The sequence below is a fragment of the Cottoperca gobio genome, chromosome 14 (genome assembly GCF_900634415.1).
Source record: "Cottoperca gobio chromosome 14, fCotGob3.1, whole genome shotgun sequence".
In the NCBI taxonomy this organism is placed as follows: domain Eukaryota; kingdom Metazoa; phylum Chordata; class Actinopteri; order Perciformes; family Bovichtidae; genus Cottoperca; species Cottoperca gobio.
This window is the reverse complement of record NC_041368.1, coordinates 14,100,111-14,242,867: the sequence shown is the minus strand read 5'-3', so window position 1 is coordinate 14,242,867 and position 142,757 is coordinate 14,100,111. Positions and strand designations below refer to the sequence as shown.

Below are 142,757 nucleotides of genomic sequence, written 5' to 3'. Positions count from 1 at the left end.
AATGCATTGGTCACCTGAGAAAATGTACATTATTCATGTTAGTCAGTGCTTAATTTGTGGGACATTAATTTAGTGGAATGCTAGCGCTCTTTTCAAAATAAAAGGGAATTTGTCAGTGTTAGAATAAATAATCAGTTGTACAGAAATCCAGGTAGCAATGACCCTTCAGGAAAACATAGTATATAAAAATATATTTTTATATTGCATCATTAAAAGCATAGCTCGTTTTGCGTAATGCACTCTTAGGAATAACCATAAGGCAATTACCTCAGGTTGGCTGGCATTATCCCTGGCCTGGACCACCAGTTCATGAACCCTCTTCAGTTCATAATCCAGGGGTCTATTCAAAGTGATGACCCCGGACTTGCTATCCATGACAAAGGAGCGATCGGGGTCACTCTGACGTCGGTTGATTTCATAAAGGACCAGACCATTATCGCCTTCATCCTCATCTGTTGCAAATACCTGAAAAGAAAACAAAGTCACACAAATTAAAATGACCGTAGAACATCTGGATTTACAGACTATCTGAACACTGAAAAGACATCTAAAAACAGCTAACCTGTAGGATACTGCTGCCTTGTGGGAGACTTTCAGAGATAATAGCGTGGTATCTGCTCTGATTGAAGAGCGGTGCGTGATCATTGATGTCGGTCACAGTCACTTCTAGGGTCATGGATCCCATCCTTTTTGGTGAGCCCCCATCAAATGCCTCCAGGACCATGGAATACAATGAGCGTTTCTCCCTGTCCAGAAGACCATTGACAACCAAGTCTAGATATAACACCTTGTTGGCAGCTCTCTTGGTCTCCAGTCTGAACGCTTGGCCTATGTTGCCCTCTCGAATAGCGTAACCTTGGGTGGTCAGCTGGTCCTTGTCCGCATCTGTTGCAGGCTCCAGGGAAAATCTTGTACCTACTGCTGTGTGCTCGGGGATCTTAAGAACAGCTTTCTTTTTGGGGAACACAGGTGCATGGTCGTTGATGTCGTTGACGGTGATCGACACTTCAATAGTGACTCCCGTCATTGTTACGGCGATAAAGCTATAGTGGTCTCTCTGCTCACGGTCCAGACGGCGTGCAGTGGTAATGATGCCTGTGGTTTCGTCGATGTTGAGATCGTTGCTAACGCCTGTGCTCTCATGGTCTGAGATGAAGTAAAGACCTCCTATTTCACCAGGTGGTAACCCAGCACTGATATCACCAACGATCGTCCCTGCCGGCTGCTCTTCATCCAGCTGAAGCTCCAGTGCTCCAAGGACAGTTGTAGACTGAACAAGAACAAGGAAGATGCATAAATAAAAGAGTGGCTTCCATCGCCAGAGACATGAACACACACAGGGTCCGCTGACCCGGACCCTCCGTCTTGACCCTTTACTTGTTATTGGCATGGCTGGGTTCTGCTACACCTAGGAGAAAGAAAAAGAGAGAAAGAGAAAAATATCAGCCAGAGAATAGTACAGATATATTTTATGACGTGTAAATTGAGAAATTGAAGCATTTTTTATTCTTTATTTAAAAACATATTGAAAATGATCTTGTTCCCTTAGAACACAATGAAAACAAATTGTTCTTTGTTTCAAAGTGGAGTATATATCTTTAATCCTTGCATGACAACATGCTAACGCTTTTACAATCTAGAACCTATATTAAAGACACTACCTGATGAATTTGAGCTTTTTTCCTTTTTAAATGAAATGGATTTATAAATATAAATAACAGTTTGGAAAGAACTCTTCAGCTGGATCATGAACATTTGAAAGACCATGAAAATGGAAGTTTAAATCTGTCCAGGATCCTCATTGGCTTGGCTTGCATTGAGGACAACAATCATAAACTATATTTATCTGAAGGATAACACATTTTTTTATTCACTGGGTGAAAACATTTTGAAGTGTCCAGAGCGGTGACGCACTGAAATCCTAAAGAACAACACATTAAAGACACTAAAATGGGCACAAGATCCTATGTAGGTTTTTATTTCATGATGGCACATTCTTACACACGCACACACAGACTCACACACATACTCACACGCATACTTACAAACACTTGGAATGCATGGGAAAGTAAGTCTATAGTCGCTTCGGCAGGGCCTTTATGGGGGAAAGAAGTCATTTAAGACTGTAAGCTTAGCCTCGATGTTCTCTAAACTCTAAATCATGCACAAATCCATAAAGATAATATCCTCCTCATGCTAATGCTATATCAATCTTATCAGTCATACGCAGGACCTAATCATGAACAGATACACATACTGTAAGTATCCTCAAAGGCATGCATCAATCTAGGGTCAAACACTTTTTGCAAAATAATTCTTTATATTCCTGGTGTGCCAGAAGCTTGGATTTGCCTCATCAGTTGGCACATTAACTGAAAGAAAGGCATTCACAAGAGTTTAAAAGGCTATCTAAAACTCACCTGACACTGTGCAAGTTATCCTGCAGATAACCCACCATCTGGTACTTCCAGCAAGTTAAAACAAACACCAATAATTATTTGCAAATGGTTTTTGACCCAGGTTTGACACATACTTTTGCACACTGCCATAAAATTCTGGAAATACAAATTTAACCTGTATGGCCGCTCCAAACTCTCCCGAGATAGATGTTCATTTTACCCCTTGATGAGGTCTACAAATATTTAGATTATTCTCAAAATGGGACCAATTGTTTATGCATGTTCGTCTCATATTTACAAAGGAAGATTTATTGAGCGTATAACTCTTGAAAACATCCTGCAATGAGGAAGGACTATCCAGCACTAACGTAAATCATTCATCACACTTGGAGACCAGAGGGATACTGCTTTAACAATCTTCTACATTGAACACCTAAACTCTCTGGAATGTGAATCAGTCCTGCCTCTATTAGCTAATGTTTGGTACAAATCATGAACACTATTAATGTGTGATGCAGGCAAAGGGCCAGTTGTAGACAGGAGGTTAGTTGTCAATTGAGGTCGCTGGCCTTTGCTGGACAGCCACAGTCACCCAGACAATCACTCCCCTAGTGCATGTATAGTCTGGACAGTTAACTTTAGGAATGTCTTCCACCTCTAGAGAAAAAGCCAGCCTGCTGCCGGCTGCAACATCTGACTGCATATACGTTGAATTGAAGCATTCACACTCACACACACAAAGCCAATGGAAAGGCTGATTGCTACTCCACATACATAGGATCAAAAGAAGCTTCTTTGTAATGGGCAAATGTTAATCGGAGTGAGGTTACACTCAGTAGTAGAAGAAGCTTCACTGTATCAATCACGATTATGGTGACACACATAGAAATACTGAAATATTTGCTCATCTTTGAGTTTAATATAATGTGTTTCTTTGTAGTTTATTCTTAAGGCTGTAGTCCGAAAAACACTTGGGTTAGGGTAGAACTATTTTCTTTCTGCATGAGTAACACAAATCATTATTCAGATCACATGTATTGATGCTATTGGGCGAATACTACCACTGTTTTTTTTCATATTAGATTTACAAGGCTCCTGAAATACTATTTAGAGTGTGTGCAACATATAAAGCAAATAAGAAAACATTATTTTATATCTCATAAATCCATCGCACTAGTCCTTCTGACCCCGACCTTCTGCGGTAGTTTATGAGGCCTCCAAGGAGGAGAGATTAATAAGGTATATCGCTCCACTGGGACAGAGAGAGGGACACTGATACTGGCCCCTCTGGTACAGTCGCTGACCTCTACATCTGGTCCAGACGGCTGCTCTGGACAGTTGCTGCACTCCTACGCAAAGATGGAAGCTGTGCTGAGACTGAGCACAGATACACACGTTTCTTTTGTTTTGTTTGCATTGTGTCAAAGTAGTTGTGTGTGTTTGGGTTTGGGACTGTCTGTCTTGAATAAGCGCAGAAGGGAAAAAAAGAGAAAAAAAAGAGAGAGAAGTTGAAAAAGGAAATGTCTCACAGAGACTATTAGGGGTGTGATGGTGAAAATAAACTTTTCTACTGCAGGAAAGGAAACTCAGAGTCAGAGCCTTTTGAGACCCCGCTGTGAGGAAATGAACCCACAGTACCCTACAGTACCATAATGCAGCCATTGAGAACACCAGAGAGGATACAAAAAGAACAAGAGAGATGGAAAAAGTGGATTTAGGACACAATAGAACAAGTTACGTTTTGAGGAGTGATTACAGTTTGCTTTGGCTCAACGGCCTTATTGTCTTTAGGGAACCGCTGAGCTGATTGTAAAAGAAAGTCTGTATTCCAAAGTGTGCGTATGTGTGTCTTTTTACGTCCTCTCTCCCTCATTGCTTCAGTCGAGTGTCAGTGAAAGGTTATATTGATGAACAGATCGCACGGATGCAATCTGTCACTGTCAATGAGCAGGCGGTGCATGACATCATCTCCCTTTTGACGTGTGCTGTAATACTCTTGTGTTTACACTGGAAAACACAAACTGATGATGAATGGGGAGAGCAAGGGCTAAAATATAGCTCATGCTGAAAGGATACTGGCAGAAGAGAAGGCCAGCTGAAAAGACAGGCACCTGATTCACTCCCTCTAGTGGCTCTTGTCCCTATATAACATTCTGCTAATTATGATAAATGACCATAGATAGTATAAAATAATACGATTTAGTTTACATGAATTTGGTTATCTATACTTTCATCTTGAATGAGACAAAATGTGCATAAGTAAAATCAAAGAGTTTCAACCTGTCTGTCTGGTTGCAGGGATCTTATACGTCCGTGACTTTGTACGCCTGCACAACACATGTGAAAGCAAGCAGTGACATCATCTATGTGCGACCACATTGACAGGCAGGTCAGACCCGGAGGGCTCCATGCAGTCTCAGCCGCATTATATCTGGCATTGCACCCCCATAATCTGTCTCTGCTATGCGCAAGCCTCAAAGCCTCAACTGCATGGGCTTCCACTCTTAAGTGCTGTTACCATATAATAGAAAACCATATTGTTTTTCTATAGGATGTAACCATCTAAAGCAGTACAGTATGTGTATGAGGATGTGTGAGAGTGTGTTCACATTGTTGTATCTCAGTTGTGAAGAATAGCTTTTCCTCATGCGGTGCCAATTCTAAGCAAGCCTCTCTATCTCTCCATCCCTTCCATGTCCTTCCCTCCTCCTTCCCTCCGTCCGTCGCCTCTAATGGATTTAGCAGATCTAGTAGGGCACGCCATAGCTACCAGTGGGCCAAGCTAAACAGGACCAAAAGTCACAAAGTTCCAAGGAAAAAACGGCTACTCCATACCGCCTCTATCTCAAACATGTTTCTCGTGCTTTGAAGGAACAGCACAGGATTGCATTCAACTAGTTCTTCGGCGGTTTAGAGGTCTGGCATTGGCTGTAGATAGTTGGCAGTCACTTGTTTAGCCATGCAACTGCTTCTGTGTTACCCAGAAAAAACATTGGCTAGGTCCTGTGACTGACAGTAAAATCAGACAAGAGAAAGAGTAAAGAGAAAGTTTGTCAAAATGAAATACAGAAGTTAAACTCATATGCCTGCCTTAAAGACAGACACTGGATACAACATTTATTTCAAATTTTCAGAACAGCAAAAGCCCCAAAGCAAAAATATGATTTAGAGAGAAACAGCTCCAGCTTTCTTGCAATCTATGTCATGTGTGTGCTCTATACATGTAGCGTTAAGATACAAGATTGTTGTAGTTTTGGTGCCTTTTTTTATGACAGTTATTTGCAAGTGTACAATTACAGGTTGGCTAAAGTAACGTCAGGTTGTGGTGAAACAGACTTTGTGAGAAGAGGGAGGGAGGGAGGGCTTAGAGTCTGGTGGGGGGTAGAGGATGGAGGAATGCTTAGCATCTCAGTTTTCATGTCGTTTGGATTGTGTGTGTGTTTAGGGGGACGACAACTATGACCCCTGTCTCCCCTTGAGTCGCCTTTCACCGGATCTCTGGATATAGACGTCCCGTTTTCAAACCCCAGCTGTCACCAGCCCTGTGTGTGTGTGTGTGTGTGTGTGTGTGTGTGTGTGTGTGTGTGTGTGTGTGTGTGTGTGTGTGTGTGTGTGTGTGTGTGTGTGTGTGTGTATTTAAATCCCATTCTATGCACATTTAACTACGTTTCCTCTTTTTCCTCCATCCCAGACTACAATGAAGGTGGATATCAGTTTCAATTTATTTCCATAGCTGACTCAATCCAAACGCAATCTTAAAGTATCGGCGCACCAAACCCTCACACGGCCAGACGTCCACTGTCTGGACAGTTACACACACACACTGAAATATATATGCACGTGCTGCACCAAAGCACAATCAATAATTCAATATTAATACTACTATGTGCCAAGAGAGTTCATGACTGTGTCATACAATTGGGTTACCTGACCCAGGGGAAACCTGCAGCAGTAAAAGCTCTCACAACTTGTGAAACATAACCTACGTATCTGGTTTGTGGAGACTGGTAGAATCTAAGTAAATATGTTTGAATTAATTATGATGAAGTGAGTTCCTTGCTCAATTGGTTGATTTGATACAGAGTGACAACTGATCCAGCCACAAATACATACTGTAAAAGGGAACGTGAAAGAGGAGTCAGTAAAAACTAATCTGAGGTTCAAATTTTATCCAGTTGTATCATCAAGTGTCATATGATACATTGTTTCTCCAATCTGAACATTACTTCTATCATTAAATATCTTATCTATTTCAGAATTGTATCAGTCATTACAAACTCTAGAACCAAGGAACCAAGCTGGAACATTGTTTTCCAGTTTACCTCGACTCTGTGAAAGCCTTTGTTTTAACTCTGTCCATGAAATGTTGCTCTAGAGTTTTATTTTATGACTTATTTCCTACATAAATGTCCATGTCAGTGACATCAGTGAGGCTGCAGAGGGTAAGCGGGAGACCACGTCATCGCAGAGTCCATTCACAGTGAGAGCGAGCCTCTGTGCCAGGAGCATACTGAGACTGCACGCTTTGTTTTCATATTGCAGTTTTTGTTCTAGTCTGAGTAGCAGAATAAAAAAAGAATAAACTAGAAGACACTCGGTCTATTCTCTGATTAAGAAAGGGAATGTTGCTTGAATGTGAAAATGGTTTGTTCCAATCTAAAAGGTAGTTGAAGAGTGAGATATGTTCTCATTGTTTGCCTCCATACTCTCATTTGGATGTGAAATGATCCTATAAGAATGAGCTTTAAGTGCTGACGTTTTTGTTTTATTCTCAGCCATAAAAAAACAGCTCCGGTTGAATATTATGTGTCATCATGTTGGGATCTGGAGTTTGATATGTTGCATATCATTCTTTAGCCTGCAAGAAAACCATCAACAGGCTCTTCGCAGCCATTGTGCAACTTAACATATCTGAGTATAGAGCTATATTGAACTAATGTATTCTGTAGTGTAGCTCTACTACAAGTCATGACTGTTTGAAGTTATCAAATCGGTCTCAATTCACTATGCTGCTGAAAAAAAACTTTAAGATAGGCTTGCTATATTGTAATGTGTAACATTCGTACTCAACTCCATGGGGATATTAGTTTGGGTAAGAATAACCGCATAATACTCCTGAAACTCTGCAGCAGCAGCAGCATGACAATTCAAAGCTGGTGTGATGACTCAGATTTGTTTATTTACCCACACAGAGGATGGTAAACTAGAATACAGTCACACTGCACACTACAAACTGCACCAGGTCCCCTGCGACAAAACGTCCTAGATTGTATTGCCCAACAGGCAAGAAGGAGAAGAGAACGACACCGTCACAGATGGAAGGAGCAGAGGAAGAAGTGGAACTAGAGTTGCAGAAGAAAAGTTTGATTCTGTATGAGGTTTCCTGAAAGAAACATTGCCACGGTGTCAGAGACAGAAACATGAATAACTTAACCAGAGTCTGAGTGAGTGCTGAATCACACACACACACACACACACACACACACACACACACACACACACACACACACACACACACACATAAATAATGTACCCTCTGGACCGTCGGTGAAGCCATGCAGCAAGTGAAAACACAGTCGGAGGTGATTCACTAACCCCACAACCTTCAAGGTTGAGTGTGCGTGTGGTGCGTGTGGTGTGTGTGTGTGTGTGTGTGTGTGTGTGTGTGTGTGTGTGTGTGTGTGTGTGTGTGTCTGTTTTAAAAGACAGAAAAAAGTGAGTGGAAATTAAAAGAATATAAAAGGACAAGAATGACAAGATAATAATACTAAACAAAGAGCACATGGTCAGCTAAGAAAAAAGAGAGATTGGTGAGGCAAGATATCACTGAAGGTGAAGCAGCAGCTGCCATCTACCATCACTCATCGCCCCTCCCCATCAGAGCATGTTTAATATCCCACAAGGGCAAGTTGTGGAGCCGAACCAAATCAATGACTCTGTCAAACACCATTACCTCATTGGTGAAACTGAGATAAATACCCTTATAGTCTTATAGTGGCTAAAACAAACTCTATTCATGATTTGCATTTTGAGAGTTCTACCTGAGAGGAGAACATCAATTCAGTCCTCTGGAGTAAAAAGCAGAAAACTGACTGGAAGTAATTAAACATCAAAAACACTAGTATTATTAGACAGTGTGCATTTGTGAGTATGTGTTGTGGTGTGTATGCATTAGAATCATTCCATTTGGATGTTAATGTGATGATAATAATAATCATTTACATTTTGATTGCAATATTTACTAAGTTACTTGTTTGATTTTCTTACTATAATTCCCTGTAGGGGTTATCCTAACATTAAATGCCTAACACCAACCTCTAACCTAACCTCATCCCAGTCATAATTCAAAACCTAAAACTCTAAAGTGAATGTTTAACTTTGTCGGGACTGATGTGGCGACATTTGGGGAGTGAGTCCCCACATGAGGCGATATGAACAAATTTCAGTCCGCACAATGTGATGAACACATTAACATACACACACACAGTACTATATCAGAAGAATGACAGCATTTGTTAATGAACGAACAGAGGATAAGTTAAAAGACAACAGATGGAAGTTCGACTCAGCTGTAGCCAAAACAGGATCAAGAGAAGGGAAACCGAAGATCCATCTTGTAACTTAAACACACACACACACACACACACACACCCACACCCACACACACACACACACACACACACACACACACACACACACACACACACACACACACACACACAGGCAGGCAGGCAGGCACACACTTTACGCTTTTTCCACATTCCACCAAATGAAATAATCAGTGGCATGGCATACTAGAAAAACTGGGAAGAAAGTCGTCTCAGGTCATGTTATTGTAGCAGAAAACGCATAAACATTAATCAAAGTGATAAAATGTTTTGTTGAAGAGTTTGCCAGCTAATCTTAGGGTGAAAAGAGGTCAACGGGTTTCATTTTACTGGGGGAGTCTGGGACTTTGGTTCTTCTTTGGTTGACAAATCTGGAAAACTATTGGAAATCTATATTCATCTCTAGCTCAGAATATGGGACAGTAACTTAGCTTATTAGTTATTAAATTCTCCATCAACCATCGGGTTAGTGGCGCGCCGGCAGCTGTTCTCTAAGGGAATGCCTTTGTATCATGTTACTCCATTATATTTTCTGTGGTAAGCCTGGGAATTAAGTTTGTCTGTCTTTGTTTTAATTTGTTCAACAGAGTTAAACAAACATCAATACTCATCAGTTAATAATGATTCAAATCAAGATTAAAAAAAAAACAGAGATATGATGGATGGATTTGAGGGTCAAAATGAACAATTAACTTTAGGATTGATCAATAGCTTTTTGATTCTCTGACAGAAATATCAATAGCAAACACAGAAAAACATTTTTGATCTTCCTAAAGGCCACTGCTTTCAATCTCTAAGTTATCAAGAAACAAAAAACTTTTCTCTATCGCCAACTTTTCTCTTTTCCCTCACACCTCCCACACACATCCAGTCTCTGAATCCCTTAACTTGCATAACACGTTGTAGTACCTGAGCCGCGGTGGCCTACATGCAGCTCTCAGCTCGCTGCAAGTGTTTGAAGTTACCAGAAGCTCAGATCATCTCACTTACTTCATTAAAAACACATGAGACTCTACACAGACAGGCTCTCTCTTGCTCTCTCTTGCTCTCTCAGCTTGCCTCAGAGCTTAGACGTCTCATCCATCATGCACCCAGAAGGGCGTCGGTTACCACATTTCATTCATTTTCACTCAGAGCCATTTCCACATTTATCTCTTCATGTGACTAATGAAATTAACACCTCACTTAATTCAGAAACATGTGTGTATATACTGCATACAAATGCCTGCACCAGTAGTCCCCTCAATGGGGAAGAATCGATAAAGAGATCAGAGCTGAAATGTCCCTGCTGGCATCTTAAGGAACACACTGGGATACAGTGTTGAAACAGTTAGTCATCTATAATAGATAGAGAGAACATTAATCAACAACAATTAAGACATTTATCAAACAAAAATGCCAAACACCTGCTGCTTTTTGACATTTGAAAGACTAAACAGTTAATCTGTTAGTCAACAAAATAATTGAGCGATTCACTGTTGAAGAATATAGTCATTAGTTGCACCCCAAATGAGATTTACACATGTATATCCAAAGGCCACACACTTGCTAGCGTGCATACATGAATGCACAGAAGCCAACTTCTTCTATCCATTTTCAGCAACAACGAGAAACCCAGAGATCCAATGATTTAGCCATACTTTGGCACACGGGAGCCAATGACACGGGTCCAACCCACGGCACAGGATGGGGAAACTCGAGACAACACTAAGCTTTAGAGGACTTCCATCTGCAGCTTCCTCCAGGAATATGACAACCCATTTCCAGCAGTCATTATCCCAGATCCGATTCTAAAGATGCGGTCTGGTTAGGCTGGCCAGTTTAGATCAACGTCTGTTGTCAAATTTGAAGATTACACTGTAGTAAGTCAAAAAGTTTGAAACTTGGAAATGTTTGAAGGGAAGTGGAACGCAGTCTCCCCATAGCTTCGCAGACTGCACCTACTGCCCTGCACTGTGAAGATATATATGTTTTAATATGTAGCCAGTGTCTGTAGTCTTTCCCATTCAACTGACCTGATCATTACACTAACAGGATCCATTCCCTACTGCCTGGTCAAAGACTATGAATAACGATGAAGGCGGTTACTTCAGAACTGGGCCTCAGAACAAACAAAAGTACAATTGCACCATCGGAAACCTCCAGCTAGTCAATCACTCTGCGTCTGACAAGGGAGTGCAGTCATTTCCTTTGATTGGTTGAGGCAGTCATACAGTAATATCTTCTCCAGAGGAGCAGATAGATGAGTCTTTATACTTTAAGTATGAAGATAACATCTGTATTTCAGCAGGGGAAAGACTGCAGTACACTTTCAGAAAGTAAGCTTCAGTCCGAGCTAAAACATGAAGAATGACTCAGGATGATTAGGTATCAGGGTTTGATTCATCCGGTTTATTTATTATAAACACAAATTCATTGATAACACATTGCAAAGTCTGAAATTGTACCTCATAATTCAAGTGTTTTCTTCCACAGTTGCAGCAGCAATAATGAGAAATGAAACAAGCAAGGAAGGTAACTGCTGACATTTTTAAGTGTGGCCAGCCTAGCTCATTGAAACCAACCTAATATAGCAGCATTTTAATTCCCATATAATTTTGGGAACCACTTTCTCTGCATGTAAGCACACACGCAACTCAAATTTTACAACGGTGTAATTAAATTTCACGATTATAATCACAGCAAGATGGCAGACTTGGTGATTGTAGCAGCCATGGCAACCAGCAGGCCCTGAGGGTAAAGTTAATGAAATGTGGAGCAATCAGCAGAGGGGATTTCTTATCAATGGGAATCGTATGTTCTGACTCTACTACTAAATCTATTAATAACTGCCTGGTCCTCCTGTGGATGGATGATGCAAACAAAAGTGGCTTTCCAGGAAACCAAAGCTACTCCATCACGCAATACTGCAGCTTAACATTGGTTATAGTTCACATGCTGCCTAATAAACAGAAATTACATGAAATCCCCTCAGTATTGAGTCTTTGTTTTATGTTATGTCTCAGACGGTGGTCTGTGAGGTAAATAAAGACACCAACACAAACCCCAGGCATCAGCAACGTGCAGGGAGTGAAAGATGGAGAGTAAATAATTCCACTGGCTACTTGTGAAGTCAGGGAAGGAGGAAAACAATCTTTAGTTGTTTGGTTGACCGTCATCTGCTACCCATTCAACACTGTGATGAGTGTGAGTTGTATTTCTATACTTATGAGGACAAAATGGTTATGTTGCCTCTCTCTCGTTTATAAGGTGCTAATTTAGCATTTAAAGCACCTGGTGTTAGGTTTGTGTTGGGATTTAGGGAATGTAATCGAGTGAGATAAGGTTAGGCTTGTGGAGGAGTGCATGTTGTGTGTGTATACTTACAAATGTGTATGTGTGAGAGAGGGAGAGGGAGTGTCTGAGTCACTTTCCGATATTTGTACTCAGACGCTGATTTCCCATGCACAAAAGACAAAACCCAGGAAAAAACAGTTCTGGGATTCAATTAGACAGACTTTAGTTTGAGCTGCAACATTTGGGTGGAAAGATGCTTTCTGTTTCTTTTCCCCTCACTCTCTTTCTGTTGGCAGAACTCCATGAGTTGATGAGCTGAAGCAGATATTACAACAAATCCTTCACCCGCGACAGTTTTCGCTGCAATATTGAACATGTGGCGGCTTTGAATTCTTAATTAACAATTCAGACGTTCGACTTTGTGAGAAGAGAGTTATCGGATAAATTCATGCACATAATTAAACTTGACTGAAAAAGACAACATGTTCTTGTTATGTGGGTTTTGTGGGAGACACAAAGACAACAACTGTGCGAACAGTACAAGCAGGATGTAGGTGGTGAATGCACAATTTGATTACACTGTATATCTTCAGAGTTTAAAGTAAACTCTGAAGATTACTTGAGATTTGAAGAAGAATAAAGCCTCGACTTGGACATCCCCTAAAATCCCCGAAATACCATTAAAGTAGAACAAAAAAGATGCTTAAAGACTGTGGGTGGCGGTTTTATATTTCATCTTGAAAAAAGAAATCTAAATTAAAGACAAAAACAGATATTTAACATGATTGGCATGATTCAGATGTAGCATTTTCAAAATACAAGTAGTAGGATAAGATGCAGATACCAAGCCAAGCGTTTTGCCACATTGCTGCCAACATGCACCGCAAATAATCCGATATACAATGAAGGGAATGGGGGTTGGAGGGTAGAGGGGGCTATTCAGTCACCTCCCCCCCAAAAAATTGTAATATAAAGTCTTACAGCAGATGCTGTTGTCTAAGAACAACATTTTGTTTAGAACAAAGCCCTGATGAGAATACCCAGACCGTGGCAGTCAGTGTCATGCTCATCCATTCAGCTGCACTGAATCACATGGAGTGTAAGGTAAACAGCTGACTGTTTACTTTGTTGATAAGCGCTACAAAAAGACTTGACACTGAACTGAATGAAGAGACCTCTCTGCCTTGACACACTTGTTATAGACAGTGTTAGAAACTCAGGTAGTAATTCAAATAACAGGACTAATCACAGCTCCTCTTGATTATTAAATGAGGATGAAAAACACATGTTTCACAGGGAGGTCAGGGCTCAAGGTGGAAACCTCAGCTGCCATACCACCATTAAATGGTTGTTTAACCATAAAACTTGGAATTCCTCTTTTTCGTAATTAAATCCTCTAAAAAATCTACATTATGTTTAAGAATAAAACCAAGACAAAAGTAAACTCCAGAAATGTCTTATTTACTACAATTGTGAAAAGTAGCCCATCCAAAGCGTTGTACTATCCTGCTTCTGTAAAAGAGTTAAGCAGCTGATGTGAGTAATTATAAGTTTGTTTGGACAAACATAAGCTCTACTTGGTTGCAGCCGCACCAACAGATATCCATATGGTTTCTATTAGAAAATGTCTTGCTGCACGCCTCATCACTCTGCAAGAAACCAAACTCTCACTGGTTGTATGCAGACCAGAGGCTGAGGCTGAGTATTCTGCAGAGCTGGTGGAGCACATGAGACCTGTAAGTGGATAGTGTAATAATGCAAAGGTCCATGTCCCTCCTTACAGCAGAAAACCAGGAGCTGGGGATGCCAGCGGACACCAGATATGACTGGAATAACTATTGTGGTTAGGTACTTAAATATGCCCCTGGGTTGCCATTTTTAGCTTTTGGCCATGTACACATATATAGACAGAACTGGCTGCTATAAATATACTACATTAAAAAATATATATAATACAACTGTGTCAGAATGCATTTGCTGGATATTAAAACTACCTACAAATCCTCTTGGACTTCTTATTTTTGTATGTTTAACATATTATACTTATTATTGTCTACAGAGACAGTCCCTCTGCGATTTTTGGTTCTGTTTTCATAATCATACAGAAAAGAAACCTACACCATCAGCAGAGCAGGGGCTGCCGTACATAATGGTGTAAGTGCCTTGCTCAAAGGCACAGAGCAGTACTTCAAATTTGCTCCACTACTGATGCCTTACAGTATTCTTAAATCACACTGTCACATCTCCCCAGGAAATAGTCCAAAGTAGGTTGGCCCACTTTCATGGTCTTCCCCTTAAAGTTGTTCTGTCCAACCTCCAAAACAAATTTCACTCTAAATTGGAAACCCTGGGGAAGAAACCACTGACTTACTATCACCAAATAGTTCCATAAGACATAAGAAGACGCCGACAGTATATACTGGTCTACTACAATAACCTCCCTTTCATGTTAAGCATATATTTTAAAAGGGCTCTACTATTTTGTCGTTTTTTAACCTGGGCTGTTTAGCTGGTGTGTCTGTGAATAGGGATCAATAATCAATATGTGGCGATGCTGCATCATCACAATCCATTGATCTTGTATAATACTATTTTAGTCCCTCTAGTATGGTCTCCCCACATCTCAGTAGCCGGATCAGCTACCAGCTCATGCATGCAAAATGCAGATGCAGGGTGCACCTATCTATATGGGGAACCAGAAGCTCCTACCCAACAAGAGCTCATTTCTACACCTTTATCCCTTATTGATCAGATGCATCAGTGAACAGAGGATGAGAATAAAGAAGCTGTCACTTACATTCATCTGACCCACTCCGCAGCTCTGGATGTGCGCTCTTGATATCCCCTGCAAAACTGATTAGTATGCAAACGTGTTTCCAATTCCCCCTCTCGACACACAATCCACCAGGACAAAATCTTGAATAGAGCCGCACTGGCCAGCTGGACTGGGCTTTTTCTTTCTTTCTTTCTTTTTTTCTTTTTACATAATATCCACAAAAATGACAGTTGAGCCAATTCCACCGATTTTCTAATCCGGTAGACCGGTTGGTTGTGTTAGTCCTCCAGTGAAAGGTCTTTTTTTGCGTCACGGTTCCCGTGTCAGGTGAGCGCGTTCGGATCAGCTGGGAAGCAGAAGAAAGGAGCAGTCTGTGGCGCTGCAGTGCTCTGCCGGCTCTCTCGCTGATCTTAAACGTTTCTCTCCTCTTTCTCTCTCTCTCAGCATCCAGTCACTCAAACACGGTCTGTGTGTGTGTATGTGAGTGTGTATGTGTATGTGCTGAGACAGAGCCGCTTTAGGGCACCGTGCACCTCACCGACTGAAAGCCGACTCCTCCGCCACAAGGCCCAGCCCCCCTACTCTCCTCCTCCTCCCTTCACCGACTTGGGTTGCTAATTTATTCGGGTAGCTACACAAAAGGGGGGACAGATGAGAGGGAGGCTGTGGAATACAGTGGGGAGTCAGCGGATAGAGGAGATTGGAGCGCAGACTTTGGTGCCCCCCAGCTCCTTGCAGTGGAAGTAGTCTTTGAGACAAAGGAGCGCACCAGCACCATCAAAAGAGGAGTTTAGCTCAGCATGGCACATTATGTATGGAAATGAGTCATTAATAGCATCATTTATATTCTCCTTCTTAATAGGAGACTTAACATTATGATATGATTTAGAAGCACACTACATACATTTCACAAAACAGTAGGTCTTATATGAACATTTAAGGTATTTTGTATTTGATCTTATGATTTTATATTTACTTAATAATCATAAGAATAATAATGATATTTTTTGGATGAGTGGCTTATAATAATACTTCAAAAAATATATTTTATTTTGTATAATTATGGATTTTTGTACAGATCTGTACATATTTAACATTGCAATTCCAGGTTGGCAACTATTAAAAACAAAGCTATGGTATAATGTTTCATAAAAATCCATAGAAGTACACATAATTGTGTGAGATGAATAACAGCGCTTTCTGTGTGTGTGTGTGTGTGTGTGTGTGTGTGTGTGTGTTTTTTTCCAAAATGTTTGCCAACTGCACATTTTACATTATAGGCCACATAACTCTTTTTCATATGGGATTTAATACTGTATATATATAACTTTTAATTAAATACAGACATATTACAGTAATTTAAAGTAGCTTTATTATTCAATTTTGGTTCAAGCTATTCAATTTTAATAAGGTTTTAGATATGTGGATGTAAAAGCTTATGGCAAAAATCTGAGAGCGGAAGCAGCAGAGCAGGCTGGGCTGAGGTTCAGACACACACACACACACACACACACACACACACACACACACACACACACACACACACACACACACGCATGCACACACACATTTGGACTGCTAGCATCAGCAAGATGGGAGTCATTTATCTCCCCAGATTTTAGGTCAAGTCTCCACCTGCATCGCAGAAGCAGAGCAGTGGAGGCAGGCGATGTGGAGGAGGGAGAGAAGGTGTGAACATGGGAGGTCAGTGGGTGGAGTGTTGGAGGCGTTGGCAAAGGACAGCAATCAATCCATCCCCTCTTGCTTTGGGAGAGCTCATGCCTGATGTGTGTATGTTGCAGTCAGTGGAGGGAAATGGTGCATTTACACTTTCCCCAGTAAGTGTCTACATTTACCCACATTGACCATGAAATTATGACCAGACTCCATGGATACAGGTTCATTTTACTCTGCAGGAGACCCATTTTACATCAAAGACTGTTTGGTTAGTGGTAAATGCAGAAAGCAATGAACTATGAAAGACAAACAAACATAATATCCCTGTTTCCTCGTATTGTGACAGTGGTCACTTGGGGATTGAACCTTCAGTCATGGCAGTATTAGTGTCATGTGGTACCTCTTAAAATGAAGTATAAAATCAATTCCCAGAGGAGCAACAAGCAAGAGGAAGCAGTTTGAAGTGCAGTTTGAAGTGCAGTTACACGTACGGTTTCCCCAAAATTAAATGGGTCAACACACAGTAATGTTCTTCCTGTAATTGAGTGCCTTTTTGTCCCTGAATGGTACTTCACTACAGTTGAAATTCCTTTTATTACCGTGTACAAAATATGCTTGGCTTTCTCATAAATTGGGCGACTGTGAAGTCAATCATTGACAGTTAGAGAGGAGAACAGCCATCTGAGTAAAGTTTGTTTGTGCGCTTTATGTTAACATCCTCGTTTTACAATCTACTGTGTGTACACTTTCATCGTCACAGCCTTTAAAAGCTTTATACACACTATTATTGATGTTTTTGTCCCTCCCTAAATAGGCCAAATACATAATCCTCAACAATCTTAAACATCGTATTCGTTATATTCCTGCCCTTTGTTGTTATTGTAACGAGTCTAAATTTATTTTTTCTGATAGCATGTGTTAGATAAGATTACCAGTGGATAAAATGTGTAATCCAACTCCTTTTCTCACCCTTTGGTTCTCACCTCCTGACTGAACCCCGGGCCTCATGATACGCTTGCATTTCTAAGAAAACATACCGAAGGGTTAACATGAAAGATTACATTTATAGTCGAGATAGAAAAGGATCCACCAGTTGACTGTGCCTCTGCCCCTGCTCGCTGTGAGTTATGAGGACTGTGCTATGCATGTTTTTGTAATTTATTTTCTGCATGTTAAAAGGCCTGGTTGGTTCAAACCACCTGATATCTTAAAAGTCCTGATCAGTTTGGAAATAGTAAGTGATTATTTAAAGACAATCAATTTGAAAAAGAACACACCAACTGTATTTTTCTTTGTCTCTCATATACTTGCCACCAGAATGAATAAAAAAAGATGTTTTCCTAACATCTAACATCTGTCCTTCTAGAGTCTGCATTTGTCCTTGTGTGTTTGCATTTGTGCAACTGCACTGTGCAACTGCAGTGTGTGTGTGTGCGAGGGAATTTATTCCGCATCGATTCTGTTGTGTGAACACTTGCCACAGAGTTGAAATTACACAACTTTAACCAATAGCAGATGGCTGAAGAGTGACACTTTTGGTGGGGCTCTCCACGATGGAGGAGACCAGTGAAAGATTTATATTGTTGCCGCACACATTCATAGATGTAAAATCTCTCTCTTCCTCTCTGTCAAATACACACGCGTATCGCACACAAATATACTCACATGTACACATACGGACATATATCATTAACATGGAGTACTGTCAAAGGATTTATTTGGCTCCTGTGTCTATCCTGTTTGTCAGTTCCTCCCTCTAACCTCAAAACCCACAGCCCGACGATGATAACTCCGGTCCACATTTCAAACCTTTAGCCCACCTCCCAGATTTATAGTCTGTCAAGTAGATAAGTCTTGTGTTTATTCCAACCCCATGCATTCATAACGGAACTGATTAAACCAGAGGACACAGAGCTGTAAATTCACAGAGAGCCTTTAGAAATGACTTCATCTGGCCTTTCGAGCATCTTCTAATGTTCTATATAGATTTGAATTATCGTGGACCTACTGTATGGTCACTGTGAACACGACATAGAAATAAGTGTGACATGGTGGTTAGCTAACAACTAGAAGCTGTGAGGTCAATTGGAAATGCATCATTAGGAGCTAATGGAGGGCCCTGTCTATATTGGCTGTGTGATCGGACTTGTTGGCTGGATTTCTCTCTTGCTCCAATGCAAACATACAGTTGACCGCAGGACTGTGATGTGAATCAAAGCTGCAAATTAGCCATAATGGCATGTTTGCATGTGTAGTGGACTGAAACTAATTTTATAAATTTCCTCATTTAAAGAAAAACAAAACTAGTGAAAAATGTAACATAACAAGTATTCTTCCTCTCTGGAAAATCCTCTGGAAAAGATGTCTTTAACCGGCAAGCAACCCAATACCTTAGCTCTGTATATCCTGGCAGCTCTATTCCAAAAATGGCTTCATGTGTCTCTTTCCACCATGTCTTATTTCATTCAATTGTTATCACTTCATCTCATTCATTCCTTTTCCTGACACACGCAAGTTAGTCTACAGTACTGCACATACATTAACTTTCTTATTTTTGTCACTCGACTCTGTCTCTTTCTCCCTCGACATACATACGACCCTGTGTCCATGCAGGTGTCGGCCTCGGCTATCTGATCCACCTTTCCTGTGCGGCAGGATGGGATGAGGTCACAGCTCCACTCAGGGATTCTGTGCCAAGAGAGGAAAGAGCGATGGCTAAATCAGACCTTCCTTTCCCATGGCCAAACTATCACTGTCTGGCCTTCATGACGGTTTCAGTCAAGAAAGAATTGTGCACAAAGAAAACTTGTTATTCACAGTTCAAATGTTTTTATTATTCATATGGCAATATTTTATATGTTTTCTCTTTGAATATAATATCCAAAATGAACAATGTGTTGATGCTGTTAACAATATTGTTGTCTTTGCAGCCAAAGCCTGATACATCTTATTAATCTGTGCCATAGACCTCCATTATTGTTCAAAAACTATTAAAAACACATAAATGAGCAACACCATTGCACTGCTCATTCAGTACAATGGGCACAGCTATCCATTTTAAATCAATTCCACATATGCTGTCCTGCTGCTGAAAAAACTTACAAGCACAAATATGTATCAATATGCAGCTGAAAATATTCCCCAACTATTATTATTTACACCTGTTTGAGTATGTTTGCTATACAGCTGTTTTGGGAATTGACTAACATTTTTTAAAAGTAAAACTATGTCCTTTTGAGCCAAACAAATTGGACTTGGGGCTGAATGCCAAAGGAAAGTCAGAAAGTATTAAGAGATGGAGTAACACGTTGTTGGTTTTGGTCTTTTCATGAAGAAAAATATGAAATAACGACACACTTAACTTCAACAGTTTTATCTTCATGCTAGAAAGGAGCCTGTTGCATTTTTTTTTTATGTTCTGGACATTATAAAACTTCATTGGAATATTGTTATAGTCTCACCTCTACTCAGCACACTATAAAACCATGAGCACTTTCAGTAGCTTTTATTTTTTTACTCAAGCGTCTTTTGCCACTGGCAACAAATAGAGTTGTATTTGTCTTCATCTGTGCCTGCAGGGTATTCTTAGGGAGATTATTATAGCTTACTTTAGTCTGAGGCCAGCCTGCCTACCATGCAACCACACACCGGCCCCATGACTTTGGCTCTTCTTTCAAAGCTACTACGTTGTGCATTTCTGCAGATGTCACTGAAAGTGGACCAAGAGTAAGAAACAAGATGTATTGAATGTAAATCTATGGGAGAATTTGATTTTGTTCTACCAATAGAAGGGGAAAACAAATCTCTGTTTCCATTTTGTTTGGGTGTTGGCACCACATTTCCTGTTGGTTATGTGTGGTTTCCTCCAGACCTTTTTAGTCGTTTCAGTCATTTGTGCATGTGCATTGTCTTTGCGAGTTGTCTGTATGTACGTGTGCAGCTTTTGGACTATTTTAGGGAGAGACTGAGGATAAATAGACCGAGAGTTGACAGAGCAGGAAAAGGGCATTGTTATTAGGAGCTCAGAGCTAGTACTTCCACTGAGCTTCGCAGAATGATATCACACAAAGTGTTCCACATCTAAATGGAAATTATGTCTGACAGAATTTCTTTTAAATTGAGATTTTATCATGGCAGCCACTCACCCCTAAAATACCTGCTATATACAGTTCAGTACTTTCCAAAAGTTCATCATTAAATCCTCTTTTCACATAGTGATGATTTCTGCTAATTCTGAGCTTCATATTTTAGCCTTATCTTGAATAACGTCATCTCTATAATGTGCTTAGAGTTGAACGAAATGTTAAAACCCTTCTTTCTCTGACTGAACTGTTATAACTTCAGAGGCTGGCCTGCTTCCACTTGGCAAGCTCCGCCTGAACAAGGCCTCCCAGTATTAGCTAAACATTGTCTGAAAAACTTATCTTAGACGTTCAAGCATGAAAGTCGTAACTTATTTCTTATCAGGCGCTGATCTTTAGGTAAAGAGTGAAAACAGGAAAACAGCAGTCCAGGTTTAACACTGCAGTTGTTATGACCCTTACTCTCTCTGTATCTTTACATGTAGGCTGATACCAGAGAGGGAGATTGAACATTTCCTCTGACGAGCTTCCAGGTTTTGTATGGTGGAGGAAAGTTATGGGTCACAATCCATCTGAGGTTTTCTCCCTTTGTTGATTCACTTCTCTTATATCTCTATTATGACTATAACTTATCAGGTATTATCCTGGTTTATACTCTTTTGTTCTGTTTGTTTCATCACAATCCCAATCTCTTCCTAAGCATGACATCACATCAGCACAATACCTGCAGAATGCACCCTCCTCTTCTGAACTCTTTTCACACTCTTTCCCTCCCCCACTTATTTATCTCGCCATGACACCTCCCTTCCTCCCTCGATCAGAATGTTTTATTGTTAAAAAGCAAATAGCCGAAGCAGGCAGATCCACTAAATCAGGACGGCCTCGATTTAAGAACTGAAATTGTTTAGGCTGTGCGGAAACTATTTAGCTGATGGCTGACTGGATGCTATAAAACCTTGGCGACCATGAAAATGGGAACTAAAATCAATCCTTTCCAGAAATCTTTTGTAATTGCAAAAAGATTGTGTGCAGATATAGCTAGGTTACACTGATGAAAATGTAAAACCTACACTATGTTAGACAGCTATGTCAACTGTAAAGTATTATGTGGCAATAGCAAACAGTGTTGTCAGTTGTCAGGAATATTCCATAGGAATAAAATAAGGGAAAGCTGACATGTCAGTGTTACTAAAGAAATCTTATATGTGTGAAGAAAGTGGACAATAATATACAGCTTTAGAATACTTGAGCACTCTCATAGTGGTTCTTTACACTTAGTAAATAGCTGCGGAAAAGCTTACCTACCCCACAATGTGCTTCTAATACAAACGTCTAGCAAACAGGAAGTAGCCAAAGCTGAGAACTTCCTGTATAAGCCCATCTACTGGTCAGCTTCTGCACTATTGGACAGGAGGTTCCTGAATGTGTCCTTCCTGTGTGTGTGTGTGTGTGTGTGTGTGTGTGTGTGTGTGTGTGTGTGTGTGTGTGTGTGTGTGTGTGTGTGTGTGTGTGTGTGTGTTTGCCATTCAGCATTCCATCCACTTTGTTTCCTTCCCTGCCCCTGGCCCGCTGATGCACGGCATCGTGGGAAAGAGTGAGTCGCACCTCTACACACCACCCTCGCTCACTCACCACAAACATAAAGCAGCACAGACGGGGGCAGATTTAGTGGGTGTTGTGAGCCAGATGTGTTGCTGTGTGGAACTGTTATGAAATTGTGCAGTTAACGTGCCACCGTGATTCCAAATTTAGAGTGAAACGATAACGAGTCTGTGTGTGTCTGTGAATGGGGGGGGGACTGTAAAACTTCGATGAAAAAGGCGGTTATTTTATTTAAAGCTGCCGAATATCCTGCACCAGATTTATACCCCGAGAACAAACAAGACACACACGCTCACTCCCTTCACTTCATCCCCAGTTCACCAAAATACAATTTGCAGCTTTATGTGACAACAGTTACTCTGTTGTTTATGTGTATACGTGTGTGGTGCATATGTTATGGGACGTCTGAGCCTTGGCTCAGCCTGTACAGTGTGTGTCGGAGACTTCAGAGGAAGAGGAAGAGGAAGATGAGAGGGTCAAGTGCGTCCGTGGAGATAAGTCAATCCTCACGTTGCCCTTCTGGATCAGCTGTTTCCTGTTTATTGTTGCACTGAAGTGTTGTCCCATGAAGATGACAAGGCTTTGACCTTTGACTCCGGCGGAACAGAAGCACATCCTGCAACGGATGCCATATTGTTCGGTGCCTCGTCACACCTTATCACATGACCAGTGTGACCTGACACCTACTCACATTTGTACAGTTTGTACGTCATAGTGAATCATAGTGCAGCCTTGTCATGCTTATCATATCTTGATTTTATGATTACTGTGTCTATTAATTACCACCATTGGCCCAGCATTGCTTGAGTGCAAGCAGTATAATACTGAGCTGGGTGTAGAAAGAATTGTGAACTTTGTATGTTTAAGTTAACACTGACTCAACAAATCCAGCACCTTATCCCAACCACTGAAACAAACTTAACATATTAAATCCCCAAACATTTTGTAATAAATTACCACATCTTATTTGAATTGTTGCTTGTCTTTTCCACAGAGGCCTTTAAATGCCTCTCATACCCTGAATGAAACTCAACAGAATCTGGCTTTAAGAACACAAAAGTAAAATATATTATCTTTTCAATAAAGTTGAAGGTATAAGTTTACATTAGGACAGAAGGAGTTGATAGATTATATTCAATGTTTTTTGATACAGTGTTCTCAAAACAATGCCTATCTTCTTGGAATCAGAGAGCAGGAACTTAAGGCCACTTTGAGTCTGGAAAATGGTCAAAAAAACCTCCAGAATCTGTTCTGTAACTCTCCCAGCTGTCTGTGGCGGGAGCCAGGGCAGAAGCTGGAGATTGTTCTGCGTCCCTCCTGGAGTGTGATTTATTTCTAGACCAGTCTTCTCACACTACTCCAACTTTGTTTTGTTATTTGTTTTTTGGAAGCCTTTAGGATTTGTCTTCCAATACATTGCTCGCTGTAGGACAATAATCAAGATAAGGTAATGCTGGTTTCCCAGCCAATGCCACCGACAGTACAGGTCACAATATGTTTACATTATGGAGGGTTGTGTGTGCTTTTAGAGGGATTAGGGCCAGGAGATGGAAAGACTCCAACAAAGCTCATATTATTATTGTTCATAAGGATGTTTGAGTTAGTTTGGCAAAGTGACAAAGGTATACAGAGACTTGGAGAAAGATGGAGAGCAACAGTGAAATTCAGTTGAAGCCACAGTTAAAGAAACATTTTTTTTTTAAAAACAGCTCAGGTTCTGTACAGAAGTATTTCTTATGAAAACTGTGCCCTGGATGCAAGTTCAAAAAGCATATTTTTATCTGTTTTGGAGTGCAGAAAGGACTCCCTGCTCTCTCAACTGCAGCAGCCATTATCAAAGCATGCATGAGCAGAATATGACTAAAGAAAAAACCCACAAAAGGTTGTTCCAACAGTCTCAATAACAAGCTGAGATTGATTTACTCTTGGTTCTGAATCCCCATCAGCACTGCAGAGCGTCTGTATTACAGTAGATCTACTTTGGAGAATTCAAGGCATGTTGACCACTAAACAGGGGGTTATTCACACTTCATCGAGAACATATCCACCGAAGTACAGTTGTGACCTGTGCATGTCCCTCAGCATGTGACCTGCTGGAGCGTGTAGTCCACATCGTCCAAGGTCTACTTTTACTAAATGGTTCATGAAAAGAGAGACGAACATAATTTTGTAAGCACATTTAGACAGTCCTGTGTGCATAGTAAACATGGTTAACAAGGATTAAGTCCAGACTCCACACTGATAAAAGCTGGAGACGGACAGGAGCCACTGATGATGCGGTGTCTGTTTTTCAAATTTCTAAAGCCAGTTGTGCGTCTTGCCCAAAACTAACTAACTAACTAAGTAACTCCCTAAACTAGATTTGAAGCTCTGCCTTCTTGTCTCCCTATTTTATTAGTCAGGAGGAAATAACAGAAAGCTAAGTACACAGTCACACATACTCTAACATTCATTCTTATTTCATGAAGTTATACTGTTGCAGTGTAAGAAATTGTGACATCATGACTTAACTGCACCAAGCCCACGTCGGGTTATTTACCGGCGAGTTCGTCCTCAGAGGTTTTAACTCTCTCGTCCACTGGCCGCTTGGCAGTCAGCAAGACTCAAATATTTACTGTGCCTTGTCTGCCATCTAAACACCCTTTCTACATGACACATTTATTCAATTATGATTCATTTCACAGAGTCAAAAAAAAAGCTCTGTAAGGTCCTGGGCCGGGTTGTGAGCATTTTCCACCAACAACTGTATAGTCCCTATGGCTTTGATTCGAAACAGACGGAGAGAAACTTTGGATGCATGTATGACATTTGTTAAGTTTTCTCTGTAAACCATTTTGACTGGTGAGGAAATCATAAACACTGCTTTTGCACGATTTAAAGTCCAGGTAGGCCGCTTGGAGCCGACAGTGTGGTGAGGTGTTTTTTGGAATAAGGCCTTTGGCATTACAAAGAGCACTCTATGAGCTACTAGTGATTACCTACCACAAGGGAGATATTTTCTAATTTACAGCCGTATTTCTCTTATATTCAACATTTGGTTTCTTAGCATGCATACCGCCACAAATGTATGAATAGCCAGGACACAACACACTGAGAAAAAATAATCTGGGTCTGTACTGCGGTAATTTAAACATTTGCAACAGCTATTATTTCTCCAATTTATTTATTTTAAATAATAGCAAATGAGCGAGATCAGTATGAATGTCCAAAGAAGCCAACATTGGCAGCTAATTTTTCATTTTTTTCCCAGCATGCCTACCTCCATATGAGCTTAGAATATAATACATGCGGTTACATGGTTCAGCAAACGTGAAAAAGTGCTTGGAAAGATCACTCTGACATCTTGGCAAGGGAGCCGTTTGATCAAATCTTTGTTGTAGGACAAGAAGAGTGGTTTTAGTTTCACATCTGTGTGTCCAGTATCTGTTTACATCACAACACTGCATTCTAATAATTAGGTATGCTGTGTATGATTAGTGGAGGGTTCAGCACAACATCGCACAGGGACTTCTGCGCACAATGGGATTTGCTTGCTCTGATGTTGGCATGCAATGCTAAATTGTTGTGAAAATAAAGAAAAGTGTTAATTTGACTAAATATATTCCTCTCAGGTTTTGTAGAATAGTTCCTCCTGTATGTGTGTGTGTGTGATTTCACTTACACTTTTTCCTTATTTGAAATGCTTTGGGAGAAATAGACACATTTCTCAGTCCCTTCATACGAGGCATTCTTCATTTCCCTGTTTCCTGTATTGCCAGTGAGCTGCCAGTCACCTTTGAGTATGACGGTGACATCCTCATGACTTCATTTTGCATGCTCTCTGGTTTCCAAAATTCACAGTCAGAGAGTTCTGCAAACCTGAATGCTAGAGGCTGCTGACATTTGTTAAACAACTCACGTGGGCCCAGCTGGCACCCTTCTGCTTTTTTATTTTGTGTTGTTCTTGACGTCTTTTCCCTCTCTGACGCTCCCCCCTTTCTTAACCTAATTGTTGCTTTTCTTTTCGAGTTTGCCTCAGAGGCACGACTTAATGCTTTCTTCTGAAATATCACGGTGCCTTGCAGAGGCAGTCTGTTTCATGTTGTTGAAGTGTGTCGGGTGCGGGGTGCAGGGATTTTGGGATATTGAGGTTGCGGTAAGGAGGAGGGGGGAGGGGGGGTTGCTCGTCTATCTTTCAGGCAACCACTCTTTTATTCTCAAATGTTCCATGCATTAGGCAGTTATTATTTAACTATTGCAGTTTTCATACATACACACTTAAACACACCATACACATGCACGCCATCATGACCGTGCCATAGAGGAGGTTGTGCACAGGGCTTACACGGGGACAGAGTGATCACTGTGTTTCCCATCATTCTCTGCACACACAGATAGCCCTAAATGGAAAAGCAAGGTGGTGTGTGTGCAACCGCAACCAGAAAGTCTGCTGCACCGCTTAGGATACCCACCGGCTGTCCACATCACAGTGACCACTGATTTCTGAGCTCTGTAATCAACGTACACAGGACTATTTTAGTGCAATCTGACTATGGATTAGACAGCAAATTGCCAGGGATAGTGAGCGTTTCCATGGAGAGGGTGGAAGTTGCTTGTAAGGAATAATAAACAGAGTTAGATTAAGATTAGACGTGACGGTCTGAAAGCGGTGGCAGCTGGAGGAGTGTGTGTTTGTGTGTATATCTGTGATGTCCAAGTGTGTGTGTTTATTTTAAAGCATTAGGAGGAGAACAAGGAGGTTTTATACAGGGCAGAATATTAAAAGGCTGAGCAAAGACAGTAACTTTCTTTATTACAGCCTCACACTTAATCACCTCCACTTGTGCATGTCTAACTGATGACTTCTTCTTCATCCACTATTAATCACATGGGTGTGACGACAAGCTGACATAGACATTAATGTTTATACTCCGTCAAGCTCACACATATGTGTTGGAGACTCACAAACTTGTCCCAAGTCTTCCCAAAGTGGAATTCATTATAGAGTTTGCGGTTAGAAATGTCATAAAAGTCCGTTCAGCCCAAATATTTGCTCCTTTCATGAATAAAAGCATGAACACTCTTTCAGAAGGCCAGAATTTATCAAATGTGACTCCCATCAACTGGCAGACTGTGGAGAGACTGGCGTACACACACAGGGATATATAGATTAGCACGGGGTACCGCTTTCATAGAATCAGGAAAATAAACACAACAAAATACACTCAGTGGTGGTTTCAATTGGAAACCTCACTATGCTTTCCTTGACACTGCCACTTTGTTTCCTATCCACCATGGCAACAAAATGTAGCCCTTCTCACAACTATTTTAACAATTGAAGAAGACACACATCTTTTTCTACTTTTTTGTGGAATGTTTACTTAAGTTGTGATGAAATTGTATTACATGATGGATATATTGAGTGTGCGGTTTTGCCCTGAATCTACACAAAAGCATGCCGGAGCTCATTTATAAGACAAGGGATCCAAAGTGCCGATAAACGCAGAATGCCTGTATGCAGATGCAATGTAAATCATGCCAAAGAGAAGGAATCTGCTCTGGCTCTATCAATGACAGTGGCGTAAATTATTGAAGGAATAACATCAGCATGCAATGAATCATCTCAGCAGCAAGCAACTGGGTCAATGTTGAAAGAGTCAATGCATTAAGTTGCTCTCATGACGTCGTCCGCAGAGTTTGTTTATGTTACTGATCAGCCTCCGGGAAAAATAATTAATACTAGGTTTGATAAATAACTTTTTTTTCCTTTTTTCTTTTTTTGTATGACACTAACCATGGAATTACAACGCCTGCAGTTTGAGTTTGACTGTTGCATTTCATCCACCTTCTCTCTCCCTTGTCTCTTCTCTCCTGTCACCTCTCTAGTGCCCCCCAGTCAAATAAAGGCAACAAATGCCAGAAAAATACTTTAAAAAAGCAGAAGTCACACATTTAGTACTTAAACCCCTTGCCACAACTTGCAATACTCGTTTTCTGCATGCGGGATTGAACTCATCTTAATTTCTTTTAAGCTGTTGATCAGCACAAGTCTTCTTTTTAATTTGTTAGGATTCAAATATAGTATTTTATCAAATCAAATACATAGTTCAGTTCTCTTTTAGTAACTTTTGGAAGCACAAGTGATACACTTCAAAGCACAATTACAAAATAAATAATAAACCCAAAATGTCCCTTTCCTCCTTTCTCACAACTCTCTTAGATTGGTCGTCAAATTCAAATTTATGTGTTCAGGACTGTGACCACATGCTATTGCCTTAGGTGCTTGCTGAGTGGTGCTATTAGCTTTTTCACATTTCCCAGCAACCAGCACTCACCTGTTCTCCAACTGGTTAATTTCCTGAACATCAGAGAGAGAGAGAGCTGAGGCGGGTTCGACAACAAAGACAGGAAAGACTTTGAAAGACTTTGATATTATGAGCTTATTGTGCTATGCTAAGCATTCTTTCTACGTGTGCATGAGTGTGTGTGAAGGGAAATATGGGCGCCATGTGGTGTTGATGGTGTGAGAGGAAGCCTAACAGGCCGTCTCATTTGTACACCATTAGACCCACTCCTATAGGCACACACTGAAACTACTTTGATGATTTTTCAGGCACCTCGCAGTGTGTTCCAGGTGTGACCATAAAATAAACGCTTGACACAGAACACAGGCGTTCTTGTTTATACTAATATAATAATATAATTACATTTCACTGTGCATTATGTCCATGGATTTTAATAATATGAAACACTTCCCTGAAAGCTACAGATTCCCCGTGAAGATTGCTCCATGCTTTTTTATTCAGTTGCTGTGATGATTGCGGCCCAATAAAGATGGCAGGGGGCTGCGATTTTAACAAGACCCTCTGTATGGCTTGTGGCTACTCTTGTTCTTTCTTTCATTTTGTCCATCTGTCACACTGTTGAACATGCCAGCATTGTTCTTTTGTGGCTAATGCTAATGGTATGTCACCGCTCAGATGTGGTGGTTCTCTGAGGGGGATTTTAACTGTGGTGCAGTGGGAGATTGGAGGGACTTGATAGTACTCGATAGGAGGCAAGTGAAGAGTGAGTCCAGAAAACCTTAAAGGATATTATTAGAAAAGTACCACAGTGTACTTTGTGTTTTCCGTGCGGCTGCATTCTGTGTGTGTGCGTGTGAATGTTAATATATGGCAGTTTTATTTGGATACAGTCTCTCATTTCTGTTAGTGTGAGAGAGTCTCATTTGGAGCTGATTCAGCAGAGCAAGTATTACCTCCCTGAGGACACTATGATCAGTCCCAGGCTACAGAGAAGATTTGGGTTTCTTCAGTGATTTTAATTTACAGGCGTTTTTCATTTTAGTGACAGTATCGTCTTCACATTTGTGTCCTCTTCAGATGTCTGGCCCCTGCACCCTGACCCACCCTCTTTTTCTATGTTACCTAACTCCTTTGTCCCCACTTGCCCTCTCCAAACTTTTTTTCTCCACTTTTTTAGCTTTTCCTCTGTCTCTCCCTGAGTTTCTTCACTTACAGAAAAAGGCACTCTTTAGCAGGCAGCCATGAGTCATTTAAAATAAAAGAAACATTCAAGAGCGTTGTCACCCAGTTGCCAAATATTTTAACATCAGGAAGTAATTATGATGTTATGTTTTTAATGTTTCTTTTTAAACTCCTACTTGTGAGACATTTCCAGCAGATACCAGTCCCCAGAAATCATTTTAAATGTTGTGCCTTCAGGTCTGAACGAACTAAAAACCCTCCTGGAACAGTTAAAGGTTCAAATCAAGAAAAGGGCTCCGCTCTCCTAGTGTACATCGAGCAATAGTTTCTTACAATGACAGAAGGGAGGATTTTAAAAGATCCTCAGCTAAATCTCTATGTTTATCCAGTGTGTTTATCTTCTTCAGCAAAGCAAAGATGAAAACTCCTCAACCAGAAGAAATAAAGATGCTCTTTGCAAAAGGAAGCAGTTTATGGAAAATGTGGTCAGAATTTTAAGAGACACTTACAGTAAACGGCCACTGCTGTGGGTTAGAAGCTGCAAATCATCTTGAATATGGCCCCATTTTGTTAACGATAATTACACAAAAATAAAGACAAACAATTATGTTGACAATGACATATTGGTGTTTAAAAGTTCGACATGTGTCACCTGCAAGGCAGCCTTTTCGAAGGATTAGGTCTGACTGAAACATGAGATATAAAAGGCAGCGTCACCGTGCTGCAGCCCAGTCCCAAAACTGTCAGAACACACACCAGCAAATCCTCCAGAGTCTTCTCATCCTCAGTCATTGATAAAGTTTAGCTCGCTAAGCCTCAGCCTATTGTTGGGACATGGGGAAGTACATGTCTCCTAAAATGAACTGAAACACTAAAAAGCGTTGCTCCAAATGTGGCTAGCATAATAACGTTTCGGTATATTGATCCATGGAGTAGTTAGTGTTGACAAACTCACCCTCTCTTTTTTTCTTTCGCTTGATGGTATCATTACCTTATTTTGGGGAAAACCAAAGAGGTCTGGAACAGCTCATTCTCTGGATTCCTGGTCCACATGCAATCCCCATATTGAGATAGCAGGACTGTTTGCATTATCAATAACTCCAATGCATATCCTTGCAGGTTTACAACACAATTAAATACATATGATCAGAGAAAGCAAAACGGAGTAAACAAGATAATTATTTGAGGAAGCAGGGGCTTGTGATGCCAGGCAGTCAATTTGTCTTTGTCAGTGGATCCAGGACTTCTTAACTCAGCAAAAGCTCAACATTCAAGCCAAGTATCAAGGAGCATTTCCAGGCTCTGATTATGCTTTCATGTTTTTTGCATCTGAACTGATTACAGACACATCTTATCTTGACTTATCTTTTCATTGATACAACGTTCAGAGTTTTCATTAAACTGTAATGTTTAAAGCATGACGCAGAAGAGATCTTTGTGAGCTGTAACTTTTTGGGTTACCAGGGGATTCCAACAAACACATCATGATCAAAGTGGCACTCCAGCTGTGTCTTCCCCTCCTTCAACACCATCCTCATCCTTGGAGTGAAATGAACAGGATATCCCATACCAACCCTGCTGACCTCAGTAGACCTCAGTCTACTGCACATACATATACTGTACTGTATGTGTGATGGCATGTGGTCTGCTTTCCATTAAACTGCATCAGAGAAAGTGTTGGCTTTTTGAAGAGCTCTAAGCGCAGGCTGTAATTTGCTAAATCTGTGTTTAGGACGTGTGCTTGGAGCTGGTGCAGTGCATGTGCGGGTTGGGTGCTTGGCACAGCTGCTTTTCTTTTTCTTAAAATACAAAGGGCAGTAGCAGACCTCATCAAAGCTCGACTTCTGTGTAAAACTCTTGCTGCATGTTAAGCTTACTCGCTGGAGTATTTCAAAGGTCAGGCTTATCACAAAACCATACACACACAGTATGAGCCAATGCACAGGAGAAATTAAGCAAAAGAAAATAGTTATTGGTCAAGGCATCTTTCAAGTCGAAACAGTTCCGGAAAAGTGTTTTTAATTGACCACTCCTGTAGTATTTAAACTTGAAGACTTTGGGAAATTTCCTTTAAGAAAAGGTCGATGCCACTGTTTTATCTCTTTATTCAATATGAAGCTAGAGGTCCTATGTTCCCCAGCTCAATATCTCTTAATATGACACATTAAGGAGCCCTTTAAAGCAGGTCTATGTATTCAATGCAGTGGATTCAATGTATGTTTCCTTGGGTCAATATGTTGAAGTCACCCACAGCTTATAGCCTGTTAATGTTATACTCTTCAAAACGCCCTCTTATTTGCGGGAAAGACAGTTTTCTTGACTTTAGACATTGATATCTCCACAGTGAAACAGAACATGCATTTGAAACATCAATCTACCTTCTTTCTTTTGCAATTTGAAATGTGAATATGGCTTAGCTAAGCATAACATAATCAGGTGTATAAGTATTATGGTTGGGTATCTTCTCATCTAACTTCAGGCAAGAAAGCGAATTAGCATATTTTCCAAAATGTGGAACAATTAATTTGAGGAAAAACTATAGTTTGAAAATGGTTACTTGTTTAAAACATACTATGTATTAATACAGAGGTTTAGCATTGATAAGTTGACGTATGTTGAGCGCAGTAAGAGGGGTCACCCAGGCAGTCACTATGTGGAAGAAAATATTTCAGCAAGGCCATCAATAACATATTGTCCATACATCTCAGAGAACAATAGCGTAGTGGTCCCTCTGTAAATCTGTCTTGAAGTCCAGAAGGTACTTGGCTCCAAAGAATTCATAGTTTTTTTTAGTCAAGATTGGAAATGTTGACTTTAGGAAATTATAACCATTGTGAAACTGTGGGAATGGAAAAACTAATGGCATAAATGCTTTCTTTTCTATCCCGGATTAACTGACCTTCCTTTATAAAGAGTTTGGCACGACAAAGGGATCTAATGATTAACAGCGCTGGTCAGGGTTTCACATGGAATGTGATAGAGTCTTTTTACCCTCTTAATGTGCTGTATGTTTTGCTGAAATGTCACCATTTTACTGCCCATCTCTGTTTCATGTTTTACTACAAAGCAACACTAAACAGTACATTTATAAAGGGATAATCAAAAGGGTCAAACAAGGGTTAACCACCCCTCTCTGCATCACTGCTAAATTTCACAGTTAGCACCTGTGCAAGCTGTATCACAAACCTGCATCTGGTCATTTGGGTCACATAAGTTCACTTTTTAAAATGGCAACACATGTCAAATCTAAAACTGACAAGTAGCCAGCTTGTTTTTCGGGCAAAGTATTTCACTATTATTGAAGGAAACACCTAACAATTCTTTTAAACAAAGACATTTTTTTTAAAGTTTAGTTTCTGATTAAGGTTTCTTGGCTTCATTCAGAGAGGTCATTTCCATTTGATCAGTGAATACAGTGGAAGAAAGAGATTAAATTGTCCTGCTTAAAACATCTGGTTTCACACCCTCGTGTGGCAGTTAGCATGTAACAGATGATATCCAGGAAACATCTTGGCGGAGTTTGTACATTTTCAGGTGTAAGGAAGTTAAAAGCACCCTCAACTCACATTTGTTTTTCTCTTATAGGGAAGGATAGACATTTACCCAACACTTCCATGCTTGTCCAAGAGGACTCACAATCCAAGGACAAGGATGATTTTCATTGAATTTAAAGAGGCCACGCTTATTTTAAGGTACATTGGCTGTGGCCTTCTCAGGACCATGTTAGTTAGTTAGTTAGTTAGTTAGTTAGTTAGTTAGTTACTTAGTTACTTAGTTACTTACTTACTTACTTACTTACTTACTTACTTACTTACATTAGTGTGTATAGGCATTCGTATATCTAATAAAACGTTGGACTTTAATGAAATGAGCACACTCCCTATTGAAGACTGAAGATAGTTACGACATTAGTGTGTGAAGGGTTAGCTTGTGATTACATTTCCGCAAGTAAAATAAATTAGAGGAAGATTTTGATTTTGACTTTATTTAAGGTTTGGGTTAAGATTACAACTTTGTTTGAGCAAGTAAAACAAAACCAAATCATTAGTCATTATTGGAAAACACACGTCGCCAGGCTTATACAGTGTTAGGCAGAAACATTTGGACTTGTCTGTCTTACTTCATGACAGAACATTTTTACTCACTTTTAATGCGCAGGAAGTTGCATTTAAGTCATTACATTCAAGGAAATCTGGCTTGAACAGCGGAGGTAACTATGCTATCATGTACACATATCTGGTTGTTATACTGCAGATGCATATGTTTATGTTCATATGTGTTTGTGATATAGCTGATATCACTCACATGGCTGACATCAATCACTGGCAGACATGGAACATATGTTAGCAGTGTTCCAGTAGACTCAAATAAGTCTGAACAGCTGGAAGAAGAGACCTCTGGAAGGAAGATAAGGGCAAAACAGCCCCCCGGATATTATTTGTGTCCTTAGACTTACCCTGCCCGTAGGAAGAGTAGCTACTTCTGCAAATGTCTTTGCTTCCAAGCTTTACACACAACAGGAGGATCCTGTCTCAGTAATTCCCTACTGGAGATGACAGTCAGAACAAAGAAAGGCCCAAGGACATTGCAGTAGTCTCACTCTTGCTGCATGTTTTCTCTCCAAGAAATCTCTCCTTGTTTTAGAGGAAGAGAGGAGAGAGGGAGGAATCCCTTTGGGCTGCATGGACAATAAATTCATCCTAATATCACGCCCTCACCCCGACCCTCACCCTAACCCCCGCCCATAATATCATCTACTACTATACCAAATGTGAAGGAGACTTCCTCTCTCATGTTTGGGTTCATGGCCCTGGCTTGATAGACAAAATACAATCTATCTGGAATAGCTGCCTTCATTAAAATGTGGTCCAGATGTATCATTTGACTCCATTGTTGAACATCGAGGGATTTGCTAATTCAGACAAATGAAAGCAAAACAATAATATTTAAAAGGATCGGTGACAGGGTGGTTTCCAGCCAGAGATTGTTGGTTGTGGAACTTTTGAGACAAAAGGGAACTTAGAGGTGGATATAGCACTTATAGAAATTATCTCAATTCTCATGAATTACAGGAGAGGCTTAAGTTGTTCATCTTTAAAGTATATGTTTTCTTACTGTCAACAAAAAAGCTGAATTGATCCCTTACAACAAGTACTGTCTGTGTAGCTAAAGTCTGTTGTAGTTCAATCATTAGTGCCGTAAAGCTCAATTGTTGTCCATAAAATATTAAAAACACATCGATGAGCCCCAAGTTGCACGGGGGATAAGTTCCTTCATTACTATTTATTTTGGTCATTCCCACATACACCATCCTGATGCAGAAAATACTCACTAGAGAACCAAATTTATGTCGACAGTGAAAATTGTGCCTAACAAATGCACTATTGATCCAGTTTGTGTAACATTTGCTTACATTTGCAACAGTGGCCATCTGTTTTAGTCAATTATTGAGCCTTTAAAAAAAAAAGATACTTAATAATTGTGACTACTTTTTAAAGATCTACATCTTCAGTAGGAACCAATGGGCTTGCGGATGAGAGACACAGGCAGATTGTTGGTTTTGGTCTTTTCAAGGGATTTTTTTGACAATAACTAAAATATATAAGAAACCCAGACGGGTTCATTTGTAGTATGTCATCAGAGACTGAGTGTACGGGGCAATTGAATTGGATATCGTTAAGATAATAGCTTGACATAACATGTGCTGCTTATACTGATTTTGACTTTTTTGTGTGGGTAATTTCCACTCCAAGGCCATAATTAGAAACTTGATGCTTGTGAGCGCTGCGGAAACCGTGCTAATGCAAACTGAAATGAAAATGTCTATTAATAGACCAGTTAAAACCAAACATAGCCAACTGCACGCCGTAAAAATGAGCTCATTGCAAAGAACAGAGCCATGGGTTGGGTCAGAGAAAATCTGATAAATACAGATGTGCTCATACATCACTCCACAGCATGCTGCCTCACTGTTTGCCATGTGTAGCTAAACAGAAGGTTTACTTGCTCTGTGGTTCCTGTAATGTCAGAGCTCCTGATTTGACCAGAGATACCTCTCTTTGTCAGCTTGTGTGCTTGTGTCTGCGTGTGTTTAAGTACACGCCCCAACCAAGTGCAATTAGTGTGAACCCACTTAAGACACACGTTGCTGTTAATGTTCCCAGAGAGACAATAAAACCTTCACAAGGATAATTGAGACCAAAGAAAAGAGACTGGAGACCAAAAGTAAGAAGAATCTGGAAAGAAGAAACCATGAAAAAGGATGATGACGACAATACCAACGTCAGTCAGTTTAAGGATCAGGTATGCTCATTGTAATCCTTTAACAGTACAGACACTGAATGTGGTTTATGTATCACTGTTAGTCAAGCCTTCTCCTTTTCATTCCTCTGATTATCAGGTCCTGACGTCTCCTCCAATCCGGGCAGCAGGCTGATTAGTCTGACGCACTGAAGCAGAACCGGGCAAACGGAGAGAAGCAGTGTATTGATTGTCACAGTGACCTTTCCTTTGCCACTGTTCTAGAGATGTGGGGGGTTGCCATTCTTTAAGACTCCAGCTCACCACCAGCCGACGTGGCCAAAGACAGCAGCGCTTCTCGGCACAAATGACATTCATAGCTTTCACAGACTAAATTGTAATCATTGTGGTCTCAGTGGGGTGGCACCATCGTACAACAACCTTCAGAAAATCACAGAAATGACACAGTGCCAATGTAATCATATATAATCATTTTTGCCACGAAAATAATTTCATATTTATTTTATACCCACCCCTAAAATCTAATATTAGCACTTTACTTTGATTTTATTTACCCCTGGCAACCAAACAAGCTGCAATACAGTGACCTTATCAATCAATAGTGGTTATAATGAATATACTGGTATTTGGCTGAGGCTGTTAGTGTGTCTGTGGAAGGAGCAGGAGACACGTACAGATACGCAGGGTGGGGGAGGTGAAGATGTGACTGTAAAACCACTTCTGGAGGCTGATGCATGGTCGGTAGGATGGTTGGAGATGACAGAGGAGAGAAGAGTTGTCTGTGGTCGAAGCATGTGCCAATAATGGCAGTTACAGATCTATATTTGAAACAGATCATAAAAAGTCAAGCAATTCTCTTAAGTGAAGTAGTGGAGAAAAAATGAGGATGTGGAGGAGGGAGGGAGGTAGGACCGACAGGGGAATCGACATTATTGGCGGTTAAGACAGAGAAAAGACATCTGTGGAGGGAGTGGGTAACCACATGAAGCCATGGGATCCAGATGGGACTGAAACAGGTAGACAAGTGTGTTGATAATAAAGAACAGATACATTTTTAAAAAAGGATCAAAGGAAAACCATTCAATAGGATTGAGGGGAAAGTTGAAATCAAAAAAGTCAAGATGACAAGTGATTATAACCCTTCATAGTAAAACATTGCAGGGAATAGCAGTAATTATGGGTCAGGGACAGGGCTCCTATACCCCTGACAAACATCCAGCTAAGCACACACACAACCTACAACGCGCACGCAGATAGCACATGGGGACCATGGAAGGATCAGACCATCAGTTAACACATATCATGCGTTGCAGTGCAAGACAAGCCAACACAGCAGGGTGACCTTTGTTGAGGGTAAAGGGGTGGAAGAAAAATGAAAAGATGAACGACAACAGCGGAACAGACTGTCCTGGGTAAATTTCCACTGCCAGTCCTGTAACCGTGCAATTAACAATCACTTGAAACAGATCAGCGCACGTACTGGTACAGTTGTGATATGGTAAACTACAAACCATAGGCTTATTAAGAGCGCAGAGAAACAGACACGCAACCCTAGAGTTCATAACCTGCCTGGGAAAATGTGCTAAATGTGCAGATACTTTCTGCACTACCTCAACTGTCAAGATGCCTTTAAAGGAAGCATCCAAGCGGAATCTGCTCAAGTGAAGCTGCTCACTTAAAAACTCTATAACAATGTCTTTGTATTAGGCAGTGTGTGTGTGTGTGTGTGTGTGTGTAAAATGTGTAGAAAGGTTTTCAGAAACAGCTTTTGTGGACAGCAAAATCAACCTACATTCATATTAACTGCAGCTAATTCCCTAAGCTATTGAGCCTGTTGACTGTTTGAAAACTGAAATGAAAATAGATATGCAGTGGATAGTGTGATCAAATATTCCTCCAATGATCAAATCATTCCAGCCTGGGAAGCCCCTCCATATTGCACACTTCAGTCACACAAACCACCTCAAATGTTTTTTTATATTATAGTGAATTATCTCATCCCAGGGAGCAGAAGGTTGAGATAAAGAGAGGGTCTGTTAGCAACTAACTGAATCAACTTCAGAGATTGAGCTATTGGCGATGTGATGTGGTGTGGTGCAGATGATCGTACTGCTGATTCAGCTAGTTTGGAAACCAGAAACCAAAGACCCGTCGATCCCCTGCCTCCATGCTTCCCTTTAATCCTCAACGACCCCATGCATGCCAGACACACACAAGGTTCTTAACCCCTGGGAACAGCGTCTCCTTGCTTGCAAACTATCGTCACTCTTCACCACACCTCCATCTCTAATTTAACCAGAAACCTCATGTGTGGTGCCAAGCAAGCCGTGCCTCAGATGATCCCTCATGTAACCTCCAGCGCCGCAAGCTTAATTCAAACTCAGTGTCAACATTACCTTACAATCAAGCTGCAGTCACGGTGCTTAAGACTTGAGGATGGAAATCAAATAACTGCACATTATGATCAGACGTCATTTGGGTTTCCGTGAATGAAGCCAATTCAAACTGACATGCCAATTATCAATTTTTTAAAAAGGAAACACTCTTTCACTGACATGTTTCTACTTCAACAATGTTCAAAAGCAACAGCATTTTATTTCTAAAGTGCAAGGAGGCTCGCTATGTGTTTTCCCACTGAGCCAGCTTGATTGGTCATCATCCAAATTGTGTTTGTGGGTTTAAAAGAAACTTTTTTCAAAGCAAGTGTCTGTCCTTTTCATTCTCGTAGGGGGTTTCCCATCCTCCTGTGCAAATCAAATCCCTCAATTCAGTTTAACAGATAGAATCAAAATGTGCACGTGAAACCAACAACAAACACAATTTAAATCTGAGCTGATAACTAATACCCGTGATGCATCGCGTAGACGTCTAATGTGATGTAGCAATGTTCAATGCCGATCCATGTGAGGGCATTGTATTACTTCACCACCGTCACAAAATGACGACCCATTTCTGTAGAGTACAAACACAGGAGGTGGGAACTTTGGAAAATTCAGTTCAGGGAAATTAAATACAATAACTTTGAGGTGTGAGACGAATGAGGAACAGTAACGAGTTAGAAACTGAAGTGTATGGAGCATACATTTGTGGAAAAAAAGTGCAATTTTTCCCCCCAGATTCACTTTAATCAACAGGAATTGGTCACCAACTTCATTTCTGTTATATTCATATGCACCGGGTGACTTATATGATGCTAAAAGAAACGGCACTTTTCTTGTATCGTGGACCATGACATTGTGTGGAGACAGCTCGTAACTACTTATCAGACCATTACAACACGCCGTACTGGCTGCACTGACAACATAATCAAGTTTGTTGTGGTTAAACTTAGAGTCGTCAATAGTCCCTTTGTAGCCTTAAGCATGTGTGAAAAGGTGTGTATAAATATATATTTACAGCTAGTTTTCAACAATTGTATTTCTTGTAAGACATGAAGGATACAAAAGATAGAGCTTGTCTTTATTCCCATGTCTACAAAAGCTGGTATTTTATGTAATGTATATAATGTTGGCCGATGATATTGTAGGTGGAGCGTGTCAGTGAGCCTGAAGTCTGGACCAACAGTGACGCCTAGTGGTCGATATGCAAAAGACAGAGTCACAATTCTGTTCCTAACCTGCATGTTATCGGTTTATTATTTCCCTTGGACACAGACTTATAAAGAAATTGTAGTACTGTGACTCAGCATACATATTAAAATAAAAGATAAAGCCCTAAGCACCCACATATTTACAGCCTAGAGAAAAACATATTATAAAGTGTTTAAGATGATGCTTAATATTCAAGAGGGTGTATTCAGAGGGTTCTTTTCTTATCGTTTATAAGCCAAACCCAACATCATCTCATTAGTGTCCTTTAAGATAAATATCTTTCTTCAATAACACTTTATTCTTGAAAAGGAAAGGTCCTTGCCAATACTTGAGCAAGTTATCGCTGTTGAAGACACAACACATAAATCTTCATCAGTGGTGGTTTGATGGTCTTTTTTAAAAATATTTCATTTATTATATTTTAAAAGTTGCTCTTACACAAAGACATGAACTTAAACATGTAAACACAAAGGAACAGGATGATAAATACCACAAGTGTTGAAAAAAAGAAAAGGAAAATATACTAACTACATCCCTGCGTTTCCAAGTGTGCTTCTATGATACCTACATTTCCATCCTGTTTTAACTGATGTGGCACACTTAAGGGTAGATACATATAAATAACATATTCCAGTCACATTTGATAAGCTCCCCACTATTTTCCATGTTATATTTAACTATAACCTTCATCCTGGCGAAGAGAACCCACTGATTAATGTTTAATTGTTGTCTTTTTGTAGTTTTAAATATTATTATTTCCCATCATAATGATATTGTTTGGATCTTTTCCTTCAGTATCATCCCTTAGGTCAGCAAATATTTAGGTTGGAGGACAACCATTTAAATCTATGTTGTAATGTATTTTAAATAAACATATTCCTTGTTCTCTTTAAAACTCATTCCACCCTCTGGGGGTTATTTAACATTCTTTATACATTCACATGTAAACTATAACATGTGTTTACTTCACTTAAAGTAGGGTTTATAATGAAATGTCTCTAAATTGTATATTTGTTGTCTTGCATGAGAATGGAGCTTGTTGTAAACACAATAACTAACATTGCACAATAAAGGAGAGACAAAGCAACAGAAGGTATGACAGAACTGAAACCCTTAACATAACTGAAACTCTGCAATTGCAAATCATATCACACGGTAAAACTGTATCAAGCACATTAAATCATTGTGAATATGTTAAATGTCACAGTCAGGCCATTTGGAGGCTTTGGATGCATGCCACTTAAACTCCCATAACTGCTTCATATCCTATTTATGCTACCATCTTGGCATGTCCCTAAACCAAAATGTTCTTGTCAAAAAACCTTTTAGAACCTGTTTGCCTCCAACTACCTGTTGTATCTTCATAACATTCAAGTTCAAGAGCAAAAAGAAACCACAGCAATAAAAACCCAAGAGATTAATCTGTAACCTGCATTATTAACTTCAAACTGAGATCAACACTCATTGAGGTACTTTTGGGAAAAGTGTCTTGTCATAAATGACTAAAGTAAAACCTGGTGAGGTTTTTGGCAGTCCATGTGGCTCAGCTAAGAAGAGGACTGTTGTCGTTCTGGTCTTCAACAAGATCCTCCTCCCCTGAGTAAACAGGCTCTGGGTTATTGATCTCTTTGGGAACACCCCCTCCCATCAGACCCACCACTCTGAAATGTGGAAGAAAAAAAAACAGGCATAAGAGAGGCAGACAAACATGGTGATACATAACTGTCTCTACCAATTCTAACTACACTGGGCAACTGTCTTCTCAACATAGCTTCTCTCTGCTCACCTGCATCATCTTACCTGAGTTAGAGACATTTCCAACACACCCATTAAAGTCACTATGTGAAGCCCATGTTGTTCTTTGCTGTTTTGTCTGATATTGCTGAACCAGTGCCTTTGTTATTCTATAACTACTTACCATGTAACAGAAGACGAAGTGCGCGTGACAGAGATGGATTCACTCAAGGAGTTTGTTTCACGCTCCACTTCCCAAACTGACTCAGCAGCACTACATTGCCAACTGAGTGTCACGAAACAAATGTAAGAACGCAGCGTATCGCAGATAATTGTATAGCCTTCATTACTACTATAATAAGAGATTTACTTTAGTATGTGAAGAGGAACACTTTGATGAGTGACGTTGGATGTGATAGATTCATGAATGAGGAACCAAGTGTTTTCTAAAAGGCCAAAATCAAAGAAGGCATTTCTCCTTTTCTAGTCAAGCAGAACAAGCTAACAGTGACTCAGCAGAAACAAGGTATGAGTAATGTAACTCAATCCATAGAGTACAGCTCTGCACGTGAAGCATATCGACATAATCTATTCATAAACTTCTGTTTTTGTTGTAGAATGAACAAATAACGTTGGCTGGTATACGCTCTGGCAGCCTCGTGAAGTTTGGAAATGTATGTTTCAATCATGTAAACTATTTGCTCTCTATAGTAAAACATGCAAAAGTCATTTAATGTTGTGTTATCGACATTTGCAAAATGATTAACTTACCCTAAGAAAAACAAAGGGATGACACAGAGTCCTGCAGCCAACGTGAAGATGAAGCCGGAGTACCATGCCACTGTAGCAGCATAGACGCTACTGAAGACGGCGATCGATACATTGTTAGTTAAACTCTCCAGGAAGGAAAGACAGGCAAACAGGGCTCCTGCAGAAACACATCCAAAGAGAGAAGAAAACAAGTTTTAAGATGTGATAAGGTGACTAAAAACCAAATATGCCTGAAATCTAACAGCCTAGTACCAAGATTCCCCTTTGCTCTTAGGAACTAGAAAGTTGGAGTGTTTTGTTTTCAAGTGCATCATGAAGTTCCTGGGACAGTTCAGTAGACTCTGACTCTACAAACAAACACGCAGACACAGGTCTGTGACTCTTGCATAACCTTAAACTCACTCACCCTGCTCAGACTTTGAGATGATCTTTGATATCATGGAGCGCAGAACGGGGAAAGGCATTATAGACAGAAGCATTGGCACCCTTGCTGCGGTAAACAAAGAAACAGAAGACAGACTTTATATTACGCTTCAACATCAAATTGTAAAATACAAACAAGATACTGTAACCCTGGTAACATTTCTACAACTTGTAGAGCTGGTATGTCATGTTTATTTATGCAATTTTCTGTTATATCTTACTCTTTATTTGAGCTGTCCTAGACTAAATATATTCTTAGTCGACAAACAATCATATAATTAGTTGATTTAGTCGACAACCTTTCCAGTTTTTCCAAAAAGAATCGTGCAAAAGCACCAATTTCAATCTTGTGTTCACCAGACATGTGATCATCAGTTTCTTGGAAATAAGTCATTCAGCATGAAAAAAGCATTAAGAAATTACATATCAACTAAATAAATCTTCCAAACTGACCATTTAGTTGTCTGATGGACGAAGAGTTTGCCGTAAAAAGGATTCTTATTTTTAATATAATATGTTCTGTCTTTTAACACCTCTTTATTTGAAGTAAATCACTTTGAGCTAAATGTAATATATTGATAGTGCTACATAAACACAGATATAAACATTTTCTTATATATGAGACGGTTAGAAACACAGAGGCATATTAGTTAGTTGTTGAACAAGACTACAAGGCGACAAATCCTGCGAATAATTTCACAACACAACTTCCCATATCCGACATACTGTAAAAGAGGAAACTAATTATTAATCCACTGTCCAGGTGCAGGTTTGTAAACCTTGTAAACAACTGACAGTCAAGGCTTTGGTGATTATATTTGAACTAAACAGGAGATTCAAAACATTATTGGTTCAAGCAGCACAGTTGCTATTAAGTTTTTCTCACCTATAAACATCATAACGGTGGTCTTGGTAAACGCCAACAGGACCATGCCTGATACGACGGACAGAATCCCCATCAGGACAATGAGCAGCTGTGGCACACCACAGTACGTGAACGCTGACACTCCTACGAAACTGGTCAGGAACACAGTGGTGGACAGTGCTGAGCCGTAGCCAATCAGAATCTCTGTCCAGCAGAGTGGCTCATTCAGCTCATATAGCGTAATCAAGGAGACCCCACCCACATAGGCGAAGGAGAAGCTGGTGAAGATTAGCATCAGGAGAACCAAATGACTCCTGTGGCTGGCCCCTGCAAACATATGGTAGACCCCATAGAGCATCTGTTTCATGGCTGAGCGCTGAGGAGCCCCATCCAGAATAATGGCATCAGTGGGAGCCTTCTTCACAGTCTCTTCTAGGATGAATATTGCATAGAAAAGGATCAAACACTGAAACAACGCAGAGGTTACGAAAGGCCAGTTAAAGCCTGCAGCTCTCAGAAAGTAGCCTGTTGATATTGAAGCCACCCCGGACAACAGGCCAATCATCATGTCTACTCCGGCCATGCGCAGCGTCTTCTGATGCCCATCCTCACACAAGTCCGCTATGTAGGCGAAACAGCCCCCCAGGAAAGTGCCCAACCCGCCAAACAGAGAGCTGAGAATCGAGGCGCCAATGAGAAAGTAAATGTTGAGCTCGAAGTAGGACACCGCCAGGAAGGACAAGGTGTAGATCAACGTGCCAATCAAAGGCGTGATGATTGTGATCTTGCGTCCTCCCCGGTCACTATAGGCCACAAGCATGAGGGTGACAACCAGAGAGGGGATCGTGGAGAAGAGCTCTGTGTAAAGGGAGAAGAGCGATGCCTGCCTTTGTACTTCCTGAAAACACAGAAAGAGAGAGCATGGTTAAGTCTAGAAATCATGTCTGACATTGAACTGTAAAAACAGGCTCATGAAGGCAAAATAACTACCATCAAGTTGGTAACTATTCTACAAATGAGACAAGTTAAAGAGATAGTGACAATCCAATGTCAGGAAACTAACACAGAATGTAAGAACTTTGATTGGTGCATCATGTGGGCTTTTCTTAATGCAGAGACAAAAGGAACAAAGCTTTGTACAGGTGCAGGAGGAGTGTGTTCTCACTTCTCTGCTGTGTTTCAGTCTTATCTATAATACACTGTTACTAATACTTTTTGCAGAAGATTATTTCCTCAAAACATTTTTTATAATGCTGTATGCCTTAATGAGCTGCTAAACATTTGTTTTTAATTATGTGCTCTGGAATAATAAGTGATTTAATAATATTGTCACTCAAAGAGTCTGTACAAATTCCTAACAAAAAACTTTAGCCACAGGTATCACTTGCATATCACTTTATGGTGTGTTGGTGAAGTCAGCTGTTTTTACCTGAGCTGTGTTGCAAGAGGGAAACTGAAAGGTTTATAGGAAAATGTGTGCTGTGTCATGACAGTAAAGATTAAACATAGACAGGTATATAAACTGCAGATGTGGAAGAATAGACTGCACCTATGCATAGAGCATTATTGTTTGTTGAGCTCAAGGTTACTTTAGAAAGCCTGACTTTTTTTTTTTGTCAGTAAGACATTTTTTTTCATGAAAACACAGAAAGCCCTAACACAAAAATGATTGAGTCATCGTCACATGCTTAACGATGTAGGAGGTGGAAAACACAAGGAAGAGCAGAAGCGGTTTTTCCTGTCTCTAAAGTCTTTTTACAAATAAAGTTGGCATTATTGACGGCATTAACAAATGTCAGGACTTACACTGAAAATGTTACACAGGTGGATATTGGAAAAGTTAATATAAGAACATTCATTCTTAGCGTGTTTTAAGTAGAGGGGGGGAGATACTTATTTTGGTAATTGATAATATTCCCTTTACCTTGAGTTACTTAAATGCATGTTCTGTTACATCAAGTGATTAGTGAGGGACTAACCTTATAGTAGCTGGAATGGTTGCTGGCGCTGCTGTTCTCTGCACATCTGGAGGCATTGTCAGATATGGGATAGGAAGTGTTAGTCAGCTCCTGCCAGAGCCTCCGGTACACGTACTGCTGCACAAGAGGATAGATGAGAAAACTGGAGAAAGCGTACAGTGCAACCACAGGCTCCACAAGGAAAAGACCCTTCATTTTGAGGGGCTACAATATTCCCTGGAAAAGAGATGAAGAGAACACATTTAGAGATTACATAAACACAGATAATAAGGTTAAAAAAACAGACTGGAACTCTGCATGTCTAAGCATGTGACCATATGACCAAATATGTACAAGTAGTTTTACATTTGTTTAGCTAACATAGAATATTCGAAAGCTCAATAAAGATTAGTCTGTTGTTGTAAGTAGCAACCTTCAACATTGCACTTCAATATGCAGGTGACATGACTTATACCGCAGTCCTATCTAAACAGTACATAATTATTGATTGAGTCAAGTCATAACACAGTCTACGTGGAAGTTCAAGACTATTTGTTTAGATGTATTTGCCTTTTGATAACCATCGAGGAGAGTGTTTGCCATACATTATCTATCCAACATTACCTGACAGTTTGAAACATTAACTGGAATATAGGATAATAACCCTGCAAAATGCAGTTTGTTTCTGTGAATACTGCAGGATGAGCAGTGCTAGCTCATTATTTAGATAACACATGATGGAAGACAACAACAGCTTAGCCTTTACCTCATTTTATAATCAAATGTTGACGAGAACATAGTTTAACTCTTACCTTTTAGATAGTCGCTTGGATCATGTTTTAATATAGCAATTAACCCCTGCAAGACATTTTGTTTACGAGGTCGGTCAGAGCTCTTATTTTATACAGAAGAGTACGGCGTTATTATGAAACTCCGAAGTCCCGCCCCTCACCATATATGATTGGACAGCAGTCCTTCAAGGCTGCGTTTATTCGATCGGTGGAACTGTCAGTCATAGGAAAAGCCGGGCGAGAACATTTTGTGACTTCCTGTAACAGGCTATTAATAGCATATTAGCGTTTATTTGAAATACTTCTAACACATGTTCATGCATTTAACTTGAACAATGTAGTATTTATGTTTTCTGAATACTTCCGTCGCCCTTATACAAAAGCGCACGGCACAATTTCACTAGGCATTACGGTAACGTGAGGTAGGCGTGCTTTGCGTCGGAATGTACCATTTTCGCCAACACACCGGGAAGGATTTTGTTGTGACAGCGGGATAACAACCCGGCGGGGGCAGACGGTAAGGCGAAATCCTCAGTCCTTCCCCTGTGTAATTAAAATAAAGCACACTATAGAAAGATAGAGCCCGATTTCAAATGTATGCACAAGCGTATATGTTTTACATTACAGAGTCGCTCTAATGTATGTATTTGAAAATGTCAGTTTATCATCCCGGACGTGCAGGTAGTACCACCTTCAATGTATCGTCAGCTAGCGAACCATCGCTACCCCTGTGATTAATTTAGCTAACTTAGCTAACGTTCCCAGTTAGCATTAGAAAGGTAAACGACAGCTCTATCAGTTTCTCTTTCTCGTTTTCTTAGTTGGTTTCTCACCTCACTTAATCCAGCGTTAAAACTAGCTGGCGGGTGTACGTTAGCGTTAGCTTCGTCTGCTGCAGTTGCATTGTAAAGTCGTGACTGTCCGTGTCAGGATGGATGATATTTCAGTCCCCTGGCCTAACGTTATCGTTCACAGTGTTCGTGCTGCTCATAATCTCCAGCTACCTGCGATATTCAGTTTAACAGATTAGTTTGTCATATATTTGGGCCTTGGCGATACCCGTCATTTATAGTATGTTTGGCTTCTGATTTCGCAATGAAAGTTTTCTGAATTTGGCAATTTGTAATGTCATCGCCTAATAACGATATATTTCCATAATGTGTTGGGAATTCATTAACATTTAAAAAAAATGAAACCCAAAAAAGTGTATTACCCGCAGTCAGAGTGGTGTACGAATATTTATATTTGGTTTTTGAAACGTCTTTATACTTGGTTCTATCACAACATTAGCTACTATCTTCCTAAAAAGCAAAAATGTATGGTCAGATCATAGGTCACCTCTCTCCAGCAATAATCAATAGACCATCACACACTCTAGTAGCCATCAAATTACAGATGTTGTATCAGTAGTGTAGTGGTAGTGTTTCTTATCTGATATGCTGTCACTTGTTCTTTTTGGTTTCCAGATCATAACATAGGTTTTTCATCTTGCATCAACAATGGCCTTCAGCAAGGGATATCGCATTTACCACAAGCTGGATCCACCCCCGTACAGTGTCATAGTGGAAACTAGGACCCGGGAAGAATGCCTCATGTTTGAATCTGGGGCTGTTGCCGTTCTGTGTAAGAATTCTTGACGTGATGTTGTACTATGATTAAATCACAGGCTACATTTACCTCAAGGTTTAAAGGAGATGGTAGATCACTACCAATATTTTCCTTACACTGTTGCTTTCGTTTGTCTTCTAGCGGCGGCAGAGAAGGATGCCATTAAAAACACATACACCAAGATTGTTGATGCCTATGGCATCCTGGGCGTACTGCGCCTCAACCTGGGTGAGCTACAGACACATGTTCTCTATTCATTGCTCCTTGTTGCAGAAATGTCCGGGTCCAGTCCAGATTCTGACCCCCAGGTTCTTGTGTGATTGTGATGGCCCTCTGGTTTCAAGTCCTGTTGCTGCTTTCTTGTAAGCTGCTTTCTCCTGCCCTTTACATGACCTTGAACGCTGTTGTTATCACGACAAGGGAAAAAGCAGCGTAAAAGATTAAGTCTCAAAGATGGTCTCAGATTTGACTGGCTGGTGATTTTCTTTTTTCAAGGATTGGCACCCAATTTGAATGAACAATTTCTTGTCCCAGGCTCTTAATGTCTCTAAAATGATATTTTCTTAATGCATGGCTTTCACATCTCTTAACGTATTTCTTGCCTTTATTCTTTTTCTTTACAATCCACCATATATAATGTTTTCATACCCTTTCTCTTTGCCATACTCCATCTTACTTCTGCAGGTGACTCCATGCTCCACAGTCTGGTGGTTGTGACAGGATGCAGCTCTGCGGGGAAGGTGCAGGATTCTGAGGTTTTCAGGGTCACACAGACAGACTTTATATCCCTGAAGAACGATCCAGGAGATGAGGACCGGATCGCTGAAGTGCGAAAGGTCCTGAACTCGGGACACTTCTACTTTGCCTGGTCTGCCACAGGAACCGGCATGGACTTGAGTCTCAATGCACATCGCAGGATCCTAGAGGACACAACTGATAACCGCTTCTTTTGGTAAGAGCATCAAATAATTACTGTTCCAAGGTTCTAAGGAGAGTAGTAGGCAGGTGTTTGGCTCCATCAATCTCTTAAGTAGTAGATATGAACTAAGTACGTGCTCTGCAATCTTCTGCAGTCTTTCTGGTCAATTAGTTTCTTCGGAATTTGTGACATGAGGGCTGTGTGATTTGCAGCAAAGGTGTGAATACTCACAGTTCACACTGAATTTGTTTGTGTGTTTACTGTTGTTTGTCTTGCTTAATTAATAGGAACCAATCTCTGCACCTGCACCTGAAACACTACGGCGTAAACTGTGACGACTGGCTGTTCAGGCTGATGTGTGGTGGTGTGGAGATCAGGACCATCTATGCAGGGCACAAACAGGCCAAGGCCTGCATCTTCTCCCGCCTCAGTTCAGAGCGGGCCGGCACACGATTCAACGTCCGAGGAACAAATGACGACGGACAGGTGGCCAACTTTGTGGAGACTGAACAGGTGATTTAGATGTTTGGCTGTTTTATTGAATCTTTCTTCTTGTTGGAGAGGTGTTATGGTAAAAACTGCTCATCAAAGAACAGTTTGATACCATAGTTGCATCAGTTTCTATATGCTCTGTGCATGGTCACATGATCTTTGTTAACACAGTCTGTTTAAACACTGGTTATATATTTACTGTTAAGGATCAATCCTGGTGCAGCCTTGTAGTGAAACACTATTGCTCCAGCATATTGTTCTGTCAGTGTTTTGATGTATTTCAGTAAAGTGTCAGCACAATCTCAGTCGACCATCTATATTTGAATATGCAAACTTACTTCTTACTTCTCAGCTAAATCCTCAATTTGCATTGTCCCTTTTTATAGTTCCTGTTTCAGGACACAAACAGGAAGCTACAGGATGGGCAGAATAACTGGAACTACTCCAATTATAAAACAATGAATGCAGTACAACTACACTAATATTTCCTATCGCAAAAATGTCCATTGAGGTCATTCAACGTCTCTCTGTCAAAGGTTGAATAGTATTTTGCTTATTTTGGCCAGCTTCTGTAGGGCCGACAGTTTTTGGTCATGCTGAGTAATGATTTGGCCCTCCAAAATAAAAGTATTAACAGTTTGTCAGTTACCTATGGTTTTAACAGTTAATACTTTTTGTTTTTATACAATGTGTGTTTTGTCACTTTTTAAATGAACTAAACCAAACCTTTCTCTTGTTTTGAACAGGTTATTTTCTTGGATGACAAAGTCTCATCCTTCATACAGATCCGCGGGTCCATTCCTCTTTTCTGGGAACAGCCAGGAATCCAGGTAATGGAAACTAAACCTGTCCTAAAAAAAGGCAGCCTAGAATTGTGATGGGGGAGGTTTTCCATATATTAAGCCAGATTATATGAAAATCATATAGCAGCCCTCATGTTTGTGTTGAACTCCCGCCCATTTTGTAAAGGCTACAGTTGTAGATAAGGCTCACTCAGTCTCAGTTGATTGCACTTAAGTGTAAACACTGAACCCTGATGAACCTGACATGGAGCGCTTACAAAACAAGAAAAAAATACTTTAATTAAATATGTGGCATATTTGGTGAATTAAACCCCAATCCTCCTTGTAATTAAATTGGATATCTTTTATTTCTAGTTTTAACACATTTTGTCAATTGCTGTGTTCAGAAAAAGTCCATTAAGGGTGTTTTGTTGCACCTGAATGAGAATCGGCACCGTGATGGAATGGATGAGAACCCCCACCTGGTATAACCTTTTCTTTGGCTCTTGCTGGGGCTGGCGCTTTCATACTGCAGATAGGGATTTCTCTGTGTAATGCCAACAGCCAGGGGTGAAAACCAAGGCAATCCCATTATAGATTTTTATCTAGGACCCATACACAGTACATGTCTGGGAAATGCCATTTTGGAGATCTAAGCAGGAACTACGACCACCCCTTAAGTGCACACCATAAACAACATCATTGGGATTCTCCTGCCCTTGTCCTGACATTGCACAGACTGGTGGTTTAAATCAAGTGTGGGGGATGTTAATGATAGATATAGTTGTTCGTTGGTAAAGGGCATTTTCTGTTTCCCTCAGCTCCCAGACTTCTTTGGTCAGGTGAGAGCCTGGTCTGAAAGCATCCCCTAACCACTTCTCTTAGTCTGCTGATATTCCCCAGGAAACTGGATAATATGGATGGAATACCTGTGAAATCTCTTAGACGGCTAAAAGAAGCCAACACCTTAATGACCACATATTCAGTCCACAAGCTCTATGGTTTGGTCAAAACACAGGGGTTGTTGGCTTGGGGTTGTTTTCAGACAGAACTGTAGTCTTCTTGCTTTTTAAAGCACCGTTTTAGGTCTTAGTCTCTGCCGATTGTGGCTTTGTAGGCTTACTTCCTTCCACCCGCATACTGTCTTAATTCCCTGAGCATGATGGAGAATATATATATATTGATCTTTCTACAGTTAGTTCGCATTAGAAATAGTTTAATCATACTTGTAGTGTATTGTCATCAAACCCGGCTGGGAAAGATGTAAATCAGTCAAATGTTAGGGCTGCCTCCTCTTAGTCGATTAGTTGTTATAATTCTGGTTGATGACGACATCTTTAGTTAATCATATGTTATGGTTACTTTGGGAAAAACAGCCATTGGTTGAATAAGTCATGAGTGGAAAATGATCACGTGTCATCACAATAATATTCACAAATATGCTTTGTAGCTAAGTACTATGTTTCAAGAAATCCTTCTGAACGACTGCGTTCAAACATCTAATCAATGAATTACAGATTAACATTTCTAATGCATCGGTTGAGAACGTTTTATGATTAATAGTCAACTAACAATCGAGGACCAACCTTGTAAGTGGCATGACATGTAACCTTGAAAGTTATTGTGCACATTAAAAGCTTTTAGTGGTTTAGAATCAAAGCGAGTTCAAAAGGTGATTTGATCAATTTACACTCAAGGTGTTATCTGTTGAGTTGGAGTAAGGTGTAAATGGGGTTTGGTCTAAGGTGTACAAATGTAACCCGAGACCTTGCAGATGGTCTCTCAGGAAGTTATTAATTATGCATAGTAGACTTGCACAACAGTAGAGAGAGGAAGGAGTGACAAAATGGCAGAAGCATGGAGCAAAGTGTCTAGCCCTGCCAAATACAAGCCTAGCCAAAATGGGCACATGCAGACAATGCAGTAGTAATAATCATTGACCGGTTTAGACCCAGAATGTGTATATGTTGCTTGTGACCTGAATTGAGCGGCCAGTTGGCCCTGCAGCAGACCAGAACGAGGAGGAAGAAACTGAATAGTGGATGACTGCATTTGATTTTCTTCTTTTAAGTTGATGACAGGAAGAACATATATTTTAAAAGCAAGAGAAGAATAATAAAGTTGAGTGTTTATGCACAGGCAGAGATGGGTAGGGAACAAGTAAGGACCTGCAGTGCAGAGTCAGTAGATTTTCGCAAAAACAGCCTCTGTGCAAGGGTCCTGCTCAGCCTGTCAAGGCGTGGTCATGTGTGGTAATGTGTGGTCATGTGTGGTCATGTGTGGTCATGTCGGCCTTTACTTCTCTGTGAGGCTCTCGCAGCAAGATCTCGTAATCCAGTCAGGACCAGCATACAATGAGTATATAGCAGAATTAGTGAAACAAAAAGCAAGCAGAGAGGCAATAGAAAAAAAGTCTTAAAAGTTCCAATGAAGGGGACAGGAAAGTAGATTGTTTCTGCTGCTCAGTGTCTTTGTATGAACACATCTCCCTATGCTGACCCTGTGTTGCTGTTGTTCCTCCTTCATTTCCTCTGTAAAGGTTTTGTTTCCACTCTTCAAATGTCCTCCAACATTTCTATCCCAACTTCAGTCTTCACCACCAGGTTTTCTGGTCATCTGCAGCATGTGTGTTAGTGAAACTCTCCTTTACATTTTAAGTTAAGAAGGACAATGTGACTTGTGTCTTTTTTGTCTTTTCTTGCTGTGTCTGACTTGCAGGTCGGCTCTCATCGTGTCAAACTTTCAAGAGGATTCGAGGCAAATGCGCCTGCATTCGAAAGGTAATTAAAATGCTCTGTGTAATATGTGTGTGTGTGTGTGTGTGTTCAGCTGTTTTATCTGGCTAGCAACCGATTTCCATTCCTCTGAGGAGCTAAGGAGACACCATAATACTATGTCTCCTGCAGTCACTGCCCAAGGCACAATAGAGAAAAGTTCTCCAGAGCTCTTGAAGGAGAAGACGTTAATTGAAGTGTGTCCTCAGAGGCCGGTTTATTGCAGGGAACAGAAAGGACACATTAGTAGCCCTTGATCGACCTTAATAACCTGCATTTTATATTTATTTCTTTCCTTAACTTTTTGCACAAACCTCTTATCGTATCCTTACAAATTCTACTCTGAACGTTGGACAAAAAAAGCTGCGTTATGACAGGATTAGATCTTTGATTCCTCATCTCGTCTTAACTGGCTGTGAAGTTTGGAGACCAGATGGTCGGTGACAACTGTGTGCCTCCTTAAATGGAATCATCCACATTTGAATCTAAAACGGATCCTGACATTTGTCGAGAAAAGAACAACATCATTTTAAATGCAAACACTCACAAAGCTGTCGGTCTGATACCAATAATTATAATTTTTTGGAAAGTAGATCACTAATCACTGTGGCACTGCTTGATCGTACCATCCTTATCTATTTTCTGTTGCCAACATATCCGTCTCAGAGCAGCCATGCTGTTCACTTATTAGTATCTTGAACATGACAAGACAAGCATGTCAGATGGTACACCAGTTGTGTTTTGCAACAAACTTTTTTCCACACTCAGTAGTTGGCAATGCAGCTAGTCCTTTCTCAATCTCTGTCCAGATCGGGATTTATGACTCATCCTTTGTTTTATGTAGTCAGTTTTATCTGCAGTGACTTCCTAATATGTCTTGTGTTGAAATGCCTTAGATAGTACAAGGCTAACAAGAGCATCTTTTTATAAACACTGTAACGGTAGCCTGTGTCTGTTATTCTCACAGCTGGCTGCTCCTGCTGTTTCATCCTTATCTGCAATATATTTAACCAATTTGATACAGAGGCCCACTGTCTCTTCTTTTGTCCCTCAAGTCTGTAAAACTTTGCTAAAACACATCCCCACCTGAGAAACTGTTTTAGTAAGTGCACCCTTGAGTTAATCCCTGTCATATTCGTAATTGTATTTCCTTATTTAAGGGAGGAAGTGTCACAGCTGAAGAAAGATGCATTCAAATGCTAATAAGCAATACGACTTGTACAGCTCTGGAATTCATTGCACATTAATATTTCGCTGTTGACTCCAAAAGTGAAGCTTGAATCCACATTTTCTTGCCATTTTTGATGTGTCGTCATGTCCCATTCAAAGGCATTTGCATTCCTTTACCACACATGCACGAGTAACAGTTTGAAAAAACAACACGACACAGGCTCGTTAGTATTGTGCCTCTGTACAGAAGCCTAGCAGGTGTTTAGATGTGACGTCGCTGAGCTGCTGCAGCCCCAATTAATTAATCCGAGCGCTCGTGTGTGTGTATTTATCAAGCTTAAGCAATGCTAACAAGCATGGAGACTTTAATGTGTGATTGTAAATGCTGGAATAGGTACACTATTAGTCTGTGATGTCATTTTAGACCTTAAAGAAAGCGTATCACGTGATTTTGTATTTGGTTTTGTGCAGACACTTCACTACACTGCGGAGGTTGTATGGTAAGCAGGTGATCATCAACCTGCTTGGGGGTAAGGAAGGGGAACACATGCTCAGCAAAGCTTTTCAGGTGAGAGGAGCCATTCTCTGTCCCTTTAACACTGACATTTACTGTAGGACATGTATCTGATGCTTCTTAAAAATAACTGAATTAGTCCAACGCAAATCCAAACCACAGAGGAAACGTACTTTTGAGCTATAAAACTAAATTTAATTTATTAATATTAAAAGCATTTCCTGGTTTGCCCTAGCTGGATAGTTTGTCTCCTCAAGCGTGGATTTGAGTGCAATAACAAGAAATACAAGGCAGCACTTTCACTTTGTATGCAAAATATTGTGGTTCATAAGCTGTGGGTAGTTCTCATTAAGGAACCTTTCAAATATTTAATCTATTGGGCAAAACTTGAGTCATCGTTCTTTGAATGTCAACAGTATTTCCAACTGTCAACTGAGCCCTTGTTCTGAAATGTCCATGTTCACAGACTACAATCCTCTTCCTCTCTCTGTCACTCTCAGAGTCACCTGAAGGCATCAGAGCATGCAACAGCAGTGAAAATGGTGAATTTTGACTACCATCAAAATGTGAAGGGGGGCAAGGCAGACAAACTCCACAGTGTCCTCAAACCCTACCTCAACAAGTTCATAGATGAGTGTGGGTTCTTCTACTACTCGGGAGAGACGGGCATCGCAAGGTGAGAGATGAATGCAAACCTGTGTAAAGTGGTATGAAATGTAATTGTTGTTATTGCTTCTTAACATTATAACATGTCTTTGTAGAACTCAAGGTGGGACCATTAGGACCAACTGCCTGGACTGTCTGGACAGAACCAACAGTGTTCAGGCCTTCTTTGCCCTCGAGGTAAGAGTCTGACACAGTATGTGCTCTTGTTATGCTGTAAAATAGAATTGCCATTGTTTTTAGCGTTGATGCTTATAGTCTTAACCCCACGTTCCTCACCACACCAGATGCTGCCCAAGCAGCTAGAGGAAATGAGTCTGACAGAGAAACCCCAGCTGGTGGCCAGATTCCAGGAGGTTTTTAGGACCATGTGGTCTGCCAACGGAGACTCCGTCAGTAAGATCTACGCGGGCACTGGTGCCCTGGATGGCAAGGCCAAGGTACAAAATATGGACGCGCTAAATCCACACAAATATAGAATTTCAAAGTCATTTGCAGGTTCATCGTTGAGGCAACATTAAGGCACGGCAGGTTTTCAGAGCGGCTTTTGCTGTAAGAACTTATGAATTTCAGTGCTTCATGGTAAAGCTCAGCCTGCTGTAACAACGTCCTCACAATTGTTGATAGTGGCTGGGGACATGAAGCAGGGAATGACAGCATTTGATTGAAGCAAGTTCAACACTAGATAAATAAAGATATTTAAGTTTTGCCCCATTAAATGAAATGTGTTGGTAAATATAGTCCTAGAGAGAGGATCACAAAGGTTCACTATTGTCCTTCACAAACTGGTGTCAGGTAACACATTTTAAGCAGTTCATCTCAGTTTAAGTATGCTCATAGTAGATGAGCAATTCATGAAAAGGGAAACCTAAATATCCACCACTAGAAATGGCACAAATACTGGCACTGTGCAATGAAGTTAGAAGCCCTGTAAGTTGACAGAACTGGAGACCTAAATTGTTACCTTTTGACTTTGAACCATAAATAGCACTTAAAATAATGTCTAGTTGTGCGTCATTGTGCATGCAGTGACAGAGTTGATCCTCTCTGTGTGTAGAACTGTGTGCTTCACTTTCTTAACTCTTGTGTGCTGTCTCTTTCTGCTATCCTCTGGACCTCTCTACCTGTGTGGTAAGTTAACAAGCCAGTCGATGTTGTGTTTGAACCCTGGGTCTATTTCTGGTGCATTATTGATTTCAGTGTCTGTGGGTTATATGATTAAGATGGAGTATGGGATAGGTGGGACCTCTTTTATTTGATAAAAATAGATAAAACTTGATTTTATTTCCCTCCATGTGATGCACAGCATCTCTCGAAAGCTTCATGGAGATCTCTACTGATCTACAGAAATCTAGTTAAAAAGAAAACAAAGGAAAAATATCTATTGCTCTCGATTGTTGAGTGATCAATTTGTTACTATTGCATCATTTCCAAATGTTGACTACCTTATCTGGCAACATCCGCTGTCTTGATTGGATGAACTTGGAGGAATCACTTTAAATGATCGGCGTGTGGCGTTAAATCAAACTATGTCGCACATCAATCGGTGAAGTTTTGATCCTTCCCAGTCAGTTCAAAACTCTATAGATCTTGGACCTCTCTGATGTGTTCCTCCTTCTCTTCTCTTCCGTGGTTGGAGTGGGAAGTACAGACTTTTCACACCAACTGAGCGTATCGCTAATAACTTAAGTGTTTTTTTGTGTGTGCCTGTTTGTAGGTGGGAAAGCTAAAAGATGGCGCTCGTTCTGTGACGAGGACCATCCAGAACAACTTCTTTGACAGCTCTAAGCAGGAGGCTATAGACATCCTGAGGCTGGGCTCCACGCTCAACAGTGATTTGGCGGACAAAGCTCGGGCCTTGCTCACCACTTCCAGTCTTTACGGTAATTATTCAACATATGACGTATTAGTTTATTTCATCAACAGATCACATCTTCCCTAAAATGTACTTATGAATAACAAATGCAAGTTTCTTTTGTCTGTATTACATGTGGCAGCTTCTATACTTTGTAAGTTTAGGAAAAAATATTCCTTTCTGCTCCATCGGGGAGGAATTGTATCACTACTTTGACGGGTTTTTGAACTCAATCATTTGTAGCCATGTTAGCCAGAAACTACTGTGCACCATCGGAGGGTCTATCTGCAACACGCCAAGTGTAATCTCTGGGTGTCGGCTCTCTGTCCCAGTTAGATAAAAGCTGACCGACTGCTCTGCTAGAATGATCTGTTACAGCACTGGTTAACCCGCCCTTCTCTCCCTTCTCTCCCCATTGCCCGCTATCTTAGTCACTGAGCCCATCTTACAATCAGGTATAGTAACTGACAGACTGCCCCCAGTGGATGGATCTTTTCATCCCGTCACATAGTTGTCCTATCATTTGTGTTTGCTACCCTTTATTCATTCATTTAAAATCCAATGTTGGTAGCGGTTTTAACCCTCTGTCTGCGGTATATCATCAGGCTTTTGAAATTGTGGTTAAAAGAAAGAGGATGCGTAATTTTGCAATGAAATTTAAAGACAGAAGTGAACCATTACCAAGGTGGATTATTTAAATGTCATGTGTATTTCATCAAGAGTTTTTGGTTTATATCCCTTCTCCCATGCCCCATGTTTTAGAATGTTGTTGTAGTCTTCCTCTGTTGTATTTTGGATGTTTTGATTAGATTTCTTCTTGTTTCCCTGTTGCCACCCTGATCTGCAGATTGCTCCAAGCATTTTACACTCTAATCCTGCTGTCCTCCCCTCATCAGCCTCCCCAAGAGTACTTCTGGGAATGTGTCAGAACTACCATAAATACACGAGGCCCAAGCAGATCCGCGTGTGTGTCGGCACCTGGAATGTCAACGGGGGTAAACAGTTTCGCAGCATTGCTTTCCGCAACCAGACACTCAACGACTGGCTGCTGGATGCTCCAAAGAAGGCGGGACATCCTGAGTTCCAGGGTATGTCGGTGTTTATTTATCTGCTCGCTGGTGGTAAATGTCATGACTGAAGGCAATCTTTTGGGAAATTGTGTTATTTGCTCTCTTGGTGAGAGTTAAATGAGAAGACAGTATTTTTAACATTGTGTATTTCTCTTTACAGACAGCAAAGCCAACCCCATAGATATCTTTGCCATCGGTTTTGAGGAAATGGTTGAACTGAATGCCGGAAATATTGTCAGTGCGAGGTATGTGCGTAATCTTCCAGCCTCAGATAACTGACCAGGTCTACTCTTTGGCTAGTATCAAGAACACTAATGCTGTTTTCACTTAAAATAGAAGGTTATGAAATATTTAAATGCATGAATTGCATTAAAAAGGCTATGAAGGTAGCCATGACCTTTTTCAGATCCTGAATTTTCTCTTAACATAACCGTTATTATTATTATTATTTTGGTTATAAAGCTTGAGGAGGAACAAAGAGGATTTTGTAACATTTTAAGATTCAACATAATAAACTGTTAACGGCCCACCCTCTGACTTACGTTATGTTTTTGTCTGGGTGTTCTTCGTTCTTTTTTTTTTCTGCACTATTAAACATCTTTCTGTTTTTCTCTCAGCACTACAAACCAGAAACTATGGGCAGCTGAGCTACAAAAAAACTTATCGCGGGACCACAAGTACGTGCTGCTTGCTTCAGAGCAGCTGGTGGGAGTGTGTCTGTTTGTTTTCATCCGCCCACAGCACGCACCCTTCATCAGGTACGTACACGTTCTCATGTGAGACGTATCGAGTTATGCTGTAAATCACAGCAATTGTAACAAATGTAACCTTGTTGTTCAATATGTTTTCAAGGGATGTTGCTGTAGATACTGTAAAAACTGGGATGGGCGGGGCTACAGGGAATAAAGGAGGTGTGGCCATCCGCCTGCTCTTCCACACCACCAGCATCTGCTTCGTCTGCTCCCACTTTGCTGCTGGCCAGTCACAAGTCAAGGAGAGGAATGACGACTACAATGAGATCACGCGCAGACTCAGCTTCCCCATGGTAATAACCATGACGTCAACAAGTGATTTCACAAACACATTTTTTTGCAAAGCGTAACCACATCCGTCTTGTCCTCGCCAGGGTCGTCTGCTTTACTCGCATGACTACGTTTTCTGGTGTGGAGACTTTAACTATCGAATCAGCCTGCCCAACGAGGAAGTGAAAGAGCTAATCAAACAGCAAAACTGGGACGCCTTGACAGCTGGGGACCAGTTGGTGGACCAGAAGAACGCTGGTTTGGTATGACCTACAGCACACCTGCATGTTTACAGCACTAATAACTCTCACTTCCTCTCAACAGAATTGAGCCTTTTATTGCGCGAACTAATGCAGAAACATCTTCGACAGGTTTTCCGAGGTTTTATCGAGGGAAAGTTAGATTTTGCTCCGACCTATAAGTACGACCTCTTCTCAGAAGATTACGACACCAGTGAGAAGTGCCGCACACCGGCCTGGACCGACCGCATACTCTGGAAGAGGAGGAAGTGGAACTTTAACAAAACAGGTGCCAACCCAAGTAATCTCCCTGCCTTCTTTCTCAGACCTCATGACTGAAGACAACATTGCAACACTGGCAAACATATGTTTTAGTCTTACATGTGCATGTGTGCATGTTTTGCAGCTGAGGAGTTGAACGTAGTCGGGGCAGCTTCTACATCTGGGGAGAATGAGGACAATTCAGAAAACCCCCGGAACTCGGGGACTCTGAAGTTCTATGACAGGGCCGAGCTTAAGACCTCAGACCACAGGTAATATACAGTATATATACATATATCAGTAAGTGTGGAGTAAATGAATGACTTTTAAGTTTCACCGCAGCGATTCTAATTTTGCTTAAGTCTATGTATTCTTGTCAAGAACCAACAATAGTGCAAATATATACGCTGTTTCTCTTTAATCCAACATCACCGTCCTCAAGCGCTCCTGTCTTTCTTTAGGCCCGTCGTGTCGATAATAGACGTGGACATCCTGGAGGTCGACCCGGAGGCGCGGCACCAGGTCTACAAAGAAGTCATCGCCCTGCAGGGGCCTCCAGACGGCACCATCCTGGTGTCACTCTGCTCGTCCGGCCCAGACGACTACTTTGGCGATGAGCTCATAGACGAGCTGCTGGACAAGTTTTCTAATTTCGGAGAGGTCATCCTCATCAGGTGAGCCTGACATCCCGACACAGACAGTTGCGCGTATCACCGTCAGACCGTGAGACCGCATTTCACAATGTCCTTGTGTACGCAGGTTCGTTGAGGAGAAGATGTGGGTGACTTTCCTGGAAGGTTACTCTGCTCTTGCTGCTCTTTCTCTCAGTGCTTCCACTGTAAGTCATCACAGATTATAATAACTCATTCTAAACCTTATCATTAATAGTAAAACATGTGTATCCATCTGTACCATTTAAACTTGAAGTCATTCAGAGTTTTAATCACCACTGTCGCACTTTTTTGTTAATTGTATACCTCAATGTCTACTGTGCTCTTGTCTGTGTCTCTTTGTTACATTGTAGGTGCTTGGCAAGATGATCGACATCCGTCTTAAGAGTCCAGGCTGGATCAAGAGTCTGGAAGATGAGATGAGCGTGGAGAGGATCTGTGGAAGCATCCCCACCTCGGCCAGCTCCACCCTGCTTGCTGAAGACACGGACATGGGCGATGATGATTACGATATGGAAGGTGAGGGATGACGGCCAAGCAATCCCAATCGTAATGCTCAGGAAATGTGCATTTTATGAATGCCAATTTATGTTTACGTTTGAGCTGGGAGGTTTCCGCCACTGATGTACAAGAGTCTGTATGGATGACCAGTTTCAAGTACATGAATTCCTGCCCTCATTTACCAGGTGACGTGGACGACGAAGTGGAGGAGATCCTTCCCCAGCACCTTCAGCCTGGAGCAGGCTCCGGCCCTGGATCCTCCCCTCTCCCCTCCCCCCGCGGTAGTCCCTGTCCCTCCCCCACCCACGGAGAGCCTGCCGGCCCCAGCAGGCCTAGTCGTGGAGGACAACCCTGCAGACCATCACAGGGTAAATATTACATGTGCAGCGTGACACACACCTGGTGTCAGGTTGCTATAAGCACAGTCCAGTGATCAGCTCAGGCTCCAGTCTGCCTGCTGGAATATAAATATAAATATAAATATATTCTGTTCTGTTTGTAATGCACTGAAGCAGATTTAAGCCCATCATCATTGAGGAGAGAGATTCCAGGTAAAATGAAACGTGTGGTGATTTAATCTATGTTTAGTATGAGAGAGCTTGTAGTGTGTCTTCCAGTATACAACTTGTTTCCTTATGAAACATGTTGTATGTATTAAAATGTGTGCTGTGTTTATTTGTTGCATGTTTTTCTATTAGACTTTCAGCTCATGGCTTGGAATACTGTACAGTATGTTTGACCAGTGTGATTTGTCAATGAAAAGAACATGTTTATATGATTTTAAATCTTTGCATTAGAGTAGAAAGGCTACAGAAGTATTATTCTGTATTGTGGTTATTCCTCAGTTAAATAACTCCTTTTTCATTTGCGCCCTCCTTTTTCTTTTTTCTTTCCAGGGCCTCCTGTCGACTTCCAGCCGGGCGCACCCACATCTATAGAGCCCAAACGCCCGCCCCCCTCCTCGTCCCCACGCCCCCCCAGCCAGACCAGCACCCCCTCAACGCCCACCACCACCTTCAGGTAAAGTATCATCCTTACCCTTATTGTCCACACTTAATTAAAGCCTCATTTTCTGACCTTTTAATCACAGAAGTATGCTTTTAGTCAGAGCAACCAAATGAAATCCTGCATTGGACGTGTGGATTTTTCTACAGTATGAGATACTTTTAGCCAGGGGTTAACATTTTCACCTTTTTATCCCACTGCTTCTCCTCATTCCTGAAGGAGGCATGAGCCCTATGCCAGTTAGAAGGGTATCTGGAGGTAAAGTGATTAATGTAAAACTGTGTTCATGTGCTTATATTGCCGACGCATTCAACGTAGTGGCTGCTACTCTCCATCTGACGCTAAATGTGTACGTATGTAATGAACCATCAACATGACATGAGCCGTCTCCTACACCTGACTGGATGATTACACCACTGGGGCTGTCCTTGGGTTTAGTTTCAGCTTTTCAAACTTGTTGATACATGGTACGTTGCCAAAACAACCCAACCAAATCAATCTCAGAACACAGTTTGCAGTGGAAATGGGCCATGAGGTCGCTAAGTCATGTTTGATTTTACTGCTAGATTAAGGTTTTCGAGTGCTACATGACCACTTGGGTCAACTTCAAAATGCAGTGCTTCTTTTGCATCATCACAATCACTCCCCATAATTCTTATAGAGAAAATGTGGTTAGCGTTACAATAATATCCCTCCTCTGTCGTATATCTGTGAGTACTATACTAGTGTTGTTATTTACTAGCCTGGATGTTCTCCTAGGTTTTGTTGCCTTTATTCTAATGTATTTAATGTAGGAGTAGCTGGTAAGTCGTGATGTATTTTCTTTCGTATTAAAAATACTGTTTCCCCTCTTTGACTTTAAGACTGTGGCGATAACATTTTCGCATTTTTATCCCACTGCTTCTCCTCATTCCTGAAGGAGGCATGAGCCCTCTGCCATTTAGAAGGGTATCTGGAGGTAAAGTGATTAATGTAAAACTGTGTTCATGTGCTTATATTGCTGAAGCATTCAGTGGCTACTACTCTCCATCTGACGCTACACACAGAGAAGCACATTGTGTTGATTCAGTAAGCTGTCATCAGTTCCAATGCTCATTTAACTTCAGCATTGAACACAGTTAGTTTGTAGATGATTGTGTGATGCTTTAACAAAAATGTGTACGTATGTAATGAACCATCAACATGACGTGAGCCGTCTCCTACACCTGACTGGATGATTACACCACTGGGGCTGTCCTTGGGTTTAGTTTCAGCTTTTCAAACTTGTTGATACATGGTACGTTGCCAAAACAACCCAACCAAATCAATCTCAGAACACAGTTTGCAGTGGAAATGGGCCATGAGGTCGCTAAGTCATGTTTGATTTTACTGCTAGATTAAGGTTTTCGAGTGCTACATGACCACTTGGGTCAACTTCAAAATGCAGTGCTTCTTTTGCATCATCACAATCACTCCCCATAATTCTTATAGAGAAAATGTGGTTAGCATTACAATAATATCCCTCCTCTGTCGTATATCTGTGAGTACTATACTAGTGTTGTTATTTACTAGCCTGGATGTTCTCCTAGGTTTTGTTGCCTTTATTCTAATGTATTTAATGTAGGAGTAGCTGGTAAGTCGTGATGTATTTTCTTTCGTATTAAAAATACTGTTTCCCCTCTTTGACTTTAAGACTGTGGCGATAACATTTTCGCATTTTTATCCCACTGCTTCTCCTCATTCCTGAAGGAGGCATGAGCCCTCTGCCATTTAGAAGGGTATCTGGAGGTAAAGTGATTAATGTAAAACTGTGTTCATGTGCTTATATTGCTGAAGCATTCAGTGGCTACTACTCTCCATCTGACGCTACACACAGAGAAGCACATTGTGTTGATTCAGTAAGCTGTCATCAGTTCCAATGCTCATTTAACTTCAGCATTGAACACAGTTAGTTTGTAGATGATTGTGTGATGCTTTAACAAAAATGTGTACGTATGTAATGAACCATCAACATGACGTGAGCCGTCTCCTACACCTGACTGGATGATTACACCACTGGGGCTGTCCTTGGGTTTAGTTTCAGCTTTTCAAACTTGTTGATACATGGTACGTTGCCAAAACAACCCAACCAAATCAATCTCAGAACACAGTTTGCAGTGGAAATGGGCCATGAGGTCGCTAAGTCATGTTTGATTTTACTGCTAGATTAAGGTTTTCGAGTGCTACATGACCACTTGGGTCAACTTCAAAATGCAGTGCTTCTTTTGCATCATCACAATCACTCCCCATAATTCTTATAGAGAAAATGTGGTTAGCGTTACAATAATATCCCTTCTGTCGTATATCTGTGAGTACTATACTAGTGTTGTTATTTACTAGCCTGGATGTTCTCCTAGGTTTTGTTGCCTTTATTCTAATGTATTTAATGTAGGAGTAGCTGGTAAGTCATGATGTATTTTCTTTCGTATTAAAAATACTGTTTCCCCTCTTTGACTTTAAGACTGTGGCGACTGTCCCCGCCCACTGTTCGGTAGGAGAGGCAGTGAAGGTAACTGGCCATCTGAACCCTGTAGTCTTACACCAGGTCATCAATGCTGTTTTGACATCATTGATGGGTCATTGTTGGGCAATTAGAGTGTGTGTGTGTGTGTGTGTGTGTGTGTGTGTGTGTGTGTGTGTGTGTGTGTGTGTGTGTGTGTGTGTGTGTGTGTGTGTGTGTGTGTGTGTGTGTGTGTGTGTGTGTGTGTGTGTGTGTGTGTGTGTAAATACTCTCACAATCACTGTGCCTCTGGAGGACAATTTAGACTTTTCTATCCATAAGATTTGTTTTTAATTTAATATGCAGTGGTGGTTATAAGTGTAATACATCCATACACAGTAGTGTTAAGGATTAATGAAAACAACAGCAGAAGAGCAGTCATTTTCCCTTATGAGACTTTATGGTTTTTACTGTAAACTTTTGTATTGATCTCTGAAAGTAAATATCAGAACTTGTGCAAGAGGGAGATGTGCATCAGAACAAGTCTACTTGTTTATCACATTATAATCAGTAGTCATCAGGTACATGCAGCAGATCATCTGACTGAATTGGTTGCACATCGTAAGGAACAGGATACACTCTGTAATTAACAATTGACTAAACTAGTATTGATTTGGTGATCTAGTTTTTTTTTTATAACTGGCGTGAACGTGAGTTAAAGGAAAATCCCTTTGGTCCGAAATTGTCTTAGAGTCAGCTCGGCTGCAGTAAGCCACTGTGATTAGTGGGGCAATCCTCCTCACGCAGGTGGATGTATAGACTCACAGCATCTCAGGCTTCACTGCTCTGCTGCATTATTACCACCATACGCTATTCCTAGTGCTTCTTGTAAAGTGCTGTCATTGGGAACACCTGCTTCCTATGACCAGTATTCCACTGTGTGTGTATAACACTAATGTGGTTTGGTTTCCTTTGTGCTGCAAAGGACCAAAAAGCCCCGCCCTTCCTCGGCCAGATGCTGCTGCAGGTGAGTGCCGGCAACAAGCATGATGTAGCCTCACTTAGCATTAGTGTACCAATGAAGACAACGGGTTGTTGCTCAGTTATGTAGGTTTGTATTTGTCCCATTAAAGTCCATCTTTGTGGGGATTTGTCTTGTACTTGCTGGGCCAAGTCTGTCTACTATAATCATGTGTTCGTGTGTGGGTGGGTGGGTGGGTGTGGGGTTAGCTGAATCCCTCTGTCACAGTAACGGTGTGTGTGATTAGCAGGCTTGACTTACGTTTGGTGGCTGTACAGTAAAGTATTACACAGAAGCAGACATCTAAGTCGCGTGGGAACATGTTCTTAGGCACTGAGTGGGGGTCAGCAAGAGAATAGTGAAAGAAGAGGTGTGTGCTTGCAAGCTGTGGGGTAAACGGTTGGCTCACAGAACAAGGCCTGCCTCTCCTCCTGACCTCCTGCAACTCAGGAATTACTGAGTCATCGTTAATAATCAGGTCTATCAGGTCATAGCCTGTGGTGGGTTTGCAGTGCACTCGTGTGTTTGTGTGTGATTTACTGTAGCATAGTGTTTGTAAAAGTTACATTCGCTTGAATCTCCCGTATTCCTAAAAGCTCCTGCTATTCCTTACATCTCTCTCTCTCTCCAGAGGGCACAGCCCACATGATAAATACGGAATAGTAAGGTGTATATTTGTTGCTCATGAAGCCTGTTTGTCTGTCTTAACTCTTTCAGCTCGAGGCCAGGTAGCAGTGGGAGCTCCTGGACCCGGAGGTGCTCCCAGACCGGTGAGTTTACAACTGTGTATATTTAAAACAAAATAAGTTTGATCTTTTACAGATCTTTACCCAATGTGTCAATTTATTTCTATTCTCTATTCCCTCTTTGTCAACCAGAATATCCCTCCTCGAGCTGGGGTAATCAGCATTCCCCCTCAGTCTCGCCCACTACCTCCCTCTCACCCTGGAGCACCCAGACCCATTCCAGAGGTGCATCCCGGGGCCCCTCGGTCCATCCCAGACAACCACCCTGGAGCCCCACGACCTGTGCCCAGTGGCCAGGCTAAACCGACTGACCTGCCTCTGGGTAAGGAAATGTGTTTTCACTAAAGGGCATTATGCTAGATTATCAATGCAAGAATTGTGCCCATGAGCAAGGTACTTAACCCTGAGTTGCTCCAGGGAGACCCTGTAGTTAGTTCACTGTAAGTCGCTCTGGGTAAGAGTGTCTGCTAAATGACCTGTAAAAGAATGCTATTAATGTGTTACAGTGAATTTAAGCCTAAACTCTGTCCTGTTTGCTCCCTCAGGTCCTCCTCTGATAGAGCCCCCTGCAGCGAGACCCCAGGTTCCATCCCCCATGCAGGCACCCATGCAGGCACCCATGCAGGCACCCATGCAGGCACCAATACAGGCACCATGCAGGCACCCATGCAGCCCCAATCGGCTGCCCCCTCGATTCAGTCCCAGCTCCCACCGCCAATGCAGCCCTCACTTCAAGCTCCACTCCAGCCACAGCAAGCTCCTAAAGCGGGGCCCCCTCCTACCGCTGCTGCCCCTGCTGGGTCTCCGCAGGGTCTAGCCTCTCCCAAACCCCCGCCACGTTCCCGCTCCTCTCACACTCTGCCACCCGATGCTGCCAAGTCTGAGACAGCCCCAGCTGCGCAGGTTGGTGCCAACGTTCTTTTCATTAAATTATTGGAATTTGGTCAACTGAACACTGAACACTAACATAATTATCTATTGAATACACTGAGATTTTCCTGCTTGCTTGTGTTTTTAAATAATGTACTTCAGAGTCTTACTCAAATTCTGCTCATTGGACAAGATATTTTACGCTAAATGATGACAAGTGTTGGAGGTGGAGACTGCGACAATAGCCTCTTTCTGCTCGAGTCGGATTAGCGTAGTTGTCGTGTCATTCTTTCTGCTTCTGCTTTTGTCTCTCTGATACATTTGTCTCTCTCTCACAAGCTGGAGAAGCCCTCAGGGTGACAGGTACTTTATATTAAACCACCTCTTTGTCTCATCCTTCATAGCACAACAGTCCTCTGCTCTGATGTTATTACCTCTCATACATTACACCCAGTAACCTCGTCCTTTCTCATTTCGCAATAAAATGTCCTTCCTTTTACGTTTCCTCCCTATTGTGGTTATTTTAACCTGGATGTTTTTAGTCCACTGCAAGACCATGCATCGTTTTGTGTTAGGCTCTCTATATGGAGCGTTTTATGTCTTCTTTTCGTCGGTCAACATATGAAACCATAAATGACATGGAAAAAAACGATGAACATGTGATGTTTTGTTGTTGGCCATTCCCCCCCTCACTAGTCCTTTCATATCTGCTCACTGTGGTTCAGGTGTTGAGAGTGAGCACATATGCAATGACCTCATCATTTGATTTGACATTTTTGTTGTGATTCAATTAATTTGTAATATAGTTCATGATTGTATGCGGACTGTGATACACACATCAGTTGTCAGCTGTAGTCAGTGTATTTAAGTTGACCAGATTAACGGTACCCTGTGGAGTTTGAACCACTAGTAGCATTATGGATAAAGTAAAACACACAGAATGTAAATATGTAACTGTTAAACAAGAAAGTTCCAATTGGCATCTTTGTTCTAAAGAAAGATTATAATAAATGATCTAATGGACCATTAGTTAGTAAAAACACATATTATCCTGTGGTTCATATTTTCACGCAGCATTTTGTTGTGACAACTAAATGTCCTTTTCTTTGTTTGGTTCCTCCTTAGACCAATGGACTGAATGGAATCCAAAGAGAAGCACAATGGAAGCCTGACCCTTTTGACGCACTTGCTTCTGATTTCCTCATCTCTTCCTCCTCCACCTGGCACAACACCCAGTCCCTGACCAGAGGCTCCTCTCTGCGTACTCCCCCTTCTGTTCCTGCATCTACGTTGTCCTCCAACACTCTCCCTCTATCCTTCTCCCTCCAGTCCTCCGCTCTGTCAGACCTGCAGCCACTTGATTCGTCTTCCTCTTCCTCACTCTCCACCCCTTCACCGTTCACTTCCTCCCTGCTCCCGCCTCCTCCGGTCCCGTCTCGTAGCCGCTCGCAGGAGACGCTGCATGCCTCCCCCGGCCCCATCCCGACTGACCAGCTTCCTGCCCGACCCAACAGCACCAATCCCTTCACGGGCCCACTGACGCAGCAGTATCAGCAGAGCCGCTCGCTCACCCCGGACTTCAGTGTCCAGCGTCCCGTCCCGACGCCAAACATTCAGAGGACCATGTCAGCTTTTACTCAGCCACTCATCCCCACCCCCGCTCCAACAACAGCCCCTACTGCTGCACCCACCTCCCAGTTCCGAAGGACCACCTCCCTGTTCGGACAATCGTCCTCTTTTAATCCTACACCTGCTCCTCTGCTCCCCCTCGCCCCATCTCCCGTCCCCTCCTTGCCTATGGCACCACCCTCCTCCATTCCGCCTGTCCTCGCACCTCGACGCCAGCCACCTCCCCCAGGAGGGAAACCGACTCAGCATTGGGTCACTTTTGATGATGATTTGAATTTTCAACCTCCAACCAAAACCCCACAGGCCCCCGTTTTCCCTTCAAGTTCCCTAGTGTCCCAAACTCAGACTCAGACGTCCCGCTCTGTGTTTGACTCAGAGCCCGACTGGTTATCGTCGACCCCTTCAGTATTCCCAACTCTCCCTCCTCCCATCCCAACCAGAACTGTAACCAGTAACCCTGACCTCCCAGAGGTACCGAGCGACGACGGCTTCTTCCCCTGAGGGTCAACAGAAAGATGTGATCACTCTTAATATGTAAAGGGCATATCCAGATATGTATAGATCTATGATAAATGTGTATATGTGTGTCTGTATGTACAAAAGAGACAGTATTTAAGAAGTATAGACCAATTCCCTTCTGAATCACAGGACAGGATTTATATCTTGAGCAGTAACAAGTGCACGAGCCTAAACGCGTGTTCTAACTTTACCACAGAGATGTTTGCTTATTCCCTGATATTAACCTTTATTTTAATATGAATCGTTCTGAAGTTTAATTTTTATTCAGGGCAGCAAACATGTGCATGTGTCTACAGTATAGAGTAATATAAAGTACATCTAATACGCACAAATCATGTGTTTAACCACCTGTGCAATATCAAGACATTTCTGTGTGGCCGTGCAGCACACTGCGTTGGCCTGCGAGGTCCAGGGTTACCTTGGTATCTGCTACATTCGCTTGACACACTGCGGTTCATATCCATCATTTTGACTGACTTGTACATCAAAGCGGGATTCTCAGAGTAGAGGGAAATCTTCTACCTTCTCAGTTTACATGTTGTAGAAGGCTATGCACTGCAGGTTTTACATTTGACCCCAAAATAGTTTGTTGTACGTTTTCTGTTCTGTTCTTTTGTGTCTGAGGGGTGCACTTTTATAATACATACTGTGCTCTCGCTTTTATCATGAATGTACTTTATGTTGCACTGGGTTTTGTCATCGCCTCCTTGCTGACACCACAGCGTAAACAAGAACAGTGTCATAGCCAGTCAAACTGTTCACTGCCGCAGGACTGATGATCCGTAATGTCATCTCATTGATAGTAAGACATTTTGCTCTCTCTCTCTCTCTCTCTCTATTCCATCATCATTCTTTGTCGTTGGGCTGTTACGCTAAGCTGGATATATTTTGTAGCTCTATATCAAAACCTATACATAGTGATTATGTATAAATGTAGGTTTTCAACATGGAAACGACTCGCTAAATGTGCATATGTGTGTTCGTGATGATCGTATCAGTGGTTTGCACAATGTAACTGATATGCACTGAAAGGCTATATGTGCTCTCTTGGTTGTGTTCTTGCTGATGGCAGAATGACAGAAATGAGAGTCCTGTGGTTTGAACAGATGACCTTTCCACCTCCTGTAGTGTTTTGATCCTTCTTAATTGATCCAAAGCATTTAACCACACTTGTAAATTCAGAGAATGTGGCGTGTGTGTGTGTGTGTGTGTGTATACTTATTTTACTGTAAGTACAAAGACGGTGTGATTTTGGGTCCGTAGACATGGCGCCAAGGAGAAGCCATGCATAATAATAATAATAATAAGAGGGCACATTTTTTTACTTCCGCTTTTGTTTATTGCAAAAGTCCTGCTTTTAATTTCTATGAACATTTACTCTAAATAATCTATTGTTGATAACTGTGGTGAGAAGTAATGTGTTGTGTTTGAGGTGCATATCGTCTGTTGTCGTGTTTGACAGTGTTTGTGTTTGGAAGTGAGTGTGTGTGTGTGTGTGTGTGTGTAAGAGTGGAATATCAGAGCTTTTATCCCTCGGAAGTCTCCCCTTTGAAGTGCACACAGTGTATTTGCTTACAGGTTCTGTACTAACAGCCACTGTATTCACACGCGCATGGCTGTAACTGTATTTCCGCTCTCCAGCCTGCCAAGGGCTGTGGAGGGGGCCTCATTTTACGGGAAAATGTTAACAATACAAGACGAAGGACTTTTTACCCACAAAGCACCCACCAGCTTGACTGAATATACAGACTCAACTACTCTACTCTATGCTTAAATGCATTACCAAAATATAATTTCCAGTTGACTGTTTGTTGTGTCCTTCCCGGGCGCAGTGTGGTCCACATTCCAGACGGTAGTGTGATTGGAGTGTTGAGTGTCAAACTCTTCTCAGCGTTGGCAGAGCCTCGCTAATTTCGTAACCATTCATGAGGTGTGTGTGTGTGTGTGTGTGTGTTGTCAGAGGTGATGTGTCAGTATTTTCCCCTGTACTACCTTAATTCACTCTTTCACTGCTGTTGAGTTGTAGAGATCGGCGTCAATGATGACAAGCAACAGTTTTACAAGAGGATCAGTGAGAGTGCAATCGTCCCCACCATGACACCATGCTAGCTGTTGTTATCTATTCAGATGTTGTTTTCCCCCAACATTCAGAAATTATGTAACCGGATGATATGTCTTAAAAGCATTTTGACGGCTCCTTGAGGATAAAACATCTGACCCAAGATGGTACCAGCTAACTAACGCTTCTGCGCCTTGTTTAAACACAAATGTAAAATACATACAAATAATCTTCGTTCACTGCACTAAATGCAGTAGCTATCTATGTAAGCAAGTGTAGAGGGTTGCCTTTGCTTACATGTCAATGTCAGCTCTAAAATGCATTTATTGTGTTATCCAAATGTGTGCAGTAGATACTGTATCTGCATTAACAGTAGGTGACTAGCCAGCGCTTTGTGTCATGTCTTGTTGAAGATGAGATTTTATAGGAAACAAATTGCTCCTTTTGTGAGGTTGGTGTCCCTTTTTATGGCTATAATCCATAGTAAATAAAGAGTCTGTGTTGTTGAACATAATCTGTATGTATTAAAGAGAAAACATGAAGCTGAGATTTGTGTTAATATCCAACGTTCCATATTTTAAGTGCACAGCTGATTGCACATTTATGTATGAAGCAGTTTATGTTGTATGTATGCAAAAATAAATGTAAGTTGACCCTGTATGTTGATTTTTGTCTTCTCTGAATGCAGACTGTTACTGTATTGCACATCATAAAGATATAAACATCATATACCTATCATACCTCTTCTCAAAATTCAGTTGTAAAGACATTACATGTATATTAATTTGTGTCAAGTGAATTTTATTTATATAGACTAATATCACAAATTTGCATCAGAGGGCTTTAGAATCTGTACAGTATACACCACCCTCTGTCCTTGGACCCCCGCAGAGATAAGGAAAACCTCCCCCCAAAAAGCTCTTCATCCTATCATCGTTTAGTAACTTCCTCAAAGTTAATTCTTGAATGTATTATTATAATGCTAGACAGGTTGACCATCTTCACCTTCCTTTTTGTAAAACCAGACATAGCCAGTCCCTGTCACATCACGGTACTCGTATATGGAATGCCAGTTCCATATACGAGTACCATGTTAAATTAATGTTGATGTCTAACTGATATCTCTTCTTTCTTTGTAATGTGTTACCATTACTTACCGTTAGAGGGCAGTAATACTACTTGGCGTTTTCTAACCTGCCGTAAATAGTTCCCACGAAGAAGCATCCGGACTGGCGAGGAATCCCGTTTAGGTAGTAATGTTACCGGTTGACGGTTGTAAACAAACTCAGTCTGAACATTGTACGTACTGTCTTGTGCTTGTCGTTTCACTACACAGGTAAGTGTTACCGTGTTCCGTGTCTGTACATAAATTGAGCCGTTAAATATAAATAGCTCTACAAGCTAGCTAGTTGAAGTCTAACGTGTGTGCACAACTGTTGCTATGGTTACTCTGTTTTCTTCAAGACCCCGGGCACTGCGTTTACGCTGACAAATCTTCTTGTTGTTGCTGGTTCATTCAACAACAAAAGTCGCAATAAACGTTCCCTAAACGTCTCTTTTAGCTGGTAAAACAGGCCGTGAGCTTCTTTGCGACATGGTGCAGCTGCATGTGAAGCGTGGGGATGAGAGCCAGTTTCTTTTCGACACCACTGTGCACGCGCCTCTGGAGACGGTGATCCAGGAAATTACAGCCATTTACAACGCGAGACTTAAAGTGGACAGAATATGTTCAGGTAAAGTTGATACATCCAGTGTTCACACTGGGTGAGAAGCTGCTGTAAACTGCACTCACACATCCTGCTTTACTACTGTTTAAACTGGGTATCTGCTTGCTGGCAAAATATAACTAACCTGGTGAAATTGATATGAAGCAGAGACGAAGAAGTAGTTAACTATTCACGTCTATTAAGGTGTAAACAAAATGTGTTTTTATTCATTATAAAATTGACTATCAGTATTGGTATTTATTTGGCTTTTCTGTTGAACATTTAGGTATCAATTACATGTCAGCACTATAGGCTCTAGTAAATAAGATATTTCAGTCTTGTTGGATACATTGACATTGATATGCTGCTTAATTTGTTTACCCTCAGAGATCCCAGAGCTGGTAGACCATGGCATCACACTGCCACCTAACATGCAGGGGCTGACAGAGGAGCAGATTGTGGAGCTGAACTTGAATGATGAATGGGAAGACAAGTGCGTGCCCAGCGGAGGGCCAGTATTGAGGAAGGATGAGATTGGGAGGAGGAACGGACATGGTGAGACTATGACTCTTGGCTGTGGGCTATGTGTTTTAACAATAAAATGATGCTAAACACAAGCTTAACCTTTGTCAGGAAGACCGGTCCTTTGCATATGGTTGTGGCTTTAAACTGCAAACTGTGACAGACATGGACAGACCACTCCTATATCTCTGATATTAAATATTGGGACTTACAAACTCTGCAATTAAAGAATGCTAAACATTGTAAGCATGTTAATGCTGAAAATCCCCCTCTTTGCCTACAGCTCCAAACGACAAGATGAAAGAGGTGTTGATGAGAACTGTGGAAGAGGCAAAGGCACTGATCTCCAAAGTGAGTATTAATAAAAACACTAAATCTTAGATTATCTCGTTCCAACAACGGTCAGTACTTTTGATTGATGTGTCTCTATCATCATATTTCAGAAACAAGTTCAAGCTAACGTTTGTGTCACGATGGAGACGGTAAAGGAAGCCCTGGATCCGCTAAAGGGTGCTGTCATGATTGTGTACCCCATGGGGCTGCCGCCTCATGACCCTATCAGGATGGAGTTTGAGGACCGGGAAGATCTTTCAGGAACACAGGTAATGATGAAAGTACTTTTCAGTCAACAACAAGAGCATAAGTTACTATAGTTACTATTGTTTGGTACATTTGGAGGTGAATCTTTCCTCACTGTCTCCCTGATAATCTCTTTTTCTCCCTCTATTCCTCTGCATCTGCCTTCTCCATCTGTCTGTAACTCAGGCATCTCTGCAGGTGATCACAGAGGATGAGTGCCAGCTATGGTGGGCTGCCAAAGAGATGCAGAGGGGGAAAAAACTGCAGGACTACATTGGTAAAAATGAAAAGACGAAGCTTGTGATCAAAATCCAAAAGGTGAGAGCCGTTTCAGCCAATCTGAAAGGGAGTATTTTTGTACGATATGGCAGGGAGTGTATGTATTGTTTTTGTTAGTTTTGAGAATAACTCTAATCCATGTTGCTGTTCCCTTCAGAAAGGGCAGGGGGCACCAGGGAGAGAGCCTCTGATCACTGATGAGCAGCAGAAACAGATGATGATGCATCAATACAGGAGACAGGAGGAGCTCAAGGTAAGGAAAGGTTAAAGAGACAAAACACGCATGGACTTTTAAACAGGTGCACGCATTATAAACCATGTACCTTCTCCTGGTAACATTTTCAGAAACTGGAGGAGGCAGACGATGATAGCTACCTGGACTCGGAGTGGACAGACAGACAGGCACTCAGAAAACAGTTTCAAGGCCTCACCAACATCAAATGGGGGCCCAGATAAAGACCACGTACACCCAGATTGGAGCTGCTGCTCTGACCTGGTCCTTTACCTATAGCTATTATATATATATATATATATATATATATATATATATATATATATAACTATATTTTAGCTATATATGCAACTGACTATGATGCCTTATTAGCACAATCCTAAAATCTGGTTATTATTGATGTTCTTCGAGGTCTTGCAGAGAATATTATACACAGCAGATGTGTTCATATGCCTTGGAGTACATGCGTTTCTTTTTTTTACTGAACTAAAATGTGAAGGAGACATCTGGAGATGTATGACAGAGCAGTCACACGAAGGCTGATGTAATTATAAACATGATTTATTTGGATTTCAATTGTATCTATATTCCTAACCCGATTGCTTTCAACCTGTTGTAAGAGTTACATTTCTATTGACACTGTGCAAATAGAATAAAATTTAAGTTTAATCTAAACTTACTGTACATTTTTAATATGTCAACAAAATGAAAGTTTCCAATGTAGCCTGTGTATAAGCAATATACAACATTTATGAATATTTCTTATACACAAACTATATTGGAAACTATATATATATTACATTATATATATGTATATATTATATATTTTATTATAATATATATATTATATTACATTATCTTATGATATATATATATATATTACATTATATTATGATATATATATTACATTATATTATAGATATTACATTATATATTATATTGCATTATAATATAATGTAATATATATATATTATATTATAATATATATATATTACATTACATTAGAATAGTTATATATATTATAACATAATAAATATATATATATATATATATATATATATATATATATATATATATATAGTGCTCAGAGGTAGTGATTCAACTGGAACACAATTTTTACATCCCTTAGTGCAGGGACAAGGATGCTACACCTTTCCTCTCTTTGTCACACACTCTGAAAGTCGTTGATGCTCTAAGGCAGGAAGTTGCCACACAGCAGTACTTTGTTCCAACTATTGTCCCAGCAGTGATCAGGAAGTCTTAGAGTTCAAAGTGAGGGAGTTTAATTCCACCGTGTGGAACTGTTGACGGAGTCGATGCAGTGATTCAGAGAGGTGTGACTGGTTTCAAGGAACACCGCATTAAAAAATAAACATTCTTGACGTAATGTGTAGATTTAAAGGATAAGTCCACCTGTTTGTACATTGAATGCAGATGGCTCTTTTGGATTGGAACACATACCTTGGGTCTATGGTATGAACAGCTGACAATTTTAATGACCGCTAATGTAGTTATACTGTAGGGAAAACAATGCAATGTGCCTATTTTTGTTAGGAAAGGGAACACCTGACACGTATTAGGCCTCAGATTCATCCATGATGAAAAAAGGCTTCATCAAAAAACCCAGAGTAAGTTATGAGATAAGAGCAACTGTGTGTCGTGGGTCCTTGAGAGGTGTTATGACCCATCACACTCCCTGACACGTTCTTTTTTTGCTTAATTTAGTGGTAGATGTGAATAAATTCAACATTGTGACCTCCCATATTACAGCGTTAAACCCCGATGATCCTTTAAAAATGGCTAGTACTGCAGTTTCACCCAAACATTACATTCTTTACAAACTGAGAGCTCCTGCAAAAATGATTAAACACAAGACAAACTACAATGTAAAATAAAAAAAGAGAACAAGTTTCTTGTTTTGTTAATAACCAAAGGCTGCGAGCGGCTGCAGAGAATCCTGAACAAATCCTGAAGGTGCTAAACAGCATCCATTGATTTCCCGGTTTAGTTAACATGAGCTGCCATTCAGATAGGCATTCATCCATATCTCCTGTATGATCATCTCCCTGCGCTCAATCCTCTCCGCCCGGTCGGCTGCCTCGCTTACATAAGTCACTTCCTCCCAGTTGTACATCGCCTTCCTTTCTGCGGCTGAGATTAAAGAGCTTTCTGTTCCCTCTTCATCGTCATCATCTTCTTCTTCCTTGTCCTCATCCTCGTCATGCTCCTCCTGGCAGCTGAGCGCCGCTCTAGGAGACTTTGGTGCGAGCATGTGATCTTCGGGCCGGCGCCGTCTGCAGGTCACTCGGACTGACACAGCTAGCAGTGTGAGCAGAAGACCAACACACACGCTGGAGGTGAAGAGCAACGCTGCCATTTCTGGATGCTCTGTGTCGTACGTAAATAAAGGAAGGAGATGTATAAAACATGGATTAGATGTGCATTCATGAGAGCATGTGAGTAATGTATACCTTTAATGTAGGCATAGGTCAGGAGAGAGTTGCTCATCATGGCTCCTGAGTTGTCTGGCCTTCTTGACCCTTTGGAGAGAGGCTCCTCCAGATCTGCAGGAGGAGCTGTTGGGACAATAAGATTTATTATTTGAGCTAAAATGGCACAGAAAACCTGGAATTCCCACAGATGGCATGATGCGTTTACCTTTTTCTGTGTCCACAGTAGGAGATGAGGTGGAAATGAATATGTAAGGGTCGGCCTCTCTTAGTAAAGTCTGCGGTACTACTGAAGGAAGACAGAAGAGTCTTCTTCAGAGCCATATTGATGGGGACAAATTGGTACAGATTCCGTGACACGGACACACAGACGGGTGAATCTACAGTAAACTACTCATTAGCACGCTATTTCCTACACCCAAACCTCTGCACACACTTGAACAGAGCGAGGCAGAAGCATTCTGTCAACCAGGCTGAAGTAAAACAAACTTTGATACATGAACAATGTTGCTGCATGACCTCACTGGCATTTGTGCCAATCGCAGGAAGTTTACCAGGATGCCAGCCTCAACACGCAAATCTGAGCTCACGGTCCATTATTTCCCCCTACTGTGTTGTTGGTTGTCGTATGATAAGAACAGCTGATGGCAGAGATCAGCAGATAAGAATCCACAATAGGAAACAAAAAAAAGACTGTCACATAATAAATAAGGCAAAAACAAAAACAGCAGACGTGAGCTATGTATAGAATAATATCCCTCCCTATTTAATCATGCTTGTAATTGTATCTTGTGGATGAGGAAGCAAAAAGAGTCCTACCACAAGAATGGACCACACTGAGGTACTTCCTGGTTCCTGGGAAGCAGGGGTCCCTAAAGGTCTGGTTGCTGACGGCAACAGTACACTTCTGTTTGCTGTAGCAGGACTTGGACACAAAGTGAACAGCCTCGTGGTTCAGACACTCTGTAGGGAACAGCAAGGAGAAACTCAGAGCAAGTCATTTAATAAGGAGCACAGAGGGGGGGGGGGGGTGTGTGTGTGTGTGTGTGTGTGTGTGTTATAGTAGTTAATAGTTAACGCAGTGCATCTATGTGAGTTTAATGTCATCTCCTAATAGTTTTTTTTTATTCTACAGCAAACAATGTCCAGATTAGTTCAATTGTGTTATCATTGTAACATTTTTATAACTTGGTAGGACTAACAAATGACAATGGACAATTGTGTTTAACTTGGCATCTCATAGTCGGAAAAGTATAGTTGTAAATAGTAAAATGAATGAGTTCCTGGAATAGTGCATGCTGGCTGACTGTCACACTGTCGTGGTTTACAGGGACACAGGGAGCATTGTTAATATTATTAACAACACCTGAATTTGGAAACTGGAATAAAATGTTGGGCAGTAAATATAGCGCACTATAGGCCTATAGTTAATAGGGAGTGTTTTAGAAGACGGCCCTATTGTTAATAACCTTAAGCTTTGTGGCCTCTCCCTGTTTTGTGCCACAAAGCAGTCCTGCAAGTTTCCTGCATAATATGATTAAATGAAACATCATTTGCAACAACCAAAAAGACACCAATATATGCTGCTAATTAAAGTAGTAATGGTATTGTTTGTTTAAAGTTATTGTTACCAAGGTTTCAAAATAATTGTGAAAATGATTCAATTATATTAAAATGCTATATAATTGTTTAAACTGTCGGACTAGTAAAAGCTGTTGCTTACAGCTGATTACCTGTTGGGCATTCTACGACTTTCTCTTCCTAAACCTTTGATCTTTCACCATAAAAAAGTAGCTTCTCAAGATATTACATTACTAGCTTAATTGTTTTCGCCTCGTAAGGGGAATCCTCTGTTAGTCACCATCATATGAGAACACTGAATATCCTGTTGACTCACCAAATGGGGGTGGTCTTGTCAGGTGTGAGGGGCAGGTGTCAGTCTGGCCCAGACTTCTCCCATAGACAGCTGCATAGATGTTCAGAACCTTGGGGGGCTTACAGCGCAGAATCATTGTCTCCCCCTCACACACCACATGTCTTTTGTGTTCAGCTGAGCGAGGGGAAAAAACAATAAGGATGAAGAGGCAAAGGTTATGAGTGCAGTGGGAAACTGAAAGGTTAGGGTTGGGGGAAGGGGAGAGATTTTTGTGCAAAGCTGTGTGTTCATTTCCTGCTCATCCAACAGTAAATGTATGAGAGAAGCTGATGCTGAAAAAAGGAGCACACATTGACTGGGAGGGGATATGACGGTAACAAAACTTAAGGGGACATATTGGAATAGCGCTGCTGGACCTACTTGGTTTACACTTGTAGTCCACATGGAGGTATTTAGTAGTGCCAGGACAAGGGTCCTTCCCAAACAGCAGGTGGTTGACAGGCAGCTGGCAATCTCTGTGGCTTTGACACTCCGACAGCAGCTTCTGCACAGCAAACACCAGGGACAGTCAGCATTTACCAGTACTTAGGATTTAGGATTACAAAACTAAAACACATACGGGGAGAAAATGTTTCCAATAGGTCACCAGTGAACACCCACTTATACACAAGTGACCCAGTAAGAGGGAAACGTGCTGTATATCCCACACATAAAATGCACCTGTAGAGCAGTAAAAGCAGAACAGCTGTGGTTATGGGCTCTGAGCGGAGGGTCCAGGTCTGCTCTGCACAGCCGCGCCTCACCGCTTCCGTAGAAGGCAGACTGGATGGAGATGGTGGAGTGACGTGGACAGTGGAGTCGCAGAGGCTTTCCGTCACACGCCTGAGCAGAGTGACTGGTGATGATCCTGGACAGGTAGTCTGTCACGCAAAAGGCATTAGTTAGGCTGGAATGCACATGGAAACAGACATTTAAGGGACATTGCAGTGATTTTACACATGAAGCCCAATTTACTTTTAATGAGGAGTATTACTCAGCCTGTGGAAACAGTGGTTTAATGTACTCTGTGGCTCTGGAGGGAGCTTTGTAACGTTTGAAATAAAATAACCAGATGATGTCCTCAACATTGTTGTCCATTCAAGAGACTCGTCAGGCCATTTTCAACAATATTTTTTTAATTTAAAAAAGAAAATCTGTTTCTTGTGAGCCCCCAAACTGTATGGAAGTGCAATAAAAAACTGATGGCATACTCCTTTAAAACCACTTAATCATATAAGCAATGAACAACCACAGGAACCCTTCAATCTACTCCATCTGTGGTAACGGATCAGTTTGTTTGGCCTCTTTAGCTTTCTGTTAGTTGTCTCATGTTGCTTTTTTAAACTCACCCATCAAAGTGCTGACTGCCAGATCTTTCTCCTGGGTGGCAAACTCTGCCAACTGGCATAAAACCTAATAAGACCTACTTTTGTTGCATGGTGTGCAGACTGTGATTAGGTTACCTCTGATTCAAAGTCTCTTATCTTAGATGTCTACGTTAACTGTCCATCTAATGGACAGTTTGGAGAGAAAAAATTGGACGGCCATTCTCTACATAAGACAATACTGAAAACGGCTACGACATTATTTTGTCAACAATTGTAAATGACAAACTGTGACAATGATAAAGCAAAACAAAAATACATACTCGTCACACTGTCTTTTTACATTTACTACTTCTAAGTGTGCAGTCAAATCTTAAGCAAGAGCTTTGGGAATTTTTTTTGGGGTTTTTTTAAACACTGGCAAAGACCATAGAACCACCTTATTTATATTACACCATACATGTTCTGTACAATCGCTTTCACTCACAGTAACAACACTTTCTGTGATCTTTAATCATTTATCATCCTGATTTATCCCAGTCCTCCTCCCACTGCACCATCATCATCATCATCATCATCATCATCTTACTTGAGAAGTCAGCCAGTCCAGTCATGCGTCTGGTCCACAGGAGTAAAGTCAGGTAGAAGAGGCTGTGGCTCCAGACGAGTCCGTGGCAAAGACGCGTCCGGCTCATGACTCGCATCCCCTGTCTCTGAGATCATATTAAAGAAACTGGAACATTCACTGTAGGCTGCAGGACATAAAAACGCGCCATCTTCTTATATCCTACGCACTTTAAAACCTAGTTAGAAAGCAGTAGCCACCGCTTCATTCATTTGTCTTGCTTCACAGAAAATATCAAGCATATGAAGCACAACACAGCGCCTCGTGCCGCCCCTGCCCCACAGAGGAGGTTAGAAATAGCAGCTGCGCAACAAGTTGGTCAAAACTGACTTGGTGATTCTTCCGACGCGTGGTGGTAGTACTCCCAGTCCGACTTTGCTGCTGTTCAACACCGCAGATTTGTGAATAGGTGCATGTGGAAACTGAAAGCAATTTACAGTAACAGCTGAATGGGAATTATGGTGTGGGCGTGGCAGATACAACTATTTTAAAGGGAAGAGGGGCGACACGTTCAATAGTATGACGCACTGGCAAGACCTTTTTATTTTTTTCCCCTCATGAGGCACATGTTTACCTTTTGGATTATGGGAAAATGCTTTCTGTGAGGTTTCCTCCAGTGCTTTTCTTTCTCTTCCTTCTTTCCCACTGCTATACATTGACAGGCCTTTATAGCCTACTTCTAAAATTGTGCTTGATTTTATTTCTTCTGCACATTCTTTTTATGTTTATTTCTATGTCATTTGTTTGATTTTATTATGTGCAAATAAACAAAACGCTAACTCAAAACCCTTTTGAGGGTTGCTGGATTTAACTTGGATTTGTCTTCTTATATATCGGCCTATATATTTGGCAGATTGTGTAATATCTTCCCTACGCAAAATTAATATCTAAGTATAGACAGGAATAGTTAAACTGATACTTAACATACATCTGGACGACAAAGAAAAATACTGGCACAGCACATTGGCAAATATTTTGTTCAAGAAATCAATCAATTAGAAGACAAAGATAGTGGCAGTGACCGCAAAACAGACATCATAGTGTTAATGATATTTAGTGTGTGTGTGTGTGTGTGTGTGTGTGTGTGTGTGTGTGTCCCAAATTGATTTCAGTGAAATTATATTTGGATTCTGTTTCATTTCATAAGGTCTTGATGTCCTAACCATGGTGCCTTTGAATGAAGCTGGGAGCCTACTGAGTAAATTCCCCCCCGGCCCACATCCATGACCCACTCCATGGTAACCGGTCAATCAACATGTCAGGCTGCAGCGCAGACCTACAACAGTCAAACTGACAGAGACATTAGTCTCCACGCTCGGCTCCACAGGGGGAAGACTGGCAGGGGGAGGAACTGAGAGGTGATATTTTGCATACAAACTGGACAACAGGCCCCCTAGTTTGTTCCATTCTCTGTACTTTAGCTTTAGGCACCCAGGGAGTGGCTCAGAAACCCCTTTCATGTGCTGTTATCCCTCCAAAGCCTGTGGAATTTTGTTGTCAAACTGAAAAAGTTTCATGCACTTTTAAGACAAGATTCAGCCATGTAGGTCCAAAAAGGAAAATAAAAAGGTGTAGTCTTATGTAAACCTATAGCAGTATAGTCAGTATGTAGTTTTTCTCCCATTGCAAGATTGGCTCATGTCAGCAATCTTTAATTTCAATCAATGACACAAATGTCTTTACAATGTCTATAAGGAAGAAATGACATATGACAAATAAAAAAAACTCAACCCCTTGATTAGATAGACGTGAAAGTGAAGACAAAACATTTGATTAGTGTTAATGACGTTTTGTAACAAACAGGAAAAGGGGAAGATAAACTGAATAAGTCCAACCAAAGGAAAGAAGGACCAGGATTTACATTGTTTCCTCGACAGTGGTTTGAATTGCTCTTTTTTGTTTTCTTTTAAAAGCAAAATGGAGGAATGTGGAGGAAAATACATTTCCTGTATAAGGAAGTTGCTTTATTTACATGGAACTTTCAAAAGAGGGAGACAGTCATGTGATTTGTTTGAGGGACACACAATTGTAGACAGAAACTGCATTAACATGCTAATTAGCAGATTGACTTTAACTCCCCCATACGAATTCCCCACTGGCTGCTGCAACACATTACAAAGAGTCACCAACACATGGAACAATTACTTTATTATTTTTCAAACACAGAGAATCTACAGCTCATAACAGTGAAGATGTTAGCATTACAAACATCTTCACTTGAAATCCATATTCATCTGAAGTTGGGAATCAATTGCAGCCTGTAATTGAGGAAACAAAATGGCATTAAAAAGAAAAAGAAAAGTACGACATATAATCAAATCATTGAATAAACTATTAAGATACTCACCAATTCCCTTTTTGCTTCTTCTATTTTCACTTGAGCAAGAGATGGGCTCTGTTGTGGTTTAGAAGGTAAAAAAAACAAAAACAAATGCACAATCAAAATATGAATAATTTCTCAAAAACAATATTTAGGATAATGTGAAAGCCCTTTTGCTTGATGCACTGTTACGAGACAAACTGAAACCAAACGTACCGGGCTTAAGTCCATGTAAGGCTCCAGTTTCTTTTTCAAGGGGATTATTTCTTGTTTCAGCGCTGTGGCTTCCTACAGAGAGAAAAATAAGATGACACATTACAAACCCTGAGAGCAGACAGTGTCACCTTTTCATTACCATGGTGTTCGACTGTGTTGCATGTACAGCTGAAATTACCTCAGAGAGCAGCACAATAGCCTGGTGGGTGATAGACTTGTCCATGTTCCTGGATACAAGTTGAGCCTGCAGGATTGATAGAAGATAATGTAACAGCAGGCCAAGCTCAAACACAGAGCTCTAGCAAGGTTGCTTTTGCGTGACTGTCATATTTAGAATATCTGGTCTCTCCTGACAATGATACCGAGGGCGTTAACTGTTGGACCTGTCCGCAGCATCGTATCTGTGCTCTTAACCAGAGGCAGTAACTTGATGCCCTCATTATACCCGTGTCAAACTACAGCAGGGGTCGGGAAGCTTTTTGGCTGGGAGAGCCATAAAAGCCAAATATTTGTTTATGTATTTCCTTGAGAGCCATATATTTAATCAATTTGAACGCAACTTTATGCATGCATTTTTTTTAAGAATAACACGTCTCCGAGTATCAGTGTTGCATTGAACAGGTGCTCTTTTATTAAATAAACTAAACGCTTACGTTATTTATCTCATATTTCAGTGTTTACTGCACGGGTGTCAAACTCAAGGCAATTATGATCTATTTAACCTCTTATGTCTGTTGTTGTTGGTGTTGTTTTTGTTGTTGTCCTGCATTTTAGTGCCTTGAGATTGCTTTTAGCTTTGAAAGGCGCTTTACAAATACAATTTATTATTATTATTATTATTATTATTATTATTATTATTATTATTATTATTATTATATCCGGCCCGCGAGAAAATATCATATCTGTCATAACTGGCCCGCCGGTTTTGGTAATTAAATCAATGCATGGCACAACCACGGGAAAAGACATTTGAGGAAGTATCTGAAATGTGTGAATGAAATGAAAGTTTTTGGAAAGCAAAGGGAAACACACCACAGATCTCTGGGACGATGTGAGCTGGACTGTTTGTGCGACATAACGAAGCTTCTCACTGTTAAACCTGCAGCTTCAGGGCCGTGTGATCACAGACATGTAGTGATGCAGTGAGAGCTTTCCAAGCCGAGCTTTCCTGTGGGAGACTCTGATGCAGAAGGAAACTTTGGTCACTACGTGTTTCCAAACACTGACAAACATCTCCACCGCTGTGTTCCCGACAGCATTCTGCTGATCAACTGAGAGCATTTGCCGACTTTGCTGCTCAGATATTTTAATTGAACTGCTCAGCAACCCGTCTGCAGTTGACTTAAATACGTTCCATATCTTTTTGCACTTTATGTGTATCCCTGTTCAATACATGTGGACCGTGTTTGGCCCTCGACGTAGTCCCAGTTTTTAATGTTGGCCCTCTCTGTGAATGAGTTTGACCCCCCCGGTCTACTGCTTGCTTTGCGCAGTTTCTCCTCAGCTGTTTCGCGAAGGGCAGGGCTACACACACACACACACACACACACACACACACGTGTGTAAGTGTGTGCGGTGTGCAGTCAGAGACAGAGCGGAGGAAAGGAGAGGGGAGAACTAAAAACAAATCCGCTGCTAAATGTTTTACTTTAAAATGACACAGTATAATTGTTTATTACTTGTTAATCATGTTAAAAAATGTCAGCTCAAAATTGTCTGTGAGCCATATCGCGTCATCAAAAGAGCCATATATGTCTCGCGAGCCATAGGTTCCCGACCCCTGAACTACAGTCTGTGTTTCTTAACAAAATAAAAGTGGTAACACAACAAAAGAAAAGAACTGTGGCAAGCCAGGAAGTTATTTGAAATTATTTCACAGAGCAATTTCTGCACCTATAGTAACACATCAGGGGCAACATTATTAAGCTATGAATGAATGTATGTATCTGAAAAGAGTATAAGGCATAACAGAGGTTCTCAACCTTTTGCAATTTAAGGTTCCACTTCTGATTGTTAAGAACATTCTGACGACCACCTTTCAAAACAAATGAAATAACATAACATGACAGGAAAAATAAACTTGGCTATAATTATGTGTTTTGCCACTTTCAGCTGTAATGACCAAAATAAATATACTAATTATCTTTACCCATTATTGTCTGCCATTATGAACCCAAATGTTATGTATTCAGGGTTATATTTCCTCACCACATGCTTTGGAGCTTTTACTGTCGCAGGGTTTCCCCCACATCACCTTTTTGTTTCGAAAACCGATCCATTTTGTGTTACGACATCTAAGGGAACGTTAGCTAGCTAACAGTGCGGACACGTTTGTCTCCACCTGACATGGTGTGGTGTTCGCCGTGGCGATATTGAAACAAAACTTGTCACTAAAAATATACATTTTCGTTTGACATTTTAATTCATGAGCACATTTCGATAAACAATAAAATGAGGACACCAATAATGTATGGCTCTGCAGGCTGCATAGCAAGATGTCATTAGTACAACTAAACCTCCTGCTAAGATATTCATATTTGAAAAGGAAACAGGGAGAAATGTAAAACTTATAATTATAAATAGCAGTACCGTGCATCAGCAGCACTATGCAGCTATAACAGATAACGGTGTAACACCACAACATACCTCTGCCCTCTCTCGTCTGCTGCTGAGCTCTTTAGCCTTTGCCGTCACAAAATCCATGTTGAGCATTCTTTCCTCCGCTTTAGCGCTCTCCACTGACTGTGATATGACAGTTTTGTTGATATCCCTGAAGACAATGAAGCGGATTAAAGATGATGTACAGTAACAGCAAACAGTTTATGTCTGTTAACTGGACGTGTCAACACACAGTATGTCATAGCCATAGTGTTTGTTTTTACTATAACAATGTTACAAAGCCGTAGAATCATCATCCTCTGCATCCATGTTCTTACTCTTGTAAGTTGCTCCGCAGCACCAGAGTGGCACCAAGTCTCTTTCTGAGGGCTCGGAGTTCCCTCTCAAGTCTCCTGTTTGACTTCTCTTCTTCCAGCAGTTCATTGGTGTGGTTGTTCACTGCTGGCATAAAGCTAGACAAGACATAACAATCCAACTGTGAAATCTTTCATAAAGATAACTACTGACGAGAAAATAGTAAGAGAAAATAAGACTTTGACAGTGTACCTGCCCAGTGATGTGTCTCTGACTCCGAGCACCATGGCAGTGTCCACTAAAGCAGACAAGTAGTCAGCCGCTGGCTTTGACAAGCATGCAAAGGACAGGCCAAGACCTTGTAGAAGAACATCACGGAGATGAGACCCTAGGTGGAGGAAAGATAGTTTGGTTCTGTGAAAATGCTGTAAAGACTGTGTTGTGTACATTAATGGACTGTCTCGCTAAAAAGAAGTACATGGGACAAGTGATCTCACTATCACATATGTATGTTTTCCTTACTGACAGTTCGGAACAGGCTAAACTGTGGCTTGTTTACAACCTGTTTGATAGATCATGTGTCTGTGTTCCCAGATATCAGTTATTACTTTAGTGAGTACTATGTTATCATAACTGAGATAAATGATGGTCAAACCTACTCAAATATGAAACAGGTTGTTATAAACTGGAGTTTTCCTTTAAAATAAACATTACTGTTGGTTTATACTGTATGGTAGCCTTCTTAAATGACCGAGACTTTGCATCAAATCCACTGACATTTCAAATTCACTCACCTTCAACCTGATACTCTAATGATTTCTGTTTGAGGTCTTCTGTGAGGAGAGCTGTGTCACTGCACCGGGCTTCACTGGACTGTGCCAGCTGGTACAGGATGTCCACTGTCCTGGTGTTAACCTCGAAGTGTGGCACCGGCTGATCTCCAAACACTTCTCTGAGCCAGCTGTTTACCTGAGGAGCGACATGACACAGGATGGTAAACAAATGCCAACGGCAGTCACTGCATTAACTTATAAAGTCAAGTTACCAAGACACTGAACCTTACCTTATTGATCTTTTGACACATGGCAAATGAAAAGGCAACAGAAACCACAACAGCTAGTTCGCTCACTTAGACGTCCAGGGGGTCCCGCAGCCCTAGAAATAAACGACAACAGTTTTAGCTTTCGCGCCACAGAAAATCTGTATAATAACTTCCGGGTCAACAGCCAATGAGAAGACGGAGCAAACATCCTACTTCTAGTAACAACGACGATTTACATGTTTTAATTATTAAAAAATAGATGACAATTGGTGACGAATTTAATAAGTAAAAGCATAATAAGGGACGAATTATGTAATTACAAAAAAATAAAACTCGCACTATTAACAACGTGTTTCCGGTTTACGTTTACCAAAGATAAAGTTCAGATCAAGACAGTTCACGTAAATTCCCTATGGATTCCCTAACAACCTTTCCGAAATGAAACACTCAGAGTAGGAATTATCACATTTACAGAAACGTATGTAATAGTGAATGACAAAATGAATAAATTGATAGTTTTTTTTTGTGATCATCATTTTCATTTTATTTGGCACAGCAGAAAGAGACGAAAACATCTGATGGTGATGATTATATATAATATATATATATATGTATATATACATATATATATATACTGTATTGTAATCATAATGTAGTCTTCGTTTCTAATTGTTCCTATAAGGTTCTGAAGATGCATGTGTGAAAACAACATGCTTAGAGATGGTCACGCACTGATGGGATTGGCTAGTGCTTAAATGTACATAGTTTACTATCACATTTTGCTTGCCACTCACTAGAGCTATTCGGCATCCAACAATAAATATGATAAAGACATGGTTCTCCCAAAGGTGGCTTTTGGCTAAGATTTGTAAAGACTCTTTACAACTTTTTTATTGGTTTAAGATTACAATAGTTGTTATGTACAGTACAACATATTTGTAAATTAAAACAGTAAAAAAAATAGGCATTTGGCTTGTAAACGTAAGTATGTCAAATTTTGATAGAATAACCAATAGATTTTGATATATGACTTTTCTTCTATATTTCAGTCATAGATAACGAATCTGAATAGGCATTTACTGTGTTCATAGAATAATGCTAAATATTTGTACAAGATGTCAATAATACAGTTAAAAACATATTTCCATAAAAAAATGTATATGGGTCACGGTTGCAGGTTAAGCTGTGCAAAAAGTACAATTTATATTTAAATCACACTAGACTCTCTCTAAGAGACGAAAGCGGAAGTACACAGAAGTTAACATCTCGCGTTATCTTGATACTTCATGGATCTCCACTTACAGCCAACCGCGTAAGTTCAAAACAGCTTGATTCAAAAAAACTAGCAGAAATGGCGTCAAGGGGAAAGTCGTTAAAACACCGACAGAGATTTGTAAATACAACGTTTGAGTCCAGTATAGACTCCACTGCCGTCGAAGAAAAGTTGTTTGGCCAAGCGGAGGAGGACGAGGACGTGGACGTGGACGACGGACCTGTGGTCTTCATCTGCGGGAAGTGCAAGTTGCCTGTTGGTGATTCAATGTCCTGGGATGGAAGTGAAGACGGCCAAAACCAAATCAGATTGAAGCGTGAGTATGGGGTCACCTTGCTTTCTTCTCTTATTTTCGTAAATACTTTTCAAACCAAGAGACAGCTTGATCTGAGAGACCTATACTGTAGAGTCTTTGTGAACTGTATCACTTTAAATTGTTAACTTGAAAGCTAGCAAGCCAGTTCGTGCAGTTTCAAAAGTCTGATAGAATGGTGCATTCAAATATAGGTGCAGACTCGGAATTTTCACATATCGACGTTAATTTATGAATACAATGCTGCAGTACTTTGCTGACATGTTTGTGATGTTTTGGTATTAGGGGTGACTGACAACGTCGTGGTTGGAGCAGACACTCGCCTGCATGAAGCGAGTAAACGATCTCTCTGGTAAGAAGGTCCTGCCCAGTACATAATTAAGTATTCAGATCCTTTACTCAATTAAAATAAAAAGTACAAGTACCTTGATATTTGTTTTTACATACAGCACTTGAAATGCACTTAGTCATATCCCACCACTGGTCCTGTCCCATACACCTTTGCTTCAGGTAACCAAAAGATAACACTACATATTTTGTCAATGGAAAATTTGTTTTTATACTCATATTCTACTCAATAGTTTGAATTTTCTAAACATTTATTATATGCTAGTAGATGGATAGGAAAATTAGCACAGGTGTTGCTTTTGAATGCAAAGAGACACAACCTACTATTTATATATGAGGACTTGTTGGATTAAATCTTTTTTTCTATCCACAGTCTGATCGTGGATCTATTCTGCCGAGGCTGCCACTCTGTGCTTGGCATGGTTTATGCATCCACACCTAAGAACCTGGACCACAAGAGATTTGCTTTCTGTTTTAGTGTTAAAGACATTGACAGGTTTGTTTAGGGCTTGGATTATTAGTAGAAAACATGAAACATGAAAACATGGACCCTAATTTATAAAGTGTTATTAACTAATTTAATTTGAATGACATCAGCATTTTCTCATAATCAAGTAGAAATAGAAACTACTTTGATGTGGAAAATATAATATTTAAAACAAATGTTGTAGCTTTACAGTAAGTGAAGCTACAGCTGGTTGTGTTTGCTGGAATACACACAAACTAAAAGGCTCAAGGAATTAAAATCCAAACTTAATGTGATTTTAAAATAACGAGTTGAAAATAAAATGAGATTAGTGCTGCAACAATTATTTTCTCGGCTTAATCAATTAGTTGTTTGGTCTATAAATTGTCATAAAATGGTAAAAACTGTTGATCAGCGTTTCCCAAAACCCCAAATGATGTCTTTAAATGTCTTGTTTTGTCCACAACTCAAATATATTCAGTTTACTTTCAGTAAAGAAACCAGAAAATTCAAAAAGTTCAGCTGGAATCAGATTCTTTGTTTTATTTCTGAAAGAAAATTACTCAAACTGAATAATTGACTATCAAAATAGTTGGCGATTTTAATGAATTGATCTTTGCAGCTCTAGATGAGATATGTTTAAAAAAATTTGTTCCAAAATTGTAAACAGTCTTTTCATTTATAACCAGGAGTCCAATTCCACACCACAAACAAAATATGGCTTCCACAAAATCTGAATGTGATAAACTTTACACGGGTAGTGTGTACGGTTATAAAATGTTAGAAATTGTACAGCTGTTAATGGTACATATCCCCTTTACCTGCATTTAGTTCCCTAATATTACACTGAATCTTTTACAGCTATGTGCTCGGCTCTGCAAGCCAGATGTTGACAGCAGAGGGCCCCAAAGAGCAGCCAGTCACACTGGAGTACAGAGGCATTGTTGAACAACAGCTGACAGAGGTAAATTACTGCTGCTGCTTTTCTTTGTCTGTTTTCTCTGATATTCTATCTCTGTGAGATTTTAAATGTTTCATCCCCTGAGCTATATGTCTACTCTAAAGCTCATGGTAATGTGTAACTAAGACTATTTCTCCCACACAGTTACAGTTTAATATTTAAAAATTATAATGTATGTAAAAATGATGAAAAACTACAGATCGGTGCAACACATTACCATTTATGAGTCACTGTTTATGTGTTGCATTGTCTTGCGGACAGTGCTCTCTCTTTGATCATTAATGCACATGTTGTGCTAACGGTGACATCAGCTCAGTTCTGGGAAGCCCTCTCGCCTGTGACGGGCAGATGTTTATATCAGACATTACCTCATCTCACCATGTCACCCCCTGCAAAGTGATTTATTATTCATACCATTTTAGATTAGATTAAAAATAAGGAAGTATATTTTCAGTAAATGTCAGTCTTCACATCCAAATCCATTTCCGTTTATAATTTTCTGTATGTTTCAACTTTGAATTCCTTTTCTGTTGGCCACATTGTAATTATTATTGTTATGAATATGTAGAGGGTACGTGCATGTTTCACTGTAATAGTGTAGTGGTTCCCAAAGTTATTCTAAATCATCCTTTGTTTAAAATATCTCCACAAAACCACAGATTGGCCAGTAGGTGGTGATAGTGTGCAGGAGTACCCACAAGCCCTCCCTGCACAAAGGACAATAAATATGATGGGGAGCATGTGGAGGAATCTTTGTGAGAGGAAAAACATGTTTTGATCATGAAGCGTCTTTGTCAATATAGCCGGATGTATGCATGGCATTTTGTTTTACTTGGCTGTGGTCTCTGACCTTTGACCTTTCCTGCAGGTGACAATTGATCCATTGTGTTATGAGATGTTGTCTTTGTAACAATACTGCTTATAGACTAAAAGAAAAACAGACCGTGCACATGAGCATTAATAGAACAGTAGATGTGCTTTTCAGTCCTTAAGGAGACGTCATGTCACTGATGTGATAATGTTGCTACGCCACGTGTCACTCAAACAAAGGGGTGCGCGGTATTATGAAATGAACAGGCGCACCTCATTTTCTCTTTGGTCAATATGTAGGTTACCACTTAAATCCACCTCGTCATTGACTGTTTAGGCTGAAGATTAATCTGACTGTTGACACGCTGATTGCATTAACTTTGGGTGGTTTTATAAGCCATCATTCATCGTTAGCCTTTGAGACATTGTAACAAGATTATGAAGGCTTTTGACTTTGTCGTGAATTAAAATAAGTGCTTTCTTTCATCACATGTCTGTCAGCATAAATCATTATGGTTAGTTCTACTTTAATTTCTTTCCATCAGCATTGTGTTTTGAGTTTGAGCCCAAAGCTTTTTTGCCAATCAGTCAATTTTCTCAACACAATTTAAAGTAACATGTCCTGTATAAGTGGTGTGTAACCGCTTGTCCGTTCACAACTGGTATAGATATAGAAATTCAATACTTTTGCCCTCTTAAATGTTTGAGTAGCAAAAAGTATCAAACTGTCGATCAGAAGAAGTATTTTTTATTTAGACAAAGTTCACGTATTTACATTTTTAACATATATTCAGCGTTTGGGAAGTTCTTTTTAATAGAAACAACAACAATTTTGGTAATTGTTCAAGTGATGTTAAGCAACTCGCACACAGTCACTGGTTTCAGCCTCTCAGCTGTGAAGAGTTGCTGTTTTTCCCGTTATTGTCGCTTGTAAATGTTTTTGCCGACATTTTATAGACTAATCAATTCATCTAGAAAATGATGTTATGAAATGAGACACAAAAATTATCTAAAATAAAAGTAATGTAACTCTTAAAATAATGTAACGCTTCAAGTTGTCTTGATGTCGGGAGATGCCACTGAGGTATTGTCACTAGTATTAAAAATTTCAAACGATACCGAGCTATAAACTCTTTGTCCTCGGCTATACTGATGACGGTGCTCATCACCCCTGCCGCCATAGTTAATGTATTCTGTCTGACTGTCTGACTCCTTGACACTTGTTTGGGTGCTTCATCTTGTACACTCACTGACCTGTCTCCCACTCTCTCTCCTCCCCTTCATGCCCATCCATCCCTGACCACTTCCCCTCTGGGTTTCGTCATTCTCCCTCGCTGTCCCCCTACAATTATCTTTACCCCACCCTTCTTTCTTCCTCACTGCTTCCTGCTGCTCCCTTCATTTCCCACCTGTCCATTTTCTCCTTCATTTCTTCCCCATCCTTTACTCCTTCATACCCACCTATTCCATCCTTACTCTTTACTAATGTCCCTGCACTTGCTGTTTGTCAACCCTGCACCCTTCATAACCTTCCCCTTCTCTCCTGCCCCCCAGATGAAAATGCTGGTCATGTCCATGGCACAGAGGCTGGAAGAGATCGACGCTGGCCTTCAGGAGGGATGCGATGTGGAATGAGAGTGATGAACGTCAACTTATCTGGATGGATGCTTTGTCCAGGTGTTGAACGAGACTCCTCGCCCATACCTTTTACATTAATGCTTCCTCCTCTAAATTTCATCTCAACCACAGTCCCTCAGTAATACGTTTTGTCCTAGCTTCACCTTGTGCGCACATACATACACACACACACACACAGCTTCCAGTCCGCTTTGTCCTGATTACCGATGGTGAAACAAAGACTGCCTGCACATATAATCAATCATGTTTTCAGCTCGGCTCCTGTGGCTCATGGCACCATCTCTTCTCTGCGTGTCTCAGTGCAGAGTGGATGTACGCTGTGAGCAGAATGTTTATTTGTGCAGGATTTCATCAGGCAGGCTGCACACTCAGCACAATGCCGTATTGATCTGGCCACTTGAGGCCACTCACACACTCTTTGTTCCTCTCTTCCTGAAGCGTAGAGCCTTGAAGGAGTTCTGTATATATGCTTTTCATCGCCTTGATCGGGTTTCAAGTGAACAACAATTGATAAATTTGTATTGAAAAAGACACATTTTAATATTGGCTGCATCTGTTAGGCACATCATTGGCTACCTTTTCAATAAGAAATGATCTAAAGACTTTTCTATCTTTTTCAAATATTGCCAGAATCTTCTCAAAGGACAGTAGTTTGCGTCCTTAATTTGTTATTATATGGACTATGGTTTTGTGTATTGTTTTGTTTGTAGTTGTACTTGCTTGTTTTGTCTTAAGTATTGTTCTGTAATAAAGTATTCAACTATCCAAAAATGAAGACGTCATTTAAAAAAATGCATTTTAATGTCAGTTTTACAAAAAAGATTAAAACAAATAAGACAACTTTAAACTACCAGGATAATGTTTGAAATGTTTTCTTTGACTTTGTGCAGTGATATTGTTGGGGATCCGTGGCTCATCCTGCTTTGTCTGTAATTGGAAGTATTTTTTGGATTTAAGAGTTAAACAGCACGTTAAAGGTCTTTGGGGTTAAGGGGGGGTGTGATTATGCTGAGTGTTTGTTTACCAACTGACTTGTAATGTGCCTAGCAACACTTTCTACTAAGGCGGGAAATCAGCTACATGCTGTACTGCTTGCCCTCCCTCACCCACAAGGTTTCATCAGCCTCACAGAACAACAACCGTTAGAAATGGCCAACCAGCACGCTGTATCCAAGGGTAGGTTGCGATGGCAACTGAGAGCACGTGCTATGCTGAGTGCCTGTTGCCATCTCGTCATCGTGTTCACTGCCGGAGGAACAGCCAGCCAGCTCGCTAGCCGGCACGCCTGTCAACAGACGTTATCCCCTGCTCATGCTCAGACATACACAGGGGAGGAGTCTTGAGTGTACCCCCCCCCCCCCCCACACACCCTAATCTCGGTGTGATGTTTTTCTCTCTGCTAACCCCACCCTTGCGCATCTTTCTCCCTCCCCTTCTCTCTAATTCTCCCCTCCCTCAGCTCGGGAAATAAGTCAAAACAACAACAAACAAGCCGGCGTGGTCTTTGTTGTTTCTGGTGGTGTTGTCTTTATCCAGTCCCCTCTTAAGGATGATGTGCCTGCATGAATCCTGCAAAGAGATATATAGAGAGGGTATGATGCAAGCTGGCCAGGTGACTGTCCAGATGCTTGCTGTTACACCCTGTAACAGACTCATTTTAGAGAATATCTTTCTGTTTGTTCCATTCAGAGCAATAAAACTTGAAGGCTAGTAGCTGTGTTTGAAGTCGGTAAATGGCCTCTGAACTCATTTAGCTGTTTTATATATAGACGTGGTGTTGCTGGATGCATTGCACTGTTGAGTGAAATTATTGCACCGGTTTCACCCCAATCACCCCTTTAAGTCTCAACCAATCATTACCACCCAAACCAAGACCAACCTAGAAGCATACACACACATGCATCAGTCAGTGCATGTACACACATTGTACAAGCACTCTGGGACAAAGGATGAATAATGCAGAGGTAGCGTCTGAGTGAAAGTCGCCTCCCCTCTTTCCCTCCTTTTCACCTTCTCCAAGCAATAAGGAAGCAATGTTGCCATGGAGGCAATGAAGCCTCGGCACGCTATCAGCCAATTACAGCTTTCCCTGTGTGAAGCATGAGACCAATGGCTGCTCGAGCTGATGCTGCTGTTGCCACAGACACTGAGATCCTATTGGCTAAGCTCTGCTCTTTGATTGAATTTCTGATCTTGTTTTTGAGAGAAAAAATATCTCAAGGAGTGCCACCTGTGTGCCAACTTACAAAATATGTTTTGTTTTGTTTGGATTAGAGAACTAAATGCAGTTCTATTTTTAGTGCTGTAATAGAATAAAATGAGCCATAAGGAAAGTGATTTATTTTCATCCGGAGGTGTGTGTCTGTCTGTGTGTGTGTGTGTGTGTGTGTGTGTGTGTGTGTGTGTGTCAGGGTGTGTGTGTGTTTAAATATTGCCACAGGGACATTTTGGGCAAGACGCCCTTCAGCTTGTATTCATATTCAAGTTCATGATTTTTTTTTATCATCTACGTTAAAGATCCAATACCCTGTCTTCGGGGTCTAATTGTGACTTCAGTATGTGTCTTAATATTTAAGCACCAGTTAATTCAAATAAGATTTATGTTTCAAAATATGACAAAACTTTATTTTACTTTTATTTTTTAAATAACCTTCATGTGGTAGAAAACCCAACTTCTAACTTTGTTGATGGCCACTGTTTTTCCTCACTGGTTGATTGATTGACATATGCTTCACTGGCATCTTCTTTTTTGATCTAAAGTCATTAAGACAGTCTGGTCTCATCTTTGTGTTTGTGTCGCACAGATTAGACGGCAGGTCAATTAGTTAACCCCTTTAGTCTGGACGGTTTCATTTCCCAAACTAATCTCAGCAATCGGTGGGTGTAACATGAGCTTGGTGTCAAGAGCATTTTGTGAAACTTAGCCCAGTTTTGTTTTACTAGCGGTACCTCAAGGGCGAAAGCGTAACATCTCTGATAAACCACAGCCTTCTCGATTCATTAATCACCTTCATCTGTGTCTGTGATCGAAACAGGATAGTCGGCCAGTCAGAGACTCGTCGGACGGAATAACCCAAATCCGTGCTCAAGCCTCCTACTTCATTAGACACATATGCTTGTTTATTTCACCACACATCTTTGTGTACGCCAGGAGGAAGTCTCTGACTCTCTTTTCCTCGCCCCTCTGTGTGTGTGTGTGTGTGTGAGAGTTGCCGCAGAAGGAAGTTGGTCTGTGAGGTTGAACCAGGAGGCTCAGGTTTTCTGTTTGTGTGTTGGGGTTGCAGGTCCCTGGTGTTCGGCACTGCGTAGCAAGTTAATCATCTGTTTTTCTCAGACACAAAGGCTCGGCATGCTGCCAGTGACACCCTGGTGTGAGTGTGTGTGTGCGTAAATGTGATGAGAAGGGGGCTGAAAACAGGATTAGTGTCATCAGGGTCTAAGCCTGAACAGATTGTCAGAAATAATGTCCTGATGTACAGTAAGTGGTCAGTTTGGTCATTAAAAGTGATTTGAATATTAAAAACATATTTTGTGTGTTTAAAGACAGGTAATGAATCGTGTCTGATGAACATTTATGAATGCCATCACTCGGGTTATCCATTGGCCGTTTCATTTTCTTTTAAAAAAGCCTACATTTCTCCGAGATGTAGCATATGTCTGCTGTCTTGTTGTTTCTCAGTCTCAACCCAAAGTTTGTCAAGATGTAAGATGTAACCCATAAGACATCTAATATTGATATACCTAAACAATTTTGTTTAGGCAAAGAAATTCATCCATCATGCATCCCAAATATTTCAGTTTTTATATAAAGCTATGATTTACAATATTAAAATTCCCCTAATATGATTATGGTGAAAAATATCAAATTAATTCCTACCCCTGCTGGGACGGCGGAGGGGGGTGTTTGTTTGTGTCAGATTTGTCATTGAAATTTGACCTGTTTACACACAGATTAACTTCAAAATAATCTGTGTTTGTTGTTGTCTTTATCTCATCAGTATGGATTCTTCCATTAATGCTTCCCGAGATTATATTCAGATAAACAACTTTCCTCCGCAATCAAAATCCTTCGAAAGGCCGTCCAATGCTGCAACTTTCTTACATTTTCATTATTTATTCATCTGTCTGTTACATTTTTACATTAATAATTAAAACTATAAATGTGCAAACGTGGTGAAAATGTCCACCACAATTTTAAAGAGAGACTTGATGATGTTTTTGTCCAAACAAGGTGTGAGATTGACATTGATAACAAACAGAGAAAAGCAGCAAATAATCATGTTTTTTGTTTGATAAATGACAACTGATGATTAAATATTGTCATTGATTACTTCTCTGTTCTATGGCAGTTTCATGAAATAGTTACCAAAACTAGTATTACCCATCACTAATCTCTTCCCGCATGGATATGTTACTTAAAACATAATCATCTGAGAGCTCCACTCTGTAAGTAGTTAATATGTTGTGTGTGTGTGTGTGTGTACACACCTACAACATGTGTCACCACAGCGGCACTGATCACTACAGGTATGACCTGTACATGCCCTGTGGTGTACTCTATCCTTTCGCCCAGCGCTGTAGTTAAGCTATAGTGCTCATGGTTTTGTCCCCGGACCGCCCAGGGATTTTGACTAACTGTCTGCCTGTTTTTGATAAACAAAAGGCTCCGGCTTTAATGCATTTTTGAGCCACTCTTGCCCCTTGGCTTTTATCAGCTTAGCCACGACGGTTTATTCGGACAGCCCTGTTTGTGTCGTACTGTGCCTGTGTGTGTTTGTCTCAGAGCTCTGGTGATCCCCCTTTTTTGTCTCGTCAGGCCAGTGTCACCCAAAGAGGTTTATGATGGGGGCCACAGCTGAGTGGATTAGGGTCTACAGTATGTGTGTGTGAATGAGTAAAGAGGGAGGGGTCGTAATATATGTGCGAGTGTGAGTGTATCAGTTCTAAGGATCCTTCAGCTGTTCCAATGGTGCGTTTTTCTTTTTTTACCCACCACAGGTGTTCCGTGGGAAATTTGCATGGTATGTGAGACAAGTGGCACATTGAGGTTGTAAAGCGACATGGTCCATTCCATAGCAGGGAGACCACATTTCATGAAGTACTCTGAGAGTTTAAGGAATAAATTAAACGCTTCAGGCTTTGTGTAAATTATACATAAATTACAAGAATGTTGGATTATGTGAAATTACTTACCTAATTGTAGTGATTTAAGTGTATTAATTCTATATTTTATCATGTTTTATGTGTGCACGGAGCACATGTAAAAGGAAGCCAGACAGTAAGCAGGTGCATTTAAAAGACCAGACAGACACATAATGGATTCAGTATAAATATTTAAAATACTTTATACAGCATAGAAATCTCTTGACACTCAAACAAAACCATCCATTAGAAAATCTTACAAAAGACCACCCCCATCGAGTCTGTATCAATCTCAGTGTCAACCAGAAAAAAAAGGTAAAAAGACGTAATTTCAAATGTTGACAGTACATTTCGACTCGTGAAAAACATTGCATGCAAATGTTTCATTTGAACAGGAAGAGATTCAACAGTATCTTAACAGTGAGAAAGCCTCATGTGCCACTGGAAGCCTTTTTGTCAAATAGTTTTATGGAGCCACTAAGACGTGAAAGTGTCAGTTTCGACAAACATTTTACAATCCCTTCGTACGGAACGACATAAGTGACAGGAACACAGGAGTCGTATTGTTATTTACAAGCACAATTTTCACATCACTCTCAGAGAGCTCTTGGCAAATACTCGTCATTGCAGTTAACACTTAAGACTATTGCACAAACTACAGCATTAAGACAAAAGGAAGTAAATTCTTTTCATGGATGTTACGTGATTCTCCCACCTTCATACTCTCAGCCTTTGGCGAGGTTCATAAGTTTCATAAGGCTTTTGATGCTTTATTTTTTAAATCTTTTTTTTTCTTTTCTTCAAAGCCGACTAAGAACAGGCTGTTAGAAAGTCATAACTAAGACTTTGACAGTTTTCCTGTGGGTCGTACAGATGATGTAACACTAGTATATAAAAAGTTATAGCTGTGAATTATTATCAGTGTTGAGTGATAGTTTATGAAAACGCTATAAAAAGTGAGAGTTCGACTCTTCTTCGGCACCTACTTCTACTTAGGTGTGTTATTCTAAATGGCACTAACGCTCAGACACTGCAACGCCGTGGCAAAATCCACACAAGCATGTCACAATTGACTGACATACATTAACGTATGAATAATGCAGTGAGGTAAAAGATGGTAAAAACACCGTTGTTACTACAGGTTTTGGTTTTTAAGAATAGTGCAGTGAGCTTCTTCGTCTAGTCAGCATTGAGGATACAGTGCCAGCTGGCAAGAAGTCAAGAGAGTCTTAGAGAGTGTTTTCACAGAGACAAAACATTTATACACGTAATTTAGGGTAAGGGTAAGAGTTGGGGTCTGTTAGCTGGTGTGAATCAGTTTGCGGCTCATTTAGTAACCAGTTACAGCAATGTTACATAAGAGAGTAGCTCTTAACTCAGTGTATAATACAGTGTTTTGTGTGTATGTATGTGCACGTGTGTGTATTACATGATGTCCCGTGTCCACTCTGTATCTAGGCCACAGCGAGGTTAAGTCATTGCTCAGGGATCCGTTTCAAATCTCATCTTCTCAGCGTCACCACCTCTTATTACATAATGAGAGCGGTACTGAGAGATACATTATTTTATTTTAACTCACTCAAACCCCCTTTTCTTTTCTTCTTTTCTTCTTCTTCTTTTTAAAAGTGGCTCAGTCGTAAAAAATAAAAATAAAAAGGGAGAAGTTCACAGTTCAAAAGGCCGCTCTGGAAGACCTCCAACCTAAACAAAATGTTGAGAGGGGCCTTGAGTTCAGTCTTTCTTTAATTATTATTAACTTTTTTCGTGCATCTCTCAGCAGAGGGTCTTGAGTGCACCTGAAGCACAGAGGAGAGTCTGCATGGGGTAGGGAGGCGGGGACACCACTTCCTCAACGACCTGTTCTGGCCGGAAGGAGAACGGCTGCAGCTTGACTTTCTTCTTTAGGAGCTGTCCGATTCCCATGGAGGGGAACTTGCTGCGGTGCGTCGGGCTGTCGGGATCGCTGCTGCTGCTGTTAGAAGGAGGACTGAATGCTGAGGTGGGGTTGAGGGCACTGAAGGCGGACTTCGGAGGGCTGAAAGCAGAGCTCCCTGGGGGGCTTCCTATAGTGCTGGGAGGGCTGCCGCTGGTGTCAGAAGAACCGCCCCAATCTGACGAGACGCTCTTCTTGGGCTGCGGGTTGACAATGAGGACAGGAGGACTGGGGATTGTGGCCTTCTTCAAGTAAGAGGAGTCGGGTTGGAAGGCGGAGACGTGGCGGGGCGGGGACAGAGTCCCGTTGGTCAGCTTGTACCAGGGTGATGTGGGGGTGTCTTCGATTTGCTCGGCTTTGGAGAGGGAGCCGAAAGAATGCATGCCAATCGGTGATGGTGCTGGTGGGGCGGGTATGTTGTGTTCTGGGCTCGTGTTGACTTGTGGCAGGGTGGCCAAGCGCCTCCGTTGCTTAGGGGTGTTGGAAAAGAGAGGTTGGATCTCTAGATATTCCATGGAGGAAGAGGCAACAGTGCCGGGTGGTGCCAGAGGTGAATTACGATGGCCACCAGTTATGGCACGCAATATACCTGAGGAGGAAATGAGAAGAATTGTTAAAGTTATGAAATACTGTCAAAGAATTATTTCAAATATTTGTTTTTGCAAAACTCGCTACAGGAACAACTGAATGAAGGGTTGAGGACTGACTTAGTGCCCTGCGTGTCTAGATACTGTATGTCATGTCAGTGAAAAAGTCTCACAGGCGCATTCATCTGACAGCATGTAACAGGCAGGTGTAAAGGTACATCGTGTACAGATTTAGTACAGACCGGACTGACCTGACATGCTGGATCTGTCTATAGTTTTCTCTATACATTACCACTTCAACCAGTCAAATGAGGAGAGAACCTTAGGCCCCAGTTTTTACCCCTGTTCCCTGTTGTAACTTGTAAGCTTTTGTTCAAGGAGTGTCATCTGACAGACTCCGAGCACACACCGCTCTTTGTAAAAATTCCCAGGCCAAAAAAAAAAAAGAAGGTAATAATGCTGCTGTGTTGCTAGATTAAATTCAGTTTAATTCCAAATAATATACTCACTTTTGTACTTAATTTCATCTGACAGGTAAATTCAATCTAAAAAGTGTCAGCCCTGCGATTGACTGGCGACCAGGATGTTTCCTCTCAGATGGAGGGATGGATGGATGGATGGGTGGGAGGGTGGGTGGACGGATGGATGGACAGACAAACAGCGGATGGGTGGATGGATGGAAGGAGGAGTGGATGGACGGACGGACAGATGGATGGGTAACTACATTTGTGTAAAGAAAATACATGCTCAGTCAACCTACCCTGTATGAATATATATAAATAAATGGTACTTTTTAAAACAAATATACTATATTCTATTATCTTTGTTGTTGTTTTTTTTACAAATCTGGTGTTTTTTGCACGGCACCATATGATCCCTCACCTGTTCTGTGTTTCTTCTCCTTGCTGGGCCCCTTGGCAACAGCCAGGTAGACAGGCGTCTGCTTGGGAGGAATGGTGAGCTTGTCGACGTGCTTCCTCCACTGGGTCTGGAAGTATTCGGTTTTCTGCTTTTCTCCTTTCTTTGTTTCTTGGAACTGCATCTCCTAAAAACAGACAGGGCCAAAGCACACATTATATCAGCCCTTTGCATTATGACAAACCTGTTTTTACACAACCAGATTATCACCTGATAGTTACTGCTGTTTTGTAACCCTTTCTCGGCTCAGAAACCAATTTCAAATCGTTTTTTTTAAGGTTAAGTATGTTTTGTATAAGATTTCACATGCTTTTCTTTTACCCTCTGTTATTTAGAATAGCTTAGGACAGGTGTTAGCGAGGATTTCCTTACCCTGTATTTTTTAGAGAGTCTCTTCATTTTCTTGTTGAGGAGGAAGTAGACAGCCAGAGTGTGGCAGGCACGGTTGGTGAGAACGGCGCTCAGCACCTCACTGTGCTTGTAGTTCATCTTCTCCGTCATATGCAGCAACACCGTGTGGTTTATTTCCTCGATGTGGATCCTGGTCACAGAAGGGGAATGCAGAGCGAGAAAGTTAATGCTTTGTGATGCTTTAAAACTGAAGGCAAAAAAAGGATTTCTATGCTAAAAAAAATAGACAACATAGGGTACTGCTGCAAAATACAAACTTTTAAATGTGCGCGAGTTTACCTGTTGAGGTACGGTGCCCCTGTGTTCTTGTTGGCCAGCTGTAGCCAGGAATCAGCCATCACCTGATGGATATTGGGGCGCTTGTTGGGATCTGGCTCAAGAAGCTTCTTCAGAAGACAGATGGCAGCTGAGACACAGAGAGCGGAAAAAAAATATTCATAAAGCTGCCAAAACTGAAACATGTTTTTACATGACATGCTTTGCATCAGAAATGTGTGTTCTTTTTGTTGACAGCTATGAGACTGAAAATTAACATTGCCTCATTTCTCCGCCCCCCCCCCCACCCAGCACATTACTCATGTGTTTTCGAGGACTAGTCAAAGCAGAGTACAAGTTTACAAACTTGACCTTAATCTTCCTCATCCGCTTTCATTCAGTTATAACATAAGACAGATGAGATGACACATCTATGTCCTTCGCTTAATTAATAACTTACATAACTGGGTTAAGCCATCCCTTACTGGTGTTAGCAAGGGACAATGTTGTGACATAATTACAACTGCGGTGAGCGTCCATTCTTCCAGCGAACATTTTCTCATTTTGAATTTATGCAAATATATATTTACAAATATATAATAGGCTACAAGAAATAGTTCTGACAAATACTTTGAGATAATTATCATGATCAATTTATCCCTTTCATGCAGTGCCAGCGTCTTAACAGGACAGGTAAAACCTGTTATTTATTTTTGAACAAACACAATAGAAAATGTTGTTAGTGCAAATGTTTATTCATACTCATAATGTCTCAAAACGTCTTACATGTTGAGTATTTTCTTCCCCTCTGCTTAACTGCTAATGGTCTTGAATTTACAGTATAAAGAAATGTTACTGTTTACATTTCTGTTGGTGTTCTATTTAAGGCATACACTAAATATCTCAAAGGTTAGTATGGTGGCGACTGATAGGATTGTATTTCTGCCGTAGCTGCCAAGTTACAGTTCTTTCATGAGAAATGCTTGTCATCGAACAGTTTCAGTTTGTTTTGTACATCGCTGCACCGATCAAAGGTTACATTTCTCAGTAAACTCACAGAGCCGTTTGCTTACTTTTAGGTAAGCAGGGTGTCTCTTCTCTTAAAAGGATGTAATGGAGAAGTAATAAAGAGCCTTAATGAAGGAGTCTTAATCATTAAGACACATCTGATTTCTTGTATGTATAGTACTCTCTCTCAAGTTATTTTGCCATTTGCTTTTTTTAAACCGACATGACATTGAAAACAAAAAGCTTCAGAAGGCAGACAGAGAGCTTGTTTATCTATTGGGCCTTTTTGATAGCCACACGTAAAGCTAAACAACGAAGGCACCTGACATTCCAGCAACACACAGGAGCTTATTATCTACACATTTCAAGTGACCTTTCCTGCGTGCGTCTCTTGGCAGACACGAGAGCGTCCACATTCTTTCGCTCATACGATTCAAACCAGAACTTATCTTGTTAACACGTCATATATATTTTGACACCAGGCTCATGTCGGTTTTATCCTGAGGGGTTATTGCAGTGACATGTGAGTATCATGATTAATCTTTGCTTCACAATAGAAGAACGCCTTTGTCATGTACGATTTATGACACGCGGTGTTTACCTGTGCAGAGCGAGGGAGGTAGAGGATTCATCTCCTTGTCCACCATCTTCTGGTGCAGGGCTCGCAGACTGAAGGGCTCCACGGTGAACGGCAGATTCCCAGTCAACATCGCATACATGTTCACACCACTGGAAGATTAAAATGCACACTTCAGCTCGGGGTGCACTCGTGAAATAAATGGGTTTAAATAAGTTGATTTGGCAACAACATTTTGAAAAACAAAAAGGAGAATGCACTCACATGGACCAGACATCCACCTTCGGCCCGTACTTCTTCCTGGCGAGAAGCTCTGGGGCGGCGTAGGCCGGACTTCCACACTGGGTGCTAAATGGGTCTGAGTATCCCAAGATGCCTGCGCAGTTACTGAGGCCAAAATCTGAGGGACAGAAGAGGTGGGGTGAGTGTTGTTTCTGGGTTTATTACTGTCCTTTCAGCTCACTCGGTAAACAAGTCGCCCCGTCACAGTGTTACACACACAAACGGAAGCAGATTAGCACTACGGTGAGAACTTGTAAGGGTTTTAACAGGATATTTAATTGCTCTTAGCTCCTCGCCACATGTTAGATGCTGACACACTACATGTCACACTGAGAAAAATATTTTAATTACTCGTAAAGTAACTGACATCAAAAGTCTTCTTTTAGTTTTAGCGACTTGAATATTATTTTTGTTCTTTGCTGTGGGAAATGTACTTGTAAATTAATGTATGTCATTTCTGCACGATTTATTCACAGGAAATTAAAAAGAAGCAGCAGGGAAGAGAGGAAAAGAAACAGAAAGAGAGAGTTTTGAGGTGAGTTAGAGACTGTAAATGTAAGAGGTCTTGAGTTACCTATCAGCTTTATGTTGTCCTGCTCGTCCAACAAGAGGTTTTCTATCTTCAGATCCCTGTAAGACAAAGAGTGTCCGTGTTTACATCAGACTACTTATCTAAGCCACAAATCATCATACAATGCACAAGCAGCAGGAGAGGTCAACCCCACCCCACCCTCCGCCCCTCCCAATGTGGGTCACGCTGGCTGATTCTCAGGGTCTATTGTGTGCCACCAGATCCCTGCTCTGTCTTATAAATCCTGTTATACAGTTATCTACATGGGCCATCTCACCATGATAGAAATTTAGTTCCCAGGCTCTGAGAGACCAATAATTGAATTTTCCTGGGGAGAGCTTTGTGAAATTTATATATGCAATTTGATTCAGAGGTTTTCTTCCCCTAAATTAAATAAAACATTTTATCACAAGATGTAATAATATCTGTAGGAGAAATGCATTGGAGTGACTAATATCTGTGCACAGTGCTTCGAAATTCTGCTTTTTATTTTATTTTATTTTAATTATTATTATTATTATTTTTTAATCGTATTTATTTTGTAAGAAATTCTTAGAAGCCCTCTTTGGAACTTCTTAAAGCATGGCAAATATGGTTATTTGTGGATTAAGTAATGTGCACAATACGGATTTACGCACACTTTGAGAAGGAGGATCATGTCTGACTCAAGAGCCCATAAATGGCACAAAGAGGAAGAGGTATTTAAGTTCCGCCCTAACATTGAAGAGCAATGCGTGTGTTTTTTACCTGTGCACTACACCCGCCCTGTGCAGGTGCTCAACAGCCAGCACCAACTGCCGGATATATTTCTGAGTCTCCCGTTCATCCAGGCGCTTCTTGTCGTAGATGCGGTTCATGAGGTTCCCGCCGGGACACAGCTCCATCACCAGGTAGTAGCTGTTGTCCGTCTCCAGGATGTCCAGCAGCTGTGTGATGTTGGGGTGGCGGATCATCTGCTGGATGTGGCCCTCCCTCCGCAGGTTCTTGGTCACATAAGAGTCCTTCTTGGCCTTTCGCTTGTCAATCACCTTCACCGCCACCTGGAGAAAATTGAGACAGGAGAAAGAAAGATTAGAGGTGTGGAACTAATTGTAGAAAAAGCACTGACTTTCCAGCTGAAGTTTGGCTCTTGCACCATATGATATTGTGAATAATACCCATGGAGAATGCAGCACTAGTGCATTGCTGTGTCTTGGAGACACAGAGGGTTCTAGTGTAACAGGTGATAAGCTTCTCAGTCTCCATTCCGGGGTATATAACTCGACACTGACCTCTCCCTCACAGCTGCTCCCAATGTGGGGCTACCCAGGCGCTATACGGTCCTGAGGTGGCAGAAAGGGGAGGTATGTGTGTGTGTGTGTGTGTGTGTGTGTGTGTTGGAGGGGTTACTGAACCATCATAAACTAGGGGAAAAAGCAAATGTTATCTGTTAAGAAGGTGCCAAGGCCAAATGGACAGTTGATATTCCCCCATTTGCCACAGAGTTTAGTTGCAGCTAAACACACACACACACACACACACACACACACACACACACACACATGTAGAAAGGAGACTGAGGGAAGGTAAAGTAGGGCTCATTTTTTGACGCAGATTCAACAGATTGGGGGAAATCAGATTTCCCGGCAGATGCATTAAGGCGTTTTCTTGAATTACTCATCCCAGCATCTTCTTTATGTGTTTCACTGTCCTTGTTGTCTCATTGGAGAAGAAACCTGCAGTCCTCTCATAAAACCACCAAACATGTCCTTTATGACAAACACTTCCCCCTATAGCTAATTACATTCAATAACGTACCCATACTTTATTTCATCCTTTGCCCGTGTCTCCTTGTATCTCGTCTAGACTGAGTTCAAGAGCATGGCTACCATACCCAGCAAATCATCTCAAGGAGAGCCCACAGACATGGAAAGGCATGACCGGCGAAACTAATCACCATATCCATTAATGAAATGGTGAGGGCCAAAGTGGTTGTGTGTGCGTCCTCTCTTTCTTCTGTCCTTCAGCTTGTCTCTCTTTTTTTTTTTTACATTCGTCCTTTCATCTCTGATAATTGATTCACCTCTGAAAACCTTTTTACAGCTGCTAATTAAACCTGGCTGTATCTGTGTGTGTGTGTGTGTGTGTGTGTGTGTGTGTGTGTGTGTGTGTGTGTGTGTGTGTGTGTGTGTGTGTGTGTGTGTGTGTGTGTGTGTGTGCGTGCGTGTGTGTATGTGTGTGGAGCTGTCACAATACATTAATAGATGGCCCATGTTTACGCCAAGCAGTGTGGATAAGAGAAGGGTGTAGGGTGTGTATGGGGGGGGGGGGGGGGGATGGGGCACTGTATTTACAGTAGGTTAGTCTATATGTGGAGAGGGGGGGAGGTTGGGGATATAGAGGGGGAAGGGTGTGCCCAGCCAGGGGGCTTCTGGGGGATTCAGTTGTTTATCAGGCGCCCCTCAGACAGAAAATGGGGGAGGTGGGGGTGATATGGAGGGGAAAGTGGGTTACAGACATCAAAAACACATGCGTATGACCTCCACAGCCCTCTGACCATGACAACACCATCCTTCCCCTCTCCTTACTTTCACAAACAGTCTCTCATCCCTGCATCCTCATTGGCTTTCTAGGGATGCTAAAAAAAGGATCCTCTACTGTATTTCCTTTCCCCTGTACTACCCTTTTGCTTGAATAAACCCACTGCCCTCCTCTACCTCCCAGCGCCTGTTGGACCTGAAGGAGAGAGAGAGTGTGAAGAGAGAGAGAGAGCATGTGCTCTGCTTGGTTGTGTGATTGCCAGCGTTTGCATCATCCTCAACAAAGAGAGTGAGGGCAGAGCAGAGGAGCGCTTTCTCTTCTCACAGCAAAACGGAAAGGGGGGGGAGGCCACAGGACAAGGTAATAATTAAATATGCTAAATAGGAATTTCAGTGACACATATTATGTTGTACACATGCACAAACAGACATGGGTCTACATGTAGGGACACGTAAGGAAAAGTGGGTGCTTGTTTTCCAATATGCAAATGCCCTGGTTGCCTCTCAAAACAGCCTGGAGAGACAAAGGCAACCAGTGGCCAATGGTGGTCCATATCAAAGCCCTGCGCTGGCGGAATCATAATGAGGCTGAAGCCCATAAATCAACGACATGATTTCATATGCAAGTAGCAGCTCTGCTCTCTCATAGGTCGGCCAATTTTCCTCTATGTCCCTATCAGAGCCCTGAGTGCCCACAGCGGTGAGATCACCACCACCAGCAGACAAAGAGGTTCAGAAAGAGCCACAGAGCACACAACTAGTTCTCCAACCACATGTTGGGGAAAAAAACAGATAGACAGCTTTCTCTGTCTCTCACACACACAAAAAGTAAATATTGTCACTGGAGCTTGGCTAGAAAACGAGCCCTGCTGTGCATATGGCTGAGTTCAACAGCTGGTGGTGCAGCATGAGCTCATTAACAAAGCCTTCCATTTCCAAACAGGGCTGGTCACTTTCTCCAAGAAGTCTATAACTGATTAGGTAGACACATTTCAAAAATAATGTATGGCTAAACTGTCAATATAAACAGGTGTTTTGGTTGACATGCAGGCATGAGTCAATGGACAGCTGACACTATCCACTGCAATGGAAATTGAAACTAAAAGGCGACCCATGCTGCATGTCACTCGGGATCTTACATGTTCAAAACATAGGTTATTATAGTCAGAACAAACTCAGATAATCTTCTAAAAGAAAAAAGAAAAGTTTAAATATTTGCTCAAAAGTTGTAGTTTTTAAGTACAAGATATCAGGAGGACTAATTTAACTTTAATTCTGATGGTATGTGATAGGATCCCAAGATGCAAATATAATAAATAGAAATAATTAAAGGCAAGGAATACACAATATATTACACACAATTTAACTAAACCAGGTTGCATTTCCACCCGCAGTCTTACCTTTTCACCAGTCAACGCATGGAGACCTTCTCTAACTTTGGCGAACGATCCTTCTCCCAGTTTCCTCCCGATCAGATAGTTCCCGACCCGTTTGGTGTGGTAAAAGTTCTTTAGGATGTCCGCCGCAGGACTGCATAGAGAGGACGGGATGCTGTCATTCCCGGCACTATTTAGGGATTTACCCTCATAGAACCCGTGGCTGTTGTCTACTACCATGTCGCTGTCTGCAACTGGCATCACAGCTCCCTTGTCAGATGTACCCTTTTAACAAGGGACAAAATTACGCAGCCCGTTTGTCTCCCACCTTTAGGGCGGGTATTAAATGCTTAACGTCCGATAAAGTGCGTTAACCGGAGCTTGCGCCACCTGTTCGGCCAAAGCATCCAGTGAGCGCACTCAGCAGATTCCGAGACACGTCTTGATTAGTGTATCAGTTTAGATTGAAATGACACACAAAACATGTCAGACGCAATCATGGAAAGTTATTAACAGACGTAACCTGTCTTAATACCTGTGAGGCTTTAGAAAAAAAAATGTAGCTCAGAGGTAGAGTCCCTGCACCATACATGAACGCCTCTTGAATAGTCTGAGTGCAGGCAGCGTGTTTTTCAGTTTGAACTGACTTTACCGGTCATATGGGTGGGCGTTTCTTAGAGTGAGGGTGAAAAAAACACACGCAGCCACTCGTACTGTGGTGGTAATGTTCAATCCAATCAGCGCAGGCGGGCGGAGCACATGTGAGAACAAGGGGGATAACTCTACCCGGTACCGCTGCTCCGCCGTTCCCGCATGTTGTGCTCAAATTGTACACAGCTATGAACAAAGATATGTGTAAGCGGAAGAAAGAGACAGCAACACAGTCAATAAAAAAATGTATATATATATATTTTTTTGTTATTCCTGCAACATGATATCTGGTTTTTACGTCGTAATTGTATTGTCAGGTTTATTTGGGTAGAATTGCGCGTAAAGGATCTAAATGTTCACACCATGTGCTGTGCACCACGCAGCCCTTCGCATCCTGAATTACATTATTATAAAGGTGTACATATAGAGTCAATAAATGATCATAAATAAATGTTGACCATGAATGATAATAAATGGTGTCTGTGCAAAATCGTCAATTTTCTATAAGACGCGCCATCATTTAGCTATTGACATTTTTCATTGTGTGATCTGATTGTTGCCGAACTTGGAGTTTTGCCAACATTAGAAAGTTGCAGTCCCGTACACCAGCTGCAGACAAAGAAGCCTATTCCTCCTGCTCATAGAGCTGTTCACTGGCCTAATTAACATGGTGGTTATCACTCAGAGGAGAACACCTGCAGAGAGGGGCAACAGTTTTAAATCTATTTTTCTTCCTGTATTTGGCTTCAGCTCAGGTTAATCTGACCTAATATGAGTAGCCTATATTAGATATAAAATAACATACACACCTGACAATATAATGAAATGCAATAGAATAGCCCTGCAATAACTACTGCTTCCCATTGGTAGTAACCAATGGGAAGCATTTGTTGTTATTTGCATATTGAGGTGTTGCTTCAACTATGTGGTGTATTATTAGGCTGTAGTTTGTGGTGTTATTGCATCAGGTTTAATATACAGGTGTGCTCTGTTTTGTTCACTCCTTATATGGATTCTTAGAGGGAGTGGGACGGGATACAGTTTGACTTGCCTGCTAGACCATGCTTTCTAGACAACGAAACCAGACACCCAGACATGGAAACAAAAGTATAAGTATACCACCATCTATTGGAATCACGTTGTACTACAATAACATACAGTCAGTGAGACATGAGTGAGCCTGCAGTTCTTGCCAAACTTTTTCCTTCTTCATTTTCAATCATTCTATAGTTTATTTATGACTTAAAACAAGTAGTCGGTTAATTTAACAGTAGCCTTAAATAAAGAGACTTGGAACCAAAAGGTGATCTGTTCAGGGTAGGTGTAACAGAGTTGTTTAATGATTTGAAAATAATAATTCTCTATTTAAACTACTTTTAGACGTATTGTATTGGAAATGTTGTTATCATTTAAATATTTACAACTGAAAAGCATCACACCACTATAAAAGTGATAATTTCACTAATACTCCTTAACTTTGTCCGACTTGGAATACTCTAAAGGTAGATGTTGAACTTTGCTCAGTTTTCATCCCAGAAACATCAGATGATGATGACAAGAATATTACATATTGCCACATTTTAATTGTGTAGCAAAGTAAACATTTAAATCTTCAACATGCTCATGGTTTAATCTGGGGTCAAATAGTAAACTACTCCAGTTTAGTCAAATTGATTGGTATCAGGGAGTGGGTAAAAACACTCTTTATACAGTCTATTGGACAACCCTGTCCCATGCCCTGTCCACATGTGTTCAGTCCCTGCAGCACTACGCCACCCAGTGGACAAAACCTAGAACAACACAATTGAATCCCATCATGCTTTGCCGTGCCCGCCGACCCGAGAGCTACCGATGCTAGGCTAACTGTCGTTAGCTACCTGGAGCGGACATGTTGTACCGACCCTTCCTTTAATAAACATAGCTGTAAGCGAGGAACCGGGAGTTAAGAGGAAGGCTCGGAGTGCTGGGCAATCATGGATGCCGTCAACGCCTTTAACCATGAGGTAAGCGGCCCCCAGAGCTCGCTGAGACCCCGAAGTCACCCATTCTGGCGGTGCTGGTCATGGTGCTGTGTTGCTCTGAAGCTAGCCGAGCAGGACTGACCAGTGGGCCTGCTCGGCGAGCTAGCTGGACTTGTCCATCGTACCTGGTATAGTGCTAACCGAGTTAGCGTTTGTGTTTTAGATACAACTGCAGCGCAAGTAATGCTAGTACTGAAGGAAATTATAAGGTTTCCTGCTAACTAGCAAGCTAACAAGCTAACGCAACGATAGCCAGCCCCTATTGGTTACAGTAACCTTGCACAAAGTTCGTAAACACCAACATTTATGTTAGCTTGTGGGAGCATGGCTGCTAACATTGGTGTTGGTAACAGTGCTACTGGGAAAACCCACTCTTCTAGTGTTATTGTCAGAATGCAGGCTTAAAAACAAAATGTTCATACTGGCCCAAGTAATATACCTAGCCTGTTTGTTTAGATGTGCGGCCTGAGGACTGATGGTTAATGTTGTTAGTCGCCCTGTCAAAAGCCAGGTCAAGTCATCTTTTGGTGTTTTTGGTTCCTCACGTTTCTGCTGATCTTTTTAACCCATGAATTCAAACAGTTACTGTGACTTGGTCTGCAAAGTGGTAAACACAAACATGTAATAGTATCATAACTAGATAGTCACAGTATGTGTTTGTTGCACCAACTCATTATACACCATATGAGCTGTTTCTGATGGTTCTTGAAGCAGTATAGGTCTGGCACAGAAACAGAAAGTAGTTGTTTATGGATGGAAATACGTTTTAGATATATGACAAATATGTCGGTGTATACTTCACACTACTGTTAAATAAGCACACATGTACTTGAGTGAGTCCTTAAGACACTGGGACACATACATTAGCTCAGAATAAGAAAAGCAATAGCCTATTGCATCACACAGCTATGAAGATGTTGACTCAACTCTGTATAGATTTGTTCTAATCTCTTTGCACCATACTGTAACAGTGGTGTTATGATGCTATGTGTTGACCTCTTGGATCAACACTTCAAAACAGTCAAAATGCATAATTGTCCCCCCAGCCCCGAGGAGGAAACATGACACTTTGGAGTGTCTGCTCGTGTTATACCAAGTATTTCATCCTCATGCCTCCTTAAGAGAATAATCAACAATCACACAGGATACAGAGGCACTGGCAGTGCAAAAAGTCCACTTAAACAATCACAGTGCCACCCCTCAGATCAACAACAGTGGGAACTAATAAGACATCAGTAATCCAATTAACAAATACATGCTGATAAGCCTGTTAATATTTGGATAGACATTACTCAAAGCTTATAATGACAGGTTGTATTCTGCAACTTGTTTCAACTAAAACATTCAGTTCTATTGTAAATGTGTGTCTCCATGAAGGCTTGGCAATCAAAATCAATGTAGTAGAAATTAATGGGGTCACTTCTGAAACTCCTCAAGCACTGTCCTCCTCATCGTTTATGTATTATGTCCTCCTGTCTTATGCCCATCTCACTCATCCATCATCTACTCTGTCTGTAGTTATTCTCGTTGATTGACTCCAAGCCCCCGATCTCTCGGGCGAAGATGATTTCCATCACCAAATCGGCCATCAAAGCTATGAAAGTAAGTTTGGCATTCCTTCGTTTTGAAAGTACTACTATATTTATTTGAACAATATCTTCGGTATTATAACCCTGATAACCCTTTATCTAGATCATAACATGGCCACTTGTTTCTCTCTTTCTCAGCTATACAAACATGTGGTGCAGATTGTGGAAAAGTTTATCAAAAAGGTGAGACAAGCGTGTCTAAATTCAGTTATCACACATTTTCACGTCACCAAACATGATTAAACTCAAATCTGTTGTTCTCCCTCTGCTCTCTCCAGTGTAAGCCGGAGTACAAGGTAGCGGGCCTGTATGTAGTGGATTCCATTGTTAGGCAGTCCAGACACCAGTTTGGATCAGACAAGGACGTGTTTGGCCCGAGGTTCACCAAAAACATTACAGGAACCTTTGAGAACCTCTGCCTTTGCCCCGTAGAGGACAGGGTAAGAAAAGAAAGAGTTTGTGAAAGATTAACTGTGATGAGTATTGCAGACTGCAGTGTTTTATGGTACCAAAAACCGTTGAAGAATTGTGCCCCCTTCTAATGACAATTCCTCAGCTGTCTGAGGTGGTGGTCAAATAAAACACCGGAAGGTTGTGAGTTCAATAGCAGGGCTGCCACCATCGTGCCCCTGAGCAAGGCACTTAACCCTGAGTTGCTCCAGGTGGACTGTCCCTGTAGTTAGTTCACTGTAAATGACCTGTAATGTAATTTAATCTCTTCAGCTTCATTCTCCTTCAGCTGTTTCCTTGCTTTCTTCTTTTTCTTTGTAGAGTAAGATTGTGCGGGTGTTGAACCTGTGGCAAAAGAATGGGGTGTTTAAGATTGAGGTTATTCAGCCCCTCCTGAACATGGCAACCAGCTCTGGCAGTGCTGCTGCACTCTACACAGGCTCAGATGATCCAGGTAACTTGTGTGGTGGTACACATGAGGCAGTAGTGATTACTGTAATAATCATGTAATGTCCATGATATGGTTTTTGCATTTTGTTCAGTTTTTTTTACTAACTTTACCAGCACAATTTCCTAACTGCTGAGTTGTTGTTGTTATTATAATAATAATATTAATAATAATAATAATAATAATAATGAAAAAACACCTATGCTGTAGAAATGATCTGTGTGCTGCTCACACACATGTTCATGCTGTGTCTCTTCTCAGGTTTTTCCCCACCTCAAGCCAAAGAGCCAGTAACGGCAAACTCCACCATGACATCCACTTCTCAGCTGCAAAACTCTGACGCCTTTGCTGCTGTGGCACAGCTCTTCCAGTCCACACAGGGGCAGCAGGTGTGTGTGAGAGAGTGTTTGTGTTTGTACCAGTGCAGACTGCCGTTAGCTTTGACCACAGTCACAGTGCTTTACACATCTCTTACGCTCTCGCTAATAACTCTTCTTTCACTCTCTGTCACTGGCATTTTTAGCTTCAACAGATGCTGCAGAACTTTCAGCAGCAGCCTGTGAAGCCTGACGCCCACACTCAGCCTCATACCATTCAAACACAGGCCCAAGACATCACCATTGGCACGGTCGCATCGCAACCGCCTCTGACCAGCCAAACCGCCCATCAGAAGTCAACCTTTGACAAGGTGGCAGTGCGTTTTTGTATTTATGCCATCAACAGCTAAATGTACTTTGAACATGTTCAGGCACTGTTTAGACTCTTTGTAGGACAGTGTTGGAGTATTTGTGCTCTTCCATGTTAAAAACATCATCATTTGTTCACTCTTTACATTCATTACCTGTCTCTCTCTTAGAAATTGCTGGACCGTTTTGACTATGACGATGAACCAGACGTTGGAGAAGAGGCCAAGAAGGATGACATGTCATCACAGGCCTCCTTGTAAGCCCTAGATTTATTCATTATATTGCAGCAGCTCGTCAATGCCAAGACATGGGAGGCTGTGATTGATTTTGAAATATTAACTAAAAGCTATGGGGTATTTTTCTCATCACAGCATGCAGCAGCCTCCAGGCTTCTCGCAGCACTCGGAGCACTTTAAATCCCCGATGATTAACATGTTGCCAGACTTCTCACAACAGGTAATGAGTACAAACATTTCTAACTAATATACCTCCTCTTTCCTGTTGTACGCCCACAATATTTATTCCAGTTGTGTTTTTACAGGTTCCTCTCCCTCCTAATGGCCAGCTGCAGGCCTATGGTTTACCGCCAGGACAAAGCTTCCCAGTCATGATGCCTCTTATGGGGCATGCTTTGCCAGGGCAGTCTCCCCCTGGTTCTACTGGGCCTCCAGGATTCCCAGGGGTATACCCTCCCCACAATGCTGCCCAGCAACAGGTAAAAAGACTTAAAAATAGTACAAAGAATATTTCAAATCTAACAAGTCATTTTAGGGTGAATTTAAGTGTGTAGAGTAAACTTTCAAAAATGTTTTATATTTGCATTAAATGCCGGAAATGTGCAAATAAATATGAATCTTTAAATGTTTGCATTAAATTTCCCTATCGTATCAGGATTTGTCAATGGATGCGGACCGTTCATCTATGAGGGATGGCAGACATGGTCAACGGTCACACTCAGGCTCCAGGTGAGCATCTGACATGAGATGTGATAAGTAGCTCAGTGCTTATTTATGGTGAACATATGAGTTGCAATATTTACATTTTATTCCCCCAGGTCTCCAAAGCGGAGGAGGTCACGGTCTAATTCCCGTACAAGACGATCCAGGCACAGGCGATCGCGCTCCAGAGACCGGCGTCACCATTCCCCACGCGCTCGCTCGCAGGACCGCAGGGAGAGGGAGAAGGAGAGAGAGCGACGGCAGAAAGGCCTCCCCCCACCCAAGAGCGAGACCCTACACAGTGAGTCATAATCTATTTATGGTCATAGTTATTGAAGTATGTGGACATGTTGGGTGTGCACAATCCGTTTTTAGTCATAACATTTTTGATATTGAGTTTTTCAAAATAAATGTCTCCCTCTGAAGTGTTTTATTTCTTTACCTTTTCTGTCTCCTTCCAGTTTGCAGTACAACTCTTTGGGTGGGCCAGTTGGACAAGAGAACACAACAGCAAGATGTCGCCTGTTTACTGGAGGAGTTTGGGCCGATAGAGTCCATCAATGTAGGTGGACTTATATTCATCAGTTACTGTGATCCAACTGTTACCATATCCTGTGTTGCAACAATACAGAATTACTCCCCCCTCACCTGTGTTCTTGTCCTCCCTTATCAAGATGATCCCACCACGTGGCTGTGCCTATATTGTCATGATACATCGGCAAGATGCCTTCAAGGCTCTGCAGAAGCTTAGTAGAGGATCTCACAAAGTGAACCAGAAAACCATCAAGGTGAGGGAGCAAATCAGACTGCTGCTTAGTAAAGCAAATCAAAGAAAACATTGAGAATTGTGTCATTAAATCAAGAGTTGTTTTTGTTTATTTCTTGCCAGATTGCTTGGGCTTTGAACAAGGGTATAAAGGCTGAGTTTAAACAGTACTGGGAAGTGGAGCTGGGTGTCACCTACATACCGTGGTCTAAAATCAGAGAGGCTCAGTTGGAGGAGCTAAAAGAAGGAGGAATTCTGGATGTAGACACATTATCACCAGGTAAGAACTCATTAGGACATCATACAAACAAATTAAGACATAAAATGCAAGCACACATAGCTCACGTGTAGGGGTTGATCGGTACACACAATCACGGTTCAGTTCATAGAAAATGCATTAAAAAAAATTAGCATGGATCCATTTCTTTTCATTCAATTTGGACAGACTAGTTGTGCCAGGGTCAACGCCAGGCAAACTCTTCTTGCTAGGGATTGAGATATTTTGCCCACTGACAACTTTGATAAACTATTTTCATTATAAAAATAAGGAACACTTCAAGCTCTTCTGTCTTACACTGTATGAACAAACACAAATGGTCACAAGAGGCGATAAAACTGAATATGATCTCTTATGTTTTGAAACTGAAAATACCAAAATACATACATAAACTTGCGCATTAGGAGTGTTTCAATTAGTTCCACCTTTGCTATATTTAAACATTCACATCATAGTGTAGTGACTAGTCTGAATGCTGTCTGCCTCTCCAGAGTGGAGTGGAGTAAGGAAAACTCTTGGCGTCCTGGAGGAATTCACCCACAATGGCCGTTCTGAGCCGCAGCCGTCTGAGGACACACAGCTTTTACCTGTGGCTGCCGCAGCTGCTCCTCATGCACAGGTAAACAGCAACTGCAAGATGTGACCAGAACAATCTCTTTGGATGAGAGATATGATGGTTTCTTTCTGTAAGGACTGGGCAATATGACGATATATACGTATAAAAATGTATATACGTTTCTAGATCGTTTGCAAAGTTAAAGAACCAGCGGCCAACTGCGCCTCTGCAATATTTACGTCATGTATGTAAATGTATGTATGGAGCCTACATTTGAAATAGTATGACAAGCTGGTGTGACGCCTGCTCCATACCGACATTAAATAGACATATAGTAGCGTAATAAGATGATTCTTATTGTAGTTGTTTTAAGTTACTTAGCTTCTGTGTTTCTCCAGAGTGACACTGGGAAGTATAACAAACATCTTTCTTGTTTGACCTCTACAGTAAATCCTTGCAAATGTTCTCAGGTTCCTCCAATGCAGCAGCCAATGGTTGGTGTGGGTTCCCTCCAGCCTCCTGTTTTTCCTGGTCCCATAGGCATGCCTCCGCATTCCTTCCCCCCAGGCGTCCCCCCTCCTCCTTTCATGAGACCTGGCTTCAACCCCATGCAGATGCCTCCAGGTAGCACCATCTTCAGCTGCTATCAAACCATGTCTCACTGGCTTCAATTCAGTGTCTCTGTCTTGCGCAATCCTCGAATGATGTTTATCAGTACTGAAAGCAAGCATTTAACTGCTACTTATGTGTTTATTTATGTTCTCTGGTGTCACAAAGAGCTCATGAAGAAATAATCATAAAGGTTGAATCAGGGAGAGAAACACAATATGCTCACTTTTTAATAAGAAACTGCAAAAATACATAGATTAGAACACAAGCACAGCACACCGCTGTTCTAACTGTTCATTCACTCCTCATGATGCCCTGTGGTCAGCTCTGCTCTCGCACCACAACATACCACACCAGTCCACCTTTTTCAAAGGGTATCGTCCAGTTGTTTAGGCCACATCTATTAAAAGTTTCCACACCAGCCCAAACAAACTGAACCCTAACTCCATTCGCCCCTCTTCTCCCAGGTTTTCCTCCTCCAGGTGGAATGCCTCTTGGTCTACCACCTCCTTCCAAAGGTGGAGTTGAAGACCAGCCTATGGACCCAGCGGGTCTGGGTAACAGGAAAAATGACGATGTCCCGGAGGGTCCCAACATCTTCAACAACCAGATGGGACCTATGGGTCAGTGTTTCTCTCAGAACATTTCACCTAAAGTGATTTGGTGTCTCTCATTCTGCCCTGCTCGCTTTAATATCGTGTTACTTGAGTTTCAAAGAAAAAAGTATGTGCACCACAAGGGAGACAAAGGTGTGTGTGTGTGTGTGTGTCGCTTTCTACTCATCTCTTACTTGAGTTTGGTCATTAAAACTGGGTGACAAGAAAAAAGTGCATTGGATCAACTGTTAGAGGTTCTGGGTGAGATTGTATTATTAAATACCATGGACCATCAGAACCAGGCATTTGCCAGTTAGTGCTTCTCAAATGGTAGGATGTGTTGTTTGTTGAGTAAAAGTAAAAGTTTTATTTTGTATTTGTTTCAGGTAACCAGTTAGGTGGACCTCCAGGTGGAAACATCCAACCCCCTCCAGGTGGCCTGCTGGGCGCACGGCCCGGTATAATCCCACTTCAGCGTCCTCCGGTTCCTCCCCCACCACACATGCAGCGTTTCCCTCCACCCCACGGGCCACGACCCCCTCACCCCAACATGCCACCTATGCCCCCACAGATGATGCCCAGAGGGCTACACCCTCAAATGATGCACCATGACCCCCTTCCACCAAAAGGAGGTTTTGGGATGCTCCATCCCCACAATATGAGGGCTCCTTTCCCTCCACATGGGCATGGCCCTCCTCCTCATGGACCTCCTCCTCATGGTCCTCCTCATGGTCCTCCTCCTCCTTTTATCAGACCAGGAGGACCTCGTGGACAAGAGGGGCCGGAAGAAATGGAGGGCAGACCGTTCAGGGGAGACAGGCCTGGATTCAGGGACCGAGAGCCAGAGAGGGACAGGGACTGGGATCAAGACAGGGATAGAGAGAAGGACCGAGGTTTTGGTGGTGGAAGGCGTCCATTTGGTGATGGTGGGAGAGGAGGCGGTGATAGAATGGATGGGAGGGACCGGCTCGGAGGTTGGCAGGAAGACGGAGGAGATCACCAAGGAGGGGGATGGGAGAGAGACAGAGATCGGGATAGAGACCGCGATCGAGACAGAGACAGACGGGACTGGAGGGAGAAGCGTAACAGCCTGGATAGAGACAGGGAGCGAGGGAGGGGTGAAGATGTGGAAAAGGAACAGGGGAGGGGAGAGGGAGGAGAAAGAGGAAGGGTTGAAAGAGGGAGAGGAGCTGAAGGAAAAGAAGGAGAAAGGCCAAGGCGGTCAGAGCGGCGAGAGAGGACCACGCGGTGGGACAAGGATGACCGATTGGCCGAACTGGAAAACGTGGAAAAGGTTCAGACCTCTAACAGCACAGAGGATCCTCCTGTGACTCCTGTGGTTACCATGGAAACCAGTACTGAACCAAGCTTGGAAGCTTCTGAAAAGAAGGAAGAATCTGAACTTTTATCTCCGTCCCCAGAGGCAGCGAAGGCTGCAGGAGAGCCGGTGCCCTCTGAGCCCTCACCTTCAGCTCAAAGTGAGCCCACAGAAACAAAAGAGGAAGCGGCATCATAGACTGGCTCACTGCTCCTTCAGCCAGAGACTGCTGTGAACCACTGAAAGATTATTTTTTTTACAATGAAAGTCAGCCTCTACTGCTGACATAACAATGCTAGCTTGTCGCAGTTTGTCAGTCGGTAAATGTCAGTTTCTGGGCACCAACACGTGTCTTGAAAACAAACATCTCCCACACGTGTTGTCAAACACATGTAAAATGGTTGTTTTCAGACTTTATGGTTAAATTCAGCTTTGCATCCGTTTCTCGAAACACATGACCACATGAAAATCCGTTTGGTAAAATTGCTGTAGTTAAATATTGGCTGTCAGCTGTTTTTTCCTGCAAGTTGTAAGAATGAACGGAGTGCTTGCATGTTAACTTAGCTCTGTCCATTTTTAGGTTAATTTGAGCTTAGCTTTTATGTTTTTACTCAAGTTGATTTGCAGACAGAGGAAACAAATGACACATTTCTATTTAATTTCTATGACATTATTTTTTACTTATCTGTGTGATAGCAGGCACTCTTCAACAAGGTGAATATGTTCATTTTAAAATATATATTTTTTTAAATGCCAAAATGTCATGTCTAACACTGAATAGCTTCTCAAACAACTATATGATAATATAGGCACCATTTTATTTTATTTTTTTCATCTCCTCTTGTGTCTTATTTTGGCTCCTTAAGATCACAGCCAGCAAGGCACAGCTTTGAAAAAAACTATGGTTACCTTAAAATCCAATCAAGTTACTTGTTTGAAAAACTACAAATTGGGTAAGACATGTCGGGGTAAATTACCCTGACAATTTAAGCTTGGTACTTGGCTTGAGCTTGGCTCACATAAATGGTTGAGGTCTCCTTTTGATTATGTCCCCACTTTTCACCTTTTGAAACCTCTTTATTTCCGGCAGAATAAATCTTGAGTATTGTCTTCATTCTACCAGACACTTGGTACACATTTACCGGCAAATACCCGATGTCTTTAAAACATTACACTCTCAAAACATGATTTTTATTTAACTTTGATATATTCCACTATTATTTGGGAGTCTGAAATCAAACTCGGCAGTCATATTTTACTCGTAACAGGAATTACACGCAAACATGTCATTCTTGTATCATTTAGGGAATCAAGAATGCTTCACTTTTTTTGACCGTGCAGTTCTTATCCAGATGTCACTTTAAGTCTTTTAATTTTTTGTGTGCGCATATAATCATTTTGTTTGGTTACAAAAGTATTGGACGAACATAAAACATTGTGGGGGCTTAACACCAAGGACTAAAACGGTGGTATAATCCTATTTCTTTTGTTTAACAGACATGGTGACTGAGGGGTGAAGAGGCATTACAGATGAGACATTTCTACAAAACATGCACCAAAAAAAAAAAAAATATATAGATACAAAAGAAAGAAAAGTTATGTTGTGTATCTCCTCTAGAAGAATTAGGAAGTAAAGACATTTGATGATGTTATATAAGGGGGGGGGGGGCTTTGTTTCAAAAGTGTGAGTGATCTAGACATGGAGATATTGGTATGCAAAAATACAGTCCCTAGAGTACATCCATTTACAAATAAATTGACTTGCATCCAAATAAGCTGTTCAAAACTGATGTAAACTAAATATTTTTTTATTAAGTAGATTTGTATCCTGGTTTCTGTTCAATCTTTTGAATTTTTGAAGTAAAATTTCATTGGGAATTTTAGGATGTGTGTACTTCTGCTGTCTTAATTTAACATCCTTGACTAAATGTGTATTTTTTTTTCTTCAGTTAAGTAATAAACATTTTGTACATCCAACACATGCTCATTTTAAAAGTAGTGCTCTCCACAAAAACTGCAAGAATTCAGGTCCCAACTTGGATTTTTAAGCATTGTATACACAAGATAGCAGGCAGACTCGTTAATAGTAGTCTTTTCTTTTTCCCATGCGTATGGAAGGATGGGGGCAATCTCTTGGATCAGATGGAAGAGTTTCTCCATTTGTCTCGTCTACGTCAGTCAAACTCAAGATATAAATCAGGTTTGGTCTCATGAATATACAACATTTAACTCCCTAGCTGCTCTGATTTGTCATCGATGAACAGTTTACTGTCTCTGATAATGATTAGGTTCACATTTGAAGCCCAGATTCTGCAAGCCCACCTCTAAGTGCAAAACTAGAGTAATGAAATGAAGAATGTTTCTTGGGACACACTGCTGTAAATATGCTTGTATCACTAACGATTCAAAGGTGTAATGGTATTTGTTGTTTATGAACTGTGATTCGTTTATCCGAGAGAAGTGAATTGCCTTCGAAGGAACAACAGAGGCCTCTTGCTTTAAGTTTTTTGTAACTCCTAATGGTTTGAAAGTTGACAGGTGTTTCTATGATTTGTTAAGAAGACGTGGACATAAAATCTTCAATATTTCAGCTAGAGGAAATTGTTTTTTAATAAACTATTTTTGTACCAAATCATTTTGCTTGTTCAAATGATATTCACACATAGTTGTCTGTTTAAAAGTCAATAGGCTTGATATTTACTGTGATTTTGGAGTAATTCAACTAAAGCTTACAGGTTGAACCTTTGCTATCCATGGTGAAGAGTAAAACGGGTAAGATTTATCATTGTTTAAGTCCAGGTCTCCACAACCAAAAGCTAATGTGACCGCAACTTTGCAGCCCAAACATTTCCTTCGATCACGTGTCCATCTTCATATAAAAGATCAGTCATTAGTGCTTCAACTTTGTAGTAGTGTTGTACTGACCGGCATATAGTGTATTCATGCTCTTTGTGACAGAGACCATGTGACTTATCTCTCACTTTAATAAGTCTATTGACACAATTATTATACTTTATATGAATATTGGATACATCATGGGTTGTGCAGGAACATTAACATTATGATGATGGATTTTAATTTATTTTTAGCTTAAGACAGGGGTGTCCAAACTACGGCCCGCGGGCCAACTGTGGCCCGTGGTCCATTTTTAATTGGCCCGCAGCAAATTCTAAAAGTATAATGGCCCAGATAGAAACTTGTGCAATCATTGAGAAAGAAATCGAGCTGATCAATGCAGAATGAGTTTAAGAGAGTCTGCAACTAGAACTTATATATAATAATTATATACGATAATTCCCTGAAGAATCAACATCAGCTTCTCTCCCTCCCCGACTTCTACCGGAGCTTGGAAAAGTTTCCTCTGATGAGACGTCACGCACAAAGAATGATGAGTGTGTTCGGCTCATATATGTGAGCAAACATTTTCTGTTAACTCTGAACAAAAATAGATTGAGAACCAAAATGAGCGACAGCATCTCTGTGATGTCCTTCGTATCTCAAACACCAAACTTACTCCTGACCTGCAGCATCCTTCAGTCCAAAGCATCACTGCTCCCACTGAGTGCAACACTGTTCCCACTATAGGAGAGTTAAAACATATTACACAGTATTTACGTAAGGTCAATTTTTCAATAAATTCAGTCAATTAAAGTTGATAACATTTTCTAATTAACGTTAGTTGATGTGTTACAAGGCCAATAACTTATTTGTTTAACAAGCTTGAGATACCCCCCCCCCCCCCCCCTTATACAGGGCTGTGAAGGAGGATCACCATCCTGACTAAGAAGCAATCTGAGGCTCCTGTTTTGAGAATGAGCTGCAAACCCTCATTGTAACAAATTAAATAAAACCTCATTAATAGAAAGCCGTGATGGAGGCTCATTTTCACTTATCACCCCTGGTTTAAGACATAACTACCAGCAATGTAGCCCAACAGTATGGTAAAGTGAAGACCACTGATTGCTAGTACTGATATAACTTAAGATGGCAGAAATATATTTTTGAACTACAATATAACGCCTTCTTACAAACTAATGTTTTCAATTGCTAGAAATATGCCCATAATGAGGGCCTGATGACCATGTTATTCAATGTGAGCAACGTTTCTTATTTGTTCATCTGCTTAATTGACAGCTTCAGTGCCCTTGCACGAGGCAGCTCTCTTGGTCAGTGACCAATCAAAATGTCACTTTTAAATGATCTGATTGGCTGTCTGTATAATAGGCCCGCCCATCACGCACTACATACAGTTGGTTGTCTCTAGCTAGTCTGTGCGATCAAAAAACTTGTGCGTCCGTTGAAACTACTGCAAATATGGTTGTGAAAGCTGTCTGTGTGTTGAAAGGAGCTGGAGAGACCAGCGGGACCGTTTACTTTGAGCAGGAGGTAAGGCGTGCTACGTTGTTTCCAGAATAATACATATCTAGTGAGTCGTTTGAGATTTGACTGGAAACGTTAGAGCCTGAATGCTAAGCTAGCTAAGTTCTAGATTCAAACTGCCGGTCAGATCGGTTTTCAGGAGAGACCAACCGAGCCAGCTAGATGTCACATTTGATTGGCAAGGTGTCGAACTTGTCTTTTAGAAAACCACCGCTGAGTTTGCATAGGTTGTGCATAACTGCGCACGCTTATTCAATGCAGTTTACGTTAGCCTGCCCAGTGCAAAACTAATTAGTGTTAAGTGCGTATGCAGTCACTAACTAGCACTTTATTTTCAAAGGCTGCTCGTTTGAACGTGTTACTTAATATAACATCAAAAACCCCGCGGCTTGTCATTAATCACAACCTTTGGACGTTTAAGGCCTGTGTTTTTGTTAATGATCAACAGTCGTTAAACTCCTGTTTCGTAAGTCTAACGTTTGCAAACTGTTTCACACGCTAACCATGCGAGTCTGCTCTGGTTAACTAGTTGAACCACACAGGGAGCACTTACGTTTGTTGTTTTGCTGAAAACCAAGTTTCATTTAATACATATATCAATGGTTGCCTTTTTAAAGCAATAGCAAACACTGGCCAACTAACGTAATTACATTTTTGCTGAGTCACTGACTGCCCTCGTTGTTGTCTTAACCTTTTTGGCCTGGATAAGAGTAGAGCGGGGCTGGGCAACCATGGGTCGTCGAGGGTGAGAGTCAAGTTTGACTAATGTTACCTAAGGCAATGATCTTGAATTGAAGGTCTCATGATATCCATGATGCTCTGACCGCTGGGGCTAAATATTGTGTTCAGCTGAATTTGTTATAGAGTATAGTTGGTTATCCTGTTATGAAGGGAATGCATACAGTGAGTGAGACCAAGGGGCTGCAGTTTTGAGAGACCCTCTACTGCCCATAAAAGCACACATTGTATATGATGTTACTATTGCAAATTTGCCATCAACTTTTGTCCTCTTCTCTGTAAATCACTTATCCTGATCCCTCCTCCCCCCTTGAGGGGGAAAAAAAAAAAAAAAAAAAAAAAAAATCTGAAACCAAAAAGTCAATATAGCCACTCAACGTCAGCATCCTGTCATAAGCAGAGCGGACTGTCACACTGAACAAGACAACTGCCTGATGCACAACACAAGAGCCACAGACTCTGAACAACCCACATTATATGTTTCTAAAGCTTTAAGTCCTTCTAGCCACCTGGCTTTGACAGCCTTGACTGTCTTTTTGTGTTGTCCTGCTCCGTTAGAACAAGGATGCCCCTGTGAAGCTGACGGGAGAAATCAAAGGCCTTACTCCTGGTCTGCATGGATTCCATGTTCATGCTTTTGGAGACAATACAAACGGTGAGCAATTGCCAAATTGTGTATTAATCTATCAGGTTTCTGAAATTGCAGGGCTTGCAGATTATTTTACAGCATTGTCTGTTTATAACTTGCCTACATTCAGACTAAATCTGAAGTGTCTTCTAAATAAAGATGGTTTCTCTTCGTTTTTACCAGGGTGCATCAGTGCTGGCCCTCACTTCAATCCCCACAACAAGACTCATGCCGGTCCTAATGATGAAGTGAGGTGAGTCCAGTCTGAGAGAAGAGTAGTTATTAGCCATTACAATGTTAAGTAAATCATGGTTGTATTGTGCTGAGTTATCCATGATGTATTTATACTAATAAATTAGTGATTTTGATCTTGTAATTTAATGTCCTGAGATTCAGAATTTTACTTGTGTTGTAATAGAAATTCAGCACTTTATTCTTGTATGTAATTTCTAACTTTCATATCACCCTTTTTAAATGTATTGTATTAAATGGCAACTGTTGCAGTACAAACAAATTATGGGGAGAGAGAGAAAGGGGTACAACATGCATCAAAGGCTCCTTTATCATAGAGGTCGTTTTGACTTGTCATAGCATGAAAAGCACATTATCGCTGCATATGTTGAGGATGGTTTCTTGCAGGACTACACACTTCTACAAAACCTTTAATGGGTAAAGTACATTTAAAACTCTTTTAAATGTTTTGTTATTAGGCATGTTGGAGACCTGGGGAATGTGACTGCTACAGATGATAACGTTGCAAAGCTAGACATCACGGACAAGATTATCTCCCTCAATGGAGAACACTCTATCATTGGCCGAACCATGGTGGTAAGGAAGAGCCTTATTTCCATATGGAATTGAGCATCTAGCCTATACCTTTTTTATATACATATCTATCAAAACAACACACTTAAAACATTTCTGACTTTGCTTTCTCTCCTGTGTTTTAGATCCATGAGAAGGCTGACGATCTGGGAAAAGGAGGCAATGAAGAGAGTGCAAAGACGGGCAATGCTGGTGGACGTCTGGCCTGTGGTGTCATTGGCATCGCCCAGTAAACAATTGTGTCAGAACATGCAGCACTGGAAAAATGTCTCCCCATAGCACTTAAGACCAACATAGCTACTTAATGTGACAGTTTGACCTTTTTCAATATTCTGTGGTGTTTTATTGACTAGTCAAGAGTAGATGAGCCATGCTTAACCTCGTTGTTCCTCATGTGAGTTGTATGTATGGGTTTATGTCTGCCGATTTAGTTTTGGTCCCAAAGAATTGGTAACGCACAAGTAATAAACAGATGTATACAATTTACAAAGTTGTCAGTTCATCTAAAATGTGTGTCCAAAAACCAGAATACAGGTGAGAGAAGTCTAGTATCTGGGCTTTAATGGACCGTTCTCGTAGTGGCCATTTGTGACTCGTTAAACATGGGTGTAACTAATTACGTTAATAGTTTCATACATTAGTGTGCTAGCCCCAGGGCTTTGCTATGCTTCCTCAATGGCACGGCATACTGACCCACCTAAATAGTAGTCATCATTAGTGTAACTAGTTACAGCTGTTTGTTTGCTTTTGTTGTAGTTTAGTCTGCCTTCAGTGAGTGGAGACAAGAAGATATTCTTGTGTTTTTTTTCTTAAACTTCACTGCATCAGTTCTTGGTATGGTCATAATAGATTTTTGATTAGTGTTAAAAAAGAAGAGACTATAGTATTTACGTAGTCCAAATATTAATGTGTTAGACCCAACTAAGGTTAGATTAACATGTGGGAAACTTCCCCCAGTGTTTCTCTTTTGGTCATTTGACTACTTGCACGTTTGCATGTAGTTTCCTGCGTTATTAAACTTGTCGCCCTGTCTTGTGCAGACTGCTGTGTCAAAACCTAACTATATAATTTTCAGTTTCTATAAGGCGTACATGGTGCGTTTTCCTCATGTAAGGTGTATATCTCATCACATTTTCACAAACTAGCCAACATGCAGAATCGCCAGCAGCCTAGTATATTTATACGTATTAGTGTCTTACAAAAAATAATTTGGCGGACATCTTTGGTGAGCTGTGTGCACCTGTAACTGCCGTAAACTTTGATGCTTCAGAGGCCCCCAACCAGGTTACTGTGGCCATAATTGAAGCAACCTACCTCAGTATTTGGTAAGCGACGTTTTATCACAGAATCGGACAAGTCGCATATTTTAACACCGGTCCTGGACATGTTAGCCAGAGATGGGGCTAGCATCCTTCAAAACAAGGAATACCCTTTCAGGTAAGTCATGAGTTGGCTTGTGCACACGCAGGTTATAACTTCTCTCCGTTATATCTTAATAAATGTTTTGTCCTGCGCTAACCTAGTTGACTGGCTAAATTACTATATATTCAAACTGCATTGTTTCCATTTTCTAGTAAATATACCTGGTCTTGTTTGGCCTGTGTCGCATTTGAGTAACGGAAAATAATGCAACTAATTATTTCGAGTATTTGAATTTGTTTTCCAGTGAGTAGGGAGTTAAGCTATGTGAGGTCAACATTTTCAATTCAATTATCCAGCAGTAGAAAGGAAGTGTCGCCTGCACGTGTAAAATACATAATGTCCGCCTCAGGGAGAGAAACCTCGTTGAAGTTCCAGATAAATGAAAGGATAAAAGACAGGTGGTGCCTATACACTAATTAACTTCAGAGTTAGCGCTCTTGTGCTAAACAACGTAGCCTTGAAATGTTAAGGAAAGTGTTTAATGCAATACCTAATGTACAATTTTACAGACATAGGCTATCCCTGTCACTCAAATATGGCTGGGTTCATGTGTGGGCAACCTTTGGTCTCTGTCATCATGCTGCGCACTACACTTGATAGAAATGCCAGGCTACAGGTAAGAAAAATATATTTACAGTACAAGATTAATATCAATCGGGCCTGTTTGTGTACCCTGACCTATATGACATTGCCAAAACAATAAAATAAAAGCACTAACATCAAGCATTTAAAACGAGTAAGATGCATGTTACTGAATCTGTTAGCCAGAGTTTGATCAGCTTTTATCTGGACTCTCGGCCGCATCATCCTCTAGAGGGCATTGCTAGTCTTCATAACTCAAATTGGAACAAGTACAGGTTTGATGGTTAAGTTACAGATTTTGATAAATAAAAATCTTCTCTTGAGGATTGGCATATTTTTACATTGTAGGGGTGTGCCATGCATACCAGTTGTTGGAAATGGAAATCACAGCACACACACAGGCCTTATTATTCTGAACTGGAAACAATTATTTCCTTTAAATTATTAATTACTGTTGCACATACATAAAAACATTAGATTTCTTGAACATTTTAGACAGGCCGTGGCAGCCACCCTACTAAAATATAAATAACAGTGTTTGATCGGACATTTTTGGTTGAAATTGGAATCTCGGTCTCCATCCATGATATCAAACTGAACAGCTGTGCCCTGCACTGGCCAGAACACAAAGGTTACACACATTAACACACCCCTCATACAGTATACACATCCCTTCCTACATATTACCAGCACTTGGCATGCAGGAATTGCATTCTCTTGAAGCCTTTTTTTCTTTTCATGGGAATGGCGGATGCTCCCATGTGAAGTGACTTGGCACTGTGACTTGCTCTTCTCTCTCTGGGGAAATGAGATATTGGAAAGCATTCATTGGAGTTAATACCTCAGGGAGCAATCCAGATGCAAGCTGCTGAGTGTGTGTAGTTTAAATTCACACATGAAATGTTTAGCTCTGAAAGTGTGCAGTGGAATAATAATAATATACGTAGCAAAACGTGTGGAAATCTATTGGCATATGGGATGTTTCTCTCTCTTCCTCTGCTTTCTACTTAATAGTTCATCATCTGCTCTTAATTCAGATTTGAAGGCAGTCATGCAGCAGAATTGGAGGCACTGCTAAATAAAAAAGCAGTGAACCATAACTTGTTATTGAATTAGTAAAATGAACACATGCAGTTATTTTTCAGTAAAAGCCACCAGTAGTTTTCATCAGGGTAATTATGGTGACACGGGTCACTCAAATTTTACAGAGAAAAATGTAGCCTTACTTTCTTTCTTTGATGTAGCAGGATGTATTATCCTTTAAGCGTGGACGCCAATGTTTGCATATGTCTTTCCACTCTGCTTGGGGCACCTGCGATGCTGTTCCAGGCCAAGAACTCATAGGCAGCCCAAAACTGCATTATACAAGTTGAAATCGCTGTATTAGTGTAGACAGATGCAGCCAGCAGAGCGGAAGGACAGACTGACTGTAAAAGCTGGTATAAATAGCCTGGGAGTGGAGGTGATGAATAATACAGACTTACCAATGCTGCTGACAGTGAGGGAGAGAAGCCGTGACAGCAGGAGAGTCCAACAAAGCTTAGTATAAAAGCATTTATAAAAAAATAATATAATGGAAAAAGACTGAGTATTATCTTGCCAGCTGTTGATGGAAGATCAGGTAAAAAGCTTGTGTGAATATATTAGACTTTTGAATAATCATAATCTCAGATGTGATGGAAATTATACTTTCGTTGGTCCACAGTACACAGGGTCGCTCACATATGAGAACTGTTAAGAGGAGATCCCACACAAGGTGTAAGTACTAACTTTGGTGGTGCCTTATGCTGTATTTAGGTGTTTCATAGAAACAAAAATATACCAACAAAACCATCAACACCAGCGTTCACCATCCCATCATGCCTTCAAATTCAGTTAAACCCTAGCATGAACCAACACAAAAGAGACGAGCCATTATGTAAGGCTTGGAGCTAAACTGTCACTGCATCTCAACAACAAGCTTTCAGGTGAAAGGTAATGTTTAAGGTGTATTCGTTTATCACGGCACAGTAGTTGTGTGTGTTCCTCCCAAAGGCACGGGCGAACCAGTCTCGCAGGGTTCAGTCCTTTTGTTGCTAACCTACTCTGCAGTGAATGCATGTCTGTGCATCCTATTATTAAAAAGAAAGGGGGAAATGTCCTGCTATTAACTGATATCCAACACTCACTTGTAAACAATCACACTAGGAGGCGGTAAGGCTGACCCTCTGGTGTTCACTGAAAGATGACTCGGAGGTGAAGGCTCTTCTTTTCACCCAAGTTTCGTAAATGGAGAGAAATGCACTTTACCGAGCATGTGTGTGTGTGTATGTGTGAGTGTGTGTATTTGTCTGTGTCTACGTGTCTCTGTTGTCTAAGAGCAGTTACAGGGCTGTGTTCTCTTTTTTTGTTTTACATTCACATCCAGCGTTGCGCTCTGAAGCACTGCTGACAAGAACCAGTGTGGTCACATTTCTGGAGTTAGCTTCTGTCGTTGCCCCCCCCAGGGCTGCAACAGTAGATGTGTGGAGCACTCCAGCTGAACACTCTGTACAGTTACACCCACCGTCAACCTGTAATGTTGATTTATATCTGAGGTGGAATATTCTTCTACTTGCCTGGAATCTGGAAAATGAAAAGTTCATTCAGGTGTGTGGCTTCATAACAGATGTGATTGAAGTAAAATGGCTGTCAGTACTGATTTGGAATTCAATTGCAACCATTGAACAGTCGGTCTCAGCCAGGAGGCTTGTTGTGAGAGCTGCAACTAACAAATGTTTTTATTATCAATTATTCTGCAGATTATTTATTAAATAGTAAAAAAAAAAAACTTGTAATACCCAAAAGCTAAATTAGCCTTTCAAATCACTTTCCACAGTCCAAAAGCCAAAACTCTTTAATTTACTTTCATTGGAGATTTTAAACACTACACACATTTTACACATCTCATTTACTCATCATGAGGAATACTTCTCAGCATGTCGCAAAATGTCTTCTGTGGCTCCGGAGGGAGCACCAGGAAGTTTGAGGAAAAATAACTTATGATGTCATCGGGGTCATCTCAGCTCGGAAATTAAAAATGTATCACTGATTCTTGAGAATTTGGATAAAATATGTCCCACTAAGGAAAGTGCTAATTCCGTTGAAAAGCAATAACATGTTCTCATTTAAAAATAATCAGGGTTGGTCATCTGAGGGTACAATATGTTCCTCCAATGCAGTTGATGTATTGAAGTAAATGTCTATTTGAAATCAAAAATGTGATTTTTTTTTATGTCCACAATTATTATTTTGTATATTTAATGCTAATGATGAAAGTTGCATGATACTAAGCCATGACAGGAAAAACACATCATTTATGAAAAAATGACAAAATCAGGAGGTTGCCCTGAAATATTGCTCGATTGCTGAGACCTTGTTCTATAAACACATACGTTTAGATTTCTTAACAATAAATCATTTTTTTTCAAATTTAAAACCTGTTTTATCAACATTCTCAAGAATCAGTGGTATAACAGAAAGTTTGCGTTACCAGCTGGGGATGTGGAGTTTGAAAGAAGTGGGTTTGTACCTGGTAGGGGAGGGTCTTATGAAAGATACTTTCATAAGGCCCTATGGGAAATGTAGGATCAAGTGTTTTTTGGGAGCTTGACCCATACTAGGGGATAACAATCAGGATATCTCGTCCTCTACTGCAACCATCTCCTAAAGAAAACATCTGTCTATTGATTCCCACAACTTCATGAAAGTACAATACTAAATTGCCCTTGAAACAATTAATAGATTATCAAAATAGTTGTTCAACTTGATTAATCACGCATTGTTTCAGCTGTAATTGTATTAGCACAAGTTTGTGTGAACACAGGAACCTATTCTGCACTCGAGCCTGAATGATCCTATTGAGGTATTGGTGCTCACTCTCCTGTGAGCCTCCTCTATTCTCAGGGGTGAGAGTTCACCTTCCGGTACACCGTGTAGCACTGACATTGTGTGGATATTTTAGAGACTAGGAGCCATAGGTCAGGGGTGAGATGCCATAAATGGTGCCTTTCCTATGAGACATGGTTGGTTGGTAGACAGACTAATTACAAGACCCCCGTGACCTAACCTCTGACCCCTAGCGGTGTGTCATGTGATCATGAGAATCGACCCCCTGAACACCCCGTTGCTCTTAAAGTTCACAAATAATTTTATCCTCTGTTGCATTTATCCTGCTAAAATCATTTCACACTCTCCATCTCTTAATAGGCACAGTTTGAGTTAGAAAGTGGAAAGGACAAATATTCAAGTGTTTGGATTTTGTTTTAGCCTCAGCAGGCTGTAGGATGGGGCTACACTGTGTCCAGGCTGTGTAGAGATGACTCCAGAGGGATGCAAAGGCCTTTTTAACACGTTGCATCCCCCCTCTCATCCATGGTCAAACAGCAGTCTAGGGGTCTGACCTTTGAACTCTGTGACCTGCTAACCATGCACGACCATAACTCTCACTTTTACTCAAAAAATAATTATTTCTAGGATGAATGGCTGTAGCACTTTCAACACTGTTTAGTAGATTGCTGCTTGAAGGAGGGTAGGGAGACAGACGGGATTGCCAAACACTGACCTTGTGTGATATTCCAAAGATGCCTCTGTCTCTAACTCCTGAATGGTCAATGGACAGGAATATCACATACAGTATGTTGAGCACAAACAAGTGACAGCATACCAAGAGAACAAACCTTGCAAGTTTCAAAATGTACAATGTACCTACTTTAGATAGAAACAAACCACATACCTATACTGTATGTTTTTGATATGACAGACACTATGTTATAAACTTAACTAGTGACACATATTTACTGTTCTCAGCTTCTTAAATGTGATGGTGTGTTGCTTTTCTCTGTTTTATATAATTCTAAATTAAAGTTAGTCAGACAAGCAATTTTGTCACCTTAGGCTTTGGGAAATAGTGATCCCTAAATGATCAATGGATGAATTGAAACAAGACTAAGAATCTACAGCCAAGCTAGCGACTGTGAGGCTGTACTTGAGCTAAATGCAAACTTCAGCACGCTAACATAATCACAATGATAGTCCTCACATGTTGATGTTTAGCAGGTGTAATGTTTACCATGATCACAATCTTGTGTAGTGTGGATGCTAACATAATAATAATACAAAATAATGATAATTAGCACAAAACACAAAGTAAAGTTGAGGCTGATAGAAACGCCATTGGTTTTGCAGGTACTGGGTCACAAATCAAAGTATTTGTCAAATTGAAAATTCAGGGAAACAATAAAGTTATTGAGATTCATCCTTAGGAACCATGACATTTGTACACAGTTGTGTCCATCTAGTAGGCGTTAAAATATTTCACAGCATAAGTGAAAACTTTCACCGGCCGGTGGCGCTAGAAGAAGAGGACAAGATTTATCTTCTGGGACCATGGATGTCCCAAACCAAAAACCTCTTGATCAATCCTAAGTATAAGTGACTTTAATATTCATGTGGATGTTGATAGTGACAGCCTTAATAATGCGTTTATCTCAATATTAGATTCAATTGGGTTCAGTGAGAATATACATGAACCAACTCACTGTTTAAACCACACTTTGGACCTTGTTCTGGGATATGGTGTTGAAATTGAAAGTTTATCAGTGTGTCTACATAATCCTCTTTTATCAGACCATCAAACGTTTTTAATAACGTTAGAAGTCCTGTTACTGGACTACAAGCCAGCAGGCAGAACATCCTACGCTCGATGTCTATCTGAAAGTGCTGTGACTAAATTTAAGGAAGTGATTCCATCAGCACTTAATTCAATACCAGGACTCAATATCAATATAACGGAGGACTCCAATGCTAACTTTAGTCCCTCACAAATTAATCATCTTGTTGATAGCAGCTGCAGCCTCACTGCGAATAACACTCGACTCTGTCGCTCCTCTAAAGAAGAAGATCATAAAACAGAAAAAGAAAGCTCCATGGCTTAATTTACAAATCCGCAAACTAAAACAAAAGTCGAGAAATCTTGAAAGTAAATGGTGTTCCACTAAATTGGAAGAATCTCGTTTAGTCTGGTTAGATCATCTTAAAACGTATAAGAAGGCTCTCTATAATGCCAGAGCAGCTTATTACTCTTCCTTAATAGAAGAAAAATAAGAACAACCCCAGGTTTCTTTTCAGCACTGTAGCCAGGCTGACAGAGAGCCTGTAAAAAACTAAAGTATCTGTAATAAAACCACTTCCTAAAAAGCCTAGTCTTGATTCAGAGGCTTAGCCAACTATAGGCCGATATCTAACCTTCCCTTTCTCGCTAAGATCCTTGAGAAAGCAGTTGCAAAACAGTTATGTGATGTTTTACATAATAATAGTTTATTTGAGGTTTTTCAATCTGGATTTAGAGTTCATCATAGCACAGAGACGGCACTGGTGAAAGTTACCAATGACCTTCTATTGGCATCAGACAAAGGACTTGTCTCTGTTCTTGTCTTGTTAGACCTCAGTGCTGCTTTTGACACTGTTGATCAGGACATTCTACTACAGAGACTGGAACATTGTGTTGGCATAAAAGGAACCTCACTAAGCTGGTTTAAGTCCTATTTATCTGAGCGATCTCAATTTGTACACGTTAACGATAAATCCTCCATGACAGCCAAAGTCAGTCTTGGAGTTGGGTTCTGTACTTGGACCGATTCTATTCACCTTATATATGCTTCTTTTGGGCAATATTATAAGGAACCACTCTATAAACTTTCATTGTTATGCGGATGATACCAAATTATATCTATCGATTAAACCAGACGAAACCAATCAATTGGCTAAACTTCAAGCCTTAAGGACATAAAAACTTGGATGTCTAGCAACTTTTTGATGTTTAACACAAACAAAACTTATTATAGTTATTAAGTTATTATACTTGGCCCTAAACGCCTCTGAAACGCATTTTCTAATGACATAGAAGCTCTGGATTGCATTCATTTGGCCTCCACCACCACTGTAAGGAATCTTGGCATTATCTTTGATCAGGATCTGTCTTTTAACTCCCACATAAAACAAATCTCAAGGACTGCCTTCTTTCATCTACGTAACATTGCACTAATAAGACACATCCTGTCTCAAAATGATGCAGAAAAACTAGTCCATGTATTTGTGACTTGAAGGCTGGATTATTGCAACTCATTGTTATCAGGTTGTACCAAAAAGTTGCTTAAGACTCTTCAATTGATCCAAAATGCAGCGGCACGTGTATTGACAAGAACTAAGAAACGGGATCATATTACTCCTGTATTAGCTGCTCTGCACTGGCTCCTGGTAGAATAGAATTCAAAATCCTTCTACTGATTTACAAAGCAATTAATGGTCAGGCTCCAGCATATCTTAAAGATCTCATAGTACCTTATAAACCAACTGCAGGGTTACTTGTAGTTCCTGGAGTCTCTAAGAGTACAATGGGAGCCAGAGCCTTCAGCTATCAAGCTCCTCTCCAGTGGAACCAGCTTCCAGTTTGTGTTCGGGAGGCAGACACCCTCTACACATTTAAGAGTAGGCTAAAGACTTTCCTTTTTGATAAAGCTTATAGTTAGGGCTGGCTCAGGTTTGCCCTGGATCAGCCCCTAGTTATTCTGCTATAGGCTTAGACTCGGGGAGGGGACACCTCCTTCTCTTCCTCTCTCCTCCCCTCCCTCCCTCTCTCTTCTTCTCCCTCTCTATCTGTTTGCATTATGTAAATGTATGTTACTAACACAGCATCCGGGGCATCATCCCCGAAGTTTCTGTGTCTCATGTGGCAGGTTGCCACTGATAAAGTTTACGTCAGGATCAGGAATCGTGGCTGCGCCTGCTGCCCTGGTCCTGCTGGACACCGGGAAGCCTTTTTGACATTTTCCTGGATTCATCCATACTTTCTCTTTTTTCAACACAACATAATTCAAGTCAAATGTTGTATTTGTACTATGTTGTTTATCCTGTACACTCGACATTTATTGCACATCTGTCCGTCCTGGGAGAGGGATCCCTCCTCAGTTGCTCTCCCTGAGGTTTCTTCCATTTTTCCCCCTTTAATTTTGGGGTTTCTTTAAGGAAGTTTTTCCTTGTGCGATGCGAGGGTCAAAGGACAGAGGGTGTCGTATCCTTTACAGACTGTAAAGCACACTGAGACAAATGTATAATTTGTGATATTGGGCTATATAAATAAATTTGATTTGATTTGAAACCAAATTTCATGGCAATCCATTCAATAGCTGTTGAGATATTTCACTGGGCCGAAATGGTGGACTGACATTGTCATGCTGAGAGCCATGAGGCTAAATAATCTACAGATAAATGGATGAGGAAAGTAATCCTTAGTTGCAGCCCTAAAAAAAACATTTAAATGCACAATATTTAAAAAATATACATATAATGTTAGAAATAAGACACATGCATATATAAGTGTTTCTACACATTTCTCATCTATAAATTGCAAATTTTACAACATATAGGATTCTTCTTAGATTGTTTACAGAAATGATCAGATCAGAAATTATCTGTGTGTGTCCTAGTCCATATATACTGTACATTCTGTTCAGGGGTCCGACACATTCTTTACTCACACTAACCTACAGCAAGTATGTTTTGCACATATTTTGTCTGCAAGGTGACCTCTCTGTGGAGGCACATCATGGGGTTTTCATGCTTTTGTAATTATTATCTATCTTGAGCGCTGATCCAGTGCACTGTCCATGTGTGTGTGTTTTGGAGTTTTCAATTTAAGACTCTCATATGTATGTGTGAGATGTGTAGCTCAGGTGTGAAGTGTTCTGCGGTTCCCAGCAGAGTGAAGACCACGACCATCATCTCTTGTCAGGGAGGGAGTGAAGACTGGGGGGAAGGGAGAACAACAGTAGGACAGGGAGAGAGGGTCACTGACGCCCTTATATATCTCACAGAGAATATAAATTCTGCATTGTCCATGGCTACACTATAGCAGGATTCTTCCCTCACAGACTGTCCTCTCTATCACCCTTTACTCCATTTTTCCTTTTTCTTCTGCTCTCCATTCGTTCTCCTTTCTGTCCATTACAGATAATGGAGAGAGTCTGCGCTCGGACCCCCACACACTCTGAGATGAAGGAGAAATTTACTGTGCTAATATGCGCATATTTTGCATTTTTTTCCAACCCAACCCAACCTAAAATTATACACTTCACCCCACATTTTGCTTAATTATTCATCTACTTGTGAAAAGATTTTGGAAAGTCTTCTGAACGGTAGGAAGAAGCAGAGGGCTGCATCTGCCGACAATTTTCTCAAAAATGCCTGTCACAATGTCCCAGAACACAAGTTGACTTATTCAAATTCTTTCTTTGTTTTTAATGAACAGCTGTCTTTCGATTAAGACTCCTGGAAAACAAAAAACTATGAGAAAACCTTCACTGACTTAAGCAATTCATTTTCTGTCACTGGCACATCTACCAATTGATTAATGGAGCAACCACTGGATTCAGATTTCCTCCCTGTTTCCATTTCTGAATCGGAGAGGTAACCTAATCATCTACATGTATGTACTGATGGTGGCCAATACTGCCGAAGTGCTCTTGAGCAAAGGGCGCTTGACCTCTACTGTGTACCAAGCTTTATCCAAGGACACCTCAACGATGCCCCTCTTTGGGTACAACACAACAAGCACTTGCATGCATACATATTTTCTTCTTACATCAATTTGAGTAAGTGTAAACAATAATACTGTAATTGTATAAGTATCTTTAATATGACTGGATACTGTATTAACCTTTCCTCCTAAGCCAACCCTTTGACCTCCCACAGATGTTGGTGACCTTTATTCACAGTTTTTCAGGTGTGTGTGAGACAGTGTGTGTGAAAAAAATGTGCTCTTATTACTGGTGTTTAAAGTTATCATATTAATTACTTGTGGTGCCCTCAGTCTTGTTAGTCCTGGACATCAATTAGCTTATCTTAATTAGAGTGGTGTTGCCAGAGGAGGTGATACACCAACACCTGCGATCACAGAGAGAAGGTTAAAGTGAGAGGGATTATTTTTCCACCACCGCACAGCCACAGCTCTTTAGCATTTACAGTCTGGCTGTTACATGTTAGACCTCTGACTGAGCAAATATAGACAGATGTCTTTAATTCTAAGTGGTTATATTGCATGTTGAATTGTATGTCTTTGGTTGAATGAGTGTATGTTTACTAGATTAATTACTGTGCTGTACTTCCTACAGGGACTGATTATGTTTTGTTTCTTCCTGGTACACAATGTAAGCAATTTGACACGTTGTCTATACCTTTCGTAAATCCAGTTTCCTTGTTAGTGTTGCATTTCATTACATTTACATCACCGTTGTTCTGACTCCTGTTTATGGAACATCTTCGTGTTCTGATTTGTAATCACTGTCAATTTCAACTTTAACTTTATTGTCCCCGATGGGAAAATAGTCTTGCAGCCAGTTAAAACATATTAAAATACAGGAATACAACAAGTAACAACAGGAATCCTAGAGGGTCACAATCATTGCCAGGAAAAACTTCAACGTCCTCCTGTTGGCTTCAACCTTCATTGGAAGTGTGTTTAGCTCGCATAGTGAGGGCAGAAGAAGGTCGATGAATTGAAAGTGACAAATTGAGCGTGTGTGTGTGTGTGTGTGTTAAGTGTTACCCAAGCTTTCACTAGATTAGGGAAACCATCCAAAGTGAGGACATTTTTCCAGTACTCACCTAAAATAACAATTTTAGTGGCAGGTCTTTGGGTTAACATTGAAATATTGGGTTAGGATAATATTAGGGTAACGTTTGAAGCTGTGCATAGAGAGGTCACTGGTGCTTGCGTGTGGCTTTATATTTGTTTCTAGCACATATTCATGCCCTTTACAAGGATCAATAGTTGCTCATTAACTGTGACCATGATGCCAGTTTCATGCTTCAGTTGTGGTTCACATCTCAATTAATCAGTCGAAAACAAGTATAAGGGAAACCAGCACCAATACCATCGCTTAAAGAGGAGCACATTGTTTGGGTTTAATATGATGGGGAACCGCTTTCTTCTGCTTCACCTCACCCCACCTAAAGGTCACGACTATTCTCCTCATATGACCCAGTGCTATGGATACGTGTGTGTGTGTGTGTGTGTGTGTGTGTGTGTGTGTGTGTGTGTGTGTGTGTGTGTGTGTGTGTGTGTGTGTGTGTGTGTGTGTGTGTGTGTGTGTGTGTGTGTGTGTGTGTGAGATCCCCTCTATTAATGATGGTGCATAATTAGGACACATGACCAGTGTTTCCCCTATAAATCCACTAACTGAAAATCAATCCACTAATCCAATACCGGATAGACTGTTCACATGCCGTAGTCATTACAGAAAAAGCTAATTTAACTAATGCAAACAATACTGATCATTTATCTCACGTCAATATTAATGATGGCAGCACATAATGAATCAATAAATTCATACATTAAACATGTCATCAACAAAGCAACCAACAATTTAAGAGTATTAGCAAACAAAAATACAGTACAGATTTACACAATTATTGTATAAGCGTTTTAATTATTTTATAAGATGAATATACAAAAATATAAGAACATATTTGAGATCTTGGTACTTTTCAGTAATTAGGTAAATAGCGTAAGACATTTTTTTGAAGAGATGATGACGTCTTGGTGAGGTGAAGTAGGGCAATAATGTTCCTTGTCTGCTTATGACAAATGGCCAGATGAAGTGTGGTTTGTCCTGAGGCTTTGTGGGGTTCACTGAACTAAAACCCTTCACTAGCTTGGCAGCATCTCACACAGACTCACCAAAATCCCAGCCTTCTCTGCCTTCTGTTGTCGGCCTCTTTCTGGCTATTTGTGCTTCTAATTATTCGAGCTTGCCAGCTAACGTAGCATAAAACCCTTTAAAGCACTGATGTGTTCGCAGGGTCACGCCAGACTAAGTCTGCCACAGCAAAACACTCTTGTTTATAGCAGGACACTTTGGTCCTTGGTTTTGCTGATGTACACAGAAAGCTTCTGAATTGGAGGGTGCAGTGGGGTGTCAGGTGTCCTCACCTGACACCCCACTGCACAACATCTTGTGCAACTTGTGCAGTCTGAAGGATTTTACCATGTTGCATTTATTTGTATGTCAGTGTAGACATGTTCTTTAATGTTCAAAGACTTCACTGAAATTAAATATATTACTGCTCAAATTTATTAGCTCATGCTTTTTTCTGTTTAGTATTTTCAAGTGAAGTAATATTTATGCATATTTCACTCACTACAAATTAAATGTTCAAGCATGCACACGTGTTAATAATTATTAAATATTTAGTGTGTACCTACATGTGGATATGCACGTGTTTGTCGATGTGTGACTGTGTGTTTGTGAGTGTGTGTGTGTGTGTGTGTCTTGTGTCTGTCTCTGTGCCTTTCTCTCAGTGGGTGGTAACTGTTAAACTCCTCCATTTGGTGGGATTACTGCTCCAGTCAGTCCTGTGGGAGCGGCCATCAGCCCGTCATCTTTCAGAGGAACACTATACCTTCTGATGCTTTAATCCTTTCTTCCCTCTCCTCCCCTCCTTTTCCCACACTCAACCTCTTAACCTCATCTCCCATTTTCTCCTCCCTGACGGTTTTTGCTGGCGCTGTCAACTTTTAGCTGAAGTGGCTGAAACTCAGTAGATTCAGCGGCGGTTGTGTTAAAAGCTGTGATGTTACAGCACTAGTCTGACGAGTTCGATGCCAAAACTTTCCGTTTTGTGTTACGTTGGTATTAAAGAAATTGAATCTGATGACAAAAAGCTCAAGAAAGAAAATAAATGTTTTCATTAGTATTCTTTTTTCCATTGAATCTCTTTTTTTTTTATCACAGTAGATGTTATTATCCCACATGTTTGGAAATATAAAACTAAAAAAGTGAGAGATTAAAGTTCATTATAACATGAATCAATAAGACTCCATTCTTCTCATTTATGTCTTTAAACGTGAGAGCTACTGAATGGGGTTGGATGACGTACATTTGAGATGGCTGTGTGTTACATACAGTGAATGATGTAATGAGACATGCACAACTGGCGGACACAAAAAGTTCTAATTCTGTCTCTGCTGCTTGACCTGGAAACAGCCCATATAGAAAAGATTTCTTAAATGAGCAGGAAGTGCATGGGAATATGTGTGTGTGTGTGTGTGTTTTGTGTGGAGGAAGCACGGGGGTGAGAAAAAAAACCCACTTTTAATCCAAACAAGAGCCTACAGCCACGCTGACTCTTCCTCTAGTACCACCATGAGGATCACATTTGTGATTGTAGGTCAAATGTCCTAACAACTTCATTATAAGCGTTGTTGCTGGGAGTCAAAATCATCACTGAAATAGAGAAAATCTCATTTACTTCTAATTATGTTAGTGTTAACTTCTATTTAATGTAACTTATAGATATTAAATGATGCATAACAGACATATATTGAGCTGAAACACGTGAGAATTTCATATTTGAATTGTAAGGAAATAGTGGAATGATAGTGGAACTTGTGTGTGTGTCTAGAAATCTGTACGTGTAGATCCCAAGAAACCACATTTCCATTACTGCTGCAGAGGCCAGGCTTGGTATCTTTGTGTCCGACTTCTTACGCATGATAACAGAGCTTAAGGCCAGCGGTTCTTCCAGGATGCCATGTCAGAATCCATTTTCATCCTTGTCCAAGAGTCTCTGATGAGCAGTGAAATCTTTTGATGTGTGAGGCGGCAGCCTTGTAAGGGTTTGAGCGTGCTTTAATAACAAAAGAGCAGAATGGTGTGTGTGTGTGTGTGCTTTTGTGTTTCCACAGAGGCCGGGTTACTGGGCTGTGTTAGTAATGAAATGGGCTGTGCAGTTTTAGCTCATGAGTTTGCGACAAGGTCAGGATGATGTGCGATGTGTGTGCAGCCGTCTGAGTCTCTCACTCTTCCTCCCTCAGACGACTCCCTCACATCCTACGCCGTCATTTCTTTATAAGATTCAGAGAGTATAGCTGAGGTAAGCCAGCATGAAAGCAAAAGAGACATATACACTGTTCCCGCCCCTCCCATGTGCTCATGTCCCAGATAATCATCTTTGAATGCAGCACCCTAATTAACGCTGCTCTCTGTTTACATGGATGGGGATTATGATTGGGGAGTACGATGCAGTACTTTCACTCCACTGAGCTGTAGGCTGTCCACACGTATAGAGGACAGACAAGTCTTTGTATCTGATACTTTGTCTTGCTGATTATATCAGATTTTCTGGATTGCCTGTTATGCTTGCTAAACATACGGAGTGCCAATGGATGACTCTTTATCCGCATTTATCCCCCAATCTCTTGGCAGAATTGTTTGACTCTGACATGTCTGACTTGGTCTTTGGCTGTTATTGGATGTTGACTAAAGTTTATCCAGCCGTAACAATTTTAAAGACATATTTTGTCTTCACCTTTGCTACTTATACTTATTTTCTTCCCAGAACTACAGACATTTGAAGAGATTACCAGGTGGATACAATGGACCTAATTATTCAAAATCCTGGGCTGGTTGGTTGTTGAAGGGTTTAGCACAAAGCCCCTACAGATAGATCTACATCTCTGCTGACTCTTGCACAACACTTTAAGTGTTATGTTCTGCCTTTGGAACTACACATGCTTTGTTTATTGCCTATTTTGGTCTTAATCTCAACCCACATTGGACTC

The 142,757-nt window shown here is 41.0% G+C and overlaps 10 protein-coding genes across 13 annotated transcripts in view; 5 read left to right on the top strand and 5 right to left on the bottom strand.

The window, feature by feature from the left end:
* The window catches only part of dchs1b (dachsous cadherin-related 1b), an 81,181-nt gene extending 65,561 nt beyond the window's left edge, over positions 1–15,620 (bottom strand). The window contains exons 1-4 of the mRNA XM_029447956.1: positions 15,081–15,620; positions 563–1,408; positions 268–465; positions 1–14 (exon numbers count right to left, since the gene is read on the bottom strand). The exon at positions 1–14 is cut by the window's left edge and continues 760 nt beyond it. Coding sequence (XP_029303816.1) covers positions 1–14; positions 268–465; positions 563–1,390 — 1,040 coding nt within the window. The 5' untranslated portion in view covers positions 1,391–1,408; positions 15,081–15,620. The remainder of the gene's footprint in view (positions 15–267; positions 466–562; positions 1,409–15,080) is intronic.
* A 24,499-nt stretch (positions 15,621–40,119) lies between these two features.
* Positions 40,120–46,434, bottom strand: LOC115019015 (solute carrier family 46 member 3). The gene is made up of 6 exons (XM_029448327.1): positions 46,301–46,434; positions 45,510–45,725; positions 43,552–44,428; positions 42,649–42,732; positions 42,243–42,399; positions 40,120–41,398 (listed from the first exon to the last, which is right to left on the bottom strand). Exons 2-6 carry the CDS (start codon positions 45,702–45,704, stop codon positions 41,281–41,283), a joined length of 1,431 nt encoding a protein of 476 aa, XP_029304187.1. The 5' UTR covers positions 45,705–45,725; positions 46,301–46,434; the 3' UTR covers positions 40,120–41,280.
* Positions 46,435–46,588: 154 nt separating this feature from the next.
* On the top strand, positions 46,589–71,785 carry synj1 (synaptojanin 1). Its single transcript, XM_029448332.1, is given in 31 exon segments — positions 46,589–46,796; positions 47,746–47,902; positions 48,029–48,115; positions 48,572–48,839; positions 49,094–49,319; positions 50,045–50,128; positions 52,799–52,860; positions 54,496–54,592; positions 55,039–55,214; positions 55,300–55,381; positions 55,489–55,641; positions 56,919–57,084; positions 57,488–57,511; positions 57,953–58,144; positions 58,287–58,371; positions 58,744–58,884; positions 58,979–59,171; positions 59,253–59,411; positions 59,520–59,676; positions 59,794–59,920; positions 60,110–60,322; positions 60,408–60,486; positions 60,673–60,838; positions 61,006–61,188; positions 61,717–61,772; positions 61,774–61,840; positions 66,022–66,074; positions 66,183–66,372; positions 66,596–66,675; positions 66,711–66,953; positions 68,046–71,785. Coding segments are annotated over 30 exon segments (4,968 nt in total). The 5' UTR covers positions 46,589–46,796; positions 47,746–47,778; the 3' UTR covers positions 69,081–71,785.
* Positions 71,786–72,321: 536 nt separating this feature from the next.
* cfap298 (cilia and flagella associated protein 298) lies at positions 72,322–75,180 on the top strand. The gene is made up of 8 exons (XM_029448331.1): positions 72,322–72,463; positions 72,690–72,860; positions 73,221–73,388; positions 73,639–73,706; positions 73,799–73,957; positions 74,121–74,252; positions 74,371–74,466; positions 74,559–75,180. The coding sequence occupies exons 2-8, from the start codon at positions 72,722–72,724 to the stop codon at positions 74,667–74,669; spliced, it is 873 nt and encodes a 290-aa protein (XP_029304191.1). The 5' UTR covers positions 72,322–72,463; positions 72,690–72,721; the 3' UTR covers positions 74,670–75,180.
* A 352-nt stretch (positions 75,181–75,532) lies between these two features.
* On the bottom strand, positions 75,533–81,204 carry eva1c (eva-1 homolog C (C. elegans)). 3 transcript variants are annotated; one of them, XM_029448328.1, is made up of 8 exons: positions 80,725–81,204; positions 79,492–79,691; positions 79,192–79,315; positions 78,793–78,945; positions 77,715–77,858; positions 77,104–77,184; positions 76,917–77,021; positions 75,533–76,833 (listed from the first exon to the last, which is right to left on the bottom strand). In XM_029448328.1, the coding sequence occupies exons 1-8, from the start codon at positions 80,837–80,839 to the stop codon at positions 76,454–76,456; spliced, it is 1,302 nt and encodes a 433-aa protein (XP_029304188.1). In that variant the 5' UTR covers positions 80,840–81,204; the 3' UTR covers positions 75,533–76,453. The 3 variants fall into 3 exon arrangements, with proteins under 3 accessions (XP_029304188.1, XP_029304189.1, XP_029304190.1); XM_029448329.1 differs by having other exon boundaries at positions 77,104–77,181; XM_029448330.1 differs by lacking the exon at positions 77,104–77,184.
* A 1,685-nt stretch (positions 81,205–82,889) lies between these two features.
* Positions 82,890–88,572, bottom strand: haus1 (HAUS augmin-like complex, subunit 1). 2 transcript variants are annotated; one of them, XM_029447352.1, is made up of 10 exons: positions 88,554–88,572; positions 87,273–87,364; positions 87,004–87,178; positions 86,462–86,597; positions 86,233–86,367; positions 85,943–86,066; positions 83,475–83,540; positions 83,297–83,368; positions 83,108–83,155; positions 82,974–83,018 (listed from the first exon to the last, which is right to left on the bottom strand). In XM_029447352.1, the coding sequence occupies exons 2-10, from the start codon at positions 87,291–87,293 to the stop codon at positions 82,974–82,976; spliced, it is 822 nt and encodes a 273-aa protein (XP_029303212.1). In that variant the 5' UTR covers positions 87,294–87,364; positions 88,554–88,572. The 2 variants fall into 2 exon arrangements, with proteins under 2 accessions (XP_029303213.1, XP_029303212.1); XM_029447353.1 differs by lacking the exon at positions 88,554–88,572 and having other exon boundaries at positions 82,890–83,018; positions 87,273–87,293.
* Positions 88,547–93,831, top strand: mis18a (MIS18 kinetochore protein A). Its single transcript, XM_029447354.1, has 5 exons — positions 88,547–88,840; positions 89,123–89,189; positions 89,559–89,681; positions 90,513–90,615; positions 92,977–93,831. The coding sequence occupies exons 1-5, from the start codon at positions 88,603–88,605 to the stop codon at positions 93,055–93,057; spliced, it is 612 nt and encodes a 203-aa protein (XP_029303214.1). The 5' UTR covers positions 88,547–88,602; the 3' UTR covers positions 93,058–93,831.
* A 4,549-nt stretch (positions 93,832–98,380) lies between these two features.
* On the bottom strand, positions 98,381–109,265 carry hunk (hormonally up-regulated Neu-associated kinase). The gene is made up of 9 exons (XM_029448843.1): positions 108,664–109,265; positions 105,492–105,784; positions 104,748–104,803; positions 104,156–104,291; positions 103,916–104,043; positions 102,331–102,457; positions 102,013–102,181; positions 101,605–101,767; positions 98,381–100,724 (listed from the first exon to the last, which is right to left on the bottom strand). The coding sequence occupies exons 1-9, from the start codon at positions 108,898–108,900 to the stop codon at positions 99,976–99,978; spliced, it is 2,058 nt and encodes a 685-aa protein (XP_029304703.1). The 5' UTR covers positions 108,901–109,265; the 3' UTR covers positions 98,381–99,975.
* Positions 109,266–111,101: 1,836 nt separating this feature from the next.
* scaf4a (SR-related CTD-associated factor 4a) lies at positions 111,102–121,521 on the top strand. The gene is made up of 19 exons (XM_029448601.1): positions 111,102–111,293; positions 112,830–112,913; positions 113,039–113,083; positions 113,179–113,340; positions 113,672–113,804; positions 114,060–114,187; positions 114,322–114,486; positions 114,655–114,740; positions 114,856–114,940; positions 115,026–115,199; positions 115,376–115,449; positions 115,539–115,723; positions 115,884–115,984; positions 116,097–116,210; positions 116,312–116,468; positions 116,957–117,084; positions 117,492–117,645; positions 118,098–118,253; positions 118,613–121,521. The coding sequence occupies exons 1-19, from the start codon at positions 111,264–111,266 to the stop codon at positions 119,740–119,742; spliced, it is 3,291 nt and encodes a 1,096-aa protein (XP_029304461.1). The 5' UTR covers positions 111,102–111,263; the 3' UTR covers positions 119,743–121,521.
* Positions 121,522–123,772: 2,251 nt separating this feature from the next.
* On the top strand, positions 123,773–126,601 carry sod1 (superoxide dismutase 1, soluble). Its single transcript, XM_029448511.1, has 5 exons — positions 123,773–123,930; positions 125,221–125,317; positions 125,474–125,543; positions 126,001–126,118; positions 126,241–126,601. The coding sequence occupies exons 1-5, from the start codon at positions 123,859–123,861 to the stop codon at positions 126,346–126,348; spliced, it is 465 nt and encodes a 154-aa protein (XP_029304371.1). The 5' UTR covers positions 123,773–123,858; the 3' UTR covers positions 126,349–126,601.
* The last annotated feature ends 16,156 nt before the right edge of the window (positions 126,602–142,757 follow it).

Bases quoted from the DNA above. Each gene is read 5' to 3' on its own strand.
- LOC115019015 (XM_029448327.1), bottom strand. From the start codon at position 45,704: ATGAAGGGTCTTTTCCTTGTGGAGCCTGTGGTTGCACTGTACGCTTTC. The intron at 44,429-45,509 runs GTTAGTCCCTCA...CTGTGTTTTCAG, and splicing joins ACCATTCCAGCTACTATAAG to GAAGTACAAAGGCAGGCATC. The intron at 42,733-43,551 runs GTGAGAAAAACT...TGTTTACCGCAG, and splicing joins CACCGTTATGATGTTTATAG to CAAGGGTGCCAATGCTTCTG.
- mis18a (XM_029447354.1), top strand. From the start codon at position 88,603: ATGGCGTCAAGGGGAAAGTCGTTAAAACACCGACAGAGATTTGTAAAT. The intron at 88,841-89,122 runs GTGAGTATGGGG...TTTTGGTATTAG, and splicing joins AAACCAAATCAGATTGAAGC to GGGTGACTGACAACGTCGTG. The intron at 89,190-89,558 runs GTAAGAAGGTCC...TTCTATCCACAG, and splicing joins GCGAGTAAACGATCTCTCTG to TCTGATCGTGGATCTATTCT.
- sod1 (XM_029448511.1), top strand. From the start codon at position 123,859: ATGGTTGTGAAAGCTGTCTGTGTGTTGAAAGGAGCTGGAGAGACCAGC. The intron at 123,931-125,220 runs GTAAGGCGTGCT...CTGCTCCGTTAG, and splicing joins CCGTTTACTTTGAGCAGGAG to AACAAGGATGCCCCTGTGAA. The intron at 125,544-126,000 runs GTGAGTCCAGTC...TTTTGTTATTAG, and splicing joins GGTCCTAATGATGAAGTGAG to GCATGTTGGAGACCTGGGGA.
- cfap298 (XM_029448331.1), top strand. From the start codon at position 72,722: ATGGTGCAGCTGCATGTGAAGCGTGGGGATGAGAGCCAGTTTCTTTTC. The intron at 73,707-73,798 runs GTGAGTATTAAT...ATCATATTTCAG, and splicing joins CAAAGGCACTGATCTCCAAA to AAACAAGTTCAAGCTAACGT. The intron at 74,253-74,370 runs GTGAGAGCCGTT...TGTTCCCTTCAG, and splicing joins TTGTGATCAAAATCCAAAAG to AAAGGGCAGGGGGCACCAGG.
- eva1c (XM_029448328.1), bottom strand. From the start codon at position 80,839: ATGCGAGTCATGAGCCGGACGCGTCTTTGCCACGGACTCGTCTGGAGC. The intron at 79,692-80,724 runs GTAAGATGATGA...TTTGCGTGACAG, and splicing joins TGGACTGGCTGACTTCTCAA to ACTACCTGTCCAGGATCATC. The intron at 77,022-77,103 runs GTAAACGCATCA...TTGTCCCAACAG, and splicing joins TACTGTGGACACAGAAAAAG to CTCCTCCTGCAGATCTGGAG.
- scaf4a (XM_029448601.1), top strand. From the start codon at position 111,264: ATGGATGCCGTCAACGCCTTTAACCATGAG. The intron at 114,188-114,321 runs GTGTGTGTGAGA...TGGCATTTTTAG, and splicing joins AGTCCACACAGGGGCAGCAG to CTTCAACAGATGCTGCAGAA. The intron at 114,941-115,025 runs GTAATGAGTACA...GTGTTTTTACAG, and splicing joins TGCCAGACTTCTCACAACAG to GTTCCTCTCCCTCCTAATGG.
- hunk (XM_029448843.1), bottom strand. From the start codon at position 108,900: ATGCCAGTTGCAGACAGCGACATGGTAGTAGACAACAGCCACGGGTTC. The intron at 104,804-105,491 runs GTAAAAAACACA...TTTGTCTTACAG, and splicing joins AGGGCGGGTGTAGTGCACAG to GGATCTGAAGATAGAAAACC. The intron at 102,458-103,915 runs GTAAACACCGCG...TCTGTGTCTCAG, and splicing joins ACCTCCCTCGCTCTGCACAG to CTGCCATCTGTCTTCTGAAG.
- haus1 (XM_029447352.1), bottom strand. From the start codon at position 87,293: ATGTGTCAAAAGATCAATAAG. The intron at 83,541-85,942 runs GTATGTTGTGGT...TCAATCCTGCAG, and splicing joins GCAGACGAGAGAGGGCAGAG to GCTCAACTTGTATCCAGGAA. The intron at 83,019-83,107 runs GTGAGTATCTTA...CCTCAATTACAG, and splicing joins AAGAAGCAAAAAGGGAATTG to GCTGCAATTGATTCCCAACT.